Raw genomic sequence first — 143,607 nt, 5'->3', positions numbered from 1 at the left:
CGCAGAGTGGTGCGCCCTCATGATCCGTAGATCGATCTTGAATGCTTTGCCTTGTCCTCCAATATGTCTCGCAGGTCTAGCGTATCTCCCCATGCCTTTTTATTTGAATGGCGTTGGGGTGGAGGCTGAGCTTTTGGCTGGAATGCCTCTCTATCGCGGGCATGAGGTGGCCGATCAGCCGTGTCATACGCTTCTTCCTCCAGTTGGGGTAGTAACCTGTGCCTTGGGTAACTCTTGGAGGGGTGCTCGAGTTTATATTCCTCGGCCGCGAGGACTTCAGTCCATTTGTCAGCTAGCAGATCTTGATCAGTTTGAAGCTGCTGCTGCTTTTTCTTCAGGTTATTTGCTGTGGCCATAAGCCGGCGCTTGAAGCGCTCTTGTTCGACGGGATCCTCTGGGACGGCGAATTCATCATCGCCGAGGCTTGCCTCGTCTTCGCAGGGGGGGATGTAATTGTCATCCTCCTCCTCTCCATCTGCCGCTCTCTCAGGAGAGCTGGCTCCTTCATCCTCCTGCTGTAAATCTTGCTGGAGGGGATTGTTGTTGTCTTCGGCACTGTCCGGAGTATTATTATCTCCTGTGCCGGTATCACCACTTTTGCTTTGGCGGGACTTAGAGCGGCGCCGCTGACGTCGGCGCTTGGGTTGCTTCTTGGAGGTGTCTTCCTCCGCTATCTTGTCGCCATTGCCTTCATTGGGTGTATCCACCATGTATATGTCATATGACGAGGTGGATTTCCAGTGCCCTATAGGTGCTGGTTCATGTTCGTCTCCTACATCGTCATCCATACCGCCGATGTCTTCGGAGTCGAAGTCGAGCATGTCGGTTAAATCAGTGGCTACGAAGTGGGTGGTGGGTGGGCGTGGAATTTCTTCGTCGTCTGCATCCCAATCCTGTTGTCCATAATCCGGCCAGGGCTCCCCTGACAAAGAGAGAGACCTTGGTGAATTCAGAATGTCGCTAAAGGGCGAGTGCTGAAAGATATCTGTGACGGTGAATTCCATGATCGGCGCCCAATCGGATTCGATTGGCAGGGGCGCGGGCGGTTCGGAGTCAGAAAAAGAGTCCGGCACCTTGGAGTCACGGGCTGCGCAGAGGATTATGCTGGTGTTTGGCTCGATCGCCGTTGAGACTGCAGCCCTTGAGGCGGTGTCTAACCACCTGTCCTCGATTGGCACAGCTGGCTTCGAGCTAAGGGTCGGAGCTGGTGTGGGCGCGGCCTCTAGGGTACTGTTCGGCAGCAGAGCTAGGTCATACCCATCGCGACAGTGCGGCGCGCCCGGCTGTGGCTCGAATCCATCGAAGATCAAGTCTCCGCGGATGTCAGCCGTGTAGTTCAAACTTCCAAATCTGAGCTGATGGCCAGGGGCGTAGCTTTCAATCTGCTCCAGATGGCCAAGCGAATTAGCCCGCAGTGCAAAGCCGCTGAAGACGAAGATCTGTCCGGGGAGAAAATTCTCACCCTGGACCGCATCGCTATCAATGATATTAGGAGCCATCAAGCCTAACGGCGACGACACAGAGGAACTCTCAATGAAAACACCAATGTTGGTGTCAAAACCGGCGGATCTCGGGTAGGGGGTCCTGAAATGTGCGTCTAGGCCGGATGGTAATAGGAGGCAGGGGACACGATGTTTTACCCAGGTTCGGACCCTCTTGATGGAGGTAAAACCCTACGTCCTGCTTGATTAATATTGATGATATGGGTGTTACAAGAGTAGATCTACCACGAGATCAGAGAGGCTAAACCCTAGAAGCTAGCCTATGGTATGATTGTATGTTATGATTGTCCTCCTACGGACTAAAACCCTTCAGTTTATATAGACACCGGAGAGGGTTAGGGTTACACAAGGTCGGTTACAAAGGAGGAGATATCCATATCTGTACTGCCTAGCTTTCCTTCCACGCCAAGTACAGTCCCATCCGGACACGAGACGAAGTCTTCAATCTTGTATCTTCATAGTCTAATAGTCCGGCCAATGGAGATAGTCCGGCTGTCCGGAGACCCCCTAATCCAGGACTCCCTCAACCACTGACTCTAAACTCCAATTGAGCCTCTCTGAATCTGAGAAATTGAAGACCATCTTAACTGCAAAAAAGAAATCCTGGGCCGAAGAAAAGACCTTGCTAATACAACGTGCCGAGACAGCAGAGGCGGCTCTTGAGGAGGTTACCACGGAGCTCACTGGCTTAAAAAACCGTGTGTCTCAAATGGTCTCCGCCATCTGGGTAAGTCATTTGTATTAATCACTTATACTTTATTTTGACCAGGAATATAAGCCACCTGCTGAGCCTTTATTAAAAAACACTCGCAGGCCCACGAAGTAAAAATCTGAGCCAAGAAAGTGTGACAAAACTGAAGGCGGTTTATACCTTGGTGGAGCAATTGTATACTCGCGCTCGACGAGCACTTGCTACAATCTCCCCTGCCAACCAAGGACCCGACCGTTTGAGTGATGTCTTGAAGAAGTTATCAATCTTACCCGCCAGGTTTCAAGAGGTCAAACGATCCTGTGCCAGAGCCGGAGCCTTGACTGCCCTGAGCCGCTCCAAAGCCTGGGTGCCGGATTTAGACCCGGTGGACGTGGCTAAGGGGTACCCTACCATGAAGGAAGACAGGACTCCATTTGAGCAAGATGACTTTATTACCTGAGTGAGAGGAGTTCGTCCTCAAGCTACCATTCTTGGAGAGGAGACCAACATCGACAAATATCGGCCGGGTTTTGATATGAAGAATAAGAAGATGGCGACTCCCTCTTATAAAGTGACGGATCTTATCCCGCCGGTTCATCAACACACTTTTGCCCCGGAAATTGACCCGGCCGGCCTAATTGACAATGAGGCTGAGTTCATTACTCTGAACGGCTTTGACTGGTCCAATCCCAGCTTCCAACTAGTGGAGGGAGGTGAGCCGGCCAAGGGGGAGTCATAACCATCTGAACAATCCAGCTTTTAGCTTAAGACCTGCTTAGGAGAGAAAAAACAGTCTAACCTTTTGGGCTCTCAAAGCCTTGTAATAGGTTACTTTGAAAACTGCATATTTTACCTATGCCATCGTGCATAAGATGTTGCATATGACTCTTTACCCATGATGTCAATATATGCGTTACATCTGTGGTTACATCTGTAATGTTTCAACTCTGTTCCTGTAAAAGATGAAAAAACTGTCATGGCGGTTTAGCACCGGATGGGTCAAAAACACCCAATATATGACTATGAAATTATCATAGTGGAAAAAACAGAACCAGATGTAAGATAAACAAGGCTGAAAAAACCTTTGATTAACGAAAAACACAAAAAAACCTGTTCATGAATGACACGGTCATACCTGTGTTCTTTGAATCTAGACTGCCGGTTTACATGACCCGGATGATGAGGTTGATAACCCAATCTTTTGTAGAAGTCAATACTTCCATGTCTTGATGATTGTTATGCCTTGGCAACTCATTGTCCAATAACTGAGCCGATTTAATTTGAAACCATACTGACAGTTAGATTTGAGATGATAAAAAACAGGAAGACAAAAACACTAGGCTTCAGATAATGTAAATCAAAATATTTAAATAAAAACTGGAGGCTTCTGATTCGACCAAAGGGGTTAAGCTAAGATTCGAATATGATCCTATAGCCCCTAGTGGCTTTGGCGTTACACCGATCAAAAGGGTACCGACAGCTATGTTCTCTTTGGTTCGAATACGACCTATGTTTGAACAAGAAGCCCCCAAATGACTTTGAGAGGTTTTTAACGACCATGATTCGAATACGATCCAAGTTAGACCCAAAAGGGGTTAAGCTATGATTCGGATACAATTAAGAAGCCCCCTAGTGAGTTTGGCTTTGAGCCGATCAAGAGGGTTACGACAACTATGTTCTCTTTGGTTCGAATACGACCTATGTTTGAACAGGAAGCCCCCAAGTGACCATGAGGTTTACAGCTAGATTCGAATATGACCATGAGCGAGACCAAAAGGGTTAAGCTATATTCGGATACGATCAGCCCCCTTTTGGTCATTTTAAATAATGAAAATAATAAAGATACATGATCATTGAAAAGGAAAAGGACAGAGGTCCTGCTTTATTACTTATCATAATATATACAACGTCAAAGTATGTACATGACGAGAGCCGGTGGCTTAATTATAGTACGGCCGAAGCTGAGCAATATTCCACCGCTGGCGGGTCTCCTCCTCCGACTTACGTGAGTCTTTGTGCTCCCGAACGTCAATGAGGTAATATGACTCGTTGTTTCAGTTCTTGCTGACCACAAAGGGTCCTTTCCAAGGTGGGGATAGTTTCTGTGCATCAGACTGATCCTGGATGAGTCGGAGCACTAGGTCACCTTCTTGAAAGGTCCCGGACTTAACTCGTTGGCTATGATAACGGTGCAGGTCCTGTTGATAAATTGTTGATCGAGTCGCTGCCAAATCTCTCTCCTCATCTAACAAGTTAATTGCATCCTGTCGGGTGATGACCCACAAGTATAGGGGATCTATCGTAGTCCTTTCGATAAGTAAGAGTGTCGAACCCAACGAGGAGCAGAAGGAAATGATAAGCGGTTTTCAGCAAGGTATTCTCTGCAAGTACTGAAATAAGTGGTAACAGATAGTTTTGTGATAAGATAAATTGTAACGAGCAACAAGTAACAAAAGTAAATAAAGTGCAGCAAGGTGGCCCAATCCTTTTTGTAGCAAAGGACAAGCCAGAAAAAACTCTCATAATAGGAAAAGCGCTCCCGAGGACACATGGGAATATCGTCAAGCTAGTTTTCATCACGTTCATATGATTCGCGTTCGATACTTTGATAATTTGATATGTGGGTGGACCGGTGCTTGGGCGTTGTTCTTACTTGACAAGCATCCCACTTATGATTAACCTCTATTGCAAGCATCCGCAACTACAACAAAAGTATTAAGGTAAACCTAAGCATAGCATGAAACATGTCGATCCAAATCAGTCCTTTACAAAGCAACGCATAAACTAGGGTTTAAGCTTCTGTCAGTCTAGCAACCCATCATCTACTTAATACTTCCCAATGCCTTCCTCTAGGCCCAAATGATGGTGAAGTGTTATGTAGTCAGCGTTCACATAACACCACTAGAGGCTAGACAACATACATCTTATCAAAATATCAAACGAATACCAAATTCACATGACTACTAATAGCAAGACTTCTCCCTTGTCCTCAGGAACAAACGTAATTACTCACAAAGCATATTCATGTTCAAAATCAGAGGGGTAATAATACGCATATAGGATCTGAACATATGATCTTCCACCAAATAAACCAACTAGCATCAACTACAAGGAGTAATCAACACTACTAGCAACCTACTAGAACCAATCCCGGACTTTGAGACAAGAATTGGATACAAGAGATGAACTAGGGTTTGGAGATGAGATGGTGCTGGTGAAGATGTTGATGGAGATTGCCCTCTCCCGATGAGAGGAGCGTTGGTGATGACTATGGTGATGATTTCCCCCTCCCGGAGGGAAGTATCCCCGGCAGAACAGCTCTGCCAAAGCTCTAGATTGGTTCCGCCAAGGTTCCGCCTCGTGGCGGCGGAGTCTCATCCCAAAAAGTTCCTTCCTTTTTTTCTCATCGGAAGACTTCATATAGGAGAAGATGGATGTCGAAGAGCCACCAGGGGGCCCACGAGGTAGGGGCGCGCCCTAGGGGGGGCGCCCCCCACCCTTGTGAGCAGGGTGTGGGCCCCCTGGCCTTCATCTTTGGCGAGGATTTTTCTTTATTTATTTTAAGATGTTCCGTGGAGTTTCAGGACTTCTAGAGTTGCGCACAATAGGTCTCTCATATTTTCCCCTTTTCCAGCCCAGAATTCCAGCTGCCGGCATTCTCCCTCCTTATGTAAACCTTGTAAAATAACAGAGAATAGCCATAAGTATTGTGACATAAAGTGAAATAACAGTCCATAATGCAATAAATATCGATATAAAAGCATGATGCAAAATGGACGTATCAACTCCCCCAAGCTTAGACCTCGCTTGTCCTCAAGCAAAAAGCCGATAACAATAAATATGTCCTAATGTTTAGAGGTAGAGGCGTCGATAAAAAAAATACGGACATGAAGGCATCATGATTATTCTCATAACAGCAACATATATAGCTTTTGTCATATGATTACTTATGTTCAAGTGATGATCTATTCACAATGCAAAAGTATAAATCATAAACCTTATTGGGCTCCAACAAACTATAATCTCAGTCATTGAAGCAATTGCAATTTATCATAACATCGGAAAGAGTCTACGTGAGAGCTAAAAAGCAAGTCCACATACTCAACTATCATTTAGTCCTCCATAATTGCTAACACTCACGCAATACTTGTGGTTACGGAGTTTTAATCGGATACAGAGAAAGATAAGGGCCTATAGTTTTTCCCCACAACCTTTTACTTCAAGGGTAATGTCAACAATAATGGTTTATGCTCCCCTACATCCAATTAGATATATATATATATATCATGTTCTTTCCAACATGCTGAGCTTGCTAAAGGATAAAATGAAAAAGAAAAGGTGAAGATCACCGTGACTCTTGCATAAGGTAGAAGATAATAATAAAAGATAGGCCCTTCGCAGAGGGAAGCAGAGGTTGCCATGCGTCTTTATGGTTGGATGCATAAAATCTCAATGCGAAAGAACGTCACTTTATATTGCCCCTTGTGATATGAACCTTTATTATGCAGTCCGTCGCTTTTATTACTTCCACATCACAAGATCGTATAAAGCTTATTTCTCCCACACCAATCAATCATACATATTTAGAGCAATTTTTATTGCTTTGCACCGATGACAACTTACTTGAAGGATCTTACTCAATCCATAGTTAGATATGGTGGACTCTCATGGCAAAACTGGTTTAAGGGTATTTGGAAGCACAAGTAGTATTTCTACTTGGTGCTGAGAATTTGGCTAGCATGTGGGGGAAAGGCAAGCTCAACAAGTTAGAGGATCCATGACAACATACTTTATCTCAGATATAAGAAAGACATAAGTCATTATGTTGTCTTCCTTGTCCAACATCAACTCTTTAGCATGTCATATTTTAATGAGTGGTCCCAATCATAAAAGATGTCAATGATAATATATCTATATGTGAAAACCTCTCTTTCCTTATTACTTCCTATTAATTGCAACAATGACCAAAGCTATGTCTGCCAACTCCCAACAACTTTTAATCATCATACTCTTTCTATGTGAAGTCATTACTCTCAATAAGATCAATATGAACTTTTTGTTTCTTTTTATTCTTTTTCTCTTTTCTTTTATTCACTCAAGATCATGGCAAAATAATCAAGCCCTTGACTCAACACTAATCTTTATTATATATATCACATGGACTCGATTACAAAGAGAGATCATAAAGCAAAACTCAAAACTAGATCATGCCATAAACTTTATTCTACTAGATCAAGATACTACTAATAGGATCGAACTAAGAAAAACGGTAAAGATAGGAGTTGTGATTGTGATACGATATCGGGGCACCTCCCCCAAGCTTGGCAGTTGCCAAGGGGAGTGCCCATACCCATGTGATTATATCTCCTTTGTCAGTGAAGAAGGTGGAGGTGACGGATAATCGCACATCGAGCGTAAAAGGTCCTCTAGCTTGCGAATAATGCCCTTGAGTGTGACAATATGCTCCTTCAACAAAATATTTTCTTGTGTGAGATACTTGTTTTGTATACGACCTAACTCAATCATCTTGAATGCTTCGATCTCAGTTGGGGTAAGAAGGTTATGATCAAGTTGAAGGATGTCTTTTGCTGCCGGAGCTTGATCCTCCGTGGCCTTCTTGATCCTTTCATCCTTGTTGACCCTCGTGGGTTCTTCCCTCTTAGGATCTATCTTCATTAGCCAAGCATCATTGTCACCATTGTTGGAGGAGGGAGATGACATGATGCCTAGCCTGGAAAACCTTGACAAAAAACAGCTCGAAACAAGAACAGAGGAGGTTTGCGTAATACAGGAGTCAAAACCTTCGGGAGGTTATATAATGAATTTTTACTGACCAAAATACGTATCATGCAAGAAAATGGAGTCCGGAAGGCACACGAGGTGCTCATGAGGTAGGGGGCGCACCCACCACCCTCGTGTCCTTCCCAGACTGCTACTTATTTTTCTATTTTTCTAAATATTCCAAAACGGAGAAATATTGCCTTAAAAATTGTTTTGGAGTCGGTTTACTTACCGTACCACATACCTATTCCTTTTCGGAGTCTGAAACGGTCTGGAAGGTGTCCCTTATGTATTCCTCCGGGGTTGCGGTTTCAATAATATTGGTTTCAACATTTATGGGATTACCTGAGATATAATGTTTGATTTTTTGACCGTTTACCACCTTCGGATTTGTGCCCTCGAAGTTGTTGATTTTTATGGCACCGGAACGATAGACCTCTTCGATAACATAGGGGCCTTCCCATTTAGAGAGAAGTTTTCCTGCAAAAAATCTTAAACGAGAGTTGTATAGCAATACATAATCACCTACATTAAACTCACGCTTTTGTATCATTTTGCCATGCCATCTTTTAACTTTTTCTTTAAACAACTTGGCATTTTCATGAGCTTGGGTTCTCCATTCATCAAGTGAGCTAATATCAAATAACCTCTTCTCACCGGCAAGTTCAAAATCATAGTTGAGCTCTTTAATAGCCCAATATGCCTTATGTTCTAGTTCGAGAGTTAGGTGACATGCTTTTCCATAAACCATTTTATATGGAGACATACCCATAGGATTTTTGTATGCAGTTCTATAAGCCCATAATACATCATCAAGTTTCTTGGACCAATTCTTTCTAGACCTATTAACAGTCTTTTGCAAAATTAGTTTGAGCTCTCTATTTCTCAACTCTACTTGGCCACTAGACTGAGGGTGATAAGGAGATGCAATTCTATGATTAACATCATATTTATCAAGCATTTTACGGAAAGCACCATGAATAAAGTGTGAACCACCATCAGTCATTAAATATCTAGGGACTCCAAACCTCGGGAAAATAACTTCTTTAAGCATTTTAATAGAAGTCTTGTGATCAGCACTACTAGTTGGAATAGCTTCTACCCACTTAGTAACGTAATCAACAACAACTAAAATATGTGTGTATCCATTAGAGGCAGGAAAAGGTCCCATATAATCAAAGCCCCAAACATCAAATGGTTCAATAACAAGAGAGTAATTCATAGGCATTTCTTGATGTCTACTAATATTACCAATTCTTTGACATTCATCACAAGACAAGACAAACTTACGAACATCCTTGAAGAGAGTAAGCCAATAAAAACCAGATTGCAATACCTTATGTGCAGTTCTATCTCCAGCGTGGTGTCCTCCATAAGCCTCGGAATGACACTTGCGTAGGATATGTTCCTGTTCATGCTCAGGTACACAACATCTAATAACACCATCTACTCCTTCTTTATAAAGATGTGGGTCATCCCAAAAGTAATGTCTTAAATCATAGAAAAACTTTTTCTTTTGCTGGTATGCGAAGCTAGGTGGTATAAACTTAGCAACAATATAATTAGCATAATCAGCATACCATGGAGTACTACGAGAAGTACTTATAACATTGAGTTGTTCATCAGGAAAGCTATCATTAATAGGTAGTTGAAAGTGCAACTATCCCTAGGTGGTTTTGGTAATTCATAACAACATACAGCTCATTGAGCTAATGCTATTCCAAGATGATCATTTCAGGAAAGCTCAATGATTGGCATGGCATGGATGGTGAAAGTGGAACCCTCAAAATGCTAAGGACAAAGGATTGGCTCAAGCTCAAAAGCTCAAGACTCTTCATTTTATATTTTAGTGATCCAAGATCACATTGAGTCTTTAGGAAAAGCCAATACTATCAAGGAGGGACGAGGTGTTGCTTAATGAGCCTCTTGCTTCATGTGCTTAGTGATATGCTCCAAAACCCTCAACTACTTTCCCATATCCACATTTGACCTAAACCCAAAGCCAAACTCGGCCCTACCGATTCTTTCAATCCGGCGCCACCGAGTTTCACTTGTCATAGCCATTGCCAAACCCTAAGCAAATCGGTTCTACCGATAGGGATCTCGGTCTCACCGAGATGGGATTGCAATTTCTCTGTTTCCTTTTCGTAACTTTTCGGTCTCACCGAAAGAGCGGATCGGTCCCACCGAGATTGCAATGTAAACTCACTGTTTCCTTTTCGTAACATTTCGGTCTCACCGAGAAGAGCGAATCGGTCCCACCGAGTTTACCTGACCAACTCTCTGGTTAGCTTATTACCAAAATCGGTCTCACCGAGTTTGTGTAATCGGTCTCACCGAGATTACGTTATGCCCTAACCCTAACCATATCGGTCCTACCGAGTTGCATGTCAGTCCCACCGAAAATCTCTAACGGTCACTAGGTTTACTATTTCGGTCCGACCGAGTTTGTTGATTCGGTCCCACCGAGATTGGTAAATTGTGTGTAACGGTTGGATTTTGTGTGGAGGCTATATATACCCCTCCACCTCCTCTTCACTCGTGGAGAGAGCCATCAGAACACATCTACACTTCCAACTCATATGTTCTGAGAGAGAACCACCTACTCATGTGTTGAGGCCAAGATATTCCATTCCTACCATATGAATCTTGATCTCTAGCCTTCCCCAAGTTGCTTTCCACTCAAATCTTCTTTCCACCAAATCCAAATCCTGTGAGAGAGAGTTGAGTGTTGGGGAGACTATCATTTGAAGCACAAGAGCAAGGAGTTCATCATCAACACACCATTTGTTACTTCTTGGAGAGTGGTGTCTCCTAGATTGGCTAGGTGTCACTTGGGAGCCTCCGACAAGATTGTGGAGTTGAACCAAGGAGTTTGTAAGGGCAAGGAGATCGCCTACTTCGTGAAGATCTACCGCTAGTGAGGCAAGTCCTTCCTGGGCGATGGCCATGGTGGGATAGACAAGGTTGCTTCTTCGTGGACCCTTCGTGGGTGGAGCCCTCCGTGGACTCGCGCAACCGTTACCCTTCGTGGGTTGAAGTCTCCATCAACGTGGATGTAGGATAGCACCACCTATCCGAACCACGGGAAAAACATCCGTGTCTCCAATTGCGTTTGAATTCTCCAAACCCTTCCCTTTACATTCTTGCAAGTTGCATGCTTTACTTTCCGCTGCCAATATACTCTTTGCATGCTTGCTTGAATTGTGTGATGATTGCTTGACTTGTCCTAAAATAGCTAAAATCTGCCAAGAACTAAAATTGGGAAAAGGTTAAGTTTTTATTTGGTCAAGTAGTCTAATCACCCCCCCTCTAGACATACTTTCGATCCTACAAGTGGTATCAGAGCTTTGGTCTCCATTTGCTTTGATTTCCATAGCTTTTGGTGGTCATAGCCTTGGTTTCACAACCTAGGAGAGTATGGCGTCTAGCGAGGGAAATTATCACCGTAGAGGTCCTTACTTTGATGGTACTAATTTTGCTAGTTGGAAGCATAAAATGAAAATGCATATTCTTGGACATAACCCCGCCGTTTGGGCTATTGTGTGTGTTGGTTTGCAAGGTGACTTCTTTGATGGGAGAGAACCAAACCGTGAAGCTACCGCGGATGAGTTGAAGATGTTGCAATACAATGCTCAAGCTTGTGATATTCTCTTCAACGGATTGTGCCCCGAAGAATTCAACAAAATCAGCTGTCTTGAGAATGCAAAGGAAATTTGGGACACTTTGATTGATATGCACGAAGGTACCGACTCCGTCAAGGAATCCAAATTGGATGTGCTTCAAAGTCAACTTGACAAGTTCAAAATGAAGGATGGTGAAGGTGTCGCTGAAATGTACTCTAGGCTTGCTCTCATCACAAATGAGATTGCCGGCTTAGGAAGTGAAGAGATGACCGATAGATTCATCATCAAGAAGATTCTAAGAGCCTTGGATGGAAAATATGATACCGTGTGCACATTGATCCAAATGATGCCCAATTACAAAGATCTCAAGCCAACGGAGGTAATTGGAAGAATTGTTGCTCATGAGATGTCACTTAAGGATAAAGAGGAACTTCACAACAAATCAAGTGGTGCCTACAAAGCCTCATGTGAAGCCCCTACATCATCAAGTGAGAAACAAAACTTCAATGAAGAATTGAGCTTAATGGTGAAAAACTTCAACAAGTTCTACAAGAGTAGAAGCAAAGATAGAAGCTCCAAGTCAAGGTCCTACAATGACAAAAGATCTTCTAGTCGAGAGCGAAACTGCTACAATTGTGGAAGACCCGGACACTATTCCAATGAGTGTACGGCTCCCTACAAGAGAAGAGAAGACTCTCCAAAAAGAAGAAGCAAAAGAGAAGAATCACCACCAAGAGAGAGAAGGAGTAGAGATGATCGTTATGAACGAAGACACTCACGGAGAAGCAAGGATTCGGAAAGGAAGGAAAAATCATCAAGGAGCTACACAAAACGAAGACATCAAGCTCATGTTGGTGAATGGGTATCCGGCTCCGACTCCGACAACCACTCCGAGAGAAGTTATCACTCCGATTCCGAATATACTCAAGATGAAGGTGTTGCCGGTCTAGCACTTGTGTCAACCAACTCCTACGACATATTTGACTCACCAAATGAAGGAATTGGAAGATGCTTCATGGCCAAAGGTCCTAAGGTAACACACCCCGAGTATGTTGATTTTAATAGTGATGAAGATGACTTGTTAGGTGATGATGATTTACTTGTTGACAACTCTAGTGATGAATACTATGATGAAACGTCAATTAATCATGCTAATCAAGATAAAACGAATGACAATGATAAGGAGAAGATTGAGGCTCTAACTAAAGAACTAAACACTCTTAAGTTAGCTCATGAAACTATCTTCGAAGATCATCGAGAACTTTTAAGAGCTCATGAGAAGTTACGCTTTGAAAAGCTCAATCTTGAGCAAGAGCATGAGTTTTTAAAGGCAATCAATGATGATCTCCGCAAGAAAAGTTCTTCTTACATTGCCAAGCGTTTACTCTTATCCACTTACATGCCTCAAGTCAAGTCTAGTAACAAGAACAAGAAAGATTCTTCCTCTAGTAGTAACAATGATCATGCTAAATCCAATATTGTTGCTTCTAGTAGTTCTCTTGATTCCACTAATGATTCTCTTAGCCAAGTTACACTTGAGCAAGAAAATAGCTTATTGAAGGGAATTATAGAGAAAGGAGTGTACAAAAGCCTTGCCGGGAGTAAGCAATTCGAGGAAATTGTGCGCAAGCAAGGAAGGCACCGGAAGAATCAAGGTGTTGGTTTTGAACGAAAGTTCAATGCCAATGGAGTTGAGTGGGAAGAAGATCAATACCCCAAGACAAAGTTTGTTCCTCAACAAGAGAAGTATGATCCTACTTCCTTCAAGGGGACACAAGCTCAAGATGATCTTCCACCACAAGACTACAAGCAAAAAGGCAAGGACAAGCTTCAAGAGGAAATTGATGCATTTGAAGAAGCTCCTAAGACCTTAGTCAAGTGGATTCCCAAGACCACTTCAAGTTCCACTTCATCAAGTACGACTACAACTCCAAGGATTCCCATCAAGATGGTGTGGATCCAAAAGAAGAAGAACTAGAGAGTTCTTGAGGGTGACTCCGCCAACATACTTCACTCTTATCATTTTGGCAAGAACAAGTGCAATCAACTTCCACATCTTGCACTAGTTCAAGGAGTCACAAACCCTCTTGTTGGTAAGACAAGGGACAAGGTAACCTAAAAGTTTTCATGGACATCATCTTGTGTGTGCATCACTCTATGTCTATGGATATCCTTGTTTGTTCCTTGTGGGACTAACCCATGTAGGTATTGAAAGTGCAATTCACTCAAATGGATAGCTCCAAGTGATCTACATCAACATTGAGCATCCACATCTTCAACATCTACATGAAGTCATCATCGACAAAACCCAAGGTTAGTTCATCCCTCTTAGGGGGGATATCACATCTAGGGGGAGCTTTACTCTAAGACTTGAGCTAAAGCAACTCTAAAGATGTGAACACAACAATGCTTTATGTAAAAGTGGTAACCCCACTTGAGCTTAAACGATGAGTATGACCTATGATCAAGTGTTCTCACTTGACTCCTAAGTCAATATACTCATATATAGATGACCTAGTCATCGCCAATTGCTTGATAGATGCTAGAATTGGTTGTGCATGCTTTGTCACATATTTCAATTGCCATTTTATTGTGTGAGCATGTTGGTTGCATATTTTACTCATTCGAGGACATCCACTTGTTGTTTTGATTGTTTGGTTTTATTTCCTTTTGCCAAGTGGATGGACAAGAATGCCTAAGAACCTCCTCTAGCTATCTATGCTTTTCTCGTCTCAAACTCTATTCATGCTACATCACAAAATTTGATCAAGTCAGATTCGAACCACTCTGTGTGAGGAGCACTCGGAGTCCCCGATTCGTCATAGACTTAAACTTCCAAAACCTCTTTGTGATTCTCGGTCTGACCGATATCCTACTTTCGGTCCTACCGAGATCATTAAGTTGATCTGAATTTTCGATCTCGGTGCAACCGATTTGAACCATTCGGTCACACCGAGTTGCAATAACTGTATACAGTTTTGCATCTCGGTGCCACCGAGTTGTTCCACTCGGTCACACCGACAGGGTCGGGCTATATATAGTCACGGGCAAAAATTTGGAAATTTCTCCGAACCCCTTCGCCCGCGCGATAGCTCGCTCTGCCAACGTGGTCTCCGGATCGTCTCCTCGCCGCCAGCCGCCTCCAGTCGCTGGTCTCCATCGCCGTCAACGGAATTCAACCCCGCCGTTGCCGCCGTAGCGAGTCTCCGCCGAACTAGGGTATGGACTCGATCTTTGTGCTATCCCCAATCTGATTCCTAGCACATTGTGATCTTATTGTTTCTAGCCACGATTGAAACACTCCTATCCAGTCAATGCGTTCGTAGAATAGGATTGATTCGAAAATTTTAGGGTTAGGTTTCCGCCGAAACCATCTCGGACCCACCGAGTTGAAAAACTCGGTCCCACCGATTTGGCTCATGCCATTGCACAAGTGAGACTCGGTCTGACCGAGAATTACTAATCGGTGTGACCGATTTTGGAACTTTGTGAAACCCTAGCAGTCTCGGTGCCACCGAACTGTGACTCGGTCTGACCGAGTTCACTAGTTTAGGTTCCAAAACTGCTTCGGTATCACCGAGTTTAAAAATCGGTAGATCCGAAATGATTTCTGTGGGAAACTAAAACTAAGATTTTGAATCATTCTTTTGCAAAAATCTCTGCATTTTGTGATGCTCATCCACTCTACCTCATCTATAAACTATTCACAGGGTCAGCAGTCAGCTTGTTCATCATGTCAGATCAGAGTGACAGCCAGAATGTGTCAGAACAGCAAGTGCACATGAGTGAGGGCACTAGTCCCTCTAGTTCTTCAGATGAAGGCAGCAGGAGCACCCCTAGTAACCTGCCAAAAGCTACCACCAGACAAAGGAAGAAGAGAACCTCAGACTCAGAGGATGAGGACTATGTGGCAGAAGAGGAAGCAACTTCCAAGAGAGTTGTGCTCAAGAAGGAATATGGCCCAGCACAGAGCATAAAGCCAGGGATGAAAATCAAAAGGCTAGCAGGTAGGCAGCCTATGCCAAAGGCCAGAGCCTCAACTCAGATTCCTGAAAAGCCTGAACCCAAAGAGGCTGCTGCAGAAGGGAAGAAGAGGAAGGAGAGGATCAAAAGGACCACTGCTAGAGTGCTTGGGAGATCCTCAATCATGAGAGATTTTGAAGAGGAAGAGGAAGAAGAGGTTGCTGCACCAGCACCTAAGGCACCTAAGCTGATGGGTGATGCTATCAGGACAGGGGATGCTGCATCAAAGCCCAAAGAAGCACCCAAAGCTGCCTCAAAGGCCAAGACAGCTCCAAAGAGGAACACAAGGAGCATACCAGCTACTGAAAAGAACAAGGCCCCAGTGCCTGACATTGCTAAAGAAGAAGAAGGTCAAGTGCTCAGGAAGCTTAAGCCCAAGATCCCAGACCACAATGATGCTCATCCTGTGGTTGAGGACATGAAAATCAGAAGAGATTCAGGGCTCAGGAAGTGGAGAGAAGCAGATCCGTATGCTTCAAGGAGAAGAACTGCTGTTGATTACAGGTTTCACACCAAGGAACAGCAAGATTTTTATGAGACAGTGTTGCTAGATAAGAAGCCCATAGTGTGTGATATGAGATGGGTTGATTGGAAATATATCAAGGAAAATGAAGAGCACTATCCTGGAGTGCAAGACAGCTTTGAGGCTTGTGGAGTAGCAGACTTTGTTGGGCAGAAGCTCACAAAGTGGAATGAAGAGCTCATTATGCAATTCTACTCCACAACACACTTCTATCCAGATGGAAGGATCACATGGATGTCTGAAGGTACAAGGTACCAATCAACTGTTGAGGAATGGGCAAAGTTGATCAATGCCCCAGAAGAGCAGGAAGATGACTTGGATATCTATGCCAAGAAGAAGATGAATCACAATTCCATGTCAAACATGTACAAGGAGATCCCAAATGAAGCTCTTGAAACTTTCAAGTTTGGCTCTGTGCATTATCTTCTGTCAGGGCTGCCAACTATCAACTGGATTTTGAGGCACACTCTGTTGCCCAAGTCAGGTGATCACAAGATGATCAGAGGCCATGCAATAAATTTGCTTCATATATTTGATGTGCCACAGAAGTTCAAGATCATGAGCCTCATGGTAGAGACCATTAAGAGGACAGCAACTGATCAGAAGAGGAGCTGTGGATATGCCCCACAAATTCAGGAGTTAATCAACTCAAAGATGGGCATAGGCACATACCTGCTGGACAAGGAACACCTGCCCATCCATCCAGACTTTGAGGACAATCAAGTTGTCATGAATGAGAATGAACCATCATCTGCACAAGCACAAGCAAAGAAGGAGAAGGCAAGGATGGAGAAAGCTGCCAAGATGCCAACTCAAGAGGAGGCATCTGAGTATTACTTGAAAACCAAACAAGAGCAGCTTGGTTACTTGATTGCATCCATACTAAGGATTGAGAAAGGACTGGCCACCCTCACTCAGAATCAACAGAGCTTAGAGAGGATCATAGAACAGAAGTTCTATGACATGGATGTCAAAGTAACAGAGATTTAGTCTGCAGTGGAGCAACTTCAAGATGACATGCAGGAGAGGAGAGGGAATACTACAACTGATGCATTTGCCAGAGTGCCACGAGCTCCAAGGTCGACTGCAGTGCCAGTTCTTGACACCAGAGCCACCACCTCAGCTCCAGCCACAACACCAGCCCAACCAGCTCCAGCATCTACTTCAGCTCCAACTCCAACCACGTCTACAGAAGGCTTCGTCCTTGGAGTGATCCAGACTCCACCACCACCAGAAGATCAAGCCTGAGAGTTGATCTAGCACTATGCATTTTCTAGGAACTTTTTGGTAACTTGTTGCCAAAGGGGGAGAAAAATGTATAGATCATAGGCTTCGAGAGAGAGTGTGTTGCTTTTATTCTCTCTTGCTTTATTTGGTGGTTTTTCAAACTTTGTTTGCTTTTGGTTGAGATACTTTGATATGCTTGTGAGACATTGATGATCATGTGTTTGATCATAAGCTACACTTATGCATGCTTGATATATCTTATCTATCTTATGTGATCATTCACTTTCTTTGGTGATGAGTGCATGTATTTCATTCTTATCTTTTTGAGCGCTCCACCAAGATGTATGTGACATGGAAGAGTAACCCATGACTCTAACTCTTTGTGCATTTGCAGTCCAAAGCAAATTTTAAATATGCACAAATTTAGGGGGAGCTCTCACTTACCACATACTTCTCAAAGCAACGATATATTTCATTCTTATTATTATTTGTCGAAGCTTTGATCTATATGTTGTCATCAATTACCAAAAAGGGGGGATTGAAAGTGCAACTATCCCTAGGTGGTTTTGGTAATTCATAACAACATATAGCTCATTGAGCTAATGCTATTCCAAGATGATCATTTCAGGAAAGCTCAATGATTGGCATGGCATGGATGGTGAAAGTGGAACCCTCAAAATGCTAAGGACAAAGGATTGGCTCTAGCTCATATGCTCAAGACTCTTCATTTTACATTTTAGTGATCCAAGATCACATTGAGTCCATAGGAAAAGCCAATACTATCAAGGAGGGATGAGGTGTTGCTTAATGAGCCTCTTGCTTCATGTGCTTAATGATATGCTCCAAAATCCTCAGCTACTTTCCCATATCCACATTTGACCTAAACCCAAAGCCAAACTCGGCCCTACCGATTCTTTCAACCGGCGCCACCGAGTTTCACTTGTCATAGCCATTGCCAAACCCTAAGCAAATCGGTTCTACCGATAGGGATCTCGGTCTCACCGAGATGGGATTGCAATTTCTCTATTTCCTTTTCGTAACTTTTCGGTCTCACCGAAAGAGCGGATCGGTCCCACCGAGATTGCAATGTAAACTCACTGTTTCCTTTTCGTAACATTTCGGTCTCACCGAGAAGAGCAAATTGGTCCCACCGAGTTTACCTGACCAACTCTCTGGTTAGCTTATTACCAAAATCGGTCTCACCGAGTTTGTGTAATCGGTCTCACCGAGATTACGTTATGCCCTAACCCTAACCATATCGGTCCTACCGAGTTGCATGTCAGTCCCACCGAAAATCTCTAACGGTCACTAGGTTTACTATTTCGGTCCGACCGAGTTTGTTGATTCGGTCCCACCGAGATTGGTAAATTGTGTGTAACGGTTGGATTTTGTGTGGAGGCTATATATACCCCTCCACCTCCTCTTCACTCGTAGAGAGAGCCATCAGAACAGATCTACACTTCCAACTCATATGTTCTGAGAGAGAACCACCTACTCATGTGTTGAGGCCAAGATATTCCATTCCTACCATATGAATCTTGATCTCTAGCCTTCCCCAAGTTGCTTTCCACTCAAATCTTCTTTCCACCAAATCCAAATCCTGTGAGAGAGAGTTGAGTGTTGGGGAGACTATCATTTGAAGCACAAGAGCAAGGAGTTCATCATCAACACACCATTTGTTACTTCTTGGAGAGTGGTGTCTCCTAGATTGGCTAGGTGTCACTTGGGAGCCTCCGACAAGATTGTGGAGTTGAACCAAGGAGTTTGTAAGGGCAAGGAGATCACCTACTTCGTGAAGATCTACCGCTAGTGAGGCAAGTCCTTCGTGGACGATGGCCATGGTGGGATAGACAAGGTTGCTTCTTTGTGGACCCTTCATGGGTGGAGCCCTCCGTGGACTCGCGCAACCGTTACCCTTCGTGGGTTGAAGTCTCCATCAACGTGGATGTAGGATAGCACCACCTATCCGAACCATGGGAAAAACATCCGTGTCTCCAATTGCGTTTGAAATCTCCAAACCCTTCCCTTTACATTCTTGCAAGTTGCATGCTTTACTTTCCGCTGCCAATATACTCTTTGCATGCTTGCTTGAATTGTGTGATGATTGCTTGACTTGTCCTAAAATAGCTAAAATCTGCCAAGAACTAAAATTGGGAAAAGGTTAAGTTTTTATTTGGTCAAGTAGTCTAATCACCCCCCTCTATACATACTTTTGATCCTACAGTAGTGGGTCATCAAGAACATTCTCTAACCTAGACAAGTTGTCTGCAACGGGGTTCTCAGCTCCCTTTCTATCAACAATATGCAAATCAAATTCTTGTAGCAAGATAACCCATCTAATAAGTCTAGGTTTAGCATCTTTCTTTTTCATAAGGTATTTAATAGCAGCATGATCAGTGTGAATAGTTACTTTAGAATCAACAATATAAGATCTGAACTTATCACAAGCAAATACAACTGGTAAAAGCTCCTTTTCACTAGTAGCATAATTTCTTTGAGCATTGTCTAGAGTCTTACTAGCATAATGAATAACATTTAATTTCTTATCAACTCTTTGCCCTAGAACAACACCTACAGCATAATCACTAGCATCACACATAATTTCAAAGGGTAAATTCCAATCAGGTGGCTGAACAACAGGTGCAGAGACTAATGCTTTCTTAAGTATTTCAAATGCTTCTACACAATCATCATCAAAGACAAATGGTATATCTTTTTGCAATAAATTAGTCAGAGGCCGAGAAATTTTTGAGAAGTCCTTAATGAACCTCCTGTAAAATCCAGCGTGACCAAGGAAACTTCTTATACCTTTGATGTCCTTGGGACATGGCATCTTTTCAATAGCATCGACCTTGGCTTTATCAACTTCAATACCTCTTTCAGAAACTTTATGCCCGAAGACAATACCTTAATTAACCATAAAGTGGCACTTTTCCCAATTCAAGACAAGATTAGTTTCTTCACATTTCTGCAAAACCCGATCAAGATTGCTCAAGCAATCATTAAAAGAGGAACCATAGATGGAAAAGTCGTCCATGAAAACCTCACAAATCTTTTCACAAAAGTTAGAGAATATAGCCATCATGCATCTTTGAAAGGTAGCAGTTGCATTACATAAACCAAAAGGCATACGTCTATAAGCAAAAGTACCAAAAGGGCATGTACAAGTAGTCTTTGATTTTTCTCTAGCCAACACAGGTATTTGAGAGAAACCAGAATAACCATCTAGAAAGCAATAGTGTTTATGTTTGCATAATCTTTCTAGCATTTGATCAATAAAAGGTAAGCGGTAATGATCTTTCTTAGTAGCTTTATTTAATTTGCGGAAATCAATTACCATCCTATAACCTGTGATAATTCTTTGTGGAATCAATTCATCTTTATCATTAGGAACAACAGTAATACCTCCCTTCTTAGGGACACAATGGACATGACTTACCCACTCACTATCAGCAACGGGATAGATTATACCTGCCTCCAGAAGCTTGAGTATTTCTTTTCTTACCACTTCTTTCATTTTAGGATTCAGACGTCGTTGAGGATCACGAACTGGTTTGGCATTTGCTTCCAAATTTATTTTATGTTGACATAGAGTGGGACTAATGCCCTTAAGATCATCAAGATTATATCCAATAGCAGCACGATGCTTCTTCAGAGTTTTCAATAATCTTTCTTCTTCATGCTCTGAAAGGTTAGCACTAATAATAACAGGATATATCTTCTTTTCATCAAGATAAGCATATTTAAGATTATCAGGCAACGGTTTAAGCTCAAACACGGGATCACCCTTGGGTGGAGGAGGATCCCCTAAAATTTCAACAGGCAACTTGTGATGCAGAATAGGTTCCTATTTAAAGAATACTTCATCTATTTCCCTTCTTTCATTCATGAACATATCATTTTCATGGTCAAGCAATTAGTGTTCTAAAGGATCACTAGGAGGTACGGCAATAGAAGCAAGAACAATAATTTCATCCTTACTAGGTAATTATTCCTCACGATGTTGTTTACTAAATTTGGAGAAATTAAACTCATGAACCATATCATCCAAGCCAATAGTAACAACATTCTTTTTGCAATCTATCCTAGCATTAACAGTGTTCAAGAAGGGTCTACCAAATATAATGGGACAAAAGCTATCTTGCGGAGAAGTAAGAACAAGAAAATCAGCAGGATATTTAGTTTTCCCACACAAGACTTCAACATCTCTAACAATTCTAATTGGTGAAATAGTATCTTTATTGGCAAGTTTGTGACATCAATACCTTCTAACTCAGCAGGTGCAATTTCATTCTTAATTTCTTCGTATAAAGTGTGCGGTATAACACTAGCACTCGCACCCATATCACATAAGCCATGATAACAATGATCTCCTATTTTAATAGAAATAACAAGCACGCCTACCACGGGTCTATGTTTATCTTTAGCACAAGGTTTAGCAATTCTAGCAGTTTCACCTTTGAACTGAATAACATGCCCATCAATATTATCACACAAGAGATCTTTAACAATAGCAATATTAGGTTCTACTTTAACTTGCTCAGGAGGTGTATAAGTTCTAATATTGCTTTTACGAACAACAGTTGAAGCTTTAGCATGATCCTTTATTCTAACAGGGAAAGGTGGTTTCTCAACATAAGAAGTAGGAACAATAGGATAATTATAAGTGACAGTCTTTTCTTCAACTTTAATAGGTGCAGCTACTTTTACTTCTATGGGAGGATGATATTTAAACCACTTCTCCTTAGGGAGATCAACATAAGTAGCAAAAGATTCACAGAAAGAAGCCAGTATCTCAGAGTCAAGTCCATATTTAGTGCTAAATTTACGGAAAATATCGGTGCCCATAAAAGATTTAACACAATCAAACTTAGGTGTCATACCTAACTCCTTACCTTCGTTGAGGTCCCAATCTTCAGAGTTGCGTTTAATTCTATCCAATAAATTCCATCTGAATTCAATAGTCTTCATCATAAAAGAGCCAGCATAAGAAGTATCGAGCATGGTGCGATTGTTTTCAGAAAGCTGAGCATAAAAACTTTGCATAATTATTTCTCTCGAGAGCTCGTGATTGGGGCATGAATATAACATTGATTTAAGCCTCCCCCAAGCTTGAGCGATGCTTTCTCCTTCGCGAGGCCAGAAATTATATGTATAATTGCGATCACGATGAACAAGATGCATAGGGTAATACTTTTGATGAAATTCCAACTTCAATCTTTTATAGTCCCATGATTTCATATCATCACATAGCCTATACCATATCAATGCGTCTCCCTTCAAAGATAAAGGGAGGACCTTCTTCTTAGCAACATCATCGGGTATACCTGCAAGCTTAAATAATCCACAAACTTCATCCACATATATTAAGTGCTCATCAGGATGCTTTGTTCCATCTCCTGTAAAAGGGTTAGCTAGCAGTTTTTACATCATACCCGAAGGAAATTCAAAAGGAGTTTCATTTTCAATAGGTTCAGCAGGTTGAGGAGCAACTCTTTGCTCTACTGGACGGGGTGAAGATACCCCAAACAAGCCCCTCAGAGAATTACTTTCCATAGTGACAAGTGACAGTAAATTTCAGCACACTATATAAATTTTTCCTTACCAAATTCCACCTACCAAAGGCACTACACTCCCCGGCAACGGTGCCAGAAAAGAGTCTTGATGACCCAGAAGTATAGGGGATCTATCGTAGTCCTTTCGATAAGTAAGAGTGTTGAACCCAACGAGAAGCAGAAGGAAATGATAAGCGGTTTTCAGCAAGGTATTCTCTGCAAGTACTGAAATAAGTGGTAACAGATAGTTTTGTGATAAGATAAATTGTAACGAGCAACAAGTAACAAAAGTAAATAAAGTGCAGCAAGGTGGACCAATCCTTTTTGTAGCAAAGGACAAGCCGGAACAAACTCTTATAATAGGAAAAGCGCTCCCGGGGACAAATGGGAATATTGTCAAGCTAGTTTTCATCACGTTCATATGATTCGCGTTCGATACTTTGATAATTTGATATGTGGATGGACTGATGCTTTGGTGCTATTCTTACTTGAACAAGCATCCCACTTATTATTAACCTCTATTGCAAGCATCCGCAACTACAACAAAAGTATTAAGGTAAACCTAACCATAGCATGAAACATGTGGATCCAAATCAGCCCATTACGAAGCAACGCATAAACTAGGGTTTAAGCTTCTGTCACTCTAGCAACCCATCACCTACTTATTACTTCCCATTGCCTTCCTCTAGGCCCAAATGATGGTGAAGTGTTATGTAGTCGACGTTCACATAACACCACTAGAGGCTAGACAACATACATCTTATCAAAATATCAAATGAATACCAAATTCACATGACTACTAATAGCAAGACTTCTCCCTTGTCCTCAGGAACAAACTTAATTACTCACAAAGCATATTCATGTTCAAAATCAGAGGGGTCATAATATGCATATAGGATCTGAACATATGATCTTCCACCAAATAAACCAACTAGCATCAACTAAAAGGATTAATCAACACTACTAGCAACCTGTTGGGGAACGTTGCAGAAAACAAAAAAAATTCCTACGTTTCACCAAGATCAATCTATGGAGTCAACTAGCAACGAGAGGAGAGTGCATCTACATACCCTTGTAGATCACGAGTGGAAGCGTTCAAGAGAACGGGGATGATGGAGTCGTACTCGCCGTGATCCAAATCACCGATGACCAAGTGCCGAACGGACGGCACCTCCGCGTTCAACACACGTACAGAGCGGATGACGTCTCCTCCTTCTTGATCCAGCAAGGGGGAAGGAGAGGTTGATGAAGATCCAGCAGCACGACAGCGTGGTGGTGGATGCAGCAATGATCGCAGCAGGGCTTCGCCGAGCTTCTGCGAGAGGGAGAGGTGTAGTAGGGGAGAGGGAGGCGCCAAGACTTGAGGTTCGGCTTCCCTCCCTCCCCCCTTTATATAGGCCCCCTGGGGGGGGCGCCGGCCCTGGAGATGGGATCTCCCAAGGGGGCGGCGGCCAAGGGGGTGGAGTGCCCCCCAAGGCAAGTGGAGGCGCCCCCACCCTAGGGTTTCCAACCCTAGGCACAGGGGGGCCCAAGGGGGGGCGCACCAGCCCACTATGGGCTGGTTCCTCTCCCCACTTCAGCCCATGGGGCCCTTCGAGATGGGTGGCCCCACCGGTGGACCCCCGGGACCCATCCGGTGGTCCCGGTACAATACCGCTGACCCCAAATCTTTCCCGATGGCCGAAACTACACTTCCTATATACAATTCTTCACCTCTGGACCATTCCGGAACTCCTCGTGACATCCAGGATCTCATCCGAGACTCCGAACAACTTTCGGATTACTGCATACTCATATCTCTACAACCCTAGCGTCACCGAACCTTAAGTGTGTAGACCCTACGGGTTCGAGAGACACGTAGACATGACCGAGACGGCTCTCCGGCCAATAACCAATAGCGGGATCTGGATACCCATGTTGGCTCCCACATGCTCCTCAATGATCTCATCGGATGAACCACGATGTCGAGGATTCAAGCAACCCCGTATACAATTCCCTTTGTCAATCGGTACGTTACTTGCCCGAGACTCGATCGTCGGTATCCCAATACCTTGTTCAGTCTCGTTACCGGCAAGTCACTTTACTCGTATCATAATGCATGATCCCGTGATCAACCACTTGATCACATTGAGGTCATTATGATGATGCATTACCGAGTGGGCCTAGAGATACCTCTCCGTCATACGGAGTGACAAATCCCAGTCTCGATTCGTGCCAACCCAACAGACACTTTCGGAGACACCTGTAATGTACCTTTATAGTCACCCAATTACGTTGTGACGTTTGGCACACCAAAGCACTCCTACGGTATCCGGGAGTTGCACAATCTCATGGTCTAAGGAAATGATACTTGACATTCAGAAAAGCTACAGCAAACGAACTACACGATCTTTGAGCTAAGCTTAGGATTGGGTCTTGTCCATCACATCATTCTCCTAATGACGTGATCCCGTTATCAATGACATCCCCATGTCCATAGCCAGGAAACCATGACTATCTGTTGATCAATGAGCTAGTCAACTAGAGGCTCACTAGGGACACATTGTGGTCTATGTATTCACACATGTATTACAATTTCCGGATAATACAATTATAGCATGATAATAGACAATTATCATGAACAAGGAAATATAATAATCATTTTATTATTGCCTCTAGGGCATATTTCCAACAGTCTCCCACTTGCACTAGAGTCAATCATCTAGTTACATTGTGATGAATCGAACACCCATGGTATTCTGGTGTTGATCATGTTTTGCTCTAGGGAGAGGTTTAGTCAACGGATCTGCGACATTCAGATCCGTATGTACTTTACAAATATCTATGTCTCCATCTTGAACATTTTCATGAATGGAGTTGAAGCGACGCTAGATGTGCCTGGTCTTCTTGTGAAACCTGGGCTCCTTGACAAGTGCAATAGCTCCAGTGTTGTCACAGAAGAGTTTGATCGGCCCCGACGCATTGGGTATGACTCCTAGGTCGGCGATGAACTCCTTCACCCAAATTGCTTCATGCACTACCTCAGAGGCTGCCATGTACTCTGCTTCACATGTAGATCCCGCCACGACGCTCTGCTTGCAGATGCACCAGCTTACTGCTCCACCATTCAACATATACACGTATCCGGTTTGTGACTTAGAGTCATCCAGATCTGTGTCAAAGCTAGCGTCGACGTAACCCTTTACGACGAGCTCTTCGTCACCTCCATAAACGAGAAACATGTCCTTAGTCCTTTTCAGGTACTTCAGGATATTCTTGACCGCTGTCCAGTGTTCCTTGCCGGGATTGCTTTGGTACCTTCCTACCAAACTTACGGCAAGGTTTACATCAGGTCTGGTACACAGCATGGCATACATAATAGACCCTATGGCTGAGGCATAGGGGATGACACTCATCTCTTCTATATCTTCTGCCGTGGTCGGACATTGAGCTGAGCTCAATTTCACACCTTGCAACACAGGCAAGAACCCCTTCTTAGACTGATCCATATTGAACTTCTTCAATATCTTATCAAGGTATGTGCTTTGTGAAAGACCTATGAGGCGTCTTGATCTATCTCTATAGATCTTGATGCCTAATATATAAGCAGCTTCTCCAAGGTCCTTCATTGAAAAACTCTTATTCAAGTAGGCCTTAATGCTGTCCAAAAGTTCTATATCATTTCCCATCAAAAGTATGTCATCTACATATAATATGAGAAATGCTACAGAGCTCCCACTCACTTTCTTGTAAACGCAGGCTTCTCCATAAGTCTGCATAAACCCAAACGCTTTGATCATCTCATCAAAGCGAATGTTCCAACTCCGAGATGCTTGCACCAGCCCATAAATCGAGCGTTGGAGCTTGCACACCTTGTCAGCATTCTTAGGATCGACAAAACCTTCCGGCTGCATCATATACAATTCTTCCTTAAGGAAACCATTAAGGAATGCCGTTTTGACGTCCATTTGCCATATCTCATAATCATAGAATGCGGCAATTGCTAACATGATTCGGACGGACTTCAGCTTCGCTACGGGTGAGAAAGTCTCATCGTAGTCAACCCCTTGAACTTGTCGATAACCCTTAGCGACAAGCCGAGCTTTATAGATGGTCACATTACCATCCGCGTCTGTCTTCTTCTTAAAGATCCATTTATTTTCTATGGCTCGCCGATCAACGGGCAAGTCAGTCAAAGTCCATACTTCGTTTTCATACATGGATCCTATCTCGGATTTCATGGCTTCCAGCCATTTGTCGGAATCTGGGCCCGCCATCGCTTCTTCATAGTTCGAAGGTTCACCGTTGTCTAACAACATGATTTCCAAGACAGGGTTACCGTACCACTCTGGTGCGGAACGTGTCCTTGTGGACCTACGAAGTTCAGTAGCAACTTGATCTGAAGTTTCATGATCATCATCATCAACTTCCTCTCTAGTCGGTGCAGGCACCTCAGGAACATTTTCTTGAGCTGCGCCACTTACCGGTTCAAGAGGTAATACTTCATCAAGTTCTACCTTCCTCCCACTTATTTCTTTCGAGAGAAACTCTTTCTCTAGAAAGGACCCATTCTTGGCAACAAAGATCTTGCCTTCGGATCTGAGGTAGAAGGTATACCCAACAGTTTCTTTAGGGTATCCTATGAAGACGCATTTTTCCGACTTGGGTTCGAGCTTTTCAGGTTGAAGTTTCTTGACATAAGCATCGCATCCCCAAACTTTTAGAAACGACAGCTTAGGTTTCTTCCCAAACCATAATTCATACGGTGTCGTCTCAACGGATTTCGACGGAGCCCTATTTAAAGTGAATGCGGCAGTCTCTAAAGCATAGCCCCAAAATGATAGCGGTAAATCGGTAAGAGACATCATAGATCGCACCATATCTAATAGAGTGCGATTACGACGTTCGGACACACCATTACGCTGAGGTGTTCCAGGCAGGCGTGAGTTGTGAAACTATTCCACATTTTCTTAAGTGTGTGCCAAATTCGTGACTCAAGTATTCTCCCCCACGATCTGATCGCAAGAACTTGATTTTCCTGTCACGTTGATTCTCAACCTCACTCTGAAATTCCTTGAACTTTTCAAAGGTCTCAGACTTGTGTTTCATTAAGTAGACATACCCATATCTACTCAAGTCATCAGTGAGGGTGAGAACATAACGATAGCCACCGCGAGCCTCAACGCTCATTGGACCGCACACATCAGTATGTATGATTTTCAATAAGTTGGTTGCTCGCTCCATTGTTCCTGAGAACGGAGTCTTGGTCATTTTATCCATGAGGCATGGTTCGCATGTGTCAAATGATTCATAATCAAGAGACTCTAAAAGTCCATCTGCATGGAGCTTCTTCATGCGTTTGACACCTATGTGACCAAGGCGGCAGTGCCACAAGTATGTGGGACTATCATTATCAACCTTACATCTTTTGGTATTCACACTATGAATATGTGTAGCATTACGCTCGAGATTCATTAAGAATAAACCATTCACCATCGGAGCATGACCATAAAACATATCTCTCATATAAATAGAACAACCATTATTCTCGGATTTAAATGAGTAGCCATCTCGAATTAAACGAGATCCTGATACAATGTTCATGCTCAAAGCTGGCACTAAATAACAATTATTGAGGTTTAAAACTAATCCCATAGGTAAATGTAGAGGTAGCGTGCCGACGGCGATCACATCGACCTTGGAACCATTCCCGACGCGCATCGTCACCTCGTCCTTCGCCAGTCTCCGCTTATTCCGCAGCTCCTGCTTTGAGTTACAAATGTGAGCAACCGCACCGGTATCAAATACCCAGGAGCTACTACGAGTACTGGTAAGGTACACATCAATTACATGTATATCACATATACCTTTCGTGATGCCGGCCTTCTTGTCCGCTAAGTATTTGGGGCAGTTCCGCTTCCAGTGACCACTTCCCTTGCAATAAAAACACTCAGTCTCGGGCTTGGGTCCATTCTTTGGCTTCTTCCCGGCAGCTTGCTTACCGGGCGCGGCAACTCCCTTGCCGTCCTTCTTGAAGTTCTTCTTACCCTTGCCTTTCTTGAACTTAGTGGTTTTATTCACCATCAACACTTGATGTTCCTTTTTGACTTCTACCTCTGCTGATTTCAGCATTGCAAATACTTCAGGAATGGTCTTTTCCATCCCCTGCATATTGAAGTTCATCACAAAGCTCTTGTAGCTTGGTGGAAGCGACTGAAGGATTCTGTCAATGACCGCGTCATCCGGGAGATTAACTCCCAGCTGAGTCAAGCGGTTATGCAACCCAGACATTGTGAGTATGTGCTCACTGACAGAACTATTTTCCTCCATCTTACAGCTGAAGAACTTGTCGGAGACTTCATATCTCTCGACCCGGGCATGAGCTTGGAAAACCATTTTCAGCTCTTCGAACATCTCATATGCTCCGTGTCGCTCAAAACGCTTTTGGAGCCCCAGTTCTAAGCTGTAAAGCATGCCGCACTGAACGAGGGAGTAATCATCAGCACGTGTCTGCCAAGCGTTCATAACGTCTTGGTTCTGTGGGACGGGTGCGTCACCTAGCGGTGCTTCTAGGACATAATCTTTCTTGGCAGCTATGAGGATGATCCTCAGGTTCCGGACCCAGTCCGTATAGTTGCTGCCATCGTCTTTCAGCTTGGTTTTCTCTAGGAACGCGTTGAAGTTGAGGACAACGTTGGCCATTTGATCTACAAGACATATTGTAAAGATTTTAGACTAAGTTCATGATAATTAAGTTCATCTAATCAAATTATTCAATGAACTCCCACTCAGATAGACATCCCTCCAGTCATCTAAGTATAACATGATCCGAGTTAACTAGGTCGTGTCCGATCATCACGTGAGACGGACTAGTCAACATCGGTGAACATCTTCATGTTGATCGTATCTTCTATATGACTCATGTTCGACCTTTCGGTCTTCTGTATTCCGAGGCCATGTCTGTACATGCTAGGCTCGTCAAGTCAACCTAAGTGTTTGCATGTGTAAATCTGTCTTACACCCATTGTATGTGAACGTTGGAATCTATCACACCCGATCATCACGTGGTGCTTCGAAACAACGAACTGTCGCAACGGCGCACAGTTAGGGGGAACACTTTCTTGAAATTTTGTAAGGGATCATCTTATTTACTACCGTCGTTCTAAGTAAACAAGATGCATAAACATGATAAACATCACATGCAATCAAATAATAGTGACATGATATGGCCAATATCATATAGCTCCTTTGATCTCCATCTTGGGGCTCCATGATCATCTTGTCACCGGCATGACACCATGATCTCCATCATCATGATCTCCATCATCGTGTCTCCATGAAGTTGCTCGCCAACTATTACTTCTACTACTATGGCTAACACGTTTAGCAATAAAGTAAAGTAATTTACATGGCGTTTCTCAATGACACGAGGTCATACAAAAAAATAAAGACAACTCCTATGGCTCCTGCCGGTTGTCATACTCATCGACATGCAAGTCGTGATTCCTATTACAAGAACATGATCTCATACATCACATATATATCATTCATCATTCATCACAACTTTGGCCATATCACATCACATGACACTTGCTGCAAAAACAAGTTAGACGTCCTCTAATTGTTGTTGCAAGTTTTACGTGGATGCAATAGGGTTCTAGCAAGAACGTTTTCTTACCTACGTAAAAGCCACAACGTGATTTGTCAACTTCTATTTACCCTTCATAAGGACCCTTTTCGTCGAATCCGCTCCAACTAAAGTGGGAGATACAGACATCCGCTAGCCACCTTATGCAACTAGTGCATGTCAGTTGGTGGAACCTCTCTCACATAAGCGTACGTGTAAGGTCGGTCCGGGCCCCTTCATCCCACAATACCGCTGAAGCAAAATAAGACTAGTAGCGGCAAGAAAGTTGACAACATCTACGCCCACAACAAATTGTGTTCTACTCGTGCAAAGAGAACTACGCATAGACCTGGCTCATGATGCCACTGTTGGGGAACGTTGCAGAAAACAAAAAAAATTCCTACGTTTCACCAAGACCAATCTATGGAGTCAACTAGCAACGAGAGGAGAGTGCATCTACATACCCTTGTAGATCGCGAGCGGAAGCGTTCAAGAGAACGGGGATGATGGAGTCGTACTCGCCGTGATCCAAATCACCGATGACCAAGTGCCGAACGGACGGCACCTCCGCGTTCCACACACGTATGGAGCGGATGACGTCTCCTCCTTCTTGATCCAGCAAGGGGGAAGGAGAGGTTGATGAAGATCCAGCAGCACGACGGTGTGGTGGTGGATGCAGCAATGATCGCAGCAGGGCTTTGTCGAGCTTCTGCGAGAGGGAGAGGTGTAGCAGGGGAGAGGGAGGCGCCAACACTTGAGGTGCGGCTTCCCTCCCTCCCCCCTTTATATAGGCCCCCTGGGGGGGCGCCGGCCCTGGAGATGGGATCTCCCAAGGGGGCGGCGGCCAAGGGGGTGGAGTGCCCCCCAAGGCAAGTGGAGGCGCCCCCCACCCTAGGGTTTCCAACCCTAGGCGCAGGAGGGCCCAAGGGGGGCGCACCAGTCCACTATGGGCTGGTTCCCCTCCCGACTTCAGCCCATGGGGCCCTTCGGGATGGGTGGCCCCACCCGATGGTCCCGGTACAATATCGGTGACCCCGAATCTTTCCCGATGGCCGAAACTACACTTCCTATATATAATTCTTCACCTCCGGACCATTACGGAACTCCTCGTGACGTCCAGGATCTCATCCGGGACTCCGAACAACTTTCGGATTACTGCATACTCATATCTCTACAACCCTAGCGTCACCGAACCTTAAGTGTGTAGACCCTACGGGTTCGGGAGACACGTAGACATGACCGAGACGGCTCTCCGGCCAATAACCAATAGCGAGATCCGGATACCCATGTTGGCTCCCACATGCTCCTCGATGATCTCATCGGATGAACCACGATGTCGAGGATTCAAGCAACCCCGTATACAATTCCCTTTGTCAATCGGTACGTTACTTGCCCGAGACTCGATCGTCGGTATCCCAATACCTTGTTCAGTCTCGTTACCGGCAAGTCACTTTACTCGTACCGTAATGCATGATCCCGTGATCAACCACTTGATCACATTGAGCTCATTATGATGATGCATTACCGAGTGGGCCTAGAGATACCTCTCCATCATACGGAGTGACAAATCCTAGTCTCGATTCGTGCCAACCCAACAGACACTTTCGGAGACACCTGTAATGTACCTTTATAGTCACCCAGTTACGTTGTGACGTTTGGCACACCCAAAGCACTCCTACGGTATCCAGGAGTTGCACAATCTCATGGTCTAAGGAAATGATACTTGACATTCAGAAAAGCTACAGCAAACGAACTACACGATCTTTGAGCTAAGCTTAGGATTGGGTCTTATCCATCACATCATTCTCCTAATGATGTGATCCCGTTATCAATGACATCCCCATGTCCATAGCCAGGAAACCATGACTATCTGTTGATCAACGAGCTAGTCAACTAGAGGCTCACTAGGGACACACTGTGGTCTATGTATTCACACATGTATTACGATTTCCGGATAATACAATTATAGCATGAATAATAGACAATTATCATGAACAAGGAAATATAATAATCATTTTATTATTGCCTCTAGGGCATATTTCCAACACAACCTACTAGCACCAATCCCGGACTTTGAGACAAGAATTGGATAGAAGAGATGAACTAGGGTTTGGAGATGAGATGGTGCTGGTGAAGATGTCGATGGAGATTGCCCTCTCCCGATGAGAGGAGCGTTGGTGATGACGATGGTGATGATTTCCCCCTCCCAGAGGGAAGTATCCCCGGCAGAACAGCTCTGCCGGAGCTCTAGATTGGTTCCGCCAAGGTTCTGCCTCGTGGCGGCGGAGTCTCGTCCTGAAAAGTTCCTTCCTTTTTTTCTCATCGAAAAACTTCATATAGGAGAAGATGGACGTCAGAGAGCCACCAGGGGGCCCACGAGGTAGGGGGGGCGCCCTAGGGGGGGCACCCTCGTGAGCAGGGTGTGGCCCCCCTGGCCTTCATCTTTGGCGAGGATTTTTCTTTATTTATTTTAAGATGTTCCGTGGAGTTTCAGGACTTTTGGAGTTGCGCGGAATAGGTCTCTAATATTTGCTCCTTTTCCAGCCCAGAATTCCAGCTGTCGGCATTCTCCCTCCTTATGTAAACCTTGTAAAATAAGAGAGAATAGCCATACGTATTGTGACATAAAGTGAAATAACAGTCCATAATGCAATAAATATCGATATAAAAGCATGATGCAAAATGGACGTATCATCGGGCTTGTTCATTATCAGCTTCAACGTAAGCCGCCACACGGGGCGAGTCATGACGGATGTCACTAGGCAGGACTGCTTCTGCTCCATAAACCATGAAGAAAGGTGTATAACTTGTGGACTTGTTAGGAGTGTTATTGATACTCCATAGCACCGAAGGTAACTCCTCTACCCAACAACCTGTTGTTCGTTGTAAAGGAACCATAAGCCGGGGGTTGAGACCTTTTAAAATTTCCTGATTTGCTCTCTCAGCTTGACCATTAGATTGTGGGTGAGCTACTGAAGAAACATCAAGCCGGATATGCTCACATTGACAAAACTCCTCCATAGCACCTTGGGACAAATTAGTGCCATTGTCAGTTATAATGTTGTGTGGAAAACCAAAGCGAAAAAATCACCTTTTTCATGAACTGAACCGTCGTGGCTGCATCACACTTGCTCATTGGCTCTGCCTCAACCCATTTTGTGAATTTGTCAACTGCCACCAAAAGATGTGTCTTTTTATCTTTGGATCTTTTGAAAGGTCCAACCATATCAAGCCCCCAAACTGCAAACGGCCAAGTGATTGGAATCATCCGCAGTTCTTGAGCTGGTACGTGTGCTCGTCGTGCGAACTTTTGACATCCATCGCACCTACTGACCAGATCCTCTGCATCAGCATGAGCCGTTAACCACTAAAAGCCATGACGAAAAGCTTTGTCCACTAGAGATTTTGAGCCGGCATGATGACCACAATCCCCTTCATGGATCTCACGAAGAATTTCTTGACCTTCTTCAGAAGAAACACAACGTTGAAACGCTCCAGTGATGCTGCGATGATACAACTCACCGTCAGAAATTGTCATTGACTTGGTCCGCCGGGTTATCTGTCGGGCCAGGGTCTCGTCCTCTGGCAACTCGCCCCAGGTCATGTAAGCCAAGAACGACACTGTCCAATCTGGAATGACATGAAGAGCCGCCACCAACTGTGCCTTCGGGTCAGGAATGGCCAAATCTTCCTCTATAGGCAACTTAAGAGACGAGTTATGTAAAAAATCCAAAAAGGTGTTAGGAGGCACCGGCTTACGCTGAGATCCCAACCGGCTTAAGGCATCGGCCGCCTCATTCTTTTTACGGTCAATATGTTCCACTTGATAACCCTTAAAATGCCCCGCAACAATGTCAACCTCGCGGTGATAAGCCGCCATGAGAGGATCCTTGGAATCCCACTTGCCTGACACCTGCTGAGCCACTAAATCTGAGCCGCCAAGGCACCGTACCCGTCTCAGACTCATCTCTTTAGCCATCCGAATACCATGGAGCAAGGCTTCATATTCTGCTGCGTTGTTAGTACAAGGAAACATCAATCGCAACAGATAACAAAACTTGTCACCTCGAGAAGAAGTTAAAACAACTCCAGCCCCCGAGCCTTCCAATTGTCTAGACCCATCAAAATGAACCGTCGAATATGTGTTGTCTGGTTTCTCCTCTGGCATTTGCAACTCTGTCCAGTCATTACTGAAGTCGACCAGCGCTTGAGATTTGATCGCAGTACGTGGCACATACTTCAAACCATGAGACCCAAGTTCAATAGCCCACTTGGCGACTCGTCCTATGGCTTCTCTATTTTGAATAATGTCTCCTAGAGGAGCAGAGCTAACCACAGTGATTGGGTGACCCTGAAAGTAATGCTTGAGCTTCCGGCTTGCCATGAACACCCCATAAACAAGCTTCTGCCATTGGATATCTTTGTTTAGATTCAATGAGCACCTCACTGACGTAGTAAATCGGCCATTGGACTGGATGTTCCTTGCCAGCCTCCTTGCACTCCAAAACAATGGCCACACTGACAGGACGTGAGTTAGCAGCCACATACAACAACAACGGCTCTTTCTCAACCGGAGCAGCAAGAATCGGCGGCTCAGCGAGCTGTTTCTTCAGATCCTCAAAAGCAGAGTTAGCAGCATCACTCCAGACAAAGTCATCCGCCTTCTTCATCATTTGATACAAAGGCATCGCCTTCTCCCCTAACCGGCTTATGAACCGGCTTAAGGCTGTGACACGACCCGCCAACCGCTGAACGTCATTGATGCACGCCGGTTTAGCCAGAGATGTAATTGCCTTAATTTTCTCCGGGTTTGCCTCAATACCTCTGTTAGATACCAAAAACCCAAGAGTTTGCCAGCTAGGACTCCAAAAACACACTTGGCCGGATTAAGCATCATCTTGTAGACCCGGAGGTTATCAAAGGTCTCCTTCAGATCAGTTACCAAGGTTTCCTTCTCTCTGGATTTCACCACTATATCATCCATATAAGCATGAACATTATGCCCAATCTGATTGTGAAGGCAATTCTACACACATCGTTGATAAGTCGCATGGGCACTTTTAAGCCCGAAAGGCAGAGATACATAGCAGAAGGCTCCAAATGGAGTGATGAAAGTTGTGTTCTCCTGGTCCTTAACTACCATCTTGATCTGATGATAACCGGATAGGCATCCAAAAAACTCAAATGCTCGCAACCCGCCGTAGCATCAATGATATGATCAATATGAGGGAGAGCAAAAGGGTCAGCCGGACAAGCCTTGTTTAAATCGGTGTAATCCACACACATACGCCAGGTGCCGTTCTTTTTTAGTACAAGCACCGGGTTAGCCAACCACTCCGGGTGAAAAACTTCAACAATGAACCTGGCCGCCAAGAGCCGGGCCACCTCTTCTCCAATCGCCTTGCGCCTTTCCTCGTTAAACCGTCGAAGAAACTGCCTGATCGGCTTAAATTTCGGATCAATATTGAGAGTGTGCTCAGCGAGTTCTCTTGGTACACCCGGCATGTCAGAAGGCTTCCATGCAAAGATGTCCTGGTTCTCACGGATGAACTCGATGAGCGTGCTTTCCTATTTTGGATCCAAGTTAGCACTGATAATGAACTACTTGGATGAGTCGCCAGGCACAAAAGCAACCACCTTGGTGTCATTGGCTGATTTGAATTTCAACACCGATTCATGCTCCGTAGTTGGTTTCTTCAAAGATGCCATGTCTGCCGGGTCAACATTATCTTTATAAAACTTTAATTCCTTTATTGCACAAACGGACTCAGCATAAGCAGCATCACATTCTTCACATTCCAGGGTATTTTCCGGCTTCCATGTACTGTAATGGTTCCTTTATAACCCGACATCTTGAGCTGCAGATATACATAACACGGCCGGGCCATGAACTTGGCATAGGACGGTCATCCAAACAGGGCACGATATGGGCTTTTGATCTTAACCACTTCAAAAGTTAACTTCTCAGCCGTAGAATGTATTCATCCCCAAAGGCTACTTCCAGCTCAATCTTACCAACTGGGTATGCCGACTTACCAGGTACAACACCATGAAAAATAGTGTTGGATTGTTTAAGACTCTTGTTAGTCAACCCCATGCGACGAAACGTCTCATAATAGAGGATGTTGATGCTACTGCCTCCGTCCATGAGCACCTTATTAAACTTATATCCACCAACCTGAGGCGCCACCACCAAAGCCAAGTGACCCGGATTATCAACCCGGGGAGGGTGATCTTCCCTACTCCACACAATAGGCTGTTCTGACCATCTCAAATAACGTGGAACCGCCGGCTCAACAGCGTTTACAGCCCTCTTATGAAGTTTCTGGTCCCTCTTGCACAAATTAGTGGTAAATACGTGGTACTGCCCACTGTTCAGCTGTTTTAGGTTACTCTGATACCCGGCCTGCTGCTGCTGTTGCTGCTGATTACTTTGGCCAGATTGCTTATTATAACCACCTTGATTACCAGTATGGCCCTGGCCGTGAAAACCGCCTCCGCCCGAGCCGGCGCCCGGGCCATGAAAACCGCCGCCGCCTGAACTGCTGCCAGGTCCGTGGTTACCATCGAACATGTTGGAATTTTTAAATGCCTTCATGATCATACAGTCCTTCCACAGATGGGTAGCTGGCTTCTCCCGGGTGCCGTGTCTCGGACAAGGTTCATTCAGTAGATGCTCAAGGGTGGGACATGACCCGCCTGACCGAGGAGGTGGCCTCCCCTTGCACCATTGGTTGTTGCCCTATGTACTTGCGTTAGCCACAAACTCGTCAGCCTTACGTTTATTACCTCCTTGATTCGCCGGGTTATGCTGGTGACCCTTGCCATTGCCGTTCTTTTTCCCTTCCCTGCCTTCTCTTTATTAGACGCGGGATCATTGGTACTATCTGAATCAACATATTTGACCAGAGCCGCCATCAACTGTCCCATGTCATGACAATCATGCTTGAGCCGCCCCAGCTTCTGCTTCAGAGGTTCAAAATGGAAATTTTTCTCCAACATTAAGACCGCAGAGCCGACATCCATCTTATCAGATGAATGTATTATCTCCTTGACCCGTCGCACCCAATGGGTCGTGGACTCACCTTCCTCTTGCTTGCAGTTAGTCAAGTCCATGATCGACGTAGGTTGCTTACACGTGTCCTTGAAGTTCTGAATGCACGGGCTTTTAACTCTGCCCATGAGTTGATGGAGTTGGGTGACAACCCTTTCAACCAAGTGCGAGCTGTTCCATCCAACATCATAGTGAAATATTTAGCCATTGTTGCATCGCTGACCTCCAATAGCTCCATCGCCATCTCATAACTTTCAATCCATGCCCCGGGCTGCAAGTCGGCCGTGTAATTAGGCACTTTACGAGGCCCCTTAAAATCTTTTGGCAAGCGCTCATTACGTAGAGCCGGCACCAGGCAAGGGACACCTCCTGTCCTTGTGGCCACTCCTACCTCAACAGAGGTTGCTGGATAAACCGGAAAAGCCTGATGAGCCGCCTGCTCAGCTGCTAGTTGAACCGCCCGCTCAGCCTCCTGACGGGTCCTCCCCTGATCCACTAAGTTAAAGGCTCCATCCTACGCCGGGTCATGCCTGCACGGTTGGTTATGGTGTTGGGCATTGCTTGACATAGCCGCTGAGTCCATATGCCTGCTATAGCTCGGGCTCCGGCTTGGGCGAGGGGTTGAATGGATTCTGTCTCAACTATAAGAGTACGCATTCTGCTGTGCCAGGGCTGTCTGAAGAAGTTCTCTAGCCCTTCGTGTTTTGATCACCGTTGGAGAGTCGCCTTCCATTGGGAGAGTCGCCAGACGAGCCGACGCAGCAATTAAATTCTCCAAAGGGTTAGAGAAGTGACCCGGTGGTACTGGCGTGTAATGAGGCGGAGCAGTATTCACACAGGGTGGTTCCATGGCCCTCGGCTGAACCGCCCCCCGTCCCGGGTGTTGTGATCCGGTTTGCCTCCGGCGGATTGCTGGGACCGGCCCCGGGTGTGTGGAAAAGATTCCTAGGATCGTAAGTTAGAGGTAGACATGACTGAGTTTTCTGGTGTCTTCTCCTCATGACCTCGTTTGACGCATTCAGATCCACCGAGAGCCGGAAAGTCTCTGCTTGAAGCTGCTGAGCACGAGCATCCAAAGCCGCCCGCTCTGCAGCCATCCTAACATCTTCTGCTGCTAAATTTTCCTTGGCTTGTGCCACCTCTTCATGTAGTCGTGCCACCTCTGTGTCATGCTGAACCTTATCCGCCGGCTCAACCACAGCAGTCAACAGAGCCGTCATCTTATCCATGAGGTCCATTAATACCTGAGCCGGGGGGCGCGCGGGGTCTTCTGACCTGGCTGCTGCCGACCCGGTGGTTATTGCTGCCGCCACCATAGAATTCTGCCCGGGTTGAGTGCCAGCCATGAAGACTCCGACTCGATTCGGCGGCTCAAAGGGGTCCGGAATACTGCTGCCATCGGAACAACCCCCAAGCACGCCATCTTGTAGCTGATACAGAGAATCTGTCTCACCTGTGGACGACGCACCGTCAGAACATATGGCCGTCTCACCACCGTCTATCGAACCTTCAGAAAATTCCCGTCCATGGATGCAACCCACGAAGGCCCGCCGCACGGCGGGTTGAGCCGGGCAGATCCAGCGCGCTGAGCCGTCTCGACAAGGTCGGTGCAGATGTCCGGCTCAGGGCCCGGCTCGCCAATCCAGCCGATGAAGACGTGGATTCCGCCGAAGGGGACCCGGTATCCGTACTCAATTGAGCCGGCGTCGGGGCCCCAGCCTTCATCGTTGATGTAGAGCTTGCCGCGACGACTCTTGGTCATCCGGCCCTTCGAAGTTGCCCTTCAAGAACTCAAATTCCCCGTGCGCTGGCCCCACGATGGCCACCAACTGTCATGGAATTTTCATGGCAGATGTCCTAGCGAAAGGACTTAATCGTAGGGCCATCACAACTAGGAAGCTTAAAGGGGTTAATCGGGACAAAGGACACGAGAAGGTTTATACTAGTTCGGCCCCTTACGGTGAAGGTAAGGCCTAATCCAGTTGATGTTGTATTGCTAGGTTTCAATGACCAAGGAGCGAATCCGCTAGCTCGGCTATCAATCTGTTGTCTCTTGTCCTAAGCCGCCGCCGGGTCGTCCCCTTATATACACGGGTTAACGCCTGGCGGCCTACAGAGTCCCGACCGGCTCATAAAACATGTCCGGCTCGATGACTTCTTTTATATGCCTTTCTTTACAAGTCTTTCTTTACGTATGGCGGTTTACAATATTGGGCTTTAAGCTGCCTCTGGGCTTAGGCCTTCTATAATTCTTAATAAACTATCACCTTGAATGTTTACTAGGCTTCTTTTGTAACCCGCCATTGGGGTTGACCCGGCCCCTCCTGGGCGGGTCATACCTGGTAGCTATATCCCCAACAGAAGGCGAACATCTGATTCCATGACTGATCGAAGCTCTGGCACACATGATGACGTGAACTTATCCACGTAGTAGAATCTGGAAACATTTGCACGCTCCTGGCACACTCGAGCATCTTCAGCGCCAAAGGAAATAAGTTTTTTTTTGAATTTTTGAATTTACTGCTCATATCATGTGCATGTGATCCCAGACACCAAACCTCCCTCCTCCAACACAACGGAAATATTGTCAACCGACACCAATCATATTTTCCAAATGGTTCGGTGATCAATGCTAACCATGAAACCGAACTCAGCGCAATAGAGGTGACATCATAAAACCTTTTTTGTCTAGCATCCTTTCTTAAACCAAGAAAGTCGACAAAATTTCCAAGTACTTAACCAAAAGCAGCAAGGCACAAGTACTTTATACATGTTTTTGAATGCATAGGGTCTGATAGCATGAATTATCCATATCCTACCACTTACATTTAAATTAAATGAAGCGAATTTCTTCCCATAACAAAGGAAGGTCTGGCGAGCTAAGGGAAGGTCAAATACCAACACTCATAGCATGGTACCATAAGTAAATTATTATATAATAACGCATGATAAATAGATAGTCAATATAGATACCATATATAGTTACATGACAATGAACAAGTGCCCGTACATGTTACTCCGTATCTGAGAAGATAATATATATCATGATAATTTAGTACTTGGTATGTAGTAATTTTCTTCTTTTGCGAATGTGGTATGTTCCACAAAAACATAAACTTCTTGTGGTTGGATGGCTGGCAAAACTAGAAGTTTTCCTTGTGGAACTCAAACCATGTGCTTGTTTTTCTCGAGAGATCCTTTGCAAGATAGCGCAATTCATTTGTCAGCGCCGGCATGCCACAGTAGAACACTCCTGCGATATCCAAGAAACACAATGTTAGTGTCAATTCAGAAAAGCAATGCTATGTATGCACAAAAGTTTTGCTGGTTGATTGATCATGTTGTTCTTATACAGTGGACTCAGACGACAAGCTCATGCCTGATTGGTATGTCATAGTTGGGTAAGAGAGATTATCCACGAATACTATATATGTGCACGAGGAAATTTCACAAATACACAATATTCGGGACCGACGTAACAGAAAATTACAACTCTAAGGGATTTTAAAAACCACAACTCTAGGACTAATCAGTAACAAAAAAAACAGATTGCTTCGTTTAGTCACTTAATGAGAAATATGACGTGCGGATCTCATATGTTAGTACTAGCGGGACAGTTGGCTTGATCTAGAAAAATTATAATAATTAAAGTTCTTTTTAAAAAAATCAAAATTTTCAAAAAATCCAAAAAAAAGGAAAAAATTGAAAAAAATAACAAAAAAAGTGTAGCACAGTCCATCTTTGTTGATCAATCTGGGAAAATTTCAGCCTATTTTACTTTGCCATATGAAAGTATGGATGATTTTTGTATGAACGTGAATGAGTTGACTTACAAAAACTGTCCAAATTTAAAATGGCTAAGTAAAATAGGCTGAAAATTTCCCAGATTGATCAGCAAAGATGGACTGAATTACTATGTTTTTTAGTTCATTTTTTTAACTTTGGTTTTTTAAGATTAACACATGGGGCCCACATGTTATATTTCTCATTAGTCCTAGAATTGTGGTTTTTGTTAAAATACCCCCGAGTTGTAGTTTTTTGTTACCTCAACCTCAAATGTTGTATATTGTGTAATTTTCTCTATGTGCACATACCCGAGCTCAACTAACTATGCGTGTATTGATCATTTCTATCTAGACTATGGTTGTAACTCCAAGATGCAGCTTCTCGAGCATGCTAATTGTGCTATGCACAGAAAGTGTGTGGTGCTAGAAATTGTCATGACTGAATATATATGTATTCCCTCCGTAAAGTAATATAAGATCGTTTAGATCTAAATGATCTTATATTACTTTACTTTATGGGGGGAGTACTTCTTTACTAAGCCCCAAATGTTGTGTATTTGTGCAATTTACCCTGGATGACCCTGCCTACCAGTAGGCCAGCGTCGTAGTAGTTTCGTATTGGAAAACATAAGTAGTAGTAGTTAGTTTCTGTACGGTACTGACCGACGCGTTTTCCTTGGTTCTCCTGAGCGATGCGCTCGTAGGCTTCATGTAAGAGGCGGGATGGTAGTGGTAAGAACTGCAGTGGATTCACTCACGCTAGCTCGATCCTCAGGTTCGATTACAAGGTGCGGGTACAAGACGAAGAACAGGAAGGGGATAGGATTAGGGTTGCCGCCGCCGGTGCCTTGATCCACTGGATGCCCGAACCGGGTGCGGAGGGTGGCTTAAGTACTTGTCGCGGGCCCTGGGCCTCACTGATCCCACTCCGGCCTAGTGTTGCGTGGGTTGGGCCTTCGAGCCCGTGGAAGCCGCCCGGCAGGAGGCGAGCCCCGCGAGCCGCTGACTTGTGGTCCCGTCTCTTCAGTGTCGCTGGCTGTAGCGAGGGCGCTGACATCCCCTCCTCCTTGGGACGAGGCTTGCCCCCAAGCCTCTGCTCCAGGGAAGCGAGCCTGCAGGGCCACCTTGTCTTCCCAAGTGTCTGCCAATGCCGCTGGGTCAGACCAGCGTATAAGCACTTGCTCCACCAGGACACCATTTTTGCGACGCCAACGTTGCTGCAGAACTGTCACTGGCACGACAGGAATGTTAGTAGGCTGAGGAAGATCAGTAGATGACTGCGTACCGGGGCGGAGACAGCGACGGAGTTGCGACACATGGAACACTGGATGCACTTGAGAGTGCACTGGCAGATCCAGTTTGTAGGCTGCATCACTGATCTTGCTGACGATTGGATATGGTCCATAGTACTTGAAAGCTAGTTTGTGGTTGACTCTCCTCGCCACTAATGTTTGAATGTAGGGTTGGAGTTTCAAGAATACCAGCTCGCCCACTTCAAAGACGCGTGGCGATCTTCGTTTGTCAGCCTGGGCCTTCATGTGCTGCTGCGCGCGATGCAAGTGTTGTTGCAATAGGTCCTGGATCACTGCTCTCTCTTCCAGCCAAGACTGCAGAGCAGGTACGGTGCAGTCTGCCATTGGTGCCAAATCCCACTGCCGTGGCTCATATCCAAACATTGCCTTAAACGGTGTCATGCCAATGCTGGAGTGATAGGAGGAATTGTACCAGAACTACGCTATTGGTATCCAGTGGCTCCAGCGTCTTGGGCAAGCATGGACAAAGCAGCGCAGATATGTCTCGATGCACTGATTCACCCACTCCGTTTGCCCGTCCGTTTGAGGGTGATGAGCCGAACTCATCCGCAGATCCGTGCCAGCGTATTTGAAGAGCTCACGCCAGAAATGGCTTGTAAATACGGGGTCTCGATCAGACACAATGGAGCTGGGAAAGCCATGGATGCGGTAGATGCTGGACATGTAGAGCAGCGCCACTTCAGATGCCGTGTACGGATGCACTAGCGGCAAGAAATGCGCGAATTTGGTCCTTTTGTCGATCACCACCCAGAGACAGTTAAACTTCCCAGACTGTGGCAATCCGTCGATGAAGTCCATTGTGATCATCTCCCACGGCTGTTGTGGGATAGGTAATGGCTCCAACAGACCGGGAGATGCTGCACGATCTGGCTTAGACTGTTGGCAGATTTGACAACAACGCACGTATTGCAACATGTGCGCCTTCATCTTGGGCCAAGCAAACAAACGACGAATGCGCCTGAATGTTGCAGGGAACCCACTGTGCCCCCCCACTGGGCTGTCATGGAAAGCTGAAATTATCTGTTGTTGCAATGCCGTCGAGCCGCTGAGCGGAAATACAAAATCCCGTTCTACAACGTGAATCGTCGTTTTGGGTCTTCCCGAAGAGCCAGTTGCTGTAGCAGTTTATGAGCTTGCGGATTGCAATTGCAGCTTGCCATTACATCGTCCAGCCAGCGGGGTTGGCATGTGGAGATGTCGAACAACAGCTCTGGGGGTTGAGATCGTGACAGAGCATCAGCGGCCGTGTTGTCCGAGCCCTTCTTATACCTGATCGTGTACCGAAGGCCCAATAACTTGGTAAAGGCTCTCTGCTGCCACGGAGTAGTCAATCGTTGCTCTTCAAGATGAACCAGACTTTTTTGATCCGTGAAAATAATGAATTCATTGTGCTGTAAATAGGGTCGCCATTGGTCAACTGCCACCACAATAGCCAGGTACTCCTTCTCGTACGTCGATAGGCCTTGGTAGCGTGGACTCAGACTTTTACTCATGAACGCAATGGGGTGCCCCTCTTGCTGTAAAACTGCTCCTATTCCTTTGTCACAGGCATCAGTCTCGATTGTCAAGGTTTTACTAAAGTCTGGCAGCGCCAAAACCGGAGCTGTGATTAGTTGTTGCTTGAGCAGCTCGAACGCTTGATTCATGTTCTCTGTCCAGACGAAGGGTGCGCCTTTCTTCAAGAGATTGAAGAGAGGGCGTGCGATGATTCCAAAACCCTTGACAAATCTGCGGTAATACCCTGCGAGTCCTAAAAATCTGCATACTTCCTTCGCATCCACTGGTTTCGGCCATGCCTCTACTGCACTGATCTTTGTTGGTTCCATGGCCACGCCTTGACTGCTGATGACGTGGCCTAGGTACGACACTTGTTGCCGACCAAACTCGCATTTGGACCTCTTCACCTTCCATTGGTCTCGACATAAAAGCTCGAGGACCTGGCTGAGGTGCGCTGCATGATCCTCCCAGGTCTTGCTGAACACAAGAATATCATCGAAAAACAAAAGGACACAGTGCCGCAGGAGAGGATGCATCGTTTCTGTTATTGCTCCATTGAAGGTACCGGGCCCCCCTGCTAATCCAAACGAGAGAACCTTGAATTCATAATGTCCTAAATGCGTCTGAAAGGCCGTTTTGAATTCCACCCCTTCTGCTAACCGAATCTGGTGATAGCCCGCACGTAGGTCCAATTTAGAGAACCATTGCGCACCGTGCAGCTCATCAAGCAGCTCCTCTATGACAGGCACTGGGAAATTACTGACGCGTGTCATGGCATTCAGATGTCTATAATCCACGCAGAGCCTCCATGTTCCATCTTTCTTCTTGACTAGAATGACTGGGGACGAAAAGGTACTGTGGCTTCGCTGGATCACCCCTGACTGCAGGAGTTCTTGCACTTGCCGCTCAATCTCAGACTTGTGCTCTGGCTTATGGCAGTAAGGTCTGATGTTGACGGGCTGCGCCCCTGGCATGAGAGGAATGGTGTGGTGAAAGCACAATTGTTCCCTAGGTGGTTTTGGTAATTAATGACAACATATCTCTTGTTGGACTAACGTTTCTATCTAGTATGTTTCAGATAAGTTCAACAATGGAGTGGCATGGACTAAAGGTTGTGGGAAGTTCTCCAAGATGCTAAGGACAAAGGATTGGCTAAAGCTTAAAGCTCAAGACTCTTCATTTTACATTTTAGTGATCCAAGATCACATTGAGTCCATAGGAAAAGCCACTATCAAGGAGGGATGAGGTGTTGCTTAATGAGCATCTTGCTTCATGTGCTTAATGATATGCTCCAAAATCCTCAGCTACTTTCTCACTTCCACATATGACCTAAATCCAAAGCCAAACTCGGACCTACCGATTCTTTCTATCCGGCGCCACCGAGTTTCACTTGTCATAGCCACTGCCAGAAACCCTAATCAGTTCGGTATCACCGATGGGATCTCGGTCTCACCGAGATGGGCTTGCAAACTCTCTGTTACCTATTGCAATATTCTCGGTCCCATCGAGATATGCAATCGGGCCCACCGAGTTTGCTTGGCCAACTCTCTGTTTCACTTATTACCCAAATCGGTCCCACCGAGGTTGAGTAATCGGTCAAACCGAGTTTTGGACTTACCCTAACCCTAGCACATCGGTCCCACCGAGTTGATCCAGTCGGTCCCACCGAAATCTCTAACGGTCACTAGGTTTACTATTTCGGTCCGACCGAGTTTGTTGATTCGGTCCCACCGAGATTGGAAAACTGTGTGTAACGGTTGGATTTTGTGTGGAGGCTATATATACCCCTCCACCTCCTCTTCATTCGGAGAGGGAGCCATCAGACTAAGCCTACACTTCCAGCGTCCTATTTCTGAGAGAGAACTACCTACTCATGTGTTGAGACCAAGATATTCCATTCCTACCATATGAATCTTGATCTCTAGCCTTCCCCAAGTTGCTTTCCACTTAAACCTTCTTTCCACCAGATCCAAATCCTATGAGAGAGAGTTGAGTGTTGGGGAGACTATCATTTGAAGCACACGAGCAAGGAGTTCATCATCAACACACCATTTGTTACTTCTTGGAGAGTGGTGTCTCCTAGATTGGCTAGGTGTCACTTGGGAGCCTCCGACAAGATTGTGGAGTTGAACCAAGGAGTTTGTAAGGGCAAGGAGATCGCCTACTTCGTGAAGATCTACTGCTAGTGAGGCAAGTCCTTCGTGGGCGATGGCCATGGTGGGATAGACAAGGTTGCTACTTCGTGGACCCTTCGTGGGTGGTTGCTTCTTCGTGGACCCTTCATGGGTGGAGCCCTCCGTGGACTCGTGCAACCATTATCCTTCGTGGGTGGAGCCCTCCATGGACTCGCGCAACCGTTATCCTTCGTGGGTTGAAGTCTCCATCAACGTGGATGTAGGATAGCACCACCTATCCGAACCACGGGAAAAACATCCGTCTCTCCAATTGCGTTTGAAATCTCCAAACCCTTCCCTTTACATTCTTGCAAGTTGCATGCTTTACATTCCGCTGCTCATATACTCTTTGCATGCTTGCTTGATATGTATTGTGTATGTTGAAATTGTGCCTAAAACTCCACTCAAATCGAAAAAGATTAAAAATTGCAACTTTAGCACTGAGTGTCTAATTACCCCCCCCCCCTCTAGACACACCCACTTCAAGGTCCTACAAGTGGTATCAGAGCTTTGGTCTCCATTGCCTTGGTTTAATCACCATTGGAGAAAGATGGATGTGTCTACTTTAGGGAGTCTTAGACATAGAGTGCCTATTCTTGATGGAGAGTATTTTCATGAGTGGAAAAATGAGATGCTTGTAATCTTCAATCAATATCATTTGAACAAGTATATTGCTAGTCCTTGTGCACCTCATATTGATCCTTTGCATCCTACCCTAGATGAAGATATTGACATGATTCGCAATCTTAAAACTATTGAGCTCATCATTAGAGGATTGCCCAAAAATTTGATTGCTAGTTTGCCTACTCTTAATTGTGCCTATACTATATGGAAATTTCTTGAGGAACGATTTCCCGATCATTCCTTGAAAAATTTGGATGAAATTCTCCATAAATCTATTGCCTTGAGTAAGATGAACTCTAGTGATCCTAGTTTTGGTGATTGTCTATTTGAGCTTACCAATCTAAAGCATGCTAAAGGAGATGTTGGAATCATTAGTGATATTATATTCGAAGCTATAAGAATTCATAAAAGTGACCACTTTGATGATCATTTATCTAATGAATTACCCTCTCTAGGAAATGATGAGTCACAAGATCATGATGAACATGGATACTATGATGATGATGATGATGATGATAGTGACTTCGATCTTGACGATGCAATGAGACATTTTGGTCTTACGGCAAATCTTCGGGGATATGAGTCAGGAGGAAAGGAATGGTTTCTTGATAGTGGATGTACCGATCATATGACCGGAGATGAAGAGATGTTCCGTGAACTTGCTAAAAATGACGGCCCTCGGAAATATGTCACCTTTGGTGATAATTCAAAGGGTAAAGTGGTTGGCCTTGGTAAGGTGGCCATCTCACATGATAGTTCCATTCAAAATGTCATGCTCGTTGAATCTCTTGGCTACAACTTACTTTCAGTATCTAGACTTGCTGATTTCGGTTTGAATGTCCTATTTACTGAGGTAGATTGCCAAGTATTTCGTCGAGACAATCATAAAATGGTCTTTACCGGTATGCGTAGAGGTGATCTTTACATCGTCGATTTCTCTAAAAAGGTACAACCTAAAACTTGCTTTATTGCTAAATCCTCGAAAGGTTGGTTGTGGCATAGACGACTAGGTCACGTTGGCATGAGAAACCTTGACAAGCTTATTAAAGGAAATCATATCCTTGGAGTTAACGATGTCATATTTGATAAGGATAGACTTTGCAGTGCTTGTCAAGCAGGTAAACAGGTTGGAGGAAGGCATCCCGTGAAGAACATCATGACCACAAGGAGGCCACTCGAGCTACTTCACATGGATCTTTTTGGTCCCAACGCCTACAAGAGTCTCGGTGGAAATTCTTTTGGTCTAGTTATAGTTGATGATTTTTCAAGATTTACGTGGGTGTTCTTTCTTAATGACAAGTCACAGGTCCAGAAGATCTTCAAAAACTTCGCTAGGAAGGCCCAAAATCAGTTTGACGTGAAGATCAAGAAGGTTCGGAGTGACAACGGAACGGAGTTCAAGAACGCAAATGTGGACACCTTTCTTGACGAAGAAGGGATTTCACACGAGTTCTCGGCTATGTACACACCTCAACAAAATGGAGTTGTTGAGAGGAAGAACCGGACGCTCATCGAAATGGCAAGAACGATGCTTGATGAATACAAGACGCCGAAGCACTTTTGGGCAGAAGCGGTTGAGACAGTTTGTCACGCAACAAATCGCTTGTATCTTCACAAGCTACTCGGCAAGACAGCATACGAGCTCCTCACCGGTAACAAACCCCAAGTTGGATACTTTCAAGTATTCGGCTCAAAGTGCTACATTCTTGACAAGCATCGTCGTTCAAAGTTTGCTCCTAAATCTCATGAAGGTTTTCTACTTGGTTATGGCTCAAACTCTCACACTTACCGTGTCTACAACAATTTCACCCGGAAGGTTGAAGAGACGGTAGATGTGAAGTTTGATGAATCTAATGGCTCGCAAGTAGTGCAATTGCCAATTGATGTAGGAGAGAAAGACCCTTCAGAAGCAATCCAAGACTTGTCCATTGGCAAAATTCGTCCAACGGAGGTGAAGGAGAGTACTTCATCCATCCAAGTGGAAGCTTCTACTTCACGACAAGGTGAACCAAGAATCGACACGGAAGCATCCACAAGTGGGACACACCAAGATGAAGAAGACAAGGAAATGCATCAAGACGAACATCAACAACCTCCTTCTCCACCACGACAAGAGAACGACAACGTCAACAATGAAGAAGGCCAAGAAGAAGAAGAAGATGAAGAAGATGTTCAACGAAGACCCAAGCAAAAGCTCTCACGAGTTCGAGCAAGAATTTCCAAAGATCATCCCGTCGAGCAAATCCTAAACGATATACAAACCAGGAGAATCACTCGCTCAAAAACTCGTTTAGCTAACTTTTGTGAAAACTATTCATTCATCTCTAGCATTGAACCTATGAAGGTTGAAGAAGCATTGGAAGATCCGGATTGGATAAACGCTATGCATGAAGAGCTACACAACTTTGAGAGAAACCAAGTTTGGACATTGGTTGAGAAGCCCGACAACAACCACAACATCATTGGTACCAAATGGGTGTTTCGCAACAAGCAAGATGAAGATGGACAAGTGGTTCACAACAAAGCACGTCTCGTCGCCCAAGGGTACACACAAGTCGAAGGTATGGACTATGGTGAGACATATGCTCCCGTTGCTAGACTTGAGTCCATTCGCATCTTACTTGCCTATGCTAATCACCATAATATCACCTTGTACCAAATGGACATTAAAAGTGCTTTTCTAAATGGTGAAATAGAGGAGGAAGTTTATGTCAAACAACCTCCCGGCTTTATCAATCCTAAGAAACCAAATCATGTTTACAAACTTCACAAAGCTCTTTATGGTCTTAAACAAGCTCCTAGAGCATGGTATAAATGCTTGACCAAGTTCCTTATTACAAGTGGTTTTGAAATTGGTAAAATTGATTCTACTCTTTTTACTAAAAGGGTTAATGGAGAACTATTTGTATGCCAAATTTATGTTGATGATATCATATTTGGTTCAACTAACCCTCTCTTTAGTGAAAAGTTTGGAAAGCTAATGTCAGAGAAGTTTGAGATGTCTATGATGAGTGAACTCAAATTCTTTCTCGGTTTGCAAATCAAGCAAACTAAGGAAGGTACATTTGTCTCTCAAACAAAGTACACCAAGGACTTATTCAAGAAGTTCAATATGCAAGAATGCAAAGGTATGTCTACACCCATGCCTACTAGTGGACATAATGATTTGACCAAAGATGGTGAACCGGTTGATCAAAAGGTTTATCGCTCTATGATTGGTTCATTGTTATACCTATGTGCTTCACGTCCCGATATTATGCTAAGTGTGTGCATGTGTGCACGTTATCAAGCTGCTCCTAAAGAATGTCATCTTAAGGCCGTGAAAAGGATAGTGAGATATTTAATCCATACACCAAATTTTGGCATTTGGTATCCTAAGAGGTCTTCTTTTGATCTTGTTGGCTATTCCGACTCGGATTATGCCGGAGACAAGGTTGATAGAAAGTCCACTTCGGGTACTTGTCAATTTCTTGGTAGATCTCTTGTGTCTTGGTCTTCCAAGAAACAAAACTCGGTATCCTTATCCACCGCCGAAGCGGAATACATTGCCGCTGGTTCATGTTGTGCTCAATTACTTTGGATGACCCAAACTCTTAAAGATTATGGGATCTATGTGAAACATGTTCCACTACTTTGTGACAATGAAAGTGCTATCAAAATTGGTCATAATCCTGTACAACATTCTCGAACTAAGCATATTGAAGTTCGTCATCATTTCATTCGAGATCATGTTGCTAAGGGTGACATTGATCTTAAGCATGTTCGCACCGATAAGCAATTAGCGGATATATTTACTAAACCTCTTGATGAGAAAGTATTTTGCAGGTTGAGAGGAGAATTGAACATCATTGATGCTTCGAACTTGGAGTAGAAACTCCATTGGATACATGCAAGACATGAGCTTATGACTAATCCATGATATATCTCTTATGATGACTATCTTATGTCTTGGATATATTTGTACCTTGCATGTTGTCTAACCCATGTAGGTGCTTGGTTGAATCTAATTCCATGAGATTGCGACTCACTCACATCTTGAGCAATCTCTACATCACCAAGACTCTACACAATGGTGGTTGAAGACAAGGAAGCACAAAACCATTCAAACATATCCTTTGACAAATTCTATGTTGAGCTTCATGATTGTCATTTTTGGATACACAAGTGCTCTTCCTTGCAAGAACTAACCCATGTAGGTAGATGAACGCAAACTCCAAGTGGTGCTCCTAACTCTTGATGAGCTACATCAACCTTGAGCACCCACACAAGTTCAACTACTTGAGCAAGAACCACACCACCACCCAAGGTATGTTATTCCATCTTAGAGAAGCTTTACTCCAAGACATGAGTCAAAGCAACTCAACAAGATGTGAATACATCAAGATACTTAAATGAAAAATGGTAACCCCATTTTGAGCTTAAACGATGAGTATGACCTATGATCAAGTGTTCTCACTTGACTCCTAAGTCAATATACTCTAACATAGGTGACTATGTCACCGCCCAACTCTAGATGAAGTTCTCTTGTGTTCTTTCCTTGTGTTATTGCATTTGTCTCATGCATGTTTATTTTTCTTTCTCTTTTTCAAAAAAAAAACTTCATCTAGATCTTTCAGTTTCTTCTCTTTTCTTTTTGTTTTTGTTCTGCATTTTCTGCATTTAATTCCTTGCAAATCCTTCAGGTGATTCATTGCAAATCTTTGTGGGATCCTACATGTCTAGTGAGCTGAGGTGACAAGTGTTTTTCTCTGTGTAAACTCGGTTTCACCGACTTGTAATTTTCGGTCCAACCGAATCTTTTCGGTATCACCAAAACGTGCCACTCGGTGCCACCGACTTCGCAACAGGAAAAACAGTTTGCCACTTGTTCTATATTTCTTCTGATCCATCTCTACTCAATGAATCTTGTCCTCTACAAGCATCACAGTTTTATCCATTGCTTTGTGCTGAGTGTCAAGGACCAAACCTATACGACGGATTCCAGAAAGCCCTTCTTGGAAATTGATGTCAAAGGGGGAGAGAGAGATCACATCAAAGCTCAAGGGGGAGAGAAAGTCTCAAGGATCCCCGATGTTATTAAGGGGGAGAGAGAGATTTCCAGGGGGGAATACTCAAGGATCCCAGATGTTCCAGATGCTTGATGTTCAAGAGGAGAGATGTCACATGTCTTGTTGGGGGAAAGACATGTTCATATTGCTTATTTGCATTAAGTTCTATCCATTTGTACCCTTCAGCTCTGATTTTCTGTTCCCTATCTTCTCCCAATATCTCATGTAAGATTCAGGGGGAGCAAGACACCTAAGGGAGAGAAATTAGTCAAATTCATTGCATATCTTTACTCTTGGGGACATGTTGAATCCAATGTGGTACCTTGTACTCACTCTCCACATGTCATCCCAGTCTTGGTATTCTTGTGGTTTCTTTTGTTTGCTCTGGCTAGTGGATGTACCTGTGTTATCTAACTTTGTTTGTGCAGGTTCATTCCATCCTAAGCCAACTCAAGACCACAAGGTAAGTGTATGCATCAAAATCATGAGTATGAGGAGTTCTTGCTTATGTACATACTGTTTGCAAGAAGGACTCATGAGCATGAAGGTATTTTCCTTGATAATCTTTTGCTCTGATGCATATGGCCAAGATACATGTAACACATTGCCTACTCTGTCATGGTTATGCTCTCACATGCCTCTATATTTCATATTTACATGAGTGCATACATGTAGGGGGAGCCTATGCTTGTTACATGTCCTTCCAAAGCTTTACTTGCTGTTCTTTATATCTTTATCTAAAGCTTTGATGTATGTTGCCATCAATTACCAAAAAGGGGGAGATTGAAAGCACAAGTGCTCCCTAGGTGGTTTTGGTAATTGATGACAACATATCTCTTGTTGGACTAACATTTCTATCTAGCATGTTTCAGATAAGTTCAACAATGGAGTGGCATGGACTAAAGGTTGTGGGAACTCCTTCAAGATGCTAAGGACAAAGGATTGGCTAAAGCTTCAAGCTCAAGACTCTTCATTTTACATTTTAGTGATCCAAGATCACATTGAGTCCATAGGAAAAGCCAATACTATCAAGGAGGGATGAGGTGTTGCTTAATGAGCATCTTGCTTCATGTGCTTAATGATATGCTCCAAAATCCTCAGCTACTTTCCCACTTCCACATATGACCTAAATCCAAAGCCAAACTCGGACCTACCGATTCTTTCTATCCGGCGCCACCGAGTTTCACTTGTCATAGCCACTGCCAGAAACCCTAATCAGTTCGGTATCACCGATGGGATCTCGGTCTCACCGAGATGGGCTTGCAAACTCTCTGTTACCTATTGCAATATTCTCGGTCCCACCGAGATATGCAATCGGTCCCACCGAGTTTGCCTGGCCAACTCTCTATTTCACTTATTACCCAAATCGGTCCCACCGAGGTTGAGTAATTGGTCAAACCGAGTTTTGGACTTACCCTAACCCTAGCACATCGGTCCCACCGAGTTGATCCAGTCGGTCCCACCGAAATCTCTAACGGTCACTAGGTTTACTATTTTGGTCCAACCGAGTTTGTTGATTCGGTCCCACCGAGATTGGAAAACTATGTGTAACGGTTGGATTTTGTGTGGAGGCTATATATACCCCTTCACCTCCTCTTCATCCGGAGAGAGAGCCATCAGACTAAGCCTACACTTCCAGCGTCCTATTTCTGAGAGAGAACTACCTACTCATGTGTTGAGACCAAGATATTCCATTTCTACCATATGAATCTTGACCTCTAGCCTTCCCCAAGTTGCTTTCCACTCAAACCTTCTTTCCACCAGATCCAAATCCTATGAGAGAGAGTTGAGTGTTGGGGAGACTATCATTTGAAGCACAAGAGCAAGGAGTTCATCATCAACACACCATTTGTTACTTCTTGGAGAGTGGTGTCTCCTAGATTGGCTAGGTGTCACTTGGGAGCCTCCGACAAGATTGTGGAGTTGAACCAAGGAGTTTGTAAGGGCAAGGAGATCGCCTACTTCATGAAGATCTACCGCTAGTGAGGCAAGTCCTTCGTGGGCGATGGCCATGGTGGGATAGACAAGGTTGCTACTTCGTGGACCCTTCGTGGGTGGTTGCTTCTTCGTGGACCCTTCATGGGTGGAGCCCTCCGTGGACTCGCGCAACCGTTACCCTTCGTGGGTGGAGCCCTCCGTGGACTCGCGCAACCGTTACCCTTCGTGGGTTGAAGTCTCCATCAACGTGGATGTAGGATAGCACCACCTATCCGAACCACGGGAAAAACATCCGTGTCTCCAATTGCATTTGAATTCTCCAAACCCTTCCCTTTACATTCTTGCAAGTTGCATGCTTTACATTCCGCTGCTCATATACTCTTTGCATGCTTGCTTGATATGTATTGTGTATGTTGAAATTGTGCCTAAAACTCCACTCAAACCGAAAAAGCTTAAAAATTGCAACTTTAGCACTAAGTGTCTAATCACCCCCCCCCTCTAGACACATCTACTTCAAGGTCCTACAAGTGGTATCAGAGCTTTGGTCTCCATTGCCTTGGTTTAATCACCATTGGAGGAAGATGGATGTGTCTACTTTAGGGAGTCTTAGACATAGAGTGCCTATTCTTGATGGAGAGTATTTTCATGAGTGGAAAAATGAGATGCTTGTAATCTTCAATCAATATCATTTGAACAAGTATATTGCTAGTCCTTGTGCACCTCATATTGATCCTTTGCATCCTACCCTAGATGAAGATATTGACATGATTCGCAATCTTAGAACTATTGAGCTCATCATTAGAGGATTGCCCAAAAATTTGATCGCTAGTTTGCCTACTCTTAATTGTGCCTATACTATATGGAAATTTCTTGAGGAACGATTTCCCGATCATTCCTTGAAAACTTTGGATGAAATTCTCCATAAATCTATTGCCTTGAGTAAGATGAACTCTAGTGATCCTAGTTTTGGTAATTGTCTATTTGAACTTACCAATCTTAAGCATGCTAAAGGAGATGTTGGAATCATTAGTGATATCATATTCGAAGCTATAAGAATTCATAAAAGTGACCACTTTGATGATCATTTATCTAATGAATTACCCTCTCTAGGAAATGATGAGTCACAAGATCATGATGAACATGGATACTATGATGATGATGATGATGATGATAGTGACTTCGATCTTGATGATGCAATGAGACATTTTGGTCTTATGGCAAATCTTCGGGGATATGAATCAGGAGGAAAGGAATGGGTTCTTGATAGTGGATGTACTGATCATATGACCGGAGATGAAGAGATGTTCCGTGAGCTTGCTGAAAATGACGGCCCTCGAAAATATGTCACCTTTGGTGATAATTCAAAGGGTAAAGTGGTTGGCCTTGGTAAGGTGGCCATCTCACATGATAGTTCCATTCAAAATGTCATGCTCGTTGAATCTCTTGGCTACAACTTACTTTCAGTATCTAGACTTGCTGATTTCGGTTTGAATGTCCTATTTACTGAGGTAGATTGCCAAGTATTTCGTCGAGACAATCATAAAATGGTCTTTACCGGTATGCGTAGAGGTGATCTTTACATTGTCGATTTCTCTAAAAAGGCACAACCTAAAACTTGCTTTATTGCTAAATCCTCAAAAGGTTGGTTGTGGCATAGACGACTAGGTCACGTTGGCATGAGAAACCTTGACAAGCTTATTAAAGGAAATCATATCCTTGGAGTTAACGATGTCATATTTGATAAGGATAGACTTTGCAGTGCTTGTCAAGCAGGTAAACAGGTTGGAGGAAGGCATCCCGTGAAGAACATCATGACCACAAGGAGGCCACTCGAGCTACTTCATATGGATCTTTTTGGTCCCAACGCCTACAAGAGTCTCGGTGGAAATTCTTTTGGTCTAGTTATAGTTGATGATTTTTCAAGATTTACGTGGGTGTTCTTTCTTAATGACAAGTCGCAGGTCCAGAAGATCTTCAAAAACTTCGCTAGGAAGGCCCAAAATCAGTTTGACGTGAAGATCAAGAAGGTTCGGAGTGACAACGGAACGGAGTTCAAGAACGCAAATGTGGACACCTTTCTTGACGAAGAAGGGATTTCACACGAGTTCTCGGCTACGTACACACCTCAACAAAATGGAGTTGTTGAGAGGAAGAACCGGACGCTCATCGAAATGGCAAGAACGATGCTTGATGAATACAAGACGCCGAAACACTTTTGGGCAGAAGCGGTTGAGACAGCTTGTCACGCAACAAATCGCTTGTATCTTCACAAGCTACTCGGCAAGACGGCATACGAGCTTCTCACCGGTAACAAACCCCAAGTTGGATACTTTCGAGTATTCGGCTCAAAGTGCTACATTCTTGATAAGCATCGTCGTTCAAAGTTTGCTCCTAAATCTCATGAAGGTTTTCTACTTGGTTATGGCTCAAACTCTCACACTTACCGTGTCTACAACAATTTCACCCGAAAGGTTGAAGAGACGGTAGATGTGAAGTTTGATGAATCTAATGGCTCGCAAGTAGAGCAATTGCCAATTGATGTAGGAGACAAAGACCCTTCAGAAGCAATCCAAGACTTGTCCATTGGCAAAATTCGTCCAACGGAGGTGAAGGAGAGTACTTCATCCGTCCAAGTGGAAGCTTCTACTTCACGACAAGGTGAACCAAGAATCGACACGGAAGCATCCACAAGTGGGACACACCAAGATGAAGAAGACAAGGAAATGCATCAAGACGAACATCAACAACCTCCTTCTCCACCACGACAAGAGAACGACGACGTCAACAATGAAGAAGGCCAAGAAGAAGAACAAGATGAAGAAGATGTTCAACGAAGACCCAAGCAAAAGCTCTCACGAGTTCGAGCAAGAATTGCCAAAGATCATCCCGTCGAGCAAATCCTCAATGATATACAAACCGGGAGAATCACTCGCTCAAAAACTCGTTTAGCTAACTTTTGTGAAAACTATTCATTCATCTCTAGCATTGAACCTATGAAGGTTGAAGAAGCATTGGAAGATCCGGATTGGATAAACGCTATGCATGAAGAGCTACACAACTTTGAGAGAAACCAAGTTTGGACATTGGTTGAGAAGCCCGACAACAACCACAACATCATTGGTACCAAATGGGTGTTTCGCAACAAGCAAGATGAAGATGGACAAGTGGTTCGCAACAAAGCACGTCTCGTCGCCCAAGGGTACACACAAGTCGAAGGTATGGACTATGGTGAGACATATGCTCCCGTTGCTAGACTTGAGTCCATTCGCATCTTACTTGCCTATGCTAATCACCATAATATCACCTTGTACCAAATGGACATTAAAAGTGCTTTTCTAAATGGTGAAATAGAGGAGGAAGTTTATGTCAAACAACCTCCCGGCTTTATCAATCCTAAGAAACCAAATCATGTTTACAAACTTCACAAAGCTCTTTATGGTCTTAAACAAGCTCCTAGAGCATGGTATAAATGCTTGACCAAGTTCCTTATTACAAGTGGTTTTGAAATTGGTAAAATTGATTCTACTCTTTTTACTAAAAGGGTTAATGGAGAACTATTTGTATGCCAAATTTATGTTGATGATATCATATTTGGTTCAACTAACCCTCTCTTTAGTGAAAAGTTTGGAAAGCTAATGTCAGAGAAGTTTGAGATGTCTATGATGAGTGAACTCAAATTCTTTCTCGGTTTGCAAATCAAGCAAACTAAGGAAGGTACATTTGTCTCTCAAACAAAGTACACCAAGGACTTATTCAAGAAGTTCAATATGCAAGAATGCAAAGGTATGTCTACACCCATGCCTACTAGTGGACATAATGATTTGACCAAAGATGGTGAACCGGTTGATCAAAAGGTTTATCGCTCTATGATTGGTTCATTGTTATACCTATGTGCTTCACGTCCCGATATTATGCTAAGTGTGTGCATGTGTGCACGATATCAAGCTGCTCCTAAAGAATGTCATCTTAAGGCTGTGAAAAGGATAGTGAGATATTTAATCCATACACCAAATTTTGGCATTTGGTATCCTAAGAGGTCTTCTTTTGATCTTGTTGGCTATTCCGACTCGGATTATGCCGGAGACAAGGTTGATAGAAAGTCCACTTCGGGTACTTGTCAATTTCTTGGTAGATCTCTTGTGTCTTGGTCTTCCAAGAAACAAAACTCGGTATCCTTATCCACCGCCGAAGCGGAATACATTGCCGCTGGTTCATGTTGTGCTCAATTACTTTGGATGACCCAAACTCTTAAAGATTATGGGATCTATGTGAAACATGTTCCACTACTTTGTGACAATGAAAGTGCTATCAAAATTGGTCATAATCCTGTACAACATTCTCGAACTAAGCATATTGAAGTTCGTCATCATTTCATTCGAGATCATGTTGCTAAGGGTGACATTGATCTTAAGCATGTTCGCACCGATAAGCAATTAGCGGATATATTTACTAAACCTCTTGATGAGAAAGTGTTTTGCAGGTTGAGAGGAGAATTGAACATCATTGATGCTTCGAACTTGGAGTAGAAACTCCATTGGATACATGCAAGACATGAGCTTATGACTAATCCATGATATATCTCTTATGATAACTATCTTATGTCTTGGATATATTTGCACCTTGCATGTTGTCTAACCCATGTAGGTGCTTGGTTGAATCTAATTCCATGAGATTGCGACTCACTCACATCTTGAGCAATCTCTACATCACCAAGACTCTACACAATGGTGGTTGAAGACAAGGAAGCACAAAACCATTCAAACATATCCTTTGACAAATTCTATGTTGAGCTTCATGATTGTCATTTTTGGATACACAAGTGCTCTTCCTTGCAAGAACTAACCCATGTAGGTAGATGAACTCAAACTCCAAGTGGTGCTCCCAACTCTTGATGAGCTACATCAACCTTGAGCACCCACACAAGTTCAACTACATGAGCAAGAACCACACCACCACCCAAGGTATGTTATTCCATCTTAGAGAAGCTTTACTCCAAGACATGAGTCAAAGCAACTCAACAAGATGTGAATACATCAAGATGCTTAAACGAAAAATGGTAACCCCATTTTGAGCTTAAACGATGAGTATGACCTATGATCAAGTGTTCTCACTTGACTCCTAAGTCAATATACTCTAACATAGGTGACTATGTCACCGCCCAACTCTAGATGAAGTTCTCTTGTGTTCTTTTCTGTGTTATTGCATTTGTCTCATGCATGTTTATTTTCTTTCTCTTTTTCAAAAAAAAAAACTTCATCTAGATCTTTCAGTTTCTTCTCTTTTCTTTTGTTTTTGTTCTGCATTTTCTGCATTTAATTCCTTGCAAATCCTTCAGGTAATTCATTGCAAATCTTTGTGAGATCCTACATGTCTAGTGAGCTGAGGTGACAAGTGTTTTTCTCTGTGTGAACTCGGTTTCACCGACTTGTAATTTTCGGTCCAACCGAATCTTTTCGGTGCCACCGAAACATACCACTCGGTGCCACCGACTTCGCAACAGGAAAAACAGTTTGCCACTTGTTCTATATTTCTTCTGATCCAGCTCTACTCAATGAATCTTGTCCTCTACAAGCATCACAGTTTTATCCATTGCTTTGTGCTGAGTCTCAAGGACCAAACCTATACGACGGATTCCAGAAAGCCCTTCTTGGAAATTGATGTCAAAGGGGGAGAGAGAGATCACATCAAAGCTCAAGGGAGAGAAAGTCTCAAGGGACCCAGAAGTATTAAGGGGGAGAGAGAGATTTCCAGGGGGAGAGAATACTCAAGGATCCCAGATGCTTGATGTTCAAGAGGAGAGATGTCACATGTCTTTTGGGGGAAAGACATGTCATATTTCTTATTTGCATTAAGTTCTATCCATTTGTATCTTCAGCTCTGATTTTCTGTTCCCTATCTTCTCCCAATATCCCATGTAAGATTCAGGGGGAGCAAGACACCTAAGGGAAGAAATCAGTCAAATTCATTGCATATCTTTACTCTTGGGGACATGTTGAATCCAATGTGGTACCTTGTACTCACTCTCTACATGTCATCCCAGTCTTGGTATTCTTGTGGCTTTCTTTGTTTGCTCTGGCTAGTGGATGTACCTGTGTTATCTAACCTTGTTTGTGCAGGTTCATTCCATCCTAAGCCAACTAAAGACTACAAGGTAAGTGTATGCATCAAAATCATGAGTATGAGGAATTCTTGCTTATGTACATACTGTTTGCAAGAAGGACTCATGAGCATGAAGGTATTTTCCTTGATAATCTTTTGCTCTGATGCATATGGCCAAGATACATGTAACACATTGCCTACTCTGTCATGGTTATGCTCTCACATGCCTCTATATTTCATATTTACATGAGTGCATACATGTAGGGGGAGCCTATGCTTGTTACATGTCCTTCCAAAGCTTTACTTGCTGTTCTTTATATCTTTATCTAAAGCTTTGATGTATGTTGCCATCAATTACCAAAAAGGGGGAGATTGAAAGCACAAGTGCTCCCTAGGTGGTTTTGATAATTGATGACAACATATCTCTTGTTGGACTAACATTTCTATCTAGCATGTTTCAGATAAGTTCAACAATGGAGTGGCATGGACTAAAGGTTGTGGGAACTCCTTCAAGATGCTAAGGACAAAGGATTGGCTAAAGCTTCAAGCTCAAGACTCTTCATTTTACATTTTAGTGATCCAAGATCACATTGAGTCCATAGGAAAACCAATACTATCAAGGAGGGATGAGGTGTTGCTTAATGAGCCTCTTGCTTCATGTGCTTAATGATATGCTCCAAAATCCTCAGCTACTTTCCCACTTCCACATATGACCTAAACCCAAGCCAAACTCGGACCTACCGATTCTTTCCTATCCGGCGCCACCGAGTTTCACTTGTCATAAGCCACTGCCAAACCCTAATCAGTTCGGTCTCACCGATGGGATCTCGGTCTCACCGAGATGGGCTTGCAAACTCTCTGTTACCTATTGCAATATTCTCGGTCCCACCAAGATATGCAATCGGTCCCACCAAGTTTGCTTGGCCAACTCTCCGTTTCACTTATTACCCAAATCGGTCCCACCGAGGTTGAGTAATCGGTCAAACCGAGTTTTGGACTTACCCTAACCCTAGCACATCGGTCCCACCGAGTTGATCCAGTCGGTCCCACCGAAATCTCTAACGGTCACTAGGTTTACCTTTTCGGTCCGACCGAGTTTGTTGATTCGGTCCCACCGAGATTGGAAAACTATGTGTAACGGTTGGATTTTGTGTGGAGGCTATATATACCCCTCCACCTCCTCTTCATTCATGGAGAGAGCTATCAGACTAAGCCTACACTTCCAGCATCCTATTTCTGAGAGAGAACTACCTACTCATGTGTTGAGGCCAAGATATTCCATTCCTACCATATGAATCTTGATCTCTAGCCTTCCCCAAGGTGCTTTCCACTCAAACCTTCTTTCCACCAGATCCAAATCCTATGAGAGAGAGTTGAGTGTTGGGGAGACTATCATTTGAAGCACAAGAGCAAGGAGTTCATTACCTACACACCATTTGTTACTTCTTGGAGAGTGGTGTCTCCTAGATTGGCTAGGTGTCACTTGGGAGCCTCCGACAAGATTGTGGAGTTGAACCAAGGAGTTTGTAAGGGCAAGGAGATCGCCTACTTCGTGAAGATCTACCGCTAGTGAGGCAAGTCCTTCGTGGGCGATGGCCATGGTGGGATAGACAAGGTTGCTACTTCGTGGACCCTTCGTGGGTGGTTGCTTCTTCGTGGACCCTTCGTGGGTGGAGCCCTCCGTGGACTCGCGCAACCATTACCCTTCGTGGGTGGAGCCCTCCGTGGACTCGCGCAACCGTTACCCTTCGTGGGTTGAAGTCTCCATCAACGTGGATGTAGGATAGCACCACCTATCCGAACCACGGGAAAAACATACGTGTCTCCAATTGCGTTTGAAATCTCCAAACCCTTCCCTTTACATTCTTGCAAGTTGCATGCTTTACATTTCGCTGCTCATATACTCTTTGCATGCTTGCTTGATATGTATTGTGTATGTTGAAATTGTGCCTAAACTCCACTCAAACCGAAAAAGCTTAAAAATTGCAACTTTAGCACTGAGTGTCTAATTACCCCCCCCCCTCTAGACACACCCACTTCAAGGTCCTACATGTGGTCGCAAGCTCGACGCGGAGGTAAGCCCTTGGGTTCACCAAAAACATCCTCGAATTCAGTTAACAGCTGCTGTAGCTCCGGAGGCTCCTGCACAGAAGTTGCTTGCTTGTCGGTGACCGGGTAGAGCAAGCAGAGGTGCAGCAGAGCGCCTTGGCGATGAAGTTGCTGAAGTTGTGCGCTATTGATGACATGACACTGCGTCGATTGCGCTTCATGTCCAAACAGGCTGGCTGGCCCCAAATCTGTGGGAATGCGCAAGTGTTTGTTTCGCCAGTCGACCGTCATCGGGCTGTGTTGTTCAAGCCAATCCATCCCCAGAATAGCATCATACACTCCCAATGGCAAAATCTTCATATTGGTCACAAACTCCAGCCCTTGCGAAGACCATTTGCAGCTGGGAATTGAGGCGGAGCAACGCAGTTCACCACCATCGGACACCTTCACTCGACAGGGCTGGCGCAGTTGTTGCACACCAGACAAGCGTTCGGCCAATGCTTGGTTAATGAATGAAGTAGAACTCCCACTGTCTACCAGAAAAAGCACCTCCTGGTCTTGCATGGTAGCCAACAGCTGAAACGCCTTGGGAGCAACACCACCGTCCATAGCCGGCCGAGATATGGCATGAACTTGTTGCACATCCCCCTCGACCTCCGAGCTGGTGTCGATGCCGAAGAGTTCAAGCATTTCTTCGACGACGTGTAGTTGGACCGTGGTAGGACACACGTGGTCCTCTCCCCATCGCTCGCCGCACTTGAAGCACAGCCCGCGAGCGCGTCGATAATCTCGCAAGGCTTTGATCTTGGACGTGTCCGCCCGGGCCGCGTCCGTGCCTCGGCGGTCTGTCACTAGCGCAGCTAGAACGAGGCGTGACGGTGGAGGGGGTAGAGGTAGCGGTGTGGCTGTCGCAGCTGCACGCGGAGCCGGCTCCGGCGGTCGCGGCAAGGTGCCAAACACGCCGTCAGCCACTTCCTCCTGGAGTAGGGCCAACGCACAGGCCGTGTCCAGGTCAGGGGGTCTCTGAACCAGCACCACCGCCCGTATATCCTTCCGCAATCCCTCGACAAATCGAGTCAAAAAGTAAAACGGATGAATTGTATTAGAATAGGACGACAAATGGTTAATAATCAACTCAAACTGCTCTATATACTATGCTACTGAAGAAGTTTGGCGGACAGTATAGAACTGCCTAATCAGCGTCTGATGCCGATCGCGCCTGAAGCGAGTACACAGAAGTGCAGTGAAAGAATTCCAATCATACTCCCCTAGTCTTTTCTGAATGGATTGCAGCCAGACAGATGCCGCACCCGCAAAATTCAGGGCGGCCATAGGAACCCAGAAGGAAGGCAGAATGGCAAACATGGAAAAATATTGCTCGCATAGTGTTTTCCACAATTTTGGATTGTCTCCAGTGAATTGTGGGAATTGGATGGATGGATGCGCTTGACCCAGTCCACTGAGCAGTTGACTAGCATGTGCAAAGGGGGACAAAGCAGGAGGCGAAGACGGGGCGTCGTACTGACCATTTGCCGGGGGCGGTGGCGGTGTCTGGAAGGACGCCGCCGGGGGCCCCCGTGGAATGATGTAGACGCCGCGGCCATTGGGCCCTTGTGGAAATTGCGCCGCACCAGACGCGGTCCCGATGTGGGTGTCGGCCGTCGCAGGCGGCTGATTGGTCGGTGCCGGCGCTTGAGTTGTCGCTCGTCCACGCGTGGTGGAGGGGGCGCGGTCTGCAGAGCTGCCACCGAGTCACTCAGATCGGCGACGCGCCGCTCGAGATCGGGACGCCACGCCACGAGATCGTCGACCTTGGCGTTGGACGCGTTGATTGCAGCGGTGTGTTCCTTCAGAGTGGTATCTAGCCGCTCCAAGAACGACTGGACGGCCGGATCCATGGCGACGAGGTGTGCGCGGGCTTGAGTCAGGGATCTGGTCTCGATGAATTGCGCCAGATCGACGCGGAGAAGGGTGGTAGGTGTGGTCTCTGATACCAGATGTAAGAGGCGGGATGGTAGTGGTAAGAACTGCACTGGATTCACTCACACTAGCTCGATCCTCAGGTTCGATTACAAGGTGCGGTTACAAGACGAAGAACAGGAAGGGGATAGGATTAGGGTTGCCGCCGCCGGTGCCTTGATCCACTGGATGCCTGAACCGGGTGCGGAGGGTGGCTTAAGTACTTGTCGCGGGCCCTGGGCCTCACTGAGCCCACTCCGGCCCAGTGTTGCGTGGGTTGGGCCTCCGAGCCCGTGGAAGCCGCCCGGCAGGAGGCGAGCCCCGCGAGCCGCTAACTTGTGGTCCCGTCTCTTCAGTGTCGCTGGCTGTAGCGGGGGCGCTGACACTTCACGCCAGTCCGCTCGCCCGAAGGTGGTCTTGACTCGGCTGCCGGAGATGATGTCAATGCCGTGCTTGGCATAGTACAGGGACTGGAGAATGGTGAGGGGCGCCGACCGGGCGTCGCCCTCCTTGTGGACGCTGGTGCAGTGGGTGTGGAGCTCGATAATGCCATCCTTGTCGGTCTCGGCCACCTCGTCCATGATCCCACGGAACTACTCGAAGGAGCCTTGCTCCCGGGTGGTCCAGTAGAAGTAGGCACGGCGAGTCTTGAACGACGTCGGCGCGCTTGCGTCGCCGGGGTTGCCAAACTCGATGTCCCCGAGCCGCTTCGTGTAGTTGGCCGACCGCACAGGGCCCCGATTTTTTGGGGCCCCCAAATCACTGGAAACGTAAAAGGCCTAGTAGCCCGCGGTCGCCTGCTTCTCGTCTTCTCGTGGTACACGCCCATCTCGCAGTACTCGCAGCCGCCTCGCCTTCCGTCCACAGATCTGAGCGCTCGTGCTGCTCGCCCTCCCGTCGCCGTCCTCGTCTAGTTCTCCTCCTATCTCACTGGCCGTCGCCGGACGCCATGGATGGTGCATGCAGTGGGCTAATTCCCTCAAGCATCCCCACGTGAGTGCCCGAGGCCTAATTGTTTCAGATCTGACTCGATTTGCTTCAGATAGGGTTTTGAATTTTGATTTTTGGATATAGAAAATGGAAACAACTCTGCATCTTCTGATCCAAAAATCAAGGTGTGCACCCCTTGAGTCCCACTAACAATCGTACATATGCAGATATGCTATTTGTCCTCAAATTTCGGTAGAGAAAATGATCACATTGATAATTAATAAGCTGAGCATTAGCTATTGTACTTCGGCCTGATTGATAAATAACAAGTTCTTTTATGCTTCACAGTCAAAAGTTCAAACTTCGGCCCTGTTCGGCGGACGTCCACTCCCCGCTTTCCAACTCCCAGCTCCATCCAAAAGCGGAGCACACGGAGCGGCACTTTTGCAACTCTGAAAAAGTGGCCTACAAGCCGCTCCGCTCCACTCTAAGAGAGGCATGGAGCCAGCGCGTTCGGTGCCACTCTGCAGCTCCTCCAGCCGCTCCAGGAGCTGAGCTGCGGAGCGGAGGCCTGCCGAACAGGCACTTCACCTTGATTGCAAGAACTATTTTTGAAGATAGCTACTCGGTCATCTAAAATTTCAACACAGTTTCTCATTCAAATTTCAAGGTACAATCCAATTTTATTTTCTTATATCATAATAAATGATAAGCTTATAACTCATGCATGCATTGTTTGAATTATGACTTTTGTTTTGTTTTTGGGTACAACATGGGTTAGTTTTTATTACTTGTATTGTATCACCTTTACTAGTAGGATCAATTTCGGATAAATTTCAAAATATATTACACCGCACTGCTAAATGAGAGTATGTTTTAGTTATATGTAATTTTCAAAATTTAGGGCCACATTTCACCTTTCGCCCTGGGCCCCCAAATTCCTAGAGACGGCCCTGCTTGATGATCGAGATCATGGGCGTGGCACCGATGCCGAGTCCCACCAGAAGCACAACCTCGTACCGCATGTAATCCTCCGCGGGTGCACCATATGGCCCATCGATTAGTATCTTGGGGAATCTGCAGCACGAGCACGAGTATTTATTTTTTCAAGATTCACATGACCAAAGACAGCAATTGCGTGAAGAAAACATATGGGTAGCAGATGGATTTTATTAACGCATAGTTGCAGTAGGAAGGGAAAATATTCTTTCCGGTCCATAAAACTGTTCTTATTGTCTCTTATATATGACCGTTCATCCTCCTGACAAAACCCGGGAATCCTCTGACCCGGCTTTTAAAAACTCGTCCTTAGAATCTGAAGTCCAAACTCAGCCCAAAATAAATAAGCAATGACAGTTTCATGTATAAAAATACCAATTTAACTATTTAGCCTGCTATTTTCACTAAAACCCTAGTTTCGAGCTATTTCATACTTTCGGGCTTGGCGTTTGGACCTAAAACTGTAGCCTAAGCTTGGCCCCTATAAGCAACAACTGGGAGATGTCACTATACTAGTCCAGCCCAACCATCGGACAATTACACCTTAATATTTTCCATATATCAATCAATCCATAAAAAAATGACCCTGATAAGTGTCACACATGTGGCACGAAGCTATTTCACCCTGACGTTTTTTGATGACAAGTTTAGTTCCTAAGGATAGCAACTTTAGTTGTGAACTATGTCAACTTTCTGTTGGATGGTAAGTTTCAGTTTTTTTTTATGTTTTTATGGCAATTTAGTTGTAAAAACGTCAGGGCATTGTTACTTCGTGACATACATGTAACACTTATCATTTGAGAAAAGAAAACATATCAATCAATCAAACAAATCATCCATCGATACTGGAAGATAGGCCTAGCAAGTCGAATACAGGAAAGTCCCAAAGTCATTGGACTAAACTGTGGTTGGCCAAGGTGCCGGCAAAGGTGTGATCGTTTGCATGGCATCTAGTAAAGAAAATAGCATCCCTACCGGTGAAACTCTAAAGAGGAGGAATATATCCGAGGATGATCTATGTGCGATATGCAATGCATCAGTATGGCATCACGCTTTACTCGATTGCCATATGTCTAAGTGTGTGTGGGCACTTACGAAGGAGGAGCTTGTGGAGCATATAAGACTTTGCAAATCTCCTCGTAACCTTGTGGGTGATATGGTAGGCGAGACGGAAGTGAAGCATGAACAAATCTTTCAGAGTTCACTGTCCACAAGGCTATTCGTTCTGAGATACTCGAAGGATCTTGAGCTTACCCTGGAGAAGAAGATGGCTTATTTTGCTGTTTAGAGGTCGAGTGAACCAAGGTGGATTAAATCCCTAGATGGAGGGCCAAAGATAAATGTTGACGTAGTTGTTTCTCAACATAGTGAGAGAGGTTGTTGCGCGGCAATTTGCAGGGATGGTCAAGGAAGATACATGGGAGCATTGATGACCTTTTTTCAAGGTCTTATTGATCCGGAGATTCTAGAAGATCATGCTTGTTTCGAAGCCCTTTCTCTTGCTACATATCTATACATCGAAAGGGTGAGGATAGCTAAAGATTGCATCACAAAGGTATGTCCGATCGAATCAATTTCAAACTCATGACCCGAGAGGAGAAAATGGGACCGGATTTCACGGGAAAAAGTAAACTTTTGCTCATACGTACATACCTTGGGTTGGACTTGGCGTCGTCGCGGTCATACTCTACCTGTCGAATCTCGTTCTTCCCCTCTGTTTTCGGGCAAACCTACAATTTGTGCACACACGTTTAGGGATAGATATGTTTTTAGAGCTTTTGGGGTTGACGATGATGGGATCAATGTCACTAATCACAACAGTACCTTAAGGAAGGCGTCCCTGAGGTCTTCGGTCCAGTCACCAAGCGCCTTGATGTGGACGCTGACGCAGTCGTCCTCCGGCGCCGATGTGATGGAGAACGGGTGCCTGAACGCTCATTCAGTTCACCCATTAGAGAAATCACTATTTCATTGAGGGGTTGTTTTGTTTTGAGAATAAAATTGTCACATATGAGATCTAGAAAAAAGATGATCAACTTAAGTGAGTATTTGGTTCAATGTATCCTTGCGTATTCGCAAAAAAGAGTAAGTGTTTGGTTCAAGTTACACCTTAGTCCAGACTAGAGGCTAAGACACGCTTCACCGTGCCACTCTTCATTTGTGGGATTAACTCTTTTATATCTAGAATATTCTTACAATAAGTAGTTTTGCTTTTATTTTATCTCTGTTGGCTTGTGTCTTAATTATGTTCTGGCGGTGTTCTTTTTATATATCATATTAGGTTGCTGTTTGAGATATTATTTGTTCTGAGAGGAGAAGTTGTTTGGTGTGTGGTTGTGGTGTCTTTACATGTTTCGACCTCGGGGTCAGCCGGTCGTAGTTGTTTGAGCCTCGGGGTCAGCCGGTTCAAGGGCTTACGAATAATACCTCGGGGTCAGCCGGTCGTAGTTGTTTGAGCCTCTTGAGGGGTTCAGGTTCAAGGGCACACAGGAAGGAGAGTGAGCGCCATGTTGAACTTGAGTGTCTCGGCGCCACCCTTGGCCACACACACGCAGTAGCCCATCACCTTGAACACAGCGTGGTGGCGGTACTGCATGAACTTCCAAGCGAATAGCCCCGCGCAGATAGAGAGCCACAGGAGCATCACCCAGCAGCGGCACCAATTGTCCTTCAGGAAGTATCGGGCGCGGCGGTACAACTGCTTGTGCCAATTGGGCTCCGGCAATTTACTGCCGTTGGTCATCGTCTCGCTTAACGGCTTCAGTAATAGCATCTCCAAGCTGTGCAGCTGCAAATTAATTCTTTGCATCAGTTACATTGTTGGTCACAGGGGCGAATCTAGTGGGTGCCAGTGCCGGTTGCAGGCTACTTTTTACTCACTAGATTCGCCCCTGTGACCAACATTCGCCCCTGTGACCAACAATGTAACTGATTTAAAGAATTAATGGTGAGAATAATATACTACACTAGACAATAATTTCCGAACAACACAATGCTATTTGAAGAGTACTATTTGCTAGGATTATGATGATACTTAATCAAATTACACTACTACCTCCTTTCCATTTTATACGACTTATCTCAAAATTTTCATTTTTCCGTTTCATAAGTTTTATTTTTATTGCTCCTCACCACATGTTTAAATTTGAAGGTGCATTAAGTTACTGTATGCGAGGATTAAAGAAAAACTCATCAATGCATGTAATTTTTTTTAGATATTTACGCATGCATGTATTGCAAATAATACATTGGTAACATTTTTTATGAAAAATAATCGCATTAATTGAGTACTTTTGTAAAATACAAAAAAATATTCCACCACTTATCATCTATCTTAGTTGGCAAGATTTTTGAATTGAACGCTATAAATTGGCCGGAAGATAGTATTTAGCACCCTAATATAGCAATTCTACGCATCAGAGTTAATTACCTCGATGTAGCCAAGGCCGTGGGGGTCCAACTCCTCCATGATGAGCTTGACATACTCCTTGTACTGTTGTGCGGTTATTGTTAGATGGTTCGCCGACGCGCTCAACGTGATGATCTGCAGACCAGATCAGAATAGCCCTCATTGATGTGCAAATGTGCAATGACAGTCTTTTTGAACGATGACAGTCTTTTTGAGCGAGAGTCGTTCATCGTCGAAAATAAGAGAACACACACCCCCTCCATTCCTGTTGTTGGAGAATGGAGATGCCTGAATGAACCAGTGAAAGAGTAGTTGGAATTCACCTGTTTGACCTCCGCCTCGCTGATCCTCCCGTCAGCGTTCTTGTCCACCCTGTTGGTTAGTCAAAGACATTCACTTACGTACTTCACCTTTGACCATGATCGACAAAATACATGAGTTACACAACACAGAATGGTTTTGTTAATAAAATGATTTACCTGACGCATCAATCAAGGACTAATGTTTACCTTTGCTATATAATTAAAGAGCCCCGCTCCGGTACATTCCCCACTAGACGTATAACAGGCAATATGGACTTTCTAAAAGTCAAACTTTGTAAATGTTAACCAAGTGTGTAGAGAAAACTATTTATATATGCAACACTGAATATATAAGGTTTCGTCAAGGGGATCCGCTCTCCCCGTTACTCTTTGTCATTGCTATTGACCCTCTACAAAAGATCCTCCAATTGGCCATGAGCAAGGGGCTCCTTCACAAGATTCGTGGGCGCGACGCCTTGGTGCGGACCTCTCTATATGCGGATGATGCGACGGTGTTCATGGCGCCGATCAAAAAGGACATTGACAATCTTTTCGACATCCTCAAATACTTCGGCCAAGTCATGGGCTTGTGCACCAACGCCCACAAGAGCTCGGTAGTTCCCACCCGGTGCAACCACATTAATTTGGACCGCATTCTCCAAAGCTTGCCAGCCGCGAAGACATCCTTCCCTATGCGATATGTCAGTCTCCCGCTCCCGGTTTGGAAACTTAAAAAGATGGACTTCCAGTTTTTCAAGGACAAGGTGGCCATGAAGCTCCTCCCTTGGGAGGGCCAAAACATCACAATCATCGGCCGCACGAGTCTTGTCAAGTCAGTGCTTACCTCCCAAGTGGCGTTTTTCTATTACACCTCTAATCGTTATGCCAAGCATGCTTCGCAACACTAACAAGCTTGAGAGGGCCTTTCTTTGGTATGGGTCAAACAAGACAACCGGTGCAAAATGCAAAGTAATCTTGAACAACGTATGCTGCCCCTTGGCCTATGGGAGTCTTGGAGTCCTCAACACCAACAAATTCGCGCAGGAACTTAGATTGCGATGGCCTTGGTACAAATGGAAAGAGCCAAGCAAACTTTGGGTGGGCATGGGCAACCCTTGTGATGAGACAGACCTTGACTTCTTCTATGCATCCACCATCATGATAGTTGGGAACGGCGCCAAGACCCTCTTTTGAGACTCCCCTTGGGCTTTTGGGACGAAGCCAAAGGATATAGCTCACATATTTTTGAGGCATCAACAAGGAAACCACAGAAAGTTCGGGAAGCTCTCAAAGACAATGTTTGTATTTCAAATCAAGCTCAACAACGCTTTCTCATGGAACCACTTACATGAGTTTGTGGCGCTTTGGTCCCTAATACAGGACTTTCAGTTGTATGAGCTCGTGGATGATGCTATCTCTTGGAAGCACACGACTAGTGGCCATTACTCGACGACGTCTGCTTACAATGCCCAATTATTGGGACTCATTTTCACTTTCTCACCTATCGAGCATGCGGTTTGGAAGGCTCCCCCAAAGACAAAATTATTTGCATGGTTGGCAATCCAAGATAGGATTTGGACCGCCGACCGCTTGGCCAAGCGGGGATGGCCAAATTGCGGTCTATGTCCTCTATGTAGGCCGGAATAAGAATCCAGGCCACATCTTTTTCTATAAATGCCCTTTCACCCTTCGCCTCTGGAACATTGTCAAGGCTTGGCTACAACTTGGACACATTGACACCTCTTTGTAGCACCTATAAGATTCCGTCAAGGATTGGTGGATCAACTCTTCAGGCGATAACATACCTAACCGGAAAGCTATGGCTTTCCTCACCATGCTTGTGTGTTGGACGATTTGGAACGAGCGTAATGCCTGCACATTCTGACAAAAAAACGCTTCGCCACCTATCCTTTTACGCCTGATTAAAGATGAGGCCAAGCTTTGGGCCAAAGCGGGAGCAAAGAAGTTATGGAGTTTCATTTGGGAGAGTAACAATTTGGGTTGTAAAGGTGTTTTCGTAACACAAACTCTTCTCCTTAATTAATAGATGAGGCAAAGCTTATGCCTACGTTTCAAAAAATAAAAATAAAACTTAAAAGTAAAATATGAAATTACATGTTATGACGAATCTAAAGATATATGTTTGGCGTTCCACATGTAAATATTGTTCTCCATAAGCTTGGTCAAACTTGATGAGGTTTGACTTTTAGAAAAATTATGTGAACTTCATTATGGAACGGAGGGAGTAATGAATAATGTTCACTACTTGATGTCATGCCGACAATAATTAAAATTATATAAATTTATAACATATACACTATGCACCCGAAAGAGGTAAATAGACCGGTAGTCATAAAACTTTCACGCGACGATCAGTATGGTGCACAAACTTGCAAAATACATGTTTCTAGTCATCAAACTTGCACGGACATCCATATACGATCACATTTTGCATACGCGGGCGTATTTTTGGCCTACGTGGCATGCCAGCATGGTCTAGGCCTGCCGTCTGCTGCTGTCGCATGATAGATTTGCAGAAAAGCCCTTAGCCTTTTATTTATGTATTAAGCCCCTAAAATAAAAATAAAAAACATGAATGGCGGGGTTTCAAAGCCGCGAGCTGCCCCTAGTAGGGTCGGGTGGACAACCACACCAAACCGATGATCATTGTTGTTACGATAGCATGACTAATTCCTTTATCATATAAACACGGGCCGAAAAAATAAATTTTAAAAAAATGTAACCCAAAAAAGGGAACACTGTGGCTCGACCATGCATGTGACCTCGTGGTCAACGTTAACTAAGATTACCACCATGCTACGACAACACAGCATGTCCAGAAGGGGTAACACTTTTCATGTTGTTAGTCCTTCTCGTTCTAGTTCTACGTAAGTTTGTGACATTTAAAAAATATTTATGTGTTACAAAAAAAAGGTACGTATGTTTAAACATTGTAAAACATATTTCGAAAGTAGTATCATATAGCATCATATACATGTACCAGCAGCCTAAACTTGAAAGTAAAGTGAGAAGGATGAACTAAGAGTTCTCTTAACTAGACTTGTGCATGGACAACCCAGCCCGGAGACATGTGCATCCAGGCCGGGCTCCGGCTCCATTTTCTTGCCCGAAGCCCAGCCCAAAAGCCCGAAATGATCATAAATGTATATTTTATTTAAAATATAGGCATATTCTATTATGTTAATACCCCGGATATTGTTTATTTAATTGAAAAATATAACGGTTCATGTGTTTCAGGCAGGGCCAGGCCCGGGCTGGGGATTTTTTCTTTGGGCTTTGACAAGCCTGGCCTAAACCAGGCCCGGCCCGATGAATGATCAGGTCTACTCTTAACTAATGCGGTGGGTTTTCCTAAAAAAAAAACTAATGCGGTGGGCGATTGTAAAAAAAAAACCAATGCGGTGGGCGATTGTAAAAAAAAACCAATGCGGTGGGCCGGAGTTTATAATTAGCGTACATGTCGAAGAAGAGCTGCAGGCGGCTCTTGATGCTGGGGTCTGAAATTTGGTCCCAGAACTCACGCAGCTCCGCCTTGTCGATGCTGCCCCCGGAGATGCCCCGCCGCCTTGCCAGCGTGTCGAACAGCTCGCCGGCGAACGCGACCTCTTTCATACCTGCAAAATTGTTTGATCACAGTGATATACACAACTAATCAGGCACGAGCGAACTGTGTTTTCGATTGAGATAAGGCGGAGCGAGGCGAGGCGTTTGACGTACCGATGCACTCGCCGAACATGGAGCGGGGGAGGAGATCATTCTGGGAGTTAGAGCCTGTTCGGTTGCTCTCCAGCTCCCAACTCCATCAACTCCAGCTTTGGAGCTGTGCCGAACGGGTTAACTCCCGGAGTTAAAGAAAAAAGAGCTGGGAGCGAAGCGTACTGTATTTTACGAGGAGCTGAGGAGCTAGACATCTGCTGCTCTCAAAAATCAAAGGAGCGAGAGTTGACTGGAATTACAGCTGCATGCCACCGCCAAGTGATCAAGCGTACTGATTCGCTGCAGCTTATCACTCGAGCTGGGCCAGATCAAAGTCGAATCAGCTGCCAGCCCACGCCAGTGCTCCCGATCACGAAGCTGTGCTGCCAAACGTTTCTGAACTCTGGGTTTTTTCAACGAGGAGTTGGGCGGAGGAGTTGAGCTGAGGAGTTGAGGATCTGAGGGGGCTAGAGGGTTGCCGAACAGGCCCTTAGTGTCGAAGAACCCGGCGGCGCTGGTCCATCCTTTGGAGGCGTCTGTCTCGCTGATGAACTTGAGACCCTCGAGCGCCTGCGCGGGGGCGGACGACATGGACCTGTCGAGGCGGCTCGGGCCGCCCCCGCGCGGCGCAGGCACGGGCTCGGTGAACCGCGCGGTCTTCTGCGCCGCGGAACGACTCCCCGGAGGCACGGCTCTCTCGTGCTCGCCCCCGCTGGCCTCCACGATCTCCCCCACTCCGGCGTCGTCAGCGCCCACCCGGCTAGGCATGTCCGGCCGCCGGTTCTAGCTCGTCCCCAGGAAGTCAGCCAGCGGATGGAAGCACGCACCCTGCCTCCAAGAAACCGCAGCTAATGCGGAGGCAGAACTCAGCCAGCGCACGCGCGCCGGAAATTCGCCGCCGGAGGTTTGGTTTCCGCTCGGGCGGCAGCAGCAGCCGAAGCAGTAGTTGGAAGAGGGATCGGATGCGTGTGATGAGACCCGAAGGGGCGGGTGGGAGATGGCTATTTATAGGGGACGGGTGCTTGATCTGCTAGCCATAGCCATGGTGCAGCTTAGTGGTACGGTGTGAACTGTAGGTTGGAACTGAATGTTGACTGTCATTGTGGTTGTTGCTTGTTGCTTGTTGCTTCATGATTAGAGCGGAATGTTCCGACTGGCTTGAATAAAGTACATGATCCAAGTGGAATAATTCGTGTTTTTATATCCACAAAGTTGGGTCATTTATTTTGGAACGGAGGGAGTATGTATTTTATATCCACACCAATGAGTTATGTTGAAACCGTAGCTCGAGGAATTGCTCCATCCCCACTTCATCGCCGCCTACCCATTTTTGCTCACTGCATCAAGTTGTTGGTACCATATTCTGGGAAAACCGGCAAGTAAAATAATACCGTATCTAAATAAGGATTATTTAAAAAAAGAAAGTTCTTTATTTCAGGAAATTGTGTAAAAATCTAGTAATACGCATTCTAATTCTAGACGTTATTTTATGGGACGGAGGACTAGAAACTATTTGTAACACAGCATGCCTGTTAAAACATGCAGCATAAAAGGGAAAGCCAAAAGAGCAAGCCCTAACAACTATTTGAAGGTAGGATATATAGCAAACTATCCTATTAACATCTAAGCAGGTTCTTCGTACCGCCGGCATCTCCTCCAGTCTCAGCCCAAAGGACAGTGGCAAATGGAAGAAACCCAGCCGATGACAAAATCCACCTAAAGTGCACTACCTTAGGATTCTGCCATTTAGATGACAAGTGTCCCAGACTCTCAGGGCGTTGACTCGTATGATTTTCTGCTATGACAGTTGCAACCTACCTGCACAAACATGCTTTCTGTCGTGCATTATTCTAACCAGAGAAACTATACTTTTGATTAAGCAATATGACATTTCTGTACAACCATTTAAGAGTCTTCCGATAACATTATCTGCTAATACACATAGCATTTCTCTAAATCTTTGATCTTTTCCTGTATCTGTATGTCCCTCAAGCTAACTAGAATTGATTGTTTAGTGATTACACAATGCTACTAGTACAATTCAAAGCTCTGTGCCTACCTATGTCCCCCCTTTTCTTTTGTTACGACAACATGTCTTAAACTCTTGATATACAACAACTTAAGAACATTTTGACATGCCGCACCTGCTTTGTAGCACTTCCCGGTTACATAAAGCCAGAGAGGACAATTGAGAGTTTCTGAAAGATTTTGTTGTTTATAGATGACAGCTAGCAGCTACTATACTTGAAGACTTTGAGTGTTATGCGAAGTCTTCCTATTCAATTTATAACGTTGGTTAAGACCTCATCCTATATTGGACTTGGGTAGTACCAACTGCAGGCCGGTTAAGCTATCATATTATTTCAATCCGCAACACAACAACCATCAATTCGATGCGTGGAAGTGTACTGCTTCGCAAGTTTGTTGAGCATCGGCATCAACAGCGGTCGAGTCAACTGCACTTCTGTCAAAACAAGCATCTTTTATGATCTTATCTGATAAGTAACTAAGCTATTTTAATCCATCATCATGCCTGTTCATACGGCTGCAAGATTTGAATACCGGACATCGTGTTCCCCGCGGGAAACTGCACCTTGCTATCTCGAGATTAAATTTTTAGTTGATGACGCCATTTGATCAGTCTTGTTCCTTTAGTCCTTGCTGTGAAACAAGTCTTGTTGCGTCTTAGAAAATCATGTTCATTAGGAGGAGGAAGCTACGTGATGCTTTCAGAAATGAGCTCTTTTACGGTACCCTGGTACTCCCTAACGGTCATGTGGAGTACCAACTAAATCCATCCGTTGATATTAAAGGGTATTACGGACCTTTTACAATTTACGATGGTGTTTCGTTTAACCTAAGCCTTCTCAATTTCTGAATCTGGTATGCTCCACAACGATGCAATCAGCCGCCGCCCGCTTTGTTCTGAATCGGCTATCACCGTTACAAAGAACTGGCCGGCGCCGCTGCAATTGAATCGACCGCCGTTGCTTGTTACTGATTACTAATTTCCCCTTTTCAATCACAAGGGTGTTGAGACGATAGAATCAAGAGTATTGATCGCAGCTGACATAGCTGACGTGATTAAGAAATCCTTATGTTGGATTGTTCTTGGCTGCATGATCTGGTGTTAACGAAGCAAAGAAAAGGGATTAATCAAGTCGAATGATGCTATTTCCATAATCAGGTCGCTCCAGATCTGCCTGATAATGGATGTTTCATAACTCTCTCCCACGCTACTAACTTGCCACAATTATTGGATCAGTGCATGCATGCAAGATAGATCAGATTACGGGAATAGTATATCATAGTCATTAATTGTTTTCCAAAAATATCATAAATCCGGATCCTGAGTTTGGCTCTCCTAAATGGCGAATCTACCCTTCAAATAAGGTACTCCCTGATTTTCGGTTACAGTACTCCTTAATGCTTACAATAGAGTACCCTTCAAGTATATACGTTGGATCTGAGAGAATGGATGGACCATATTAAACTAAGGGTACTGTAAAAGAGCTCTTCAGAAATAAAAGAAAGGTGGTACGCGGTTTACATGCTCCAGAGGGCATGCAAATCTCATTGCCATTTGAGGGGTGTTATAGCTGAGTTGATTAGTCCGAATTTGATGGTGCCTCATGTCTGGTTCGATCTTATTGACACAGAAGGAGATTTGTGTGCATATGATTTGCAAAATTCCATATATTAAAAAGGGCTCTTTTATTGTTTGGATAGCGGTGATTAGCGTTAGGATTATAGAAAACGAGTTTTTAGCTGATTTTTAGGAAACCCCGTTTTACGTTACGTTTTGTAAATAACGAGTTTATAGAAAGTTACGTTTGGATAGGAAAACAGAAAAACTGGTCGGTCATGTACCTTGTTTGGATACCCTCCTTTTCTCCTCCCGTGACTCACTCTCACTTTCCCCAAATCAGCCACAATGGCGTCTTCCAAGTCTGTCGTCCTGCTGGTCCCCTCCGATTCCTCCTCCGCTCGCTGACACCGGTACTCCCCTGCTCTCGGCCGTGGATGAATCCGCGCAAGGACGCCGGCTAGTGCGCGCCTCCGGCCACGCCGGTTGCTGCTGGACTCCCCAACGCCGCTGCCCGCCTCCCCTCCCCTGGACAGCTAGGTCGCTAAGGCCTACTGTGCTTCGTCGGCCGTCAGCCAGCTCTATCCGTTGAGCAGTGCTGCTTCAGCTCAACGCACATGCCTGCCTCCCTAGAATGCCGGCGGTGCAGGCTGCACTATAACCAGCCCGTTTTACCACTAGATCTGTGGGGCGCCGGCGGCAGCAGGCAGCTGTAGCCCCCGCTCCCTGACCAGCATGACCATGAGTAACAGCGGATGCAGAGGACAAGCTCGAGGATGGCGATTCAGAGGAGCAGGTATGTTTGATTTTTCTTTTTGCAAACTCTGTAGTTAACATGGTCTACCATGCACTTGCAGAGAGGAGCTATAATTATCTTTCTTTCATGGTCTGTATCATGCACTTGCCGACAGAAAAATACTTCATAAGTAACAGGCCTTAACAATTAGCTACATATACTGGAATTTGTATAATGGAACTTTGGAGGAGAGTGCTACTGTAGAAAGCAAAGTTAGAACTGGCAAGGTTCATGGTCTTTCCAAAAACAAGAAGTTTCGGGTGCGTTTGTAGCACTGAAAGCTGTCAAGCTTTGCACTTGGTACATTGTAGAATCTGGTGCGTAGGTAGAATCTGGTGCGTTTGTAGCACTGAAAGCTGTCAAGCTTTACATAAGAACACACCCATTTGAATGAAGTAGTTTATTTGTTGCTTCATTTGCTGAATAGATTGGTGAAAAATAACATTTCATCATGTAGCCGTAGATAGAGAGAGGGAGAGAGAGAGTTCATAAGCCTATAAAAGAATGGGGAGTTCATGAACATATAAAGAAATTTAAAGTTCTAACAATAATTATTCAAATACATCTCTAATTAAAGATGGAAATCAAATATTACGGCGTTTAATCATCTTGTTGTTGTCGGTTCACACGTCGTTGATGATTAGTCCACAATTGTTGAGCGATGCCAGCACGAACTCTCTCACCAGCAACTCAATCATCTTCTCTTGCTTGCCCACGAACTTGTTGATCACCATGGTCAACATTTTCTTGTGTTTCCCCATGCTCATAAAGCTCAAACAACTCATCAGGCTCATTAACCTTCCTTATGAAGTTGTGGATGATGCAACAAGCCATAACAATTTTAACTTGGGTTCTATATGGATAAGGAATTCCTCCTTTCCTACTTAGAATTGGAAAACGAGCTTTCAGAACACCAAAGGTTCGTTCCACAACGTTCCGCAGCTGTGCATGCACATGGTTGAACAAATCCTTCTCACCAGTATATCTCCGATTACATCCACGAAAAGAAGCAATATGATAGCGATCTCCGCGATATGGGGCAATAAATTTTGGAGTATTTGCATAGCCTAAATCAACAAGATAAAATTTGCCTGCACATGAGGTTTCATAGCACAGTCAGAATTTTTATTTATATTATAGATACACAAATAATTAATATATTTATAATTTTACCTTCAGGAACAACCAAACCCCCACTAGTAACAGCCCATCTTAGAACAGCTTGATCCGATGCAGAACCCTCCCATCCAGCAGCGACATAAGAGAATGTCATGTCAAATGACACTGCTGCCATTACATTTTGAGACGGATAACCATGCCTATTTCTGTAAGGAGTTTGCTTATCAAGCCTGATTTTCGCCTCAATGTGTGTCCCGTCAATTGCTCCTAGGCAGTTCTGGTGGGATTTTTTAGTCAAATAAGGATGTTCACATGTTGTGGACATTGTACTTATGAAAATCATATGTAAAAGGAGTATATTCTTCAAATAGAAATTATACCTTGAAATATGGGTAGAACCTTGCATCACCCAATATTTTGGATGGGACTTGATTGCTTGGATCTGTTATGCAAACATCACGCAAACCATTTATGGCGTCTAAAACTTTGTTGAAGTGTCGGCTGATTGGTTCGCCAGAATGCTGATATCTATCTTGCATGACACGGTTTCTAACATTGTGGCCAATTGTATGTAAAAACATGAGTAGTTGTTCATCCACTGTCATTCGATTTGTATCCTTAAGTAACTTTCTCTCGCACAAAGCATCCCGCAACAAGAAGAATGTGTGCTTCTCAAGACGAATTAGTTCATAAAATCTAACTGGATGTCCCTCTAACAGCTCTATTGTTTTCTGAGCACCAGTTAATATAGAGGTGTTACGAGTTGTTTTGAATAACCTTGTAAACAACACATCACAAAACAAGGACACTGCAGAAATGTTGTTAATAAGCACTTGCTCAGAGTCAAAAAGTTCATCATCTGGCACATCCAAGCTGTTCATAGTTCCCTGCACAATATACACTATTGATATCATCTCAGGATATTTGTTAAATATATCAGTGCTAATGAACAATATAAAATTGAAAAAGAATGTTCATTATTTCACACAAGCTGATAAAACATAATGGAAATTGTTTTCTGAATCTACGACAACGACTGAAATAAAATACTATGGTCAATGGTGTATTACAAAAATTCTAAGGATCAAGAATCCAAAGCTTCCGCGTCTCATCATCCATCTCAATGAATATGGCCCGTTTATCACCATCTGTAAATGCCTTGACCGCTTGTAGTTTCTCTTTGGGATCTAGATTACTCATACTATTTAATATTGCCATACATGATTTAACCGAGTAAGCTTCATTTTGTTGTGCTACTGTTTTCTTCGCTTCAGCAATGCTAAGTGATGCATCTGCAAGGCGGTCAATTGCTGATATGGCATCGTCGGCTGTCCATTTTTGCCCTCTTCCAGTTTCTTTTGATCCACTTCCAGTGGACTTCTTTTTTTCTTGCTCAATGGTAGTTGACTTCTTCATGAAGACACCAGGGGAAGTATTGTTTTCATCAGAATCAATCTCATGAACTTCAACATCCATATTGAGATCAATCTGTGAAGATTTGCTTGTACATGCAGCATCTTTTCCTTTGCTAGATACAGCACCAGCTCCAGATGCTGTTGAAGTAGCACATATGGCTTGAAGATCTACCCAACTAGGCCACACCTTATCTCGATATTCCTGTAGTGACTTATCCTTCTGCAAGTTGTTTAGTTTTTGGTTAATACTATGATACGAGAACTTCATATGGATTCTACTCGCAAATCCTTACCTTAATTAGTTCTTCCCAAATTTCTTCTGAAGCTTTTATCATTTTATCATCATCGTCCCAACCAAATCCCGTGAGTTTTAGAAGTCTGTCCATGGTACTGTAGCAACTCCTGTAGTACTTATGACGATTTTTCAGTTGTTGTAATTCAAGTTTCTCTACCCTTGAATCGTTGAATTGTCCTAAGATATCACGCCATGCTTTCTTTGTGTAACATGTTCCTTCTTTCCCTCCCTGTAGACTTTGATCTTTCAATATATTGAGTAGTATTTTGTCCTCTGAAGATTTCCATACATGGCGCTTAGCTTTATCTGTGTTTTCCTTCCTAATTATTTTGTCCTTCTCATCATCCATATTTTTCTACAGGGAGATACAAGAAGAAATAATGCAAGATGAGTCATTTTGTTCATTACGATAAATCTACGAAGTGGAAGAAAATGAGCATGCCACTAATATTTCGATCTTTTGAGGGGTAATCCTGTGGTCGTTGTACACAAATGGGAGTCTAGGAGTGAACTAATCTTTTGTTCAAAGTGTGACTGGACACTTCAATTTTTGTCGCATGTTCGCCTAATGGGATGTTCCCTGACCAGTTACTTTGCTGGGTTGCAGCCAAGATCTCAAGCATGAAGTTCATTGTCGGGGAAACTGATCCTCGAACACCTATGGGGCCGGCGGACCGGGCCCCTTTCGGTTCGGAGGGGGGCGGAGATCGCACGAAGAGCAGATCGAGGCGAGGCACACGAGCAGTTTACCCAGCTTCGGAGCTCTCCGGAGAGATAACACTCCTACTGCTGCTTGTCTGGTTGTATTATCTGGTGTTCTTGCTTTCCAAAGCGAGAGTGTGATGTTCTCTGGGCTACGGATGGATCGAAGCAAACTGTCTGAGGCCTCGAACCTACCAGCCGAACCCCCTCTACGTTGCGCATGGGCCTCCTTTTATACGCTAAAGAGGTCACCGACAGGTGGCAACGCAGAGGAGGGCAAAAACGTAAAAAGCGAGGTAGTTGGTACAGTTGCTTGTACAGTGCACCCTACCTAACTCTGACGGCAGGGGACAAGGGCATTAAATGCCCGTCTGAGTCGCCCGAACAGTGCAAAAAAGGATCGTTAGGGGCGCCACCGTTCGCCACGATGGCGATCTTGTCAGCTTCGCATGCCACTGCGCACCGCTGGCTGCACAGCTTCCCGCCACGCACGCCCGGAGAGGCCTCCAGAGCGACACGTTGGTGGATGCGCTGGAGCGTGGGCGCAGAGTGGCCGCCTGCCGCGGCAAGTGCCTTGCCGCTGTTGTTATCTTGTCGGGTCCGGAAGCTTGTCGCTTGCCGGGCTTCGAGGTACCTTGGTTGGTCTTCCCGGCAAGCTCCTCTTGCCGGGGCCTTGCTGCCTTGCCAGAGCGAGTGGCGTGTCGCGGCAAGTTCCTTGGTGCGCCTTGATTGGTCTTTCCGGCAAGCTCCTCTTACCGGGGTCTTGTCTCCTTAGCTTAAATACTTTGTTCTTGGATGGCTCCAAGGGAACCTTGTTGGATCTTGGCGATCACCCGGCAAGCCTTTGCCGCGGGGTGCTGCAACTGCCCGTGCACAAGTTCGGGGTACTAGGGTACCCCTAATCTAGTACACCGACATTCATTTACTATAAAGCTGGGCTAGGTTTCCCCACTTATTGCCGCAACTTCACATTGGACATCACAAGGTACTCTGATCTTCATTTGCTTACTTCATAGCTCTTACCATACACTATATAATATGGATAGATATGATTGATAGTTATGCAAAATTATCCTTATACTATGATTTAAACTGTATCCTTCTCATGAAAAACTAACTACTGCACTTGGATATATATACTGATTGACAATATTATTGTGGTTCGGTGTTGGATTATTTTAATATATATGTAGAGCACCCTGATTCTCGTATTTACCATAAATTCATATTTAGGAATTACCAGGTTATTGGATCTTGTATAATCTAGGAATTGCCTAAATAAAATTATCAGGGGTTGTATGGAAAATAGGGTTCGCTGCCAATAGAATTAATTCAATGAACAGTAGCATGAACGTATTTACAAAAACAATTCGTACTGCAGAATTTTATAACTCTAGATGGTTTATCTTACCGTGTAGGATGGGTGAAGCCACGAATCCTGATTGAAGACCGGAAGATGATGATGATAACAAGAGCTCGATGGAGGTGTGCAGTCCTATTGAAGATGGCCAAGTTCAGATCCAAAGGCGATGTATTCCATCCAGTGCCTGTGGCCGGGGATCGCATCCAGCCTGTGCGATCTGTGTGGAGAACGCACCCCGCGGCCAACAAAATCCTGTTATATAGGCAATGGAAAAAGGCGGGAGGTGAGTCGCAGAAAGAAAAATTGGCGCCAATGTGGTTGTTCAGGAAAGGGCGGAGGCGGAGATGGACAGTTGCGATCTGTATTTGTTAATCGCGTTTATGGAAAAACGACTAATACTCGTTTTCCCACAAACCTGGAATTCTGGGCCTTTGTGAAACGAGTTTCCTATATGCATGGGTTAGTTGGAGGAGCCAAACAAGATTTTTACGGTTAGGCCGTTTTTCTGGCTTATGGAGATCCCGATCTGTATGTTCCCCTTATCCAAACAACGCAGAGCATCTTCAACAGACGCCCAATATTAGCGTAGTGCCTAAAAATTCGCAAGTTTAGCGCGGAGTTGAAAACAGCACTTCAGCGGACGCTGCATAATAGAGCACGCTGTAAAAAGTGTTCAGAGCGCCGGACGAAACTGGATCGCAAGCCGTATATTTAGCGCGTGAGCTCCAGCGTGCTGAACTTCTCACGCACGTGAAAAGTGCCCCGTGCACCTGCACCCGCCGTTGGCCTCCTCGCATGCGTGCGCCAGTCGGCCACGGGCAGGGCGGACCGCGGCCACGGCCACGGGCGGCGGGGTGCGGGCACAGCCACGGCCAAGGGCGGAGCGCGGCCACGACCATGACCGCAAGCAGGACACGGGCAGCGAGCTAGGTACGGACGCGCGTGGTTAATTTTGGACGCCTATTGGAGATGCTACTGTTGCCTGCTGGGCAGTATATTTTTAGACGTCTGCTAGAGATACTCGATCATTCGGCGCGCTAAAACGCTATTTTCGCATTATAAAAAAAATTAGGGCGCGGCTCCGTAGGGCGTCTGATGGAGATGCTCTTAATTAATATGGACGGCCCATTTTCAGAACCTGTCACACCTGTTTTGTGGCGTCAAACCTTGTATACTTCTTCGCAGCTCCTCATCAAAATCCGAGCTGTGATGTCTCCGTCGCGGATGACTGAGTGTTTGGCATGGTCTTCATGTGGCTTTGCAAGACCTCTTCGGTGTGCGATGGGTTGGTGGCCATTTGTGGTGAGGTCGGAGTTGTTTGGTGGGAAGAAGGGATGGGCTGATGCTTACTTGAGGAGAAGCGATGGCGATGATGTCAATGCACTGCGTTGACGAGGCCTTCTTCATAATGATGTGTGTGGGGTATCTTGTGTGTTTGTGACAGTTTTTGTCTGATTTTTTGTTAATTAACTGAATAATTTTCTTCTTAATTAATATATGAGATATATCTTTGCCATCATTTAAGAATGTTTTTTTGACAAAGATTGACCAATATTGTTGTCTGAGGTGATTACTATATCTTGTCTTTTTGGAGAGAACATGAGAGCTTTATTCAATCTTCAAGTTTGCGGGGCTGCAGCTTTGAGCCTTTGATCATGCGTTTCAAAAGCCATACATGTTTCTCAAAGAAACGAAATCCAAATACTCACTCATGATGCCTTATTATCAATCCAAATGGTCACTCACGGTGCCTTATTATTAATCTATGCACTAAACGGGAAAATGATGTCCTTTAATAATGTATTCGTCCAGTGGTCAGTTTAGTTTGTTCACAATGGTGCAGAAATGCACACGATGTTGGATGGAGGGCACAGTAAGGGAAGCCACAGTGTTAATCTAGGAGCTAAATTAACACGGTTCCGCAAAAGGATAAACCTCTTCTGGCTGGATGGCTTACAAAACTAGAAATTCTCGCTGTGGAACACGAATTTTGTGCTTGATTTACTTGAGAAATCCTTTGCGAGCCCGCGCAGCTTGTTCGTGAGCACCGGCTCGCCACAATAGAACACTCCTGTGATATCCGAGAAACACAGAGTTAGTGTCAGTTCCGAAAAGTAATGCTAATGCTATGCATGCACTAAAAATGTTGCTGACCGATCGATTCTGCTGTTCTTATTGAGTGGATTGAGGCGAGAAGATCGTCATGCCTTGACTGATATGACTGAATTGGGCAAGGGGAAATATTCTAGGAGTAGTCCTATATATGTGCATATATATACCTGAGCTCAACTAATTTATAGGAAAGAATTCCTTATTTAACATTGTTTTAAATTTCGTTTTCCTATTTAACACTGGAAAAATGTTTCTTCCCTATCTAACACCAATTTTAAATTTGTTTCAATATAACACTTTCGTTCATTTTTTAACCTAACGGTGTTAAATGGAATGTGAAAGGACAAAATTACCCTTGGTTCTAGCTGCAAAAACTCCTCGAAGTAGGGTGGTGAGGATGGCTCGAAATAGCGTACGTGGTTTGTATCCCATTTGTACACATTCAATCACCAAGTTGTAGTTGTATGTACGTGGTTCGTGTCCTAGGCTGCTGCTATATATAATACTTTGTAAGACCGTGGATTGAAGGAATAAAGTAAAATCACCACACACAATACGTACGTGTGGCAATCAGCCGAAGTCTCCTATGCGTGTGAGTATCCAGCCAAAAGTTGTTATGTACGTACGTGTTTATTTTTTATTTTCTGTTGTACGTACGTCGGTACGTGTTTAGGCTTGGAGATCACTAGATCAGCGAGCTGAGGCCAAACTTTGCATTGCAGTGCATCAGGCTTCGTAACATGAGGCTCGACGTAAAGCATCTCGTCGGGTTGAGCCAACTTGAGACAGAAACCAAGACAACCAAATTGCTTCGCTTAGTCGTTGTTCGGCATCGTCGCCGGAAAGTACTCGATGGCAGGTCTGGCCCAAAAACGACCAAGGCGCAGCGGACGGGAGCGGACGAGTGTTGAGCGAGCCTATGATGGAGTGTTCGTTTTAGAATGCCAGATCGATTCACCCAAGCAGTGCACGTACGTGCATTGCTAGCTCAAAGACACATGCAGCTTGATTAACTTTTCCCTAGAAGCAGAACGTGCTCATCTCTAACCGTGTATGTACGGACGTACTTGAGCGTTGAATCTTGCTTGTACTAGCTTGGCGAATAGAACAAACATGTCAAAGAAAATGGTTGAATAGACGTTCAAGGGCAGAATTGTCATTTCACGTGCCATTTAACACTGTTTGCACAAAAAATGGATGGAAGTGTTATATTGGGAATAAAATTTAAATACTGTGTTGGATAGGGAAGAATTATTTTTTCAGTGTCAAACAGGGAATAAAGTTTTTGGATAGTGTTAAATAAGGAATTCTCTCAATTTACAGTGGGAGAACCTTGATGCTTCTATCTACACTTGGCAGCTCAAATTTCAGAGGTGGTCGTAACCATCGGCAAGTAGTAACAAAATTTTCTGCAGTGGTTGGGACTTGGGACTCAAATTAAGGTGCAACTTCTCGTCTTCTCGAGCATGCTAGTCATGCACTCATGCTATCCAAACAAAGCGTGTGGTGCTAGAAGTTGCGATGGCTGAATATGTATAGCAGTAGTATTGCAAAATGGAAGGTACGTAGTTTCGGTATGGTACTGACCGACGCGTTTTTGCTTGTTCTCGTCCGCGATGCGCTGGTAGACTTGGGCCCAGTTTGGTCGGCCGAAGTGGGTCATGACGCGGCTGCCGGAGACGACGTCGACGCCGTTCTTGGCGTAGTGGAGGGACTGGAGCATGGCGATGAGCGCGGACCGGGCGTCGCCCTTCTCGTAGACGCTGGTGCAGTGGTTGTGGAGCTCGATGATGCGCTGCTCGTCGGCCTCGGCCACCTCGTCCATGACCCCACGGAACCACTCCAGGGAGCCCTGCTCCCGGGTGACCCAGTAGAAGTAGGCTCGACGGGTCCGGAACGGGCTCGCGGCGCCGGCGTGGCCGTTGCCGGACTCGACGTCCCCGTCGAGCCGCCTCGCGTTGGTGATGATGTCCTTGATGATGGAGATCATAGGCGTTGCACCGATGCCGAGTCCCACCAGTAGCACGATGTCGTACTCCTTGTAGTCCTGCGCCGGCGCCCCGTACGGCCCGTCGATCAGCACCTTCGGGAGGCTGCAGCAGAGCAAACACACGGTTATTACTTTCGGTAACTATAAGCTGGTAATATTGATTGACCAAGATGAATTCACATGACAATAGATCACATAAGGAACGGAAACTTAAGGATAACATATACGTAGTAGATTTATTCACGCAAGAATGCATCACAGAGGGCGACTCAGCAAAATAGCACGAGTCGATAGTGAGTTTCGAAGCAATGGAGTCTTCAATCCCTTCATGAAGCTCAAAGTGTTGAAGAATTGTCTAGAGATTGAAAATTCATTCATGTGCTATCAGTAATGGCATTTGCATGCATTTTTCGACACTAGCTAGTCTGGGTTGGACCACTCCACGGGATGGCAAATCGAATCGGTTGTGATCATAATCACATGAACCGAAATGAAAACACGAGGACAAATTTTCACAACCAAAAAGGTAAACTATTTCGCAAGCAGGAGAAATAGCCGCGTATGTACCTCGGGTTGGACATGACGTCATCGTGGTTGTACTCCACCCGAAGAATCTCGGTCGTCCCCTCTGTCGGTGCTGGGCAAACCTGTGATTTGTACACAGTACAACACTCTTAACTTCTTTTTATATGAAAATAAGCTTTACTTAGAGAGTGACGAGGAGATTAACGCGACTAAATTGCATCGGTATGTAGGAGTAAGTACCTTTAAGAAGGCGTTCCTGAGCTGGTTGGTCCAGTCGCCGAGCGTTTTGATGTGGACGCTGACGTAGTCATCCCCTGGCGCCGACGTGATGGAGAACGGGTGCCTGCACGTTCGTCCATTGATCAGACGGCCGGATTGGCCGATCGGTGATTAAACCAAGTGTGCCCGCCGGCTGCATGCAGCGTACGTACCACTGGAATGGCGAGACGTCGGGGCACTTGACGTAGATGTACTGCCCGCTCTTGTACCTGAACCCCTGCGGCTTGGACAAGTGCAGCGACAGAAGGGTCGCCGGGTGCGGATGCACGGCCACCCTGACTTTCTTCACCGACCTCACGCTCGACCGCAGCGTCCTCGTCAGCCGCTCGCATGCGTACACGGTCATCGGCACCGCCAGGTACATCCACGTCTGCATTTAGTATCACAGGCATAGACATATTGAGTTAATAATTAATAGTTCAACCTGTAGTTGGGTGCATAGGATATGCATATGATTTTATTATGTAGGTCACCAATTTGGCGAACTAAAGGCCAGTTCTTTTAGGCAGCTTAAAAAATAAGTTGCCTATTTTCAACTTAAAAAATAAGCCGCTCATAAAATTTGTTGAGACTTCTAAATTAGTTATCTTTTAACTAGTTTAGAAGCCCCAATTAATAAGAGAGATGGCTTACGGGATAAGCTGGGAAGGAAGCGGCTTATTTTTTAAGCTACCACTCCGTCTTATAATGTAAGACGTTTTTTGACACTATCTTTATTCCTGATTTAATTACTACTTAAGTCTGAACTACCTTAAACACATAATCTTAAGTGGGAAGAAAATCCATACTACCTCTCTCTTTTTTACTAGCCCCTTGTATTTTGCGTCATATTATGATTATTATTTAATAGATATAATACTATAAGTTATACTTAGCAAAGATAATATCATTGGACACTACATTCAAATACCAAGTCCAAAAATATGAATTTTATGACATGCATTAACATTTTGCTAATCAAATTTTGACACATAATATGACAGGGACTAATAAACTCACACGGAAGTAATACTATACTTCTGAAGTTATTTTGTACTCAATGACCACGAACGGAGATGATTCAATACTACTTTGTCCTAGAAATAGGAGTAATGCTACACGTACAAACGAATTACAAGCTTTTACAAAAGAGGATTAATTTTATTGGTCAATAGGTGAGGAGACGGCCCACCCCTTGAAAATCAGGGGGGACAATTGGTTAGTAGATGGAAAAAATTCTAGTCAGCGTGTAACTCTTTGTATGTTTAGCATTATTGTAGAAATAGTAAGATGAATAACAAATACCCTCATACTTACCGACTTCTTTTGCCACTTGTTGTTGAGGTAGAGAAAGTGTCCATGGACGATGAGCAGCCCGTAGACGACGAGGAAGAGGTGGTGTGTGTACCAGAAGACGTTGTACCCAGTGAAGCGGTTGAGCAAGGCGTTGACCAACCAAGTGAGGCGGCTGCATGAGGCGTTGACGAGCTCGGCGAAGCGGGTGAGCTCCCTAGGCTCGGGGTTGCTGTCGAGGCTCTCGAGCTTCTTGAGCTTGGGAAGGCGGAGCTTCCCCTTGCGGAGCGGTGCCGTGGCGAACGTAAAGGCGACGGCCATGAGCGCGAGCATCACTAGCCCCGTCCACCCCTCTGTCCCCCTCACGAACCACCAGTAGTTGGGCGGCTTGGCGTCGCCGAAGAATGGCTTCATGGGCTCGTACTCGTCGTCCATGGCGTGCAGCAGCCGCGGGAAGTCGCATGCCAGGTGGGAGATGATGTGTAGCCCGGCGCCGACGGTGATCCCAACCGCGATCGCCATGTGGAACTTGAGGTTGTCGTTGAAGGGCACGATTCGTCCGGCGGTGGTGTGGCTCCGGAGCCAAGTGATGCTGTTGCGGCACACGGGGAGGAGCGTGAGCGCCATGTTGAACTTGAGCGTCTCGGCCCCGCCCTTGGCCACACACACGCAGTAGCCCATCACCCCGAACACGGCGTGGTGGCGGTATTGCATGAACTTCCAGGCGAAGAGGCCCACGCAGATGGACAGCCACAGGAGCATCACCCAGCAGCGCCGCCAGTTGTCCTCCAGGGAGTGCTTGGCACGCTTGTACCACCGTCGGACAGGGCTGGGATCCGTCGTCGGACGGAGACGCTGGCTCAGCAGTTTGCTGAGCTTGTGGTTGTTGGTTGTCGACTCGCTCGGCGCCTCCAGCAGCAACATCTTCAGGTTGTACAGCTGCAAATCAATTATCACTGTTAATTCTATGCATCATCATCAGTAACACGAATCAATCTTGCATAGCAAATAAGGCCGTTGTTCTACCTCGATGTAGCCGAGTTCGTTGGGGTCCAACGCCTCCATGATGAGACGTGCATACTCCTCGCACTGTCGCGGGACCATCGTTAGCTTGTTCGCCGATACGCTCAACGTGATGATCTGCAGAGCAAACCAGAATAAGCCCCCAAAAAGTCAATGTTCCGGCAATTTGATCTTGTTAAGAAAACTAAGACAACAAGATAGTTACGCAATTGGATGTGAAAGACATGAACCAAACAAGGCTCGTTGGGTTGGTCAGTACTCCCTCTCTTCAGTAATGTAAGACGTTTCAGAAATGTCGTTTTAAACTGTTTTTGGTCTTGTCAGAAATGTCTAAAACGTTTTACATTAGTGAACTGAAGGAGTAGTACGTCAGAACTTGTGGGAAAAGGACCAAAATCGGTCACGAGAACATGCTTACAAGCATGTCGTGCTGGTACGTTGATGACACCTATGTGCAGATGTGAAATGGCAATCTGGTCAAGCGAGTATTGTTCAACACGTCCATCGTTGAAAATCGCAGAACACACACCCTCCATTTGCTATTTTGGGAGAATGAGGAGATGTTTGATAATTTATTTATTTTTGAAAAAAGAGGATTACCTTTGGCCTCTGCATCAAGCAATGCACACAACCATTTTATTAACTAGATGCTGTCCCGCACGTTGTTGCGGGAATATTTTGCAGTATTTTAGTGAGATTTTGGTAATATGGAACATGAATATTTGAAATAAAATTTTTTAAAATTATATAAGAATTAAATCTAATACCATAATAGAATTGAATTTTACATGCATGCATGTTTGCATGTTGAAGTGGATTTTTATTCATAGTTGTATGTTGAGGTGAGCCTTTCCTATGCAAGTTGAATGATGAGGTGGCATGCTTGCATGTTGAGAAAAATATGTTAGTGGGGCTAGCTATTTAGATATAGAAGATTAAGGTATCAATAAAATATGAAACTCATCTCACATACACAAACAAAAACGAAAAAAAAGCCACAACCGGCAAATATAGAACGCTTGAATGGACCACTGAAAGAGTAGTGAAAATTTACCTGTTTGGCCTCGTCCTCGCTGATCCTCCCGTCGTCGTTCTTGTCCACCCTGTTGGTTACGTAATCAAAGTCGTGATTCGTAACTTGTTGGTTTAGCAAGAGAGCTAAATTAAGTGGTTTTGGTTAAATAAATGCTACAATACTCCCTTCTTTCTCATACTCCTAGTCCTTGCAAAAAAATGAATCAATTAAACATAAAAAAGGAAATACCCGTAAGAATTTTCGCATAAAATCAATGACATAGGACTTAGATGTGTAATAGTTAGGGCACATCTAGTTGTGTCTTAGAGAAAATACAATAGTGGGTTATAAGCCTACTTACATGTCATTTTACCGAAAAAGGGTTTCCCCCCGCTTTGTATTACAAAGCAACAACATCGAAACAACCCACGATAGGTGCTGGGGCGGAAGCAGCACAGGCACGCCCAAAAGAAAAGAAAGAGAAAACACAAAAGGAAACAAAAATGCCGACAACGGCGGATCAACGAAAACGAAGATGACTCCCCACCGCTGCGCCCGCCGGAGAATTCCACCACGCTCCTAGCACCACGAAACGCCGCATACCAAGTAACACCTTCAAGAAGGAACGCGACGACAACGACGCTGCTACCGGACATGGCCTAGGGTTTCCCCCGATACGCGAAGGGCCGTGGGAGGAAGGGGGATATCCGACGCCCTTCAGGAAGGCACGGCGACGCCCACGGGCGTCACCGCGTCGGTGACGAACAAGCCGACAAGGATTTCTCCCAACCTCCAACCAACCACGACCCCAGACGATCCATCGCGCTCCACCATACTTGCCGTCCACCAATATGCGCCACCACGGACTCGCAGTCACCATCGCCGTCTCACCGTGACAAGCGAAGCGAGACCGGCGGGATCGAGAGGAACCAGCCGAAAACGAGGAGCAGCAGGGTCAGCGGCCACGTGGGAGGGGACAACCTCCACCACCCTCGGCGGTGACCGACCGGACGTAGCTCAGGAGCAAACCAGGCACCCCTGCCCGGCCGAGCCCGAAGCGGGCTCGTGAAGCTCCCGTCGCTGCGCTGCAGTACACGCGCCACCGTCTCCGCCACCCCCAGCCCAAGCCACACCTCCGTCCGCCGGAGATGACGCCGGAAAGCACACGCCAGGCCCATCCAGACCCAGATGGGGCCCAAAAGGGCCCAGATCTGGGCCGGAAGGGCGCCGCCGCCAGCCACCGCGCCGCCTCGCAGCCAAGCAGCCACGCCACCGCCACCATGCCACCCGGAGCTGCGCCGCCTGCGAAGACGAGCCGCCACCGGATCCGAAGCCGACCTGGGTGCACCGCCGCCGGCGCCAACGCCCGAGCTACAGCACCGCGCGGGGAGGAAGAGAACAGGGTCGCCGCCGCCGGCATCACGCGAGCCAGGCCCGGTGGCCTACGCCGGCGGCGGCGGGAGGGGAAAGGAGGAGGGGGGCCGCTGGGAAGGGCAGGGAAGGGGAGCCCCCGGTCGCCTCGCTCGGGGAGGCGACGCGGGGGGTACGGGGGAGGAGGGGAGGGGAAGGAGGAGCCGGGGCGCGCCCGCCGGCGGCCGGGGGCGGCGGGAGCGGGGGAGGGCGGCGGCGGCGGAGGGAAACCCTAGCGGGAGCGGGAGCCCGAGCGGGAGTTCTCTTGTCGAATGACCTCTCCTTACATGTCATTTTTCTCAATGTGAAGAAGAAAGACAAGTAAAAAGGAAGGGACTGTGCTCTAGTACCTAACTCTTTTCTTAATTAGCTTTAAGAATGATACTTCATTTGTTGGCGCATGAGGTAAAATCTGGGCGCAACAGCTACGTTTGTTGGAGTTTGTTAGCGCCTATACTAGGGGTTAGTGTTGGAACGGAGAATGCTTACGTGAGCTTTTTAATTTTATGATATTTATTTTATTTGCCTAAGCGCCTCTACAGGCACCTTGCATTGAAAATGCCCTAAAGGTGCTCCTAGTTAATACTCCCTTCATTTTTTTAGTCCGCATATAAGGTTTGGTCAAAGTCAAGCTTTATAGAGTTTGACTAATTTTATATTAAAAAATATAAACATTCATAATATGAAATCAATATTTTCAGATGCACCATGAAACGTATTTTCATATTATATAGTTTTAGTATTGTAAATGTTCATATTTTTTTATATAAATTTGGTCAAACTTTGTGTAGTTTGACTTTGACCAAATCTTATATGCGAAGTAAAAAGAAACGGAAGGAGTACTAGTAAATGAGAGGAAAGAGGAAGAGAGAAAGTGAAAAAAAATCACTAGCCTAAGAGTCAACCTTATAGTCAACTTTATTGCATGAGTGAATGATATTATTGTTTAGGAATATTAGTGAATGATATTGTTAGCTTTTGATGACATGGCAGTCTTATATAGCCAGTTGTTGGCTATATTGTTAACACTGCTCTTATAGCAAAACCAAAGTAAACTGATGAGGACGAAGTAATTAAGAGATAATGGAGTTGGCCGGAGTTTAATCAGCTTTTACATGTCGAGGAAGGTCTGCAGGCGGCTGTCGAAGCTGGTGTCTGAAATTTGATCCCAGAACTCACGCAGCTCCGACTTGTTGATGCTCTCTCCGGTGATGTTCCGCCGCCTTGCCAGCGCGTCGAACAACTCGCCGGCGAACGCGGCCTCTTTCATACCTGCGAAATTGTTAAACTGTAGTGAAGACGCAGCCGTACACACAATTAATCGGTCCTGATCGCATAATATGTTTTACTTCGAGGCGAGGTGTTTTACCGATGCACTCGCCGAACTTGGAGCGGGGGAGGCGCCCATTCCTGGCTTTTTTGTCGAAGATCCCCTCGGCGGCGGTCCACTCGGCGGAGCCGTTAGTGCCGCTGATGAACTTGAGACCCTCGAGCGCGTGCGTGGCGACGGGCTTCGAGTTGGACCTGTCGATGCGGCTAGGGCCGCCTCCCCGGAGGTTGAAGGACGCGATCCGCCGGAGCTCCCGAGACACTTGCTTGAACCGCGCCGAGGCGTTCCGGAGCACGCCATGGCCGTGCGAGGACGACCGCTTCTCCGGCGTCACCGCCGAGTCCCCGCCTCCCGCCACCGGCTTCACGCTTCGCACCACCACCGAGTCGTCCAGCATGTCGAGCGTGATCTCCACCTCGTCGCTGTCGCTGCCGCCCCCGCCTCCGCGCGGCCCGGACACGGGCTCCGCGAACAGCTCGCTCTTCCCCGGTGGCAGTACTCTCTCGTGCACGCCGCCGCTGGCCTCCACGGGCTCCCCCGCTCCACCGCCGCCCCCGGAGTCGGCGCCCACCCGGTTAGGCATGTCTGGCCACCGGCTTCACCCGTTTGCACCCAGCCTCCGAAAACCGCAGCTAATGCGGAGGCAGAACCTAACTCGCCCGCTCCGAAACTCACTGCCGGAGGTCTCGTGCCGGCACTCGGCACAGGCAGTAGCAAAGGAGGAGAGATGGGATGCGCCTGATGAGAGCCAAGGAAACGAGTGGGAGGTGGCCATTTATAAGCTACGAAGCACCGATACGTCAAGATCGGCTGTATCGGCGTACCGCACGTGGTCGATACTCCGATACGCCTGATACGGCTCCGATACGCGTATCACAGAGGTATCCCGATTTTTGATTTAAAAAATGAAAAAATAAACACGATACGGCGGCGACACGCTGTGGACACAGCGACGATACGGCGAGCACGTCGCAAACAGACCTGAGCCCAATAGGAGCCCACAAGCCTAACCTCTGTCCTCTCAGTTCGATAGAAGAAGGATTGGATCTTGGCAACTGCAGGGAGCGCACCGCCGCCGCCGCCTTGAGTGGCTCGCTGCGGCGGCCGCCACCGCCCTCGCCTGCAATCGCCCGTCCAACCTGCCAACTTGCCTTGCCGCCGTCTGGAGTGACTCGAGCCTTCTCCGCCACAGCCGCCCGTCGCCAGCAACAATGAGGTATACTTCCATCGCATACGAACTTGGCTGCTTGTCTCTGTGCTTGGCTGCTGGCTGGTGTCGTGGTGCATCTGCCTGTGTTTTCTTGTTAGATTAAAAAATGCTAACTTGGCTAATCCTTTGAACTTAGTTCAGTTGCGGAAGCAGACTTGCACATATATATATACCTCGATTTATCTTTATGAGCTATGTCTACTGCTAGAGAGGGAAACGCGACATGTATGTAATCTGCATGACTGGAAAAGAACCATGGATGCAACCAATGGGCAGTATTTTGATCTCATCTCGCACCTTCTATTATATGTTTGTCTTTATTACATTTATTTTATTAACTATTTTTATATACTTGCCGTATCGCCATATTGATGTTTCGGAAACTTGCCGTATCCCATATCGCCGTACTCGTATCGCCGTATCGGTGCCGCCGTATCGGTGCTTCGTAGTTTATAAGGGACGGATGCTCCATGCACTATAGCACTGTAGTGGTGCGGTGTGAGCTCGGGTGTAGATACTCCACGTCCGTCAAGTTGTTGCTACACTCTTTCTAGGAAAGACAGTAGGTAAAAGTTTAAAATAACTGACTGAATTATTTCAGATAATTGTGCAGCAATTATCTGTTGTAAGTATAGAATTATTTGTATCTGCAATTCTACTACAGTGCAATGCAGTAACCGTGGATGTTGATACATGAATAATACAATACGGTCTAGATGATATTGCATGCCAATGATAGTTGTAGACATTGCAAAAGTACTCCTATATAGATTTAGAGCAAGCATAAACAAAGTCCTATATATAGCTCCAGATTTAGAGCAAGCATACAGTAAAATCGAGACAAATAGTAAAAAAAATCTGAAATTTTAGGTAATGCTCTTAGCGGAAAAAATAAAATCATAGCTCCAAAGACTAAATTGCATCGGTATGTAGGAGTAAGTACCTTTAAGAAGGCGTTCCTGAGCTGGTTGGTCCAGTCGCCGAGCGTTTTGATGTGGACGCTGACGTAGTCATCCCCTGGCGCCGACGTGATGGAGAACGGGTGCCTGCACGTTCGTCCATTGATCAGACGGCCGGATTGGCCGATCGGTGATTAAACCAAGTGTGCCCGCCGGCTGCATGCAGCGTACGTACCACTGGAATGGCGAGACGTCGGGGCACTTGACGTAGATGTACTGCCCGCTCTTGTACCTGAACCCCTGCGGCTTGGACAAGTGCAGCGACAGAAGGGTCGCCGGGTGCGGATGCACGGCCACCCTGACTTTCTTCACCGACCTCACGCTCGACCGCAGCGTCCTCGTCAGCCGCTCGCATGCGTACACGGTCATCGGCACCGCCAGGTACATCCACGTCTGCATTTAGTATCACAGGCATAGACATATTGAGTTAATAATTAATAGTTCAACCTGTAGTTGGGTGCATAGGATATGCATATGATTTTATTATGTAGGTCACCAATTTGGCGAACTAAAGGCCAGTTCTTTTAGGCAGCTTAAAAAATAAGTTGCCTATTTTCAACTTAAAAAATAAGCCGCTCATAAAATTTGTTGAGACTTCTAAATTAGTTATCTTTTAACTAGTTTAGAAGCCCCAATTAATAAGAGAGATGGCTTACGGGATAAGCTGGGAAGGAAGCGGCTTATTTTTTAAGCTACCACTCCGTCTTATAATGTAAGACGTTTTTTGACACTATCTTTATTCCTGATTTAATTACTACTTAAGTCTGAACTACCTTAAACACATAATCTTAAGTGGGAAGAAAATCCATACTACCTCTCTCTTTTTTACTAGCCCCTTGTATTTTGCGTCATATTATGATTATTATTTAATAGATATAATACTATAAGTTATACTTAGCAAAGATAATATCATTGGACACTACATTCAAATACCAAGTCCAAAAATATGAATTTTATGACATGCATTAACATTTTGCTAATCAAATTTTGACACATAATATGACAGGGACTAATAAACTCACACGGAAGTAATACTATACTTCTGAAGTTATTTTGTACTCAATGACCACGAACGGAGATGATTCAATACTACTTTGTCCTAGAAATAGGAGTAATGCTACACGTACAAACGAATTACAAGCTTTTACAAAAGAGGATTAATTTTATTGGTCAATAGGTGAGGAGACGGCCCACCCCTTGAAAATCAGGGGGGACAATTGGTTAGTAGATGGAAAAAATTCTAGTCAGCGTGTAACTCTTTGTATGTTTAGCATTATTGTAGAAATAGTAAGATGAATAACAAATACCCTCATACTTACCGACTTCTTTTGCCACTTGTTGTTGAGGTAGAGAAAGTGTCCATGGACGATGAGCAGCCCGTAGACGACGAGGAAGAGGTGGTGTGTGTACCAGAAGACGTTGTACCCAGTGAAGCGGTTGAGCAAGGCGTTGACCAACCAAGTGAGGCGGCTGCATGAGGCGTTGACGAGCTCGGCGAAGCGGGTGAGCTCCCTAGGCTCGGGGTTGCTGTCGAGGCTCTCGAGCTTCTTGAGCTTGGGAAGGCGGAGCTTCCCCTTGCGGAGCGGTGCCGTGGCGAACGTAAAGGCGACGGCCATGAGCGCGAGCATCACTAGCCCCGTCCACCCCTCTGTCCCCCTCACGAACCACCAGTAGTTGGGCGGCTTGGCGTCGCCGAAGAATGGCTTCATGGGCTCGTACTCGTCGTCCATGGCGTGCAGCAGCCGCGGGAAGTCGCATGCCAGGTGGGAGATGATGTGTAGCCCGGCGCCGACGGTGATCCCAACCGCGATCGCCATGTGGAACTTGAGGTTGTCGTTGAAGGGCACGATTCGTCCGGCGGTGGTGTGGCTCCGGAGCCAAGTGATGCTGTTGCGGCACACGGGGAGGAGCGTGAGCGCCATGTTGAACTTGAGCGTCTCGGCCCCGCCCTTGGCCACACACACGCAGTAGCCCATCACCCCGAACACGGCGTGGTGGCGGTATTGCATGAACTTCCAGGCGAAGAGGCCCACGCAGATGGACAGCCACAGGAGCATCACCCAGCAGCGCCGCCAGTTGTCCTCCAGGGAGTGCTTGGCACGCTTGTACCACCGTCGGACAGGGCTGGGATCCGTCGTCGGACGGAGACGCTGGCTCAGCAGTTTGCTGAGCTTGTGGTTGTTGGTTGTCGACTCGCTCGGCGCCTCCAGCAGCAACATCTTCAGGTTGTACAGCTGCAAATCAATTATCACTGTTAATTCTATGCATCATCATCAGTAACACGAATCAATCTTGCATAGCAAATAAGGCCGTTGTTCTACCTCGATGTAGCCGAGTTCGTTGGGGTCCAACGCCTCCATGATGAGACGTGCATACTCCTCGCACTGTCGCGGGACCATCGTTAGCTTGTTCGCCGATACGCTCAACGTGATGATCTGCAGAGCAAACCAGAATAAGCCCCCAAAAAGTCAATGTTCCGGCAATTTGATCTTGTTAAGAAAACTAAGACAACAAGATAGTTACGCAATTGGATGTGAAAGACATGAACCAAACAAGGCTCGTTGGGTTGGTCAGTACTCCCTCTCTTCAGTAATGTAAGACGTTTCAGAAATGTCGTTTTAAACTGTTTTTGGTCTTGTCAGAAATGTCTAAAACGTTTTACATTAGTGAACTGAAGGAGTAGTACGTCAGAACTTGTGGGAAAAGGACCAAAATCGGTCACGAGAACATGCTTACAAGCATGTCGTGCTGGTACGTTGATGACACCTATGTGCAGATGTGAAATGGCAATCTGGTCAAGCGAGTATTGTTCAACACGTCCATCGTTGAAAATCGCAGAACACACACCCTCCATTTGCTATTTTGGGAGAATGAGGAGATGTTTGATAATTTATTTATTTTTGAAAAAAGAGGATTACCTTTGGCCTCTGCATCAAGCAATGCACACAACCATTTTATTAACTAGATGCTGTCCCGCACGTTGTTGCGGGAATATTTTGCAGTATTTTAGTGAGATTTTGGTAATATGGAACATGAATATTTGAAATAAATTTTTTTAAAATTATATAAGAATTAAATCTAATACCATAATAGAATTGAATTTTACATGCATGCATGTTTGCATGTTGAAGTGGATTTTTATTCATAGTTGTATGTTGAGGTGAGCCTTTCCTATGCAAGTTGAATGATGAGGTGGCATGCTTGCATGTTGAGAAAAATATGTTAGTGGGGCTAGCTATTTAGATATAGAAGATTAAGGTATCAATAAAATATGAAACTCATCTCACATACACAAACAAAAACGAAAAAAAAAGCCACAACCGGCAAATATAGAACGCTTGAATGGACCACTGAAAGAGTAGTGAAAATTTACCTGTTTGGCCTCGTCCTCGCTGATCCTCCCGTCGTCGTTCTTGTCCACCCTGTTGGTTACGTAATCAAAGTCGTGATTCGTAACTTGTTGGTTTAGCAAGAGAGCTAAATTAAGTGGTTTTGGTTAAATAAATGCTACAATACTCCCTTCTTTCTCATACTCCTAGTCCTTGCAAAAAAATGAATCAATTAAACATAAAAAAGGAAATACCCGTAAGAATTTTCGCATAAAATCAATGACATAGGACTTAGATGTGTAATAGTTAGGGCACATCTAGTTGTGTCTTAGAGAAAATACAATAGTGGGTTATAAGCCTACTTACATGTCATTTTACCGAAAAAGGGTTTCCCCCCGCTTTGTATTACAAAGCAACAACATCGATACAACCCACGATAGGTGCTGGGACGGAAGCAGCACAGCCACGCCCAAAAGAAAAGAAAGACAAAACACAAAAGGAAAAAAAATGCCGACAACGGCGGATCAACGAAAACGAAGATGACTCCCACCGCTGCGCCCGCCGGAGAATTCCACCACGCTCCTAGCACCACGAAACGCCGCATACCAAGTAACACCTTCAAGAAGGAACGCGACGACAACGACGCTGCTACCGGACATGGCCTAGGGTTTCCCCCGGTACGCGAAGGGCCGTGGGAGGAAGGGGGATATCCGACGCCCTTCAGGAAGGCACGGCGGCGCCCACGGGCGTCACCGCGTCGGTGCCGAACAAGCCGACAAGGATTTCTCCCAACCTCCAACCAACCACGACCCCAGACGATCCATCGCGCTCCACCATACTTGCCGTCCACCAATATGCGCCACCACGGACTCGCAGTCACCATCGCCGTCTCACCGTGACAAGCGAAGCGAGACCGGCGGGATCGAGAGGAACCAGCCGAAAACGAGGAGCAGCAGGGTCAGCGGCCACGTGGGAGGGGACAACCTCCACCACCCTCGGCGGTGACCGACCGGACGTAGCTCAGGAGCAAACCAGGCACCCCTGCCCGGCCGAGCCCGAAGCGGGCTCGTGAAGCTCCCGTCGCTGCGCTGCAGTACACGCGCCACCGTCTCCGCCACCCCCAGCCCAAGCCACACCTCCGTCCGCCGGAGATGACGCCGGAAAGCACACGCCAGGCCCATCCAGACCCAGATGGGGCCCAAAAGGGCCCAGATCTGGGCCGGAAGGGCGCCGCCGCCAGCCACCGCGCCGCCTCGCAGCCAAGCAGCCACGCCACCGCCACCATGCCACCCGGAGCTGCGCCGCCTGCGAAGACGAGCCGCCACCGGATCCGAAGCCGACCTGGGTGCACCGCCGCCGGCGCCAACGCCCGAGCTACAGCACCGCGCGGGGAGGAAGAGAACAGGGTCGCCGCCGCCGGCATCACGCGAGCCAGGCCCGGTGGCCTACGCCGGCGGCGGCGGGAGGGGAAAGGAGGAGGGGGGCCGCTGGGAAGGGCAGGGAAGGGGAGCCCCCGGTCGCCTCGCTCGGGGAGGCGACGCGGGGGGTACGGGGGAGGAGGGGAGGGGAAGGAGGAGCCGGGGCGCGCCCGCCGGCGGCCGGGGGCGGCGGGAGCGGGGGAGGGCGGCGGCGGCGGAGGGAAACCCTAGCGGGAGCGGGAGCCCGAGCGGGAGTTCTCTTGTCGAATGACCTCTCCTTACATGTCATTTTTCTCAATGTGAAGAAGAAAGACAAGTAAAAAGGAAGGGACTGTGCTCTAGTACCTAACTCTTTTCTTAATTAGCTTTAAGAATGATACTTCATTTGTTGGCGCATGAGGTAAAATCTGGGCGCAACAGCTACGTTTGTTGGAGTTTGTTAGCGCCTATACTAGGGGTTAGTGTTGGAACGGAGAATGCTTACGTGAGCTTTTTAATTTTATGATATTTATTTTATTTGCCTAAGCGCCTCTACAGGCACCTTGCATTGAAAATGCCCTAAAGGTGCTCCTAGTTAATACTCCCTTCATTTTTTTAGTCCGCATATAAGGTTTGGTCAAAGTCAAGCTTTATAGAGTTTGACTAATTTTATATTAAAAAATATAAACATTCATAATATGAAATCAATATTTTCAGATGCACCATGAAACGTATTTTCATATTATATAGTTTTAGTATTGTAAATGTTCATATTTTTTTATATAAATTTGGTCAAACTTTGTGTAGTTTGACTTTGACCAAATCTTATATGCGAAGTAAAAAGAAACGGAAGGAGTACTAGTAAATGAGAGGAAAGAGGAAGAGAGAAAGTGAAAAAAAATCACTAGCCTAAGAGTCAACCTTATAGTCAACTTTATTGCATGAGTGAATGATATTATTGTTTAGGAATATTAGTGAATGATATTGTTAGCTTTTGATGACATGGCAGTCTTATATAGCCAGTTGTTGGCTATATTGTTAACACTGCTCTTATAGCAAAACCAAAGTAAACTGATGAGGACGAAGTAATTAAGAGATAATGGAGTTGGCCGGAGTTTAATCAGCTTTTACATGTCGAGGAAGGTCTGCAGGCGGCTGTCGAAGCTGGTGTCTGAAATTTGATCCCAGAACTCACGCAGCTCCGACTTGTTGATGCTCTCTCCGGTGATGTTCCGCCGCCTTGCCAGCGCGTCGAACAACTCGCCGGCGAACGCGGCCTCTTTCATACCTGCGAAATTGTTAAACTGTAGTGAAGACGCAGCCGTACACACAATTAATCGGTCCTGATCGCATAATATGTTTTACTTCGAGGCGAGGTGTTTTACCGATGCACTCGCCGAACTTGGAGCGGGGGAGGCGCCCATTCCTGGCTTTTTTGTCGAAGATCCCCTCGGCGGCGGTCCACTCGGCGGAGCCGTTAGTGCCGCTGATGAACTTGAGACCCTCGAGCGCGTGCGTGGCGACGGGCTTCGAGTTGGACCTGTCGATGCGGCTAGGGCCGCCTCCCCGGAGGTTGAAGGACGCGATCCGCCGGAGCTCCCGAGACACTTGCTTGAACCGCGCCGAGGCGTTCCGGAGCACGCCATGGCCGTGCGAGGACGACCGCTTCTCCGGCGTCACCGCCGAGTCCCCGCCTCCCGCCACCGGCTTCACGCTTCGCACCACCACCGAGTCGTCCAGCATGTCGAGCGTGATCTCCACCTCGTCGCTGTCGCTGCCGCCCCCGCCTCCGCGCGGCCCGGACACGGGCTCCGCGAACAGCTCGCTCTTCCCCGGTGGCAGTACTCTCTCGTGCACGCCGCCGCTGGCCTCCACGGGCTCCCCCGCTCCACCGCCGCCCCCGGAGTCGGCGCCCACCCGGTTAGGCATGTCTGGCCACCGGCTTCACCCGTTTGCACCCAGCCTCCGAAAACCGCAGCTAATGCGGAGGCAGAACCTAACTCGCCCGCTCCGAAACTCACTGCCGGAGGTCTCGTGCCGGCACTCGGCACAGGCAGTAGCAAAGGAGGAGAGATGGGATGCGCCTGATGAGAGCCAAGGAAACGAGTGGGAGGTGGCCATTTATAAGCTACGAAGCACCGATACGTCAAGATCGGCTGTATCGGCGTACCGCACGTGGTCGATACTCCGATACGCCTGATACGGCTCCGATACGCGTATCACAGAGGTATCCCGATTTTTGATTTAAAAAATGAAAAAATAAACACGATACGGCGGCGACACGCTGTGGACACAGCGACGATACGGCGAGCACGTCGCAAACAGACCTGAGCCCAATAGGAGCCCACAAGCCTAACCTCTGTCCTCTCAGTTCGATAGAAGAAGGATTGGATCTTGGCAACTGCAGGGAGCGCACCGCCGCCGCCGCCTTGAGTGGCTCGCTGCGGCGGCCGCCACCGCCCTCGCCTGCAATCGCCCGTCCAACCTGCCAACTTGCCTTGCCGCCGTCTGGAGTGACTCGAGCCTTCTCCGCCACAGCCGCCCGTCGCCAGCAACAATGAGGTATACTTCCATCGCATACGAACTTGGCTGCTTGTCTCTGTGCTTGGCTGCTGGCTGGTGTCGTGGTGCATCTGCCTGTGTTTTCTTGTTAGATTAAAAAATGCTAACTTGGCTAATCCTTTGAACTTAGTTCAGTTGCGGAAGCAGACTTGCACATATATATATACCTCGATTTATCTTTATGAGCTATGTCTACTGCTAGAGAGGGAAACGCGACATGTATGTAATCTGCATGACTGGAAAAGAACCATGGATGCAACCAATGGGCAGTATTTTGATCTCATCTCGCACCTTCTATTATATGTTTGTCTTTATTACATTTATTTTATTAACTATTTTTATATACTTGCCGTATCGCCATATTGATGTTTCGGAAACTTGCCGTATCCCATATCGCCGTACTCGTATCGCCGTATCGGTGCCGCCGTATCGGTGCTTCGTAGTTTATAAGGGACGGATGCTCCATGCACTATAGCACTGTAGTGGTGCGGTGTGAGCTCGGGTGTAGATACTCCACGTCCGTCAAGTTGTTGCTACACTCTTTCTAGGAAAGACAGTAGGTAAAAGTTTAAAATAACTGACTGAATTATTTCAGATAATTGTGCAGCAATTATCTGTTGTAAGTATAGAATTATTTGTATCTGCAATTCTACTACAGTGCAATGCAGTAACCGTGGATGTTGATACATGAATAATACAATACGGTCTAGATGATATTGCATGCCAATGATAGTTGTAGACATTGCAAAAGTACTCCTATATAGATTTAGAGCAAGCATAAACAAAGTCCTATATATAGCTCCAGATTTAGAGCAAGCATACAGTAAAATCGAGACAAATAGTAAAAAAAATCTGAAATTTTAGGTAATGCTCTTAGCGGAAAAAATAAAATCATAGCTCCAAAGACTATTTTCAAAGCATTTTGGAGTGCTGATTTTGTTATTTTTTTCTCAGACCTCCATCACGAAAAATTTCAAGCAGGAATAAAACTATGCAATGTTTGTTGTCAAAACAAATTCAGATTTTTTTGGAGGATCATTCGAACTCAATATTAGAAGGGCACTTTTAGCTTACTTGTGACTTTTGTCTACGTGGAGGAGAAACAAGTAAAAATGAGAGGGGTGTGAGTTCTAATGCAAGAGCCCACCTGTACATTTGCTTCAAAATAAACATAATAAGTGTATAGGAAAGAGAAAGACAAATGGTGAGAACAAAACAATCAATCTAATAGCCCATTACAAGAGTGATTACTAATGATGGTTCTTAGTGACATGACAATTGTGCACAGTCACAAATTGGCTATATTAAGAATGGGTTTTGCTTCCCCTAGAAAAAAAAGAGTTTTCGTTCGGTACCCCCCACCCCCCAAAAATTTGCAAGAATTTTAAAGTTACTTAAAAAGGCCATAACCATATTAGCTTGCAGATCAAACGTATTGAATAGATTGACTTGGATACAAAAGACTACACTCTGCTTTTCGATTGAAGGGTACCTTCTAATCTCCACTTTTAATCTGCATCGGAAATCATAAACTTTTCTAGAGGAGGTGTACCGAAGCAATACATGAATTGGTTGGATCGTTCGAATATGTGATAGTACATATATTGTGTTTACTAACGTTCACAAACTCTTCGTATATCTCACAATCATTTTTCTCATCCTTGAATCTTTTTCCGTGTCCTTCATGCGGGCAATGATTGTTTAGTGATTGCATAACGCTACTAGTGCAAACCAAAGCTCCGAGCCAGGCCCTGCCCTGCCTATGTCTTGTTTCAATTTGTTTTTCTTTTGCGCGTGTGCGACTGCGCTTTCGTTATGGGCAACGCGACTTGATATACAACAAATTCGGAAACTTTTGACATGTCGACCTGCTTCGTAGCACTTTCCAGTAAGATAAGCCAGAGCGTTTCTGAAAGTTTTGTTGTTGTTCCATGACAGCTACTCATATTTAATTTATAATACTGTTGTTTCTGGGACCCCCATTGTATGTATCCTTGTGTACACCAACCGCAGGCCGGTAAAGCTATCTTGCATATTCAATCGGCAATCATCATCTGGGCAGGTGAAGGTCTACCGGTTCGATAGTTGTTGAGCATCAGCGCCAAGGGCAGCGGAGTCAACTGTCGTCAACTGCACTTTAGGCATCTTTACGGTCTTATTATCTGATGTGTAGCTAAATTATTTCAGTTCATCATACCTGCTGATCTGGCTGCTAGATTCATTTCAATACCAGACGTGGTGTTCCCCGCGCGAAGCTGCACCTTATTTTCTCGAGATTGAATTTTTTAGGCGATGACGCCATTTTGATCACTCTTGTTGCGTACTGGTCAGTCGTCAGCAGGAGGAGGAAGTTAGGCGGTGCTTTCGGGAGTAGTACTATAATGATAAAATAAACGCAGTACGTGGTTTCATGCTCCATTGGGCACGCGGATTTCACTACCGTTCGTGGCTGAACCATCTTTTATAGCTGGGTTGATTAGTCTGAATTTGGTTGGTGGTGTTTGGATCGACCTTATTGCCACAGAAGAAAAGGTGTGTGCAAGTGGTTGCCAAACTTTCTTTTATGGTATGTACTTCACAATTGATAGATCGTCCATTTGCTGAAATCCAACGGTGGAGATTGACGGATATTGTTGCGTTTGATGTGAGCAATGCAGTATATATGGGCATGAGTGGAACTTGGGATTATTAAAAAAATTATGATGCAAGGCAAAAGCTCTGCCGATTTCAAACTAAAAAAAATGATCTTGATCGATTATGATAAAGGTTTATCAGAAATACAAAGCATCTCAGGCCTAATAAAAAAAGTATATCGACGTCCTTGGATCACCGACGAACATTGCAACGAACAAAATGGGCCATCGACAAGCCGATGTCACTGCTCCAAACCGGAGCTAACCTGACCTTGTTGAGACATTCGAGAAGTCTTCATGCATGTGCCCCTAAAGACCGGCGTCCCGGAGCCGGAATCGTCGTTTTGACCCTTAAATCGATATGAAGAACTTGGCCCCAAAACCTCACCACCCCAAGAAGCTGGTAGGAATCTACGTAAGAACTCCATCAATTCCGTCTCGACGGATGAATTCGAGGAGGATTAATGGAGTATGAAAAAACAACTCGAAGACGAAGCGCCGCACCTACATGTGCCCGTCACTGCTGGGGACAATCCTGCCCATGCCACTTCACCTCCGCGAGATACTTAGCCGTTTCCCTCAAATCTCAGAACGGTCGATTTCTTATTCTTACCCAAATTTCCCCTAAAACCCTAGCGCCACATGTTGTTGCCTCACGTCCGCAAGTCGTCATGGCGATGCATCTCCCGTTGTCACGCCAAGGTTTGCTTCACCTCCTACCTCCTTCATGTCGGTAGTTATCTCTGATTTGATTCATCTCCTTGTTGGAAGTATGCCCTAGAGGCAATAATAAAATGGTTATTATTGTATTTCCTTGTTCATGATAATTGTCTATTGTTCATGCTATAATTGTATTAACCGGAAACCGTAATATATGTGTGAATACATAGACCACAACATGTCCCTAGTAAGCCTCTAGTTGACTAGCTCGTTGATCAATAGATGGTCATGGTTTCCTGACCATGGACATTGGATGTCATTGATAACGGGATGACATCATTAGGAGAATGATGTGATGGACAAGACCCAATCCTAAGCCTAGCACAAGATCGTGTAGTTGATATGCTAAAGCTTTTCTAATGTCAAGTATCATTTCCTTAGACCATGAGATTGTGCAACTCCCGGATACCGTAGGAATGCTTTGGGTGAGCCAAACGTCACAACGTAACTGGGTGGCTATAAAGGTGCACTACGGGTATCTCCGAAAGTGTCTGTTGGGTTGGCACGAATCGAGACTGGGATTTGTCACTCCGTGTAAACGGAGAGGTATCTCTGGGCCCACTCGGTAGGACATCATCATAATGTGCACAATGTGACCAAGGAGTTGATCACGGGATGATGTGTTACGGAACGAGTAAAGAGACTTGCTGGTAACGAGATTGAACAAGGTACTGGGATACCAACGATCGAATCTCGGGCAAGTACTATATCGGTGGACAAAGGGAATTGTATACGGGGTTGATTGAATCCTTGACATCGTGGTTCATCCGATGAGATCATCGTGGAACATGTGGGAGCCAACATGGGTATCCAGATCCCGCTGTTGGTTATTGGCCGGAGAGTTGTCTCGGTCATGTCTACATGGTTCCCGAACCCGTAGGCTCTGCACACTTAAGGTTCATGACGCTAGGGTTATAGGGAAAGTATGTGCGTGGTTACCTAATGTTGTTCGGAATCCCGGATGAGATCTTGGACGTCACGAGGAGTTCCGGAATGGTCCAGAGGTAAAGATTTATATATGGGAAGTTCCGTTTTGGTCACTGGAAAAGTTTCGGGTGCTATCGGTAACGTACCGGGACCACCGGGAGGGTCCCTGGGGGTCCACCAGGTGGGGCCACCAGTCCCAGAAGGCTGCGTGGGCCAAGTGTGGGAGGGGACCAGCCCCAAGTAGGCTGGTGCGCCCCCCACCAAGGACCAAGGCGCAGGGAGAGTGGGAGGGGGCAAACCCTAGGTCCAGATGGGCCTTAAGGCCCACCCTAGGGCGCCCCCCTCTCTCCCTCTTCCCTCTGACCGCCACCCTAGATGGGATCTAGGGCTGCCGCCCCCCCCCTTGGGGAGGGAACCCTAGAGGGGGCGTAGCCCCTCCCCTCCCCCTATATATACTTGAGGTATGGGGCTGCCCAACACATGTGATTTGATCTCTCTCTTGGCGCAACCCTACCCCTCTCCCTCCTCGTCTCTCGTAGTGCTTGGCGAAGCCCTGCTGGAGTACCGCGCTCCTCCACCATCACCATACCGTTGTGCTGCTGCTGGACGGAGTCTTCCCCAACCTCTCCCTCTATCCTTGCTGGATCAAGGCGTGGGAGACGTCACCGGGCTGTACATGTGTTGAACGCGGAGGCGCCATTATTCGGCGCTTAGATCGGAACCGACCGTGATCTGAATCGCTGCGTGTATGACTCCACCAACCGCGTTTTTGTAACGCTTCCGCATTGCGATCTTCAAGGGTATGAAGATACACTCCTCTCTCTCGTTGCTAGTCTCTCCATAGATTGATCTTGGTGACACGTAGGAAAATTTTGAATTTTTGCTACGATCCCCAATAGTGGCATCATGAGCTAGGTCTATGCGTGGATTCTATGCACGAGTAGAACACAAAGTAGTTGTGGGCGATGATTTGTTCAATTTGCTTGCCGTTACTAGTCTTCTCTTGATTCGGCGGCATTGTGGGATGAAGCGGCCCGGACCGACCTTACACGTACGCTTACGTGAGACTGGTTCCACCGACTGACATGCACTTGTTGCATAAGGTGGCTGGCGGGTGTCTGTCTCTCCCACTTTAGTCGGATCGGATTCGATGAAAAGGGTCCTTATGAAGGGTAAATAGAAATTTGCATATCACTGTTGTGGTTTTGCGTAGGTAAGAAACGTTCTTGCTAGAAACCCATAGCAGCCACGTAAAACATGCAACAACAATTAGAGGACGTCTAACTTGTTTTTGCAGGGTATGCTATGTGATGTGATATGGCCAAAAGGATGTGATGAATGATATATGTGATGTATGAGATCGATCATGTTCTTGTAATAGGAATCACGACTTGCATGTCGATGAGTATGACAACCGGCAGGAGCCATAGGAGTTGTCTTAATTTATTTATGACCTGCGTGTCAATGAAAATGCCATGTAATTACTTTACTTTATTGCTAACCGTTAGCCATAGTAGTAGAAGTAATAGTTGGCGAGGCAACTTCATGAAGACACGATGATGGAGATCATGATGATGGAGATCATGGTGTCATGCCGGTGACGAAGGTGATCATGTCGCGCCTCGAAGATGGAGATCAAAAGGCGCAAGATGATATTGGCCATATCATGTCACTTTATGATTTGCATGTGATGTTTGTCATGTTTATATCTTATTTGCTTAGAACGACGGTAGCATAAATAAGATGATCCCTCGCTGAAATTTCAAGAAAAGTGTTCCCCCTAACTGTGCACCGTTGCAAAGGTTCGTTGTTTCGAAGCACCACGTGATGATCGGGTGTGATAGATTCTAACGTTCGCATACAACGGGTGTAAGCCAGATTTAGACATGCGAAACACTTAGGTTGACTTGACGAGCCTAGCATGTACAGACATGGCCTCGGAACACGGAAGACCAAAAGGTCGAACATGAGTCGTATAGTGGATACGATCAATATGAAGATGTTCACCGATGATGACTAGTCCGTCTCACGTGATGATCGGACACGGCCTAGCTGACTCGGATCATGTATCACTTAGATGACTAGAGGGATGTCTATCTAGGTGGGAGTTCATTGAATAATTTGATTAGATGAACTTAATTATCATGAACATAGTCAAAAGGTCTTTGCAAATTATGTCGTAGCTCACGCTTTGGTTCTACTGTTTTAGATATGTTCAACAATTATGCGGACTGGGTCCGTGAACTGAGGATTGTCCTCGTTGCTGCACAGAAGGGCTATGTCCTTAATGCACCGCTCAGTGCATTGAACCTCAAGCGTCGTCTGTAGATGTTGGGAAACATCTGACATACACGTTTTGATGACTACGTGATAGTTCAGTGTGTAATACTAACGGTTTAGAATTGTGGCACCAAAGACGTTTTTGATACGTCGCAGAACATATGAGATGTTCCAAAGACTGAAATTGGGATTTCAGACTAGTGCCCACGTCAAGAGGTATGAGACCTCTGACAAGTTTCTTAAGCCTGCAAACTAAGGGAGAAAAGCTCAATCGTTGAGCATGTGCTCAGATTGTCTGAGTACTACAATCGCTTGAATCGAGTGGGAGTTAATCTTCCAGATGAGATAGTGATGATTCTCCATAGTCACTGCCACCAAGCTATTGGAGCTTCGTGATGAACTATAACATATCAGGGATAGACATGATGATCCTTGAGCAACTCGCGATGTTTGACACCACGAGAGTAGAAATCAAGTAGGAGCATCAATTGTTGATGGTTAAACCACTAGTTTCAAGAAGGGCAAGGGAAAGAAGGGATACTTCATGAGACGGCAAATCAGTTGCTGCTCTAGTGAAGAAACCCAAGGTTGAACCAAACCCGAGACTAAGTGCTTCTATAATGAGGGGAACGGTCACTGAAGCAGAACTACCCTAGATACTTGGTAAATGAGAAGGCAGGCAAGGTCGACAGAATTATTTTGAATATACATTATATTATTGTGTACTTTACTAGTACTCCTAGTAGCACCAGGGTAATAAATACCGATTCGGTTGCTAAGTGTTAGTAACTCGAAATAAAAGGCTATGGAGACTAGCTAAAGGTGAGATGACGATATGTTGGAAGTGTTTCCAAGGTTGATATGATCAAGCATCGCATGCTCCCTCTACCATCGAGATTGGTGTTAAACCTAAATAATTGTTATTTGGTGTTTGCCTTGAGCATAGACATGATTGGATTATGTTTATCGCAATATGGTTATTCATTTAAGGAGAATAATGGTTACTCTGTTTATTTGAATAATACCTTCAATGGTCTTGCACCTAAAATGAATGGTTCATTGAATCTCGATCGTAGTGATACACATGTTCATGCCAAAAGATATAAGATAGTAATGATAGTACCACATACTTGTGGCACTGCCATTTGAGTCATATTGGTATAAAAACGCATGAAGAAGCTCCATGTTGATGGATCTTTGGACTCACTCGTTTTGAAAAGATTGAGACATGCGAACCATGTCTATTGGTAGATATGCATGAAGAAACTCCATGCAGATGGATCATTTGGACTCACTTGATTTTGAATCACTTGAGACATGCAAATCATACCACATGGGCAAGATGACTGAAAGGCCTCATTTTCAGTAAGATGGAACAAGAAAGCAACTTGTTGGAAGTAATATATTTTGATGTGTGCAGTCCAATAAGTACTGAGGCACACGGTGGATATCATTATGTTCTTACTTCACAGATGATTTGAGTAGATGTTGAGTATATTTACTTGATGAAACACAAGTCTGAATTATTGAAAGGTTCAAGTAATTTCAGAGTGAAACTGAAAATCGTCGTGACAAGATGATGAAATGTCTATGATATGATCATAGAGATGAATATCTGAGTTACGAGTTTGGCACATAATTAAGACATTGTGGAAATTGTTTCACAACTAATACCGCCTGGAACACCATAGTGTGATGGTGTGTCCGAACATCGTAACTGCACCCTATTGGATATGGTGCATACCATGATGTCTCTTATCGAATTACCACTATCGTTTATGGGTTAAGCATTAGAGACAACCACATTCACTTTAAATAGGGCACCACACAATTCCGTTGAGACAACACCGTGTGAACTATGGTTTAGAAAAACCTAAGCTGTCGTTTCTTAAAAGTTTGGGGCTGCGACGCTTATGTGAAAAAGTTTTAGGCTGATAAACTCGAACCCAAAAGCGGATAAATGCACCTTCATAGAATACCCAAAAATAGTTGGGTGTACCTCCTATTTCAGATCCGGGAGCAAAAGTGATTGTTTCTAGAAACGGGTCCTTTCTCGAGGAAAAGTTCCTCTCGAAATAATTGAGTGGGAGGATGGTGGAGACTTGATCAGGTTATTGAACCGTCACTTCAACTAGTGTGGAGCAGGGCACAGGAAGTTGTTCCTGTGGCACCTACATCGATTGAAGTGGAAGCTTATGATAGTGATCATGAAACTTCGGATCAAGTGACTACCAAACCTCATAGGTCGACAAGGATGCATACTACTTCAGAATGGTACGTAATCCTGTCTTGGAAGTCATGTTGCTAGACAACAATGAACCTACGAGCTATGGAGAAGAGATGGTGGGCCCGGATTCCGACGAATGGCTCGAGGCCATAAAATCCGAGAGAGGATCCATGTATAAAACAAAGTACAGACTTTAAAAGAAATACTTGATGGTCGTAAGGCTGTTGGGTGCAGATGGATTTTAAAAGAAAGACGGACAATGATGGTAAGTGTCACCATTAAGAAAGCTCGACTTGTCGTTAAGATGTTTCCCAACAAGTTCAAGGAGTTGACTACGATGAGACTTTCTCACTCGTAGCGATGCTAAGAGTCTGTTGGAATTATGTAGGGAGATTGCTTGAATTTTACTCCAGTTTGTCCGTTTACAACCAAATTACCATACCAGAGCATCTCTTATCCTTCCCCAAACGATCCCCTCCAAGGTGTTGCACCTGGCCCTTCCCATGAAACTAACTCCCTATAAATTTGTCTTTGCTATTTCTTCTATCTTTTTGCATAAAGAGTTCATTCCAAGTTTCCAACTTAAATTTGCACAACATATTAATTTGGAACTTAAATTTGGACAGCCGCTTGCATTCACTCATCAAGCGGGAGGATCAGAATTCTGGCAATCAGTAATCTAGTTGCTTCCGGTGCTCTGAATTGGCACCTCCATTACGGCGGGCTCAGGGACTAATATGCTGTTTTGGTTGGACCGTTGGTCAGGCAATCGGCCCTTTGCCTCTAGGTTCCCAAGTATCTTCAATATATCTACGCTCCCCTACATAATAGTGGAAGCGGCCCTTGCAAATCTCGGTAACCTAGCCTTGAGACGTATGTTCGGTCCCTTCGAGCGATACCAATGGGAGGAACTATTAGAATGTGTAGCCCTTTACACACAGTCCTTGGACCAGGATACCATGGGTCGGCACCTGGAGCCAAATGGCCCGTTCTCTTCTCGGTCTCTTTATAAAGCACTTGTGGCAAGACCGGGACCGGAAGAATTGAGTCTCCTTTGGGCAAGTTGCCTCATAAAATTTGGATTTTGCTTTGGCAGTTAGTTCGTGGTCGCCTACCCTCGGGTACGGGGGTGCTTAAGCAAAATGGCCTGGAAAATGGTCAATGCCCCCTATGTGAAGCCCCTAAAGATTCGAACCACATCTTCTTCGGGACATAGAGGTCATTGTGTGATTCAAGAAATCTGAAATAGGAATGCCAAATCCATAGATCCTCTAATGCAATTGTCTTGAGGAATGACCTTCTGAATTGACCCTGCCATGCCACATGATAGATTTTCCATGCCCAATTGATACAATCTATGGATGCAAGCGCCCTGACCATCCTCTTTCTTCATTTTGTGCTATGCGCCTCTTTGTGTCTTCATTAGTGGATTCCCTCAAGTACCCCGGTTCGAAGATCTCGATCATTTGTGTGAATCTATTCACACAGTCGAAGATTGTATCGTCCCCAATGCGGATGTAGTCATTTATGTAGTCAGCCGCAACTCCATATGCAAGCACTCAAATTTTCGTGGTACACTTAACCAATGGACTTGCAATGATTTTCGTGGTACACTCAAACTTGTGTGAAAGTAATATGTTTATCATTCTGGAAAAGCTTCGCACAATTGACCGAACTGATTTAAAAATACCCTGAAACTGTAATTTCAAATTTCACCCCATTTTTTGATCAAATTATGCCAAAAGGCATCACCACCTTTCTTCAGTCCTCCCGTCCACTTCAGTCAGTACAGACGACGAGCGACGACCGTGCAGAACCTCAGCCACAGAAACTGCTCTGTCAATACTCATCTGCAGCCACTTCTGGTATCCTAGGACAAACCCTCTCTGTTCCAACTTCCAACACGAAGCTTCGCAGCGGCCATGGCGCGCCCCTCGCGGCTCTACCTCCTCGCCTACAACTCCCTCCAGGCCATCGGATGGTAACCAAACCACCTCCCAGCAGCAGCAGCAGCAACAGTTGAATTCCCTAATCGCTTGATTCCTTCCCGCCCGTACTAACCAATTCGTCTCCCGATCCCCTTCCTCGTCGAACCGCAGGTCCGTCGCCCTGCTCTGCCTGCTGCCCTGCGTAGCCCCTCCGTTCTCCGTCCGCCCCGCGTACGCCGCCGCCGGCGACCTCATATGTGCGTGCTGCCTCCCGCCTCCCCTAATTTCTATTTTCTTATCTGAATTCTGAATTTCGTGTGGACGGATAACTTCTTTTCCGCGTTTTCTTGCTGTCTCTGTAGGCTTTCTGCAGACCTGCGCGGTTCTTGAGACCGTCCATGCCGCCGTCGGTGGGAGGATGAACTGCTAGCTAGACTTAATTTCGTCTTCTGCTGGATTGTCCCCGTGTTGACGATGTGAATTGACTTTGCATCGTTGGCCCTTTTGGTTGTTCAGGACTGGTACCCACCTCGCCGTTTCTTGCTTTCCTGCAATGGGGAGGGAGGACTCACTTCATTCTCGCCCTTCTCCGGCAAATCCCTGAGGTGGGATGAACGCACGAACCAACGGGCTTAACAAGTTTCTTCGTTCTTCCTATAAGTAGAGTTTGGCTGATAAGTTCAGTCTGCTATTGCAAATGCAGGTTCAGGGCAGTCCCTCTGTGTTCATAACGTTTATGGCTTGGAGCATATCTGAGGTGTAGCACAATGACCTCTCGTTTTCTCACTTTTTCATGAGTTGTCTTATTCTCACCAAGTCAACAGTAACCACACCAATGGAGAGCGACGTAGCTTTGCTACTCTCTTATGTTTGTGATCCACTTGTTATAAACTTCTTAAGATGCATTGCCCTGATATAAACTTGTTAAGGCAGAATAACTTCTCGTTTTCTCACTTTTTTATGAGTTACTGCTCTGAAAGCATGTTTTAATATACAGCTTGATTCTTCTCTGAACCCATATTTCTGTTGCTAGGCTAATTTGCTAGTAATGTCAGCATTAATGGTGTCATTGTGAAGAGTGTGTTCAAAAACGTGTCATTGTGAAGGGTTGTTCTGTCCATAAAGTTTTTTCTCAATGTATTAACCTAATTATGTTCAGTTGTTAAGAGAAAATAGACCGGTGATTACCTGTTGATGAAACGCCGGACGAGCAAGCATAGTAGTATGTGGTATCTTTAGGAATAATTAGCGGTAGAAAATGGCTCTTATTCAGAATCTTCACGAGATATAGTTCGTAAGGTCCACATTTTAGGGGAAGTTTTTTGAACCACGCTTAATATATTGTTGTCATTGTGCAGGTCATCCGATACTCTCACTATGCTCTGACTACGTTAAAAGTTTGTCCAGCATGGATGACTTACCTCAGGTTCCATCCCCTAGCAGTGTCAATCCTCACATTTATATTTTGTTTTGATTATAAATGCTGCCCTATCTTATGAGTCATTGCTTGGCGCGAACATGTTAAAGTATACTCACAGCATAAACTCAACTGATTAGCATAAGACCTCTATTATTTTCTGAAAGAACTAGTACATATAATCCCTTTTATTTGCGAGTATAAAATGGAAAGCCTACTGTAAAATAGTCACATCCTATGTGAATTACTTCCCGTTCGCAATTATTTCTGCTCCCCTGCGGTTTTTCAGACCATTGCACCTCAGTTCTCAGATTATAGTATTATACAGCTTTATCTCAAAACAACTTCCTGCCTGTAGGTACACTGCCTTTATCCCGCTGTATCCGATTGGGGTAGGACCAGGAGAAAGTAAGCTCAGAATCTCTTCCACACCACATCGTCCCTATAAAAACAATCTTCCTTAATCTGATAATCCACTGTTGTGCTCTACTCTCCTTGCTATATCTGTACGCAGTGTGGACTATGTGCCAAGCTCTTCCATTTGTGAAGGAAAGGGATCTCTACTCAGGATTCTTTGCAAAGTTCTCCATGAGCTACCATTCATTTCTTGTGGTATGTCGATGTCGAATACTCGAATCAGATACACCCTGCATCCCTGCTACTTCTGTTTTATCATAATGTTCATTTGATCACTTACTGGCAAACATGCGGTGACAGGGTGTGCTACTGTGCTATCCGCTTCTGTGGCTGAAGTTGTACCTGCATGTGTTCAAGCAGCGCAAGTCCAAGCTGGGAAAGGGGGGCAGGAAGAAACGAGCGTGAAAGAAATAGGTTCAGCTCAGCTGCCATTATTTCGCTGAAATTCGGTAGGCGAGCAGGTTGCCGGGGGATCTTGCAGCTGATGCATTTGTGGAGGCTTGGCTGAGATGAACGGCGAACTTACTATACTACTAGCAGTTTACTGGGGATTGTCTACCTTTGGAGCAGCAATTTATTATACTACTAGCAGACTGGTGATCTCTATCAGATTTACTGAATTTGAGTGAAGATGCTGCGCAACTCATGGTTATGACATTTGAGAAAAATATGACAGATTATTTAACGTATGAAAAAAAGTACTGGACTATTTGTGCAGCTAAAAAACAATATGAAACAACTTTTTTTGCTCTTCCACTTTACTTAAATTACCTCTGTTAATTTTCATTTCAGAGTTGCAAATCAGTGTGATAATCCTAAGCTGCTTGTTCAATTCAACTGCCAATTATTTTTGAAGTGATTCAGTTTCCAGAGTTGCAAATCAATGTGATGGTCAGTGGATGTGGAGTGAGAGCAAATAGTCTTACACTTTTTTTTGGTTTTTTAGAGAAAACCTTTTTTTTAGAAAAGCGGCTGTACAGTAGCACAGGCCTTGTTAGAAATTGTGGCCTAAAGAACGTCCTAATTTTGGGCCCTGAAGGCCCATAACTGAAGCACACAGTCAGAACCAAACAAACGGAGCCTGGCAGACCCGTCTGATCGCTGACCGCCGGCCACTCTCCGCTCCCGCCGCCGCCGCCGCCGCCATGGGGAACTTCCGTAAGCTCGGCCGCCACGCCGCCCACCGCGTCTCGATGCTCAGGTATCCATCTCTCCGTCCCTGTCGCTCCACCCATCTCCCTTTTGTTTCCGTTTCACCCTCGCTCTCTCCCTGACCCCACGGGCCATGGATGCCTCTCTCCCTGCCCCTTCCCGACCTCTCGCCGCAGGACGATGGTGTCGCAGCTGGTGAAGCACGAGCGGATCGAGACCACCGTCGCCAAGGTAGCTTCCTGCCTCATCTTACTCCGGCATTTCGTCGAACACCTTGCGGTGGGAGGAGTGCAGGGTTCGTGCGCCAGGGAATTTTGGCCCTTCTTTTTCATGGGTTGCTTCTTGCCGTTTCAGGCGAAGGAGGTGCGGCGGAAGGCGGATCAGATGGTGCAGCTCGGCAAAGATGTACGCCCTTAAGTCGTTTACTAGAATTCAGTATTCACTAATCGCCACCTCCCACCTACGGCCCTCCATTGCCTGCTGTACTGAATTTTGACAGTATACTAGATTGTTACTTGAGTAGTGTAGTGAAACCAGCCATCTTGATTAGATGGATAGGTTTGCCCTCGGCAGGGTTCATATCCTGTGCGGCAAACTGTGTAGGAGTCCATTCATGGTTGATGCTGATACTCGCTATGCTGATGAAAAATGGCATGATCTGGACACATTGGCTTATGCATAGAAAACCTTCACCTTATAGTGAGGTGCAGTTGTCTTATATGAGTTTCTTGTTGTAGTCTCTCGTGGAAACTTATTAGCTTGCTGAGATTTTGACTACCTGATTAGATGTTCAGTGTTAGCATTCTTTTGTTTAAGCAATTACGAGTGAAACTTCATGGAAGCTGCTTTCATGAAGAGGTCAGTATGTAATTCAAGGATACCCTGTTTGTCAGTGATGTTACAGCGGTGATCATACGAAATGAATTCGTACAAATCTGATGACGCGTTTGGTTCGAGCAGCGGTAACGTATTCAGTATTGTAATGAGAATACACTGTATTAGATCAGAGATAAGCGAATACGTGATGTGTTTGGTTCACGCAAGGGAAGAGGAAACAGTGGCACCGCCGCCGCTGGCCAGCCTTGTAGAAGATGCCCGAGGGACGGCTGCGGGGATGGCTTGCGATGAGAAACGAGATCACCGGCTGCTCACAGCGGCGCTACTGCTCACGGCGGGGAAGGGAGATCGGCGGCGCAGCTCACGGCGGTGGCGGCGAAGGGACATCGGCGGCGCTGCTCATGGCGGTGGCAATGAAGGGACACCGGCAGCGTTGCTGCTCAAGGAGGCGGCGAATTGATACGGCGGCGCTGCTGCTCATGGCGGAGGGGGGTCGCCGGCGGTGCTGCTCATGGTGGAGGGAGATCACCGGCGCTACTGCCTGTTCCCCGCGGTGAAGAAAACGATCCGGAAGAGTGGTGGTGTTATTCCATACCGGGCTGTACCGGGTGTTTTCAGTTTAGTGAAGAATGATTTGCGATTACATGGTGTCTGAAATCAACCGAATCCAAACAAACGCCTGTAACGCAATCGTGAGCCGGTGTAATCGGGAGACAGCGTAGAAGTCGCGAACCAAACGCGTCGTGAATGTCACCCTGTAACGATGAAGTTAACGCAAAATAGGTTTCAGATGCAGAAAATTTTGTTGTGTACATGAAAATTGTATCATTCCACATTCCAGGAGTGTCCCTACTCCCTTGACTTAAATGCCCATGCCCGGATATAGTGCATGATTTATGAAGCTCTTTCTCTTGAAACTTCCGTTCCTGAAATTGCTGGTATATTGATGGACATTCTATTATTTTATAGGGTACACTAGATGCAGCAAGACGTGCCTCGGCATTTGTTCGAGGTGATGACGTCGTTCACAAGTTATTCACAGAGCTTGCGTACCGTTACAAATAAGTTTTACCTATGTTATGGGTTGGTTTCAATTTTGGTCTGGTTAGCATGCTCAGAAGAACCTCTCAAGCTATATCTTATGTATCTTTGTTATTTTCTACTTATATCTAGGGATCGAGCTGGTGGGTATACAAGACTATTGCGAACCAGGATACGAATTGGCGATGCTGCACCAATGGCTTACATCGAGTATGTTTGTACTCCATATACCTTACTGCACAAAATCATAGTTTAATTTTCAAAAAAAGTACTTTCACTGTTTGTGTTGACTATGGGTCTTCACATTCAAGTAGTGTGCTTTCACTACATGGTGCCAGTTAGTTCTCTTTGTGTATTCGTATTGTATAATAAACTTAGATTGAGGTCTGAATTTGCCTATAAAAAAATATTTTTCAAAGGAATGGTGATGCCATGACATGAAAAAAAATTGTTTTCCCATCTCTCTCACTCTGGTAAATGAACCGACTTTAATAAAGAACATGCCACAATGCAGCAGAGAAACAAACTATATACCGTGGTGAGATTGAATTCAACATCTGTTGCCAATGTCATACACAGGTTTGTCGACCGGGAGAATGAACTTCGAGAGGCCAAACCTGCGACTCCACCGCCTCCCCAGCGTGCCCCTCTTGATCCATGGACCAAGTCCCATGCCAGCCAACAGTGGGCAGGGCCTAAAGTCAGCCAGAAGTCCAAAACAGAAGGGCTATGAGAACCAAAAGCATCGTTTATCTTTATTTTATGTTTGTGAGATTTTTTTTATCTTTAGACGCGCTAATTAGGAGATCCATTCTGTAAGAGACTATGTTTCCACATGATATTGAACATATAAAGGATGAGCTAGTGCGCCCAACTAGCGGCATCAGCCACGTCTCCTTTTATTCCCCTCATAGCCTCGCGATTTACTGTAGCGTTTCGGCGAGGATAAGTCCTGAGTGCTCTCCTCTTCCTTTCCCCTCGCTCGCTTCCTCCTCCCTCACCTGCAGAACCCTAGCCGCCTCCTCTCCTCTTCCCTAGCCGCCTCATCTCCTCTCCCCAGTCGCGAGGGAGCGTTGCGCGAGCTGCCCCGTGCTTGACGTGCACGTCCTTAGCCCCCGTGCCCCTCCGCTCTCTCCTCCCCCTCCCTGTCTCCAACGGATCCGAGTCTCTCCGGCGGCGGCGGCGCTCGATTTGATCTGCAGGAGATAGAGAGAGAACATGAGAAGGGGAGAGAGAAGGAAGGAGAGGAGGGACGCCACCATGGGAGAGCAGGGGCAACATGGTCTTCGTGGTGGGCATGGAGGAGCAGAGGAGGATGCTGGTGCGGGGTGGGGTCAGAGTAGCAGGAGTTCCAGGTGACACTAGCGTCATGGTGGAGTGGAGGAGCTCGTCATACATCGTCACCATCCCCAATCTAGGTTGCTCCCCCCTCCTCCTTCCCCAGGTATTATCTCAGTTCTTTGATTCTGTGATTTTGATTTCTCAATTTGTGTTTTTCAGATCTGAGATAGAAAAAGAAGAGAAATAATCTTGTGGAATTTTAGATCTGCAATAGAAACGAAGAGAAATAATCTTGTGGAAGAGCCTGACTAAAAAGAAGGACGCCGATAACTGCCACACGTGTGGCATATACGACATGCGCCCACACACCGTGTGTGGTGTGAGCAGGAGGCAGCCCACACGGGCTGTGTGTGGGCGGACATTAGAATTGCCCACACGTGTGGGCGCGGCTACTTCGTGCCACACGCCCAACAAATACTACTCATCTCCACCCCGTGCGTGTGGCACGAAGCAAAAATGCCCACACGTCCTGACGCAGCTACGTTAGGTACCCCGTGGGATGATGATTTAGTTGCCATCCTGGTTGGCAGATGTAGTCATCCGGGATGGCAAGTGTAGTTGTAAAAGCATGGCAACTCTATCTGTTTTGGTCAGCTATAGTTGCCATGTCTAATTTATGGTAGTTTCCGCGTGTAATCAAACCGTAGTTGCCGTGTGTGATTAACTACTTGTCACATATGGTCAAAACAGTAGTTGCCATGTGTGTTTACCTAGTTGCCACGTGTGGTCCAACCATAATTGCCATGTATTGTTAATCACAGTTGCAATGTGTGTTTATCTGGTTGCCACGTACGCGCAACTGCAGTTGCCGTGTAGCAAAGAATCACAGTTGCCATGTGTGTGTACCGAGTTGCCACGTTCGCGTAACTGTAGTTGCCATGTAGCAAAGAATCACAGTTGCCATGTGTGTGTACCGAGTTGCACGTTCGTGTAACTGCAGTTGCCATCCACAAGGTAGTAGTGTCGTGTGGGCGAAAAGCAGTTCGCCCACACGCGCATGACCTAGTTGGTGGCTGTGTGGGCGAAAAGCAGTTCGCCCACACAATGCAGCTGGCAAACAGCATGGTGCGGGCGTGTGGGCAAACTCTCCAACGCCCACACACCAGCCCCGTCCTACGTGGCACACCAAATCCACCTTTTCGTGTCAAGATTCGTGCAAAAGACAATGAACGATGATCCAGGCGTGTGGGCGAATTGGGTAACGCCCACACGTGTGGGCGTTAGTGTTTTCGAAAAAGAAAGGGGTGAATCATCTGTTTCTCCCGTCCATGTTTGTTTCTGCATTTTTTTTAAGATGCAGGTTGGCTATTCTTCCTTGTTGTCAGAATCTGAAGTATTTGACCATCTGTAGCCACTTGTATCATGTGTCGTATCCTTCCTCTATTTCAAGTTAGTTGTTGTTTCAAACATGTCAATGAAAGACAATAATGTTAAATTGGTTCCCCAAAGGCCAAGGTGGTGATGATCACTTTGTGCTTCTTTTCCTATTCGTTAAAAAATGATTCCTTTGGTTGATGTTGACGTAGGTTTTTATGGTCATGTCAACTGGTACTCCAACTGGCACTGAGATGAGGTAATGGTGTGGGAATTGGGGCTGCAAGGACGTGAAAATGGCCTAGAAGAGAGTTAGCAATGGCATGCGTCCTCAAGTAATTTCTTGCCAATGGTATGCTGCAGATATGATCTATCCTGTTAAATTTTGTTTTATGTAACTGTGATGGGCTGTGTATATCTTGCTCTTCTTTTGTTACTGTAGTGCACATCTTTAGGCATTACCTTGTGATCACTAACATGTGATTTGTTTATCTTTCTAATCTGTTAATAGGGAAATACATTTTCATTTATGTATTTTTTTTCTAATAACAAAAATAATTGATCAGGCCAGAGGTTTGGAAACCATGTACTGAAGTACTGGATAAGAATAAAAAAAGCAATATTCTGCACATTTCCTGAACAAGCCATTTTGGGATACTTATTTTGGCTATATAGGTCACTGTATCGTCTGACCCCAACCCTTTATCACTAGCAAAAAAAGATGAGTAAGTTTCAGTATAGTCCAAGTAGGCCACCCCACTGTTATTGGTTTTCATGGTCTTTTGACATGTAAACACTTAGATTGTATCTTGCATGGTTTACAAGTTAAAATCGTGTCCTGATGCTTTCTTAGTGTTCTGATGTGACACATGATAATATGCTCCTGTTTTGGTATATATGGAAACAAGATACCGGCAGTTTTTACGTTTCCAGATTGTTTATTACTCCCTTTGTAAAGAAATATAAGAGTGTTTAGGTCGCTACTTTAGTGATCTAAACGCTCTTATATTTCTTTACGGAACTGCCACACACACACACAGGTTCTTTGTACTCTCTGTAACCTGCAGATGATGGGTGGCGAATCCGGCAACCACAGATCCGTTACCCTGCATAACTTTAGTTTTTTCATTTGATTTCGTACAAGGCCTACTCAGAATGGGTTCCCTGATCTCAAAATTGTCAGTTTTCTTGCCTTTAGTTTATAGGTACCTTAACAAATACATGTATTTACCATATTGGCAGTCAGCACCATACGGCATTCATTCTTCAAGATCTCATATTTGAGGTTAGCAGTTCGAAGTAATGTGAGAGCTTGCATGTTTATAGTTCTAACTAGCTTTTAGTTTAGCGTAGGATAAGTCTTTCATGAATAGTTGGCTGTTTTTTTGCTGGTTGTGCATGACACTGCAATTTTTTCATAATTTTCTTCAAAAGTTAACTATTTTCTTATCTCTGACAATTAACTGGTTGGTTCTCCTAGCCGTTGGCAAGTCTGTCGTCCCTGACCACCCTGTCAGTCATCTATACAACTGTGGTTCATGCCTGCGTGCTATCCGCTCCTAAATTCTCACACCATGTCAAGTGTTTAGAAGTGATGATCATTGTGGTCTTTAGTTGTCATGGCTGTAATCCTAGCGCATGGGCTTTTGCGGGCTGGTCCAACCGGAGTTTGTTGATGGTAGGGGCTGCGCTCCGGCGACCGTATGGCTGAAGAAGGGATGCAAATGGAAAGAATTTTCAGATGCATAAACTTCCGTCTTTGAATCAGAAACAGAAATTGTTAGTTTTCCCGTTTCTTAGTTATGCTACCCTGCTGCATGTAGGTTTTACAGTGAAAAGCTGAAGAAGTTGTGACGACGATGAAAGGACTGAAAGATTTGCTCGAAGCAAAGACATCTAGCTGAGATACATATGGTAAGAATCTTCAGAGATTGACTTCTTTTCACCTGCTATTGAGATATGTACTTGCTCATAGGTCACAACTCAAGTTACTTCCTTACCTGCACATACAGTAGTGATAAAGTCGACATGATTTTTGTGAGAACCTATTTTTTTAATATGACAACATTCTACCTGCCCTCTATTCTCTTTTATGATATTTTTTTCTTTTCTTACACTTTGTAGGAACGAAGAGGAGGGGTCTTATGTAGAATATGCGACTTCCTTGGTGCTGAAGGTGTGCTATTAAGTCTCAGTTGCTCCTGCAAAATAGGATCTTAATAAACAAATGATATGCACTGCCAAGTAGTTTGTTGTGTATTTTTTTCCCTTCCAACCTTATTGATATGCCTGTTGCTCAAGGTGTTTTTACTTGTTTACCTGATTAACAAGTGAATATAAATTTAAAACACAGGTTAATAAATTTAGCGCAGTCCTTGTTGAAATCCGTATTATTATATGTTGACTTTCCTTTGAATAATATAAGCTGGTCTTGTTGCCGCAAATGATTGGATACGCTTAGTTCTTTTTCATGCATACAAGTTGATTTGGTTATCCTGTAATACATTATTACGTTTAGTTAAAAAATTATGTTTTGTAATTCAGATACGAAACAATGGTATGTGATAATGCCCTTGCTTCTGACAGGGCCTCTTTTTTTAGTCATTCATAGATGTGTGGGAGGGCTGGCTGTCCACCATTTGATGATAGTAGAATAGTTGTAATTATGACAAGATGAGGGGCAGTAATTTTTATGTGTTTTCCTCCGTTAATTCTGAAATACCTTTGACATGAAAATGTTTCCTGTTTTTTTGTCTAACCCGTCGTAAGTTTGTCTCGTGGGTCCATCCATATGAGAACCTTCTCCGTGGGTGTCAAATGATTGAATCTCAGTATGTTCTTTTAAGTTCAATTGAAAAGTTCTTACGTGATATTTTAACTGAAACTTAACTATGTCATGGATGGTACTTCATTTGATATTTTAACTAAAACTTAACTACGACCAGACCTTCGTCTTGATTCTTAATGCCTTCTTCGTTTTAGTCTCCATCTACATGTGCAATTCATTATTTTCTTAGAGATGTCTATATAACTGTATCATACATTTTTTCTGCTATGTAAATAACACTTCACTTGGCTTTGGCGGCGGTGGTGCAGGATTCGTGGCACGCCAAACAGAGCACCCGAGGAGAAGAGGAGAATGCTCTGAAGAGAGGAAATGATATGTTTTTTTGTTTTGTTTTAAGAGCAAGATAAGAGTTGATATGTAGTCCCCTGACTTCTATACTGATCCACAACACTTCAAGTATATATCAACATCGTATGCTATAAAAAAAGCAAAGTAATCTTTTTTAGTTCTTGTTCGTCTTCGCGCCAATTGGCGCGACAGGTCATCTAGTCTATATTATTTGTCAAGGATCATTGTGACTAGAAATGGTTGCTGATGTGCTAAGAGTTCATGCTTACCGATCATTAACGGGTGGAGTTTGTCATGTTAATATCATTGCTTCGATGTGGTCATGTTGGCAATGCCTGATGAAGCTTTTTTGCTGCCCCTGGGTATCCTGAAACTTTCCATAATCCCGTGATATGAAGATGCAATGAGGCCATGTTGGCACTTTGCTCTGTTGTGCTGAATTCGTATGGTTGAGACTCGGAACTGATCCTGAATTGCAAATGGTGTCTTATGATCTCGAGGAAGCTGAGCTCCCTCCGATCAGTTTACGTTTTTTCTCCCTTCAGCCACCCTCGAGGCGCAGGCAGCCTACCATATCGTCGAGCTCAGTACCCTCATTTACCTTCTTATTCAGTAAACTGTAAGCAAATGTTGCGAGCCTGTGACCAAATTGTATACCTCAGAAAGGGGAGGCGGTCAATTTTGCAACTGAAGAAGTTTTAACCTCAGTCTTTTGTTTTCTGGGACACCTGAACCTCTATTCTGTTAATGTGACCCGCGACGATGCTTCATGTGAAAAAATAAGTACATTGACCTGAGACGTTTATATGTATTCGGGAGAAAACATCCAAAATTTCAGGCTAAGGGGTACACTTTTCCTGTCATTTTCAGGTGCAACATCTACTACGTACATTTGACCCTTAACTAGACCCACAAGGAAAGAATGAAGGGAAAAAGGATGTGCTATCTTGGCATCACCTGAACCGTGTGGCTGCTTCTATCTTGCCGCACAGAAACATGTGGCCAGTCTGGCTACACATTGCGTGGGTTTTTCTTCTGTTATCCACATGACCAGATAAGTCCAAGCGATAGGCTGAGATTTGTCGCGACGATGCAGGCGATAGAGGTATATAAACATATTTCGGAGCTGATTTCAGAAGATCGGTTAACGGGGATCGCCAGATGGACTGCGTTCTTCTGAGCTCACACTTGTCGTCCCATGCCACTGTTAACGCAAGGTAAAATTCTTACTTTCCTTTTCCTCTGTCGCTGGAGATCTTGCCGGGAACGAAGAATTTCGTGAATTTTCTCTGTGATTGCCATCTGTGCTGACTTTGGATTCCTGCAGGCTTCAGCAATGCTCTGTTAGTCTCAACAGTATAGGATTTGCAGTTATCAGAAAGGGATGCTTAAGATTAAGGTGCTATGCAATTGGTGATGCAGGGCGTCGAAATGATCCTTTGAACGAGAACAAGAATGGGCCAATTTCACAAGAACTAAACGGGTCCAGTGCTTCCTTCACAACTGTTGGTGCTGAAGTCACTCAAGAAACAGGAGATTTCTTTAGTAGTGATGCCGAGGGTGACCCTGATAAACCGACGGAGGGTTTCTCCTCGATCGAGGATGCTATAAATTCGCTGCGGGAGGGAAAGGTAGGGAAAAAGAAATTCCTGATTTTCTGAACACAGATAGTTTTATTCATGTAACTCTTGTACATAGGCCCTGCTTGATCATGCCCATCTTTTTTTTGGGGTGCTTAAAGATATGCCGAACTGTACTACCTTCCAGCCTCCATTATCCATTTCATCTTGTAGATGACAAGATGAATGAATCACACTTGCCTATTCTCCCAAGCAACCGTAGTTGTAAACTTGTACTATGAGTAATTGAGTACCTTCATGTAAAGCAGACTCCAAAGCTATGCTTGGACTATCAAGGATGTCTGAATGACTGCCTTTTTTCAAATCGCCAGTGAGCAAGGTGATTGCTGTAATCAAAATTATATGATGAACAATGTCAATGTCAATATCATGATATTCGATATACTGCATTTTCATGTAGCAAGTTGCTTGCTTCAAAATCCAGGGCCTTCAAATGAATTATCACCTTTTTTCAAACGTAGCTGACTTTAGTTACAAGGTTAACTATTCATTCTTCTCCAGTTTGTTATTGCCGTAGATGACGAGAAGGGTGACAACGAAGGGGATCTTATCATGGCAGCCGATCAAGCCAGCCCAGAATCAATTGCATTCATGATCAGAAATGGTTCCGGCATCATCTCAGTGGGCATGAAGGAAGAGGACCTAGAAAGGTTGATGCTTCCTATGATGTCTCCGGTCACGGAAATTGGTGACATTTCAGCTGTTGCTTCCACAGTGACAGTGGTAAAAATCTTATGATCAATAACCTTTGTTGCAGGGACTATACAATCACTGATTGATGAGGTTTGTAATCCTTACTTAAGAAAGTAACTAGAAGCATTGTTTTTTCCCATCTATTTAGGATGCGAGAGTGGGCATATCCACTGGTGTATCAGCTGCAGACAGGGCAAAGACCATCCTTGCTCTGGCCTCCCCTGACTCCAAGCCCAGTGATCTCAGAAGGCCAGGCCACATATTCCCCCTCAAGTACCGGAATGGAGGCGTGCTAAAAAGAGCCGGGCACACCGAGGCGTCGGTGGATCTTGTCGCATTGGCCGGCTTACGCCCTGTATCTGTCCTTTCAACCATCATCGACCCGAAGGACGGCTCGATGGCATCAACACAAGCGCTGAAACAGATGGCTTTGGAGCATGATGTCCCGATTGTTTCGATCGCTGATCTCATCCGGTTAGTATGCCTTAAGGTGAAGCCTTTGTGAACTTATTACCTGTTTTATTCTGATTTGGATAGTACTGTTTGAACCGCTCTCCAAGATCAAGCAGATAAATGAAATGAAATGTGATTAGGTTAGGATAATTACATCCTCCAGATACCCCTTTTGATACGATCTCATTTTCGGTATGTTGTTGTAAATTCAGGTACAGGAGGAAAAGGGAGAAGCTGGTGGAATTGATCGCTGTATCTCGTTTGCCTACTAAATGGGGCCTATTCCGTGCTTACTGCTACCAATCCAAGCTGGATGGAACTGAGCACATCGCTGTTGCAAAGGTAATGAAATTCTTGTTGTGTTTCTCTGACAGAACGATCAGAGCAGAAACCAGTGAGCCACTCGTTTGATTGTGCGATTCAATCCCCAGCGATCTTTATCGTTTGTGGCAAATGTGTAGGGTGATATTGGCGATGGAGAAGACGTGCTGGTGAGGGTGCATTCAGAGTGCCTGACCGGCGACATCCTCGGCTCCGCCCGCTGCGACTGTGGCGAGCAGCTGGACCTGGCGATGCAGCTGATCGAGAAGGCCGGCTGCGGCGTCCTCGTGTACCTACGCGGACATGAAGGCCGAGGCATCGGGCTCGGCCAGAAGCTCCGCGCCTACAACCTGCAGGACCAAGGCAGCGACACGGTGGAGGCCAACGTCGAGCTCGGCCTCGCCATCGACTCCCGCGAGTACGGCATCGGCGCCCAGGTTCGTACTTGAATTCTCCATGGCGGATTTAACATTCTTGGGAAGGATTGATGTGTTCTTGATGATTGATGGTGGTGAATTTCGCTGTCCGTTTCAGATTCTCAGGGACATTGGCGTGCGCACGATGCGGCTGATGACGAACAACCCGGCCAAATTCGTGGGGCTCAAGGGGTACGGGCTCGCGGTGGTGGGCCGGGTCCCGGTGATCTCGCCGATCACAAAGGAGAACCAGAAATACCTCGAGACCAAGAGGACCAAGATGGGGCACCTCTACGGCTCCGACCTCCCCGGCGGCCTCCTCAAGGAATTCCTCAACCCTACGGAAGACAACGCCACGAACTAATTATACACCCACCACACGATCCACGGATCATTTGGTTTCTTTTAACTTCATTTCTTTCTGATATACAACGATCGAACGAGAATTGAGACGAAATATTGCAACCAATCTGTAGCGATTCCATTCATCCATTGTTCATTGTAACAAACGAAAACAATTACAAACTACGAGCCTCGATCCCTGGGGCCAAGACGATCATCAAACGCGAGGAGACGAGAGAGAAGGGCGGGGGACGAGCGTCTAGGAGGAGGTGAACTTGGTGACGGCCTTGGTGCCCTCGGAGACAGCGTGCTTGGCGAGCTCGCCGGGGAGGACGAGGCGGACGGAGGTCTGGATCTCGCGGGAGGTGATGGTGGGCTTCTTGTTGTACCGGGCGAGCTTGGCGGCCTCCTGCGCGAGCTTCTCGAAGATGTCGTTGATGAAGGAGTTCATGATGGACATGGCCTTGGAGGAGATGCCGATGTCCGGGTGCACCTGCTTCAGCACCTTGAAGATGTAGATCTTGTACGTCTCCACGCTCTTCTTGGCCTTCTTGGCCTTCTTGTCCGAGCCGCCGCCGCCGCCGCCCTCCTTGGCCGCCGGCAGCCGCTTCTCCGCCTTGGGCTTCTTCTCCCCCTTGGGCGCCTTCTCCGCCTTCTCCTCCGCCGGCTTCTTCTCCGCGGGCTTCTTCTCCGCCTTGGGCGCCATCGCGGACGGATCGAGAGGTGGCTGGCTGGTTGCGGTGGGGAGGAGGACGATGATCGGAGAGGGCGCTGGTGATGGTTTGCGGTGGGATGAGATGGGAATTGGATTTATAGAGGGGCGTGGGGGGTGTGATTGGTGGAGGGGGTGAGGGCGCGGATCGGTGAGGTGGAAGGATCTCAGGCGTCCGATGTGGTTGACGGTGAGGATTGAGACGCGTGGGGAAGAGTTATTGGCTGGTGGGAGGTCGAGCGCGGATCTCTGGGCGGTTTAGGCGGTGAGAGCGAATTTTGGGCGCCGAATGGAGGCGGCGATGGATTTTTGCCCGTTCTCGGGTTTCCTTAATCCACCGTCAAAAGTCTACACAATATGGAGTTTATACACCAAAAGAAAAGAAAAATATATCGTTTATACACGTAGAAATTGAAAAGAAAATCGTTGCAGGTAAATACAAGGATTCGTACATGCTCTACACAAGTATTGATTTCCATGCCTCCTTGGTGGCGCATCTCACCTTAGTAGTGGCATTTCCATGCCTTTCTCCCTCTATGGCGGGTTTGAAGATGGAGAGGAATCCACCGATGGCTCCGCCCAACAATGACAGTGGTGTCACATCCATGTTATTCTTTCACGTTGGTGGCATTCATCTCTTTCATGTCGCATGATGAACTTATCAATATTTTTCGTGAGCCCTGGAAAATCTCCACACAACTACCAGTGGGTACGCCTTATTGTTGTTTCTCTCATTGTTTTATCGGATGTTCCTGAAGGGACCTCTCATTGTTCTACAGTGCCCTTCGTTTACACTCCACCTTGGGCCAAGACTAGCCCTGTGCAGTGATAATTTCATTGGGGGCACTCTCTACGATCATGTCACATCATCATCGTCACTATTTCTCGCCTCTTCCATTGGCAATGATCACTCTTCTGGTGTAAAATTGTACTTCCGCTTCATGCACACTTGTCGAGCCAGACCTTCCATGTATTCATTTTCACTCTAGGGATATGACCAACCTTCCCCTGATTTGTCGGATGCGGATGGTACTGGTTGGTAATGGCACGACTCCTTGACGTGACTACCCGTGGTCTTCCCCTGACGGTGGTTTTGGTGTTGTCCTTCTCGAGTGGTATCCTTCGTAGTTTACCTCTCTATTGTCTCTGACGCGATGTGTTGCCTCAACAACTTTCTCTTTGTTTCTTGTGGTGCCCTATATGTGGTTATGACATCACATGTGCCGCATCGAACGACCACCTAGGTCCATCTGATGTCTATAAGGCTGATCATTGTGTTGCGTTATAATTTTGTACCTGGCCTTTTTTGTGTGTTTTTATGTACTTGCCTCGGCCCCCCTAAGGATGTTTAGGCTTTCAACTTGTTTTTCTTTATAGACTGCATCATTTTTCCAAAATGAGACCATATTCAGGTGGTGCGCTTCCCTTGTTCCCTGTGATGGTTATTTTTAAAAAAGGTTAAAAAACATAAATGAGGTGTAGCTTCTATATCTAAATAGCTAGCCCTACGCATAAAAAATGCCCACGTCAACATGAAAACACCCATGAAAAATTCTGTTATGTTATTTTATAAATATTTTACAACTGTACAATAAACAAACACAAGAAAACCACATGTATTTTCAGTTTTAGTGCTCATATTACTCTAAATATGCATGCTTCATACAACCAAATTTTATTAACATGTAATGCAAAACATTCCCACAACAACATATAGGTTATCATATTGTTGATAAAAAAGGGCACCTGTTTACGGCTGGGGAAAAAATCTGAAACAGAAACTAAGATAAAATAAAAGGTGAAGTTTTCCTGAGGAGGAACGGATTAAAAACATTAGTATTATATAAAAGAATAAAGAAAAAAAAACTTAAAATAATTGATGACAAAAAATTGCATAGAAATTGCACTTTTTATTAAAAAAATAAGCATATAATATAGTGGATTTTTTTCTCTAGTATAATTTTTCCACATGTCATACAGTAGTCCATGTATACGTTGGAGATTAAAAAATTTTATCTCATATCGATGGCATCACGCCATGCGGATGTATATATAACACACCGAAGATGAATTAAATTTCCTATTGATATCACGCATGCAGCGCACACGCACGCACATGAACGATATCGATATGCATGCGTGCACATGACACGCATGAACGCACAAGCCCAAGCGCGCACACACGTGCACACATAACATGCGCGCATGTGTACACACGCCCGCATGCACATGCATACACGTACATGTGAAGAAAGAAAGTAAAAAAACCATACACATCCATGTAATTAACTGAAGACACTGACAAGATAGATAGAGAGAGTGAACTTTTAGATTTTTCTGCTCATAAGTATAGTCTGAGATTTTTTTTTCAAAGGTGAGGCTCAATAGAATTGTTAGGGATGAGGAGGTTAAGTGGATTCAAAGAGCTCAAGAGCGAGATCTTCTATCGCGTAATGCTCCTTCTTCTTATCTTATGGCGAAAGTAAAATGGTAGGAGGAGAAGAAATCATATTGTATCTCGAAAAGAAGGGGGTAGAAGGGATGCTAACTTGTTAAATCATCTACTGATTTTTATAAGGAGTTGTTTGGGACTGAAAATAGTGGAAGATTTGTTTGCTTCGAAGTTCCAATTTTCTGTGTGCTAGATGATGTGGATAGAGATAAATTAGTGGTTGAGTTTAGTTTAGAAGAAAAATAGAGTTGCTTTATTTCAAATGAATCATAATAAACCTTCTGGTCCGGATGGTTTCCCAGTAGAATTTTATTATCATTATTTGAATATGTTGGGAAAGGTTCTTTTTCAATTATTCAATGATTTTTTATGGGAGGATCGATTTGGCTAGATTAAATTATGGTGTGATTACTTCAGTTCCTAAATGCTCTAGGGCTAATATGCTTAAGATGTATATACCCATTTGTATTACTAAGGTGATTAATAACGGAACTGTTGAATATTATTGATCCTATTCAGGTAGCTTTTATTAAGAATAGATTTATTTTGTTTTACATGAAGTTTTACGTGAGATTCATAGAAGAAAGATAACATGGTTCTTTTTAAGATAGACTTTGAGTAAGCATATGACAAAGTTAACTAGGGTTTTATATTTTGTGTTCTTGAGATGAAAGGTTTCCTTGTTAAATATATTAATTGGATTAAGCGGATAGTTCAAAGCGGTGGCATTGCAGTAATGGTCAATGGCCATGTGAGATGTGAGTAAGTATTTTAGGACAGGTAAAGGATTAATGGGGGGGGGGGGGCTCTTTCCCCCATCTTATTTAATATTGCTATTGATGTTCTACATATTTTAGTGAGTAGAGCTAGAGAACAACTTATTAGAGGTGTCACGTCTAGGTTAATAGAAGAAGGCTTTACTATGATACAGTATATGGATGACATTGATCTAGCTAGCACTAGAAATATAAAAGATATCGTCTGCTTGTTTGAACATTTTTTAGGTACGAAGATTAATTTTGATGAAAGTGAAGTTTGTTGTTTTGGTGAGGCTAAGGATAGAGAACATTTGTTAGAGACATTTTTACTTGTGTAAGTAGTGATTTACCCATTATATATTTAGGTATTCCTCCGCATAATGTCAAAGTAAGGAATAGTGATTGGAACATGGGGTAAAATGGATAAAAAGTTGGGTACTTGGCAGGGTAACTTTCTGGGCTATGGTGTTAAATTAATCTTGCTTAGAACTTGTTTAACTAGTACCTTATTTTATGATTTCAATGTCCATTTTGCCTAAAGGACCTTTACATAAGTTGGAATTCTAGATGAGAAGTTTTTTTTGGCAGGAGGATGATAAGTCCAATAAATATAACCTTATGTGCTGGAAAGGTGGGTGCCAACCTATAGATAGGGGGATTTGGGGGTAGTTGACCTTCAAGTAATGATTTTTTGCTTATTAAGTAAATGGTTTTGGAAACTAGAGAATAGTGAGGGGTTATGGCAGACTGATATTAGGAGGAAATACTGCGGTAATATTTTGTTTGCTAGTGTTAGGGCTCCAGCTTCCCTGTAAAGGTATAAGTATGGTACGTCTCCTGATATACCATGGACCCTAGTAAATTTTCATGTCCAAATGTATAAATTTATTCCCATTTTCTGGTTCAAATGCATGTCGTTGCCTTACTAAATAAATAAAAAATCAACATCAAATATAACTAAGTTTAAAGTCCAGTTAGCGTCTCCGATCATGAAAACATCTCATTCCTCAAATATGAAATTACATATCCATGACTTGTGGCGGAACATGTTCCATTAAGAAGTAATACAATCTTTTCTTTTTTTAGAGAGAAAAAGTAACTACAATCAATCAAGAATTATATTTAAAAAATGTCATGGTTAGTTTTGCAATGGATTTGTATGCTGCTCCAGTATGTCATTTTGTACAGGTCACACGATTTACTTTCGTTTCCAAATGTGCATGAATGCAACGTACACCAAAAATACTTCGAAAAGAAAAAGTACAAAAAATATGATGACTCCAGACAAAATTTTTGGCTTCGCCCGGGTTTGAACCGGAGACCTTCAGTGTGTTAGAAGGACGTGATAACCAACTACACCACGAAACCACTTCTGTCATTTGGAAACAAAGCTTGCTACATACCATATCTCTTTTGTCACTGAACCATGCCGTTACCATCATCCTCTTATTAAAAGCCGCTGGACTGCCAAAACAACTACTCTATGGGCAATTTGGTCAAAAAAGAAAACTACTCTATGGGCAAACCATACATCCTCTGGCAAACTTGCATCAATGAAGAGATGAGGCATAAGCACACGGAGCATATTTCTGGATGCGTTATACGGGTTTGTGTATAAAAGCAACTCTAGCAAAATAGGTATATACCTCCTACCCCCATATAATACCGTAACATGAAGGATATATTAGTAAAAGAAACACTCTGGAAAAGCCAAACTTGCCTTCTTCGCCACATTATTTGGTGGCCCCTTTATATTTGATCTCTCAGTCTTCATATTTGGAGCACTTGGGTGATACTTTTGGAGTGTGCTCCATAGTTTTATGGGCATGGCGGGAGGGAAATTTTCCTTAACCAACTCGTGCGAGATCAAACTCCGCGGCCAAAAATTGAGCATCGTTGCCGGGAATCGGCCTCCACCGTTGCTCACCCCGATCTCTTTCGACAATCAAACCTTGTCGTCTTCATGTAGCCTCTGTCACCAACTTCTTCCTTCCTTTCTCTCCTGGGTCACGAAATTGCTGCGACCGGCCACAGCATCGCCTGCGGCCACTGACGGTGTTGTGGTGCGTGGCGAGGTTTTTGCTGCTATCGGTCGTAGAAAAGCTGCAACCGGTTGTCCAGAAGCTACAACCGGCATCACAGAAGCTACGACGACGGTGGACCGTGGGATGACAATAATTGTTCCGAGGGAACCGGCCCAATTTCTTTTGCTACCATCAACTTTGTTTTTGCTGGAACTAGCATCCATTTTTGCTAGCACCATCACATTTTTTTTGCTGGAACCAGAGGACCTTTTTGCTACCCCGATCTTTGGATTTGGCTCGAACCAGCCATTTTGTTTCCTACCACCGGCTTTGTGTTTTGCTGGAATTAGTATCCATTTTTGCTACAACCATGTGGGGCTTGTGCTAGAACCAGCGTATTTTTGCTATCACTATATTTTTGTTTTGCTGGAACCAGTCCAATTTTTTGCTACCACCGGCTTTGGCTATAAGCAACGACGCCATTAATGCTGCAACGGGTCGGCAGCACCTGCACAACTGTTTTATGTTGCGATTTGACGACGATGAGCATCGGTGGCGAGTAAACCGGCGAGGGGAAGCAGCAAGCGTCGAGCTCGACAGGAGCGCACACTGCAAGAGGGGGGCGTTTTTTCCTGAAAGGACCCTACTGAGTGCATCGGGTGGCTGGGGCGCGAAAGGCCGAAACTTTTGAGCCGTCACGCCAGCGCCTATCATCGCCCTAGGTACTACTAACATCAAGTACAATTAATACCAGTTATACACTGAACGAGCTAACATTCAGAATAACCATGTCGCGGGCAGATTCTTGGGTAAGGATCAATTCAACGAACAGCCAATTTCCTTTTTATGAGGTTCACGGCGATGACTACGATTAAGTGGCATCACACGAAAATACTTCTTGACATTGACCAACTCCATGCCACAATAAAATCGAGAGTTCATAATAGGCAGCACCCCAAGTGTCTCGGAGAGACAAGACCAACATCACCATTCGACCGACGCTGAACGGAAAATAAACAGGGGAGAAGTTCAAGTGCTGGCATCAGGTGCCCCATTTGGTGAAAGCAAGAGAATTGCAGCGCTTGTGGACTCCCCCGGATGATCCTCCTTTTTCAGAGCATTTCCTGAGATTTGCGAACAAGGCTCCTCACCTTTTTCTTGAATTCGGCCCTCTTTTCTCTCCAGTCCTTCTGCACGTCAAAATTCATTGCATAACTTTAGAAACCAAAGCGAGTTCACCAGATGCACAAACTAAATAATGATCCAAAAAATACTAGAAAATCTAAGAGCAATCACACCAAATGTTGGCTAATACTACCAGTAGAAAACAGTATGCTACCTGCGACAACAACATGCTTTATTCCGCAACTTAGCAATAAAAAGAAAATAAGAGAAACTGAAGATACTTATTCACAGGCAATGTGCGGATAAAGGAATTTTGGATGATAAACTAGCAATAATGTATATCTTCAGCAGTTAGCAAAACTGAAACATGCTACTGCAGATCAGATAAATGCTGATTTTCAACATTGCAACGAAGGCACATGAGAATGGAATAATGTTTAAACCATTTTATGCGTCCAGCACACTGAGAAAGAGGATAGCCTGTAATAAATGACAAGGACACTTACAGCCGCTTCAATATTTGCTGGAGACTCATCGTTTGGACTAGAGAGCATCGAAATAATGCTCAAAACTATACTCTCAACCTGCATGTTATGAACACACACAAAATTAGGAAAAGACTACATGCAAGTTGGTGTTCAAATCAAAAAATTTGACCAAATATACAATCTGTTTGGTTGTACAATAAGATGATTTCAGGATTATTTTGCAAGAGACATGTTAAAATAATAAAACAAATAGTCTTGTAACCTGGTTGAACTCAGAAGTTGCAACTTATCAGCAAAATTCTGTTTCAAAAGGGGCAAAGAGCTGGTCTGCCACTAGGTTTAAACACTTTGGATGATCAGAACCCTAACAACTGGAAACAGGTCCCACCACTAAACAAAAAGCAGCCTGGAACCGCTTTTTTTTACAATAATGCAGATGATAACCTTGGATATATTTTGATTAAAAAGCAGCAGTTCTTCTAAATTTCTGGTCTATACAGGTTTTGTAGCAGGGTGGAAGGTTAATAGATTTCAGACTTCATATAATTATTATATCTAAAAATACTTATGGGCGGCTAGAAGGAACCCTACTGTGTGCACTGGTGTCCACCGTTCACTTGCAAGCTCGTAACCATTCGGATCATCACCAGGTGGATGAAGAATAGAAATGCACACACGCCCATCAGGATAGACTGCGAATTCGACACCATAAACACTGTCAGAGAACTAGCAAAGAGCTCATGGACATGATGACATAGAATCAGAGAGAGCTAGAAAGAGCTCACCGTTTGGATGCCACATCTCAGAAGTAAACCTTACTGATGGAGGACTGTTGGGATAATCCTGAGGAAAGGTCATTACTGCATTGAAGTAGCCTCCATCACTGTATACAAAACACCCTTTTAATTTCAAATACATGAAAACAGAGAAATGTATAAGCTTAAATGTCTGTTTCATTGGTAGATATCTTTAATGCGAACTCTCCAGATCACTATAGCAAGACTCCTAAGTATGTTTTATCATCCTTCGGTCCTAACTACGTTTCATTCGAGGAAAAGTCAGCTTCATTGACACATCTGAAAAGTCAGGACTAGATTTGAGGATGAAATCCACATCCTTAAATTTTCGCAAACAAGCAAGTACAAAATTGTTAGGAATTGCAATATTCTTTCCATATGCCTAGTCCTTTTCAAAACTACATTTTATCAAAACAAGAGATCACAGAGAACTTATGGCTCCAGAATTTAATGCCTTCTAAAGGGGGGTTCTAAATTTTATAGTTTGTGTCATATGTCAGTTGCTGAAGTCCTAGTTAAATATTTTATGTCCAAATGATCTAGCAAAGTCGTAAGAATTACACAGAACTGTTTCTTATCGTCGTTCGTACCTCAAAATTAATCCGTTTGAAGCAAATTAGTGTTATTCAAGAGGGACACATATTTACAAGCTTCCCCACCCAGAGACTTTGCTGCCCTCCTATGTTTAGTGAGCTTCACGAACTGATATAGCCTATTTGTTCGTAGACAAAGATGGACAATGCCCGTCTCGACTTACAACTCGTCAGTAACACTGTCATAGCTTCTGGGAACCCTTCTATTCATTCAATTGTAGCACCACGAAGACATAATGCCGGGATAGCAACCACTATGCAATCCCACAGAGTGACACCTAGATACATGGGCAACCCACTGTGACTAAATTCATCAGTAAGCGCTGCGGATCAGCGTCGAAACATGCAATTCCCACACCTCACCCCGTGCAAACCAATCGGAGCTCAACACGACTACAACACACACTCACGAATCAAGACGATGCATAACACGGGAGTCATATCTCTGCAGCAATCAGAATTATACAGCGTAAAAGATGGGGGCTCACTATAACGTCTCCGGCGGGCCGATGATGGTGACCTGCCACTCAAACACGTTGCCGTCGTCCACCAGCCCCGCCGAGAACCCGTCCACGGGGTTCTTCGCTAGATCTGCAACAACCAGGGCACGCCGGAACAGGGATCAGCGCGCGATCGCGACGAATCGTGGGGCGAGAAGGGGGAGAGGGCGAGGGGGGCGGATCCGTACCTCGGAGCTGCTTCTGGAGCAGGAGGCTCGCCTGGCTCGGGGGGGCCGCCATGGGAGGGGAGGCAGAGCTCGATCGGATCGGATCGGATCGGCGCTAGGGTTTTTGGCGATTGGGCCTGGCTCGCCGCCCTCGGCCTTTATTCGTGGACGCGTGCGCGTTTGGAGGTGGAGGGTGGGAATCCGGGAAGGGGGAGGGGAGAAGGCAGGGGGTAAGGCCGGATGATGATATATGCTGCGAAAAGCTTTGGCCGCGCGGTGATCGACAACGACCCGGCTAATTTCAGATACGCTTCGTTATTATTTCGAACTCCTTTTTTAAAACAGCTTTCGAACTCCCCTTTTATAGGCCGTGCTCGAGTTATAATGACAATCTTCTTCGGCCGGAAAGGAAAGGACATACGGCATGTAGTACCATCGAGTCCTTGGTTCGGCAGAGCATCTCCAACAGATTGTATATATTTATTTATTTTTGCGACGAAGATTATATAAAAATTTAATGACCTACGATGATTTTATGGTAAATTAATACATATGTCTGTGCATTGCAACGGAGAAAAAATATTAATGCATATATTTAAATTTAGTGAGAAACGTATGTGCAAACACAATGTATCATGCTACAGCATGGAAAAAAAACTATAGTTGTCAACACCCATTGATAAAAATAAATCTTTATCTTTACACATGCTAGCATCCGAACGGCACCACAAGGCACGGAGGCACACATCGAGGTTGCTCAGCCACTAAGTAATCACATAAAACAAGCGTTAGCACGGCGTAGGACCGAGAAGAGGTGTCTAGAGGGGATGATTAGACTCTCAATGAGAAAAAGTAGCAGTGTTTAATTTCTTTAAGTTAAGGTGGAGTTTAGCACAAGTTTAAACATTCACAATATATTTCAAGCAAGTATGGCAAGAGTATATGAGTAGCGGAAAGTAAAACATGTAAGTTGCAAGAATGTAAACACTACAAAAAAATATACTTCCGTGATTATACGTGTTTGTCATAGTAGGTCACGTTTTCTGTCATGTATGTACATGCATGACGATTTTATGACAGAATCAAGATAATAATACCTGTGCTGTCGTAGAAGCGTTCCATGACATTACCAAAATTATCATCACGGAAGTGTCCACTTCCATGACGATAAATTGCACGTCATAGAAGTGCTTTCGTCAAGGGTGACCGACACGTGGCATCGACCGTAACGGGTCGCCGTTAAGCTATCAGGTCCGGTTTTGGATCCGATAACCCGTTAACAGCCCGGATCAATGGAGATTTTCCACGTGTAAAATTCTCATTGGCCGGAGAAAACACGTGTTGGCTCAACGTTCGGACAGATGTCATCCATTCATTGAACAAGAGGAGCCTATGATACGTCGACACGTGGCACGACCCAATAGAGGTCCATTCTAGTGAAAAGGCCGGCCCGGCTAAAGGCCCGCCATGTTTTTTCAGACACTAGTGGGCTGATCCGTTAACAGCATGTCGTGTTTTGGGCCAAATTACGGCCCATATCGAATCAGGCCCGTTAACAAGCCACTGTTCTTTTGGGCCCATACTACGACAGGTTTGTATTTCAGCCTGTTAAATGTCCGTTTACCAGTTTGGCTCGATAATAGTTTCGGCCTGTTAGCGGCCCATGGTGCATCTGGGACGTTCTCGGCCCGTTTAACTTTAGGCCATTTAACGGCCCATGCAGAAACTGGGATATTTCTTGTCCGAAGTAACTTTAGGCCTCTTAACGGCCCGTAGTCTTCGGGGATAAATTTTAGCCCAACTGGCCTATCGGCCTGTTAATGGCCCATGTAATAGTTGTGCCTAATTAAAGCCCGCGTTGAACCCGGCCTGCTTATAGCCCATCTGATAATGGCCCGTGACATTTTTAGGCCTATGTCCCGCGTAGATACCGGCCTGCTTAAAGCCCATAATTTTATTGGGCCAAACAGGCCCGAGATATATTTTGGCCTGTTAACTGCTCGTCCTATTTGGGCCAAACATGGGCCTTAGGCAGTTTCGGCCTGTATTGGCCCGTGAATTTTTCGGCTCAACGCTAGCCCAATCTAGGTTTTAGCCTGTTAAAAGCCCATGGTATTCTCTGGCACAGCTGGACAGAACTTTACTCGACCTGTTAAAGGCGGGAAACAACTATGGGTTTAGACGTGCTAATGGCCCAAGATGATTATAGGCCCAGGTTTTGGCCCATATGAGTATCGGGCCGGCCTGAAGACCGACAACACTGAGATCCACTGAACCTTTCAGCCTAAATTACATCATACCGACCAAGAATAAACCTAGACTATACAACAAAGAAATTACAGCATATTACATTCCCTCGGCATCAAAGTTCGCCGCAAGTGATAATAAAGGGTAACCAGACATTAGATTACATAAACTGGGCAGGTTGCCACCAGTGGAAGTTAACAGGCGGACAAAATAATAGACAGAACCAACAGCACTTCAACACAGTTGAAAGAAAGGTTAGCCCGGCCCAGGAGCTGCAGCACAAGCAGCTTAGCAACCTGATGAGACTGCGCTTCTTTGGAGCTCATATCCACCAACTTAAACTGCATAGCATCAATAAACGTCTTGTACTTACGGTTAATCTTGCATAGAGATTGGAGTTCTAGTCGTATTTGAGCGGAAGCATGTATTTTTGTTTGAATTTCAGACTGAAGAAGTCGAACAGATTCAGGCGGCGACTTCATCGAGCTTGTGTCACTGAGTAAGTTTGACACTACATCAAGATGTGACTTCGTGGTTGTATCCCTACCCTCAATATGTGTTGTCTTCTCCTCTGGAATATGTGTTAGAGGGACAAACAATGGGTTCGTCTCACTATCATTGTGGCAGTTCTTCCTAGCAACAGTGAAGAGAAACAAGTAGGTAGATAATAGGTTTTGCACGTATAAGCATCAGCGTTGTCAATTCATCTAATTTCTTTGTCAGAAATAAAGAGACACGGTTTAAAATAGCATTAACATAATAGGCATTGTTCATAGTTAAGACGGTAGGAAATGACATTGTGCAGGAGCGGTCAGCTTCACCAGGCCACTGGATTATAGATCAAGAACACAAGCATAGATGTAGTTCTAAACAACGTATAAGCATGAATGGTGAGTGCACTGTCAATTTATACCATTTCAGATTGATAAATAAAGAGACATGATTTAAATAACATTAATATAATATGGCATTGTTCATAGTTGAGACATAGCAGGATATGACATTGTGTTGTTGTTGGTAGTCTCACCACACCACTGGATTACAGATCAAGAACACAAGCATACACATAGTGCTAAAGAAGATAACTTGCTATGTTTAGTTTAATTTACATGATACGAATAAGGAACTAGATTGTACAACTAAAGACTGAAATTGAGAAGGACAAACTTATATTTGTGTACTTCTACTTTATAAACTTTGAACAAGCAATTTGATGCAGACGACAAAAATAAACAACATTTGCACTCATAGCTATCCAAATATAAACAACAAAGTTTGAAGGCTCGAGGAGGACAAACTTACATTAGTAGTGAAGACAGACTCTATAAAGGCCTTGTCCATATTGATGGGGGGGGCAATTCAAGAAGTTTACCGCACACTCTTCTTCAAGAGTATTGCCTTTATTCTACATTTTGTTAAGAGTAAATATAGATGTGAAAATATCGGAACAAATGGTGATTATTTAACTTAAGATGCAGAGTACAAATGTAAATACAACATATAGGCAGAAGGCATTGACAAGAGCAATGCGGAGCTAAACTTCTTCAGTAACATTGATTTTATTCAATATTTTGGCAAGAGTAATGTAGATTTGATATGTAGAAAAATGGAGGATAAGGGAAAATAAGCTGCAAAGTGTACATGAAGAACTAGCTGACAAATATAAATACAGTGATGAAGGACAACAGATACTTACAAGAACAATGCAGAACTAAATTTCTTCACAGGCATTGGGTTTATTCTACATTAATTTAAGCATTAATATAGATCTGATAATTTGGAGCGAACAGTGGGTAAGCAAGCTATAATGCACAATGATGTCACATAATCCACCAGGTATGAATGTAAGGACAATGATAGGACAATAGGTACTTGAAAGTGCAACTAACCCTAGGTGGTTTTGGTAATTCCTAACAACATATAGCTCATTGAGCTAATGCTATTCCAAGATTAATATTTCAGGAAAAGCTCAATGAATGGCATGGCATGGATGAGGAAAGTGGACCCCTCAAAATACTAAGGACAAAAAGATTGGCTCAAGCTCAAAGCTCAAGACTCTACATTTTATATTTTAGTGATCCAAGATCACATTGAGTCTATAGGAAAAGCCAATACTATCAAGGAGGGATGAGGTGTTGCTTGATGAGGTTCTTGCTTCATAGTGCTTAGTGATATGCTCCAAAACCCTCAACTACCTTCCCACATCCACATATGACCTAAACCAAAAGTTAAACTCGGCCCCACCGATTCTTTCTATCCGGCGCCACCGAGCTCAGATGTCATAGTCACTGCCACAAACCCTAGGCAAATCGGTCTCACCGATAGGGATCTCGGTCAAACCGAGATGGGGTTGTAATCTCTCTGTTTCCCTTCGTAACGTTTCGGTCCTACCGAGATGAGCGATCGGTCCCACCGAGATTGCAATGTAAACTCGCTTTTCCCTTTTGTAACATTTCGGTCCCACCGAAATGAGCAAATCGGTCCCACCGAGTTTACCTGACCAACTCTCGGGTTAGCTTATTACCAAAATCGGTCCCACCGAGTTTGTGTAATCGGTCACACCGAGATTACGTTATGCCCTAACCCTAACCATATCGGTCCTACCGAGTTGCATCTCAGTCCCAGCGAAAATCCTAACGGTCAATAGGTTTGCTAAATCGGTCTGACCGAGTTTCTCAATTCGGTCTCACCGAGATTGGTAAATTGTGTGTAACAGTTAGTTTTTGTGTGGAGGCTATATATACCCCTCCACCCACTCTTCATTCATGGAGAGAGCCATCAGAACATACCTACACTTCCAATACACATTTTCTGAGAGAGAACCACCTACTCATGTGTTGAGGCCAAGATATTCCATTCCCACCATATGAATCTTGATCTCTAGCCTTCCCCAAGTTGCTTTCCACTCAAGTCTTCTTTCCACCAAATCCATATCCTGTGAGAGAGAGTTGAGTGTTGGGGAGACTATCATTTGAAGCACAAGAGCAAGGAGTTCATCATCAACACACCATTTGTTACTTCTTGGAGAGTGGTGTCTCCTAGATTGGCTAGGTGTCACTTGGGATCCTCCGACAAGATTGTGGAGTTGAACCAAGGAGTTTGTAAGGGCAAGGAGATCGCCTACTTCGTGAAGATCTACCGCTAGTGAGGCAAGTCCTTCATGGGCGATGGCCATGATGGGATAGACAATGTTGCTTCTTCATGGACCCTTCGTGGGTGGAGCCCTCCGTGGACTCGCGCAACCGTTACCCTTCGTGGGTTGAAGTCTCCATCAATGTGGATGTATGATAGCACCACCTATCGGAACCACGACAAAAACATCCGTGTCTCCAATTGCGTTTGAATTCTCCAAACCCTTCCCTTTACATTCTTGCAAGTTGCATGCTTTA

General features: G+C 45.1%; 7 protein-coding genes and 1 pseudogene across 8 annotated transcripts; 3 read left to right on the top strand and 5 right to left on the bottom strand.

Moving 5' to 3' along the window:
• Positions 1–40,731: 40,731 nt before the first annotated feature.
• On the bottom strand, positions 40,732–74,370 carry LOC123152489 (respiratory burst oxidase homolog protein B-like; annotated as a pseudogene).
• Positions 74,371–84,668: 10,298 nt separating this feature from the next.
• Positions 84,669–94,296, bottom strand: LOC123059177 (respiratory burst oxidase homolog protein B-like). The gene is made up of 10 exons (XM_044481808.1): positions 93,703–94,296; positions 93,449–93,605; positions 90,963–91,011; positions 89,912–90,025; positions 88,910–89,824; positions 87,766–87,983; positions 87,575–87,677; positions 87,377–87,456; positions 86,407–86,912; positions 84,669–84,778 (listed from the first exon to the last, which is right to left on the bottom strand). Exons 1-10 carry the CDS (start codon positions 94,244–94,246, stop codon positions 84,669–84,671), a joined length of 2,796 nt encoding a protein of 931 aa, XP_044337743.1. The 5' UTR covers positions 94,247–94,296.
• An 892-nt stretch (positions 94,297–95,188) lies between these two features.
• Positions 95,189–104,131, bottom strand: LOC123059164 (respiratory burst oxidase homolog protein B-like). The gene is made up of 8 exons (XM_044481802.1): positions 101,944–104,131; positions 101,690–101,846; positions 99,206–99,254; positions 98,154–98,267; positions 97,152–98,066; positions 96,008–96,225; positions 95,817–95,919; positions 95,189–95,423 (listed from the first exon to the last, which is right to left on the bottom strand). The coding sequence occupies exons 1-8, from the start codon at positions 102,485–102,487 to the stop codon at positions 95,349–95,351; spliced, it is 2,175 nt and encodes a 724-aa protein (XP_044337737.1). The 5' UTR covers positions 102,488–104,131; the 3' UTR covers positions 95,189–95,348.
• Positions 104,132–113,695: 9,564 nt separating this feature from the next.
• Positions 113,696–116,425, top strand: LOC123059144 (very-long-chain (3R)-3-hydroxyacyl-CoA dehydratase 2). Its single transcript, XM_044481786.1, has 9 exons — positions 113,696–113,888; positions 114,007–114,092; positions 114,198–114,245; positions 114,352–114,440; positions 114,539–114,592; positions 115,194–115,261; positions 115,611–115,660; positions 115,767–115,864; positions 115,970–116,425. The coding sequence occupies exons 1-9, from the start codon at positions 113,830–113,832 to the stop codon at positions 116,072–116,074; spliced, it is 657 nt and encodes a 218-aa protein (XP_044337721.1). The 5' UTR covers positions 113,696–113,829; the 3' UTR covers positions 116,075–116,425.
• A 141-nt stretch (positions 116,426–116,566) lies between these two features.
• LOC123059154 (50S ribosomal protein L17) lies at positions 116,567–120,412 on the top strand. Its single transcript, XM_044481793.1, has 6 exons — positions 116,567–116,870; positions 116,998–117,052; positions 117,176–117,226; positions 118,628–118,719; positions 118,832–118,909; positions 119,279–120,412. Exons 1-6 carry the CDS (start codon positions 116,815–116,817, stop codon positions 119,430–119,432), a joined length of 486 nt encoding a protein of 161 aa, XP_044337728.1. The 5' UTR covers positions 116,567–116,814; the 3' UTR covers positions 119,433–120,412.
• A 5,013-nt stretch (positions 120,413–125,425) lies between these two features.
• LOC123059115 (probable monofunctional riboflavin biosynthesis protein RIBA 3, chloroplastic) lies at positions 125,426–128,501 on the top strand. 2 transcript variants are annotated; one of them, XM_044481758.1, is made up of 7 exons: positions 125,426–125,707; positions 125,818–126,121; positions 126,632–126,853; positions 126,972–127,297; positions 127,489–127,618; positions 127,738–128,034; positions 128,132–128,501. In XM_044481758.1, exons 1-7 carry the CDS (start codon positions 125,652–125,654, stop codon positions 128,375–128,377), a joined length of 1,581 nt encoding a protein of 526 aa, XP_044337693.1. In that variant the 5' UTR covers positions 125,426–125,651; the 3' UTR covers positions 128,378–128,501. The 2 variants fall into 2 exon arrangements, with proteins under 2 accessions (XP_044337693.1, XP_044337701.1); XM_044481766.1 differs by lacking the exon at positions 125,426–125,707 and adding an exon at positions 126,379–126,449 and having other exon boundaries at positions 125,834–126,121; positions 126,648–126,853.
• LOC123059133 (histone H2B.11-like) lies at positions 128,471–129,145 on the bottom strand. Its single transcript, XM_044481777.1, has one exon. The coding sequence runs from the start codon at positions 129,059–129,061 to the stop codon at positions 128,615–128,617; it is 447 nt and encodes a 148-aa protein (XP_044337712.1). The 5' UTR covers positions 129,062–129,145; the 3' UTR covers positions 128,471–128,614.
• Positions 129,146–135,177: 6,032 nt separating this feature from the next.
• LOC123059106 (ubiquitin-conjugating enzyme E2 7) lies at positions 135,178–138,261 on the bottom strand. The gene is made up of 6 exons (XM_044481747.1): positions 137,993–138,261; positions 137,793–137,895; positions 136,700–136,797; positions 136,506–136,606; positions 135,933–136,010; positions 135,178–135,491 (listed from the first exon to the last, which is right to left on the bottom strand). Exons 1-6 carry the CDS (start codon positions 138,042–138,044, stop codon positions 135,414–135,416), a joined length of 510 nt encoding a protein of 169 aa, XP_044337682.1. The 5' UTR covers positions 138,045–138,261; the 3' UTR covers positions 135,178–135,413.
• Between the last annotated feature and the right edge of the window lie 5,346 nt (positions 138,262–143,607).

The sequence above is a fragment of the Triticum aestivum genome, chromosome 1A (assembly GCF_018294505.1).
Source record: "Triticum aestivum cultivar Chinese Spring chromosome 1A, IWGSC CS RefSeq v2.1, whole genome shotgun sequence".
Lineage (NCBI taxonomy): Eukaryota > Viridiplantae > Streptophyta > Magnoliopsida > Poales > Poaceae > Triticum > Triticum aestivum.
The sequence above is the reverse complement of the archived record's forward strand: the minus strand, read 5'-3'. Positions and strand labels throughout refer to the sequence as shown.

What these genes read in the sequence shown, in the direction of transcription:
- LOC123059177 (XM_044481808.1), bottom strand. Translation starts at nt 94,246, where the DNA reads ATGCCTAACCGGGTGGGCGCCGACTCCGGGGGCGGCGGTGGAGCGGGG. An exon ending in CTGCAGACCTTCCTCGACAT is followed by an intron (nt 91,012 to 93,448) that starts GTAAAAGCTGAT and finishes CGTAACCAACAG; the next exon opens with GGTGGACAAGAACGACGACG. An exon ending in ACAAGTGGCAAAAGAAGTCG is followed by an intron (nt 87,984 to 88,909) that starts GTAAGTATGAGG and finishes TACTAAATGCAG; the next exon opens with ACGTGGATGTACCTGGCGGT.
- LOC123059164 (XM_044481802.1), bottom strand. Translation starts at nt 102,487, where the DNA reads ATGCCTAACCGGGTGGGCGCCGACTCCGGGGGCGGCGGTGGAGCGGGG. An exon ending in CTGCAGACCTTCCTCGACAT is followed by an intron (nt 99,255 to 101,689) that starts GTAAAAGCTGAT and finishes CGTAACCAACAG; the next exon opens with GGTGGACAAGAACGACGACG. An exon ending in TCAGGAACGCCTTCTTAAAG is followed by an intron (nt 95,424 to 95,816) that starts GTACTTACTCCT and finishes TGTCTTTCCTAG; the next exon opens with AAAGAGTGTAGCAACAACTT.
- LOC123059144 (XM_044481786.1), top strand. Translation starts at nt 113,830, where the DNA reads ATGGCGCGCCCCTCGCGGCTCTACCTCCTCGCCTACAACTCCCTCCAG. An exon ending in TTCTCCGGCAAATCCCTGAG is followed by an intron (nt 114,441 to 114,538) that starts GTGGGATGAACG and finishes TTGCAAATGCAG; the next exon opens with GTTCAGGGCAGTCCCTCTGT. An exon ending in GCTACCATTCATTTCTTGTG is followed by an intron (nt 115,865 to 115,969) that starts GTATGTCGATGT and finishes ATGCGGTGACAG; the next exon opens with GGTGTGCTACTGTGCTATCC.
- LOC123059154 (XM_044481793.1), top strand. Translation starts at nt 116,815, where the DNA reads ATGGGGAACTTCCGTAAGCTCGGCCGCCACGCCGCCCACCGCGTCTCG. An exon ending in GAGCTTGCGTACCGTTACAA is followed by an intron (nt 118,720 to 118,831) that starts ATAAGTTTTACC and finishes ACTTATATCTAG; the next exon opens with GGATCGAGCTGGTGGGTATA. An exon ending in GCACCAATGGCTTACATCGA is followed by an intron (nt 118,910 to 119,278) that starts GTATGTTTGTAC and finishes TGTCATACACAG; the next exon opens with GTTTGTCGACCGGGAGAATG.
- LOC123059115 (XM_044481758.1), top strand. Translation starts at nt 125,652, where the DNA reads ATGGACTGCGTTCTTCTGAGCTCACACTTGTCGTCCCATGCCACTGTT. An exon ending in ATTCGCTGCGGGAGGGAAAG is followed by an intron (nt 126,122 to 126,631) that starts GTAGGGAAAAAG and finishes ATTCTTCTCCAG; the next exon opens with TTTGTTATTGCCGTAGATGA. An exon ending in TCGATCGCTGATCTCATCCG is followed by an intron (nt 127,298 to 127,488) that starts GTTAGTATGCCT and finishes TTGTAAATTCAG; the next exon opens with GTACAGGAGGAAAAGGGAGA.
- LOC123059133 (XM_044481777.1), bottom strand. Translation starts at nt 129,061, where the DNA reads ATGGCGCCCAAGGCGGAGAAGAAGCCCGCGGAGAAGAAGCCGGCGGAG.
- LOC123059106 (XM_044481747.1), bottom strand. Translation starts at nt 138,044, where the DNA reads ATGGCGGCCCCCCCGAGCCAGGCGAGCCTCCTGCTCCAGAAGCAGCTC. An exon ending in GCTCCAGAAGCAGCTCCGAG is followed by an intron (nt 137,896 to 137,992) that starts GTACGGATCCGC and finishes TGGTTGTTGCAG; the next exon opens with ATCTAGCGAAGAACCCCGTG. An exon ending in CAGCAAATATTGAAGCGGCT is followed by an intron (nt 135,492 to 135,932) that starts GTAAGTGTCCTT and finishes TTTGACGTGCAG; the next exon opens with AAGGACTGGAGAGAAAAGAG.